Source organism: Bactrocera neohumeralis, chromosome 5, assembly GCF_024586455.1.
Source record: "Bactrocera neohumeralis isolate Rockhampton chromosome 5, APGP_CSIRO_Bneo_wtdbg2-racon-allhic-juicebox.fasta_v2, whole genome shotgun sequence".
In the NCBI taxonomy this organism is placed as follows: domain Eukaryota; kingdom Metazoa; phylum Arthropoda; class Insecta; order Diptera; family Tephritidae; genus Bactrocera; species Bactrocera neohumeralis.
The window spans coordinates 2,090,276-2,221,584 of record NC_065922.1 but is presented as its reverse complement, the minus strand read 5'-3'; the positions used below and the strand labels follow the sequence as shown (position 1 = coordinate 2,221,584).

General features: G+C 35.8%; 4 protein-coding genes, 2 long non-coding RNA genes and 1 pseudogene across 9 annotated transcripts; 4 read left to right on the top strand and 3 right to left on the bottom strand.

The window, feature by feature from the left end:
- Nucleotides 1–4,798: 4,798 nt before the first annotated feature.
- Nucleotides 4,799–5,470, top strand: LOC126759132 (uncharacterized). The gene is made up of 3 exons (XR_007666966.1): nucleotides 4,799–4,882; nucleotides 4,933–5,031; nucleotides 5,101–5,470. It is a non-coding gene; the product is annotated as an uncharacterized LOC126759132 (long non-coding RNA).
- Nucleotides 5,471–11,132: 5,662 nt separating this feature from the next.
- LOC126759124 (uncharacterized) lies at nucleotides 11,133–11,705 on the top strand (annotated as a pseudogene).
- A 15,971-nt stretch (nucleotides 11,706–27,676) lies between these two features.
- LOC126759131 (uncharacterized) lies at nucleotides 27,677–28,723 on the top strand. Its single transcript, XR_007666965.1, has 2 exons — nucleotides 27,677–27,835; nucleotides 27,918–28,723. It is a non-coding gene; the product is annotated as an uncharacterized LOC126759131 (long non-coding RNA).
- Nucleotides 28,724–28,749: 26 nt separating this feature from the next.
- LOC126758106 (uncharacterized) lies at nucleotides 28,750–29,358 on the bottom strand. The gene has a single exon (XM_050472143.1). The coding sequence runs from the start codon at nucleotides 29,356–29,358 to the stop codon at nucleotides 28,750–28,752; it is 609 nt and encodes a 202-aa protein (XP_050328100.1).
- Nucleotides 29,359–66,589: 37,231 nt separating this feature from the next.
- Nucleotides 66,590–76,482, bottom strand: LOC126759120 (poly(A) RNA polymerase gld-2 homolog B-like). The gene is made up of 11 exons (XM_050473742.1): nucleotides 76,004–76,482; nucleotides 75,498–75,583; nucleotides 74,215–75,424; nucleotides 71,558–74,127; nucleotides 70,896–71,379; nucleotides 70,667–70,838; nucleotides 68,251–68,394; nucleotides 67,952–68,142; nucleotides 67,738–67,859; nucleotides 67,549–67,664; nucleotides 66,590–67,473 (listed from the first exon to the last, which is right to left on the bottom strand). Exons 3-11 carry the CDS (start codon nucleotides 75,298–75,300, stop codon nucleotides 67,037–67,039), a joined length of 5,322 nt encoding a protein of 1,773 aa, XP_050329699.1. The 5' UTR covers nucleotides 75,301–75,424; nucleotides 75,498–75,583; nucleotides 76,004–76,482; the 3' UTR covers nucleotides 66,590–67,036.
- A 496-nt stretch (nucleotides 76,483–76,978) lies between these two features.
- On the top strand, nucleotides 76,979–78,953 carry LOC126759121 (39S ribosomal protein S30, mitochondrial). Its single transcript, XM_050473743.1, has 3 exons — nucleotides 76,979–77,560; nucleotides 77,614–78,053; nucleotides 78,108–78,953. The coding sequence occupies exons 1-3, from the start codon at nucleotides 77,067–77,069 to the stop codon at nucleotides 78,881–78,883; spliced, it is 1,710 nt and encodes a 569-aa protein (XP_050329700.1). The 5' UTR covers nucleotides 76,979–77,066; the 3' UTR covers nucleotides 78,884–78,953.
- Nucleotides 78,954–81,397: 2,444 nt separating this feature from the next.
- LOC126759122 (neuronal acetylcholine receptor subunit alpha-7) lies at nucleotides 81,398–126,920 on the bottom strand. Of its 4 annotated transcripts, none has more exons than XM_050473745.1 (12): nucleotides 126,873–126,917; nucleotides 123,969–124,043; nucleotides 118,876–119,056; nucleotides 111,428–111,503; nucleotides 110,772–110,966; nucleotides 106,158–106,244; nucleotides 96,315–96,424; nucleotides 94,615–94,769; nucleotides 93,924–94,040; nucleotides 90,860–91,022; nucleotides 89,072–89,215; nucleotides 81,398–88,735 (listed from the first exon to the last, which is right to left on the bottom strand). In XM_050473745.1, the coding sequence occupies exons 2-12, from the start codon at nucleotides 123,977–123,979 to the stop codon at nucleotides 88,727–88,729; spliced, it is 1,248 nt and encodes a 415-aa protein (XP_050329702.1). In that variant the 5' UTR covers nucleotides 123,980–124,043; nucleotides 126,873–126,917; the 3' UTR covers nucleotides 81,398–88,726. The 4 variants fall into 4 exon arrangements, with proteins under 4 accessions (XP_050329702.1, XP_050329701.1, XP_050329704.1 ...); XM_050473744.1 differs by having other exon boundaries at nucleotides 123,969–124,078; nucleotides 126,873–126,912; XM_050473747.1 differs by lacking the exon at nucleotides 123,969–124,043 and having other exon boundaries at nucleotides 126,873–126,920.
- Between the last annotated feature and the right edge of the window lie 4,389 nt (nucleotides 126,921–131,309).

Sequence of the window (131,309 nt, the reverse complement as noted above, 5' to 3'; positions counted from 1 at the left end):
ACAAGGCAATTATGGCACCGTAACGACTGAAGGTGACGACTCCTTCCTCAGCGACTTTGGTGAATCCGCCTGTAGCAGTGTCAATTTAAATATCTTTTCTCAATCACCGCAGACACAGACACATACACAGACACAGACTGGACGGAAACGTAAAATTGAGGAATTACTTGAAAGCTCGAATAGAGACTTTCAAAGAGTGACGTCGTTAGCCGAGGAAATATTGGTCGGTGGCACAGAGAGATCCGCAATTCAATTATTTTTTGAAAGCCTTGTCAAGCAGGCGGAGGGAGCTAGTTTAAATAGCCTGGAAATGTCGGAGTTACAACTCCAAATTTCTCAAACATTCCACCAATTTTTTGTGAATCGTTGAAAATAAGTTTTTCATTAACATCTTTTATAATATTTATCATTTTAAATAAAAGCCCATTCATTTCAAATATATAAAAAAGTACAAAGTTATTTATTTATTTTGTAGTTGTTCTTTTTGTTATTTCAGCGCAAACAATTTTGAGGAATACAAATCCATACAGGTTACGTTGAACCGACATATTTGTTTTATAATACATTTATTGAATTATTTACTTATTTATTAAAGAAGAGATACTTTTTAAGAAGACCTCGGGTATCAAAAGCACTTCGTCTTGCGTTAGCGCTTGATAATGTTGTACTCTGATGTAATGACGCTACAAATTGTCTCCACTGCCCTTCAATTAGAATGCCACTTTCATTTACGTGGTCAACGAAGTTGTTGGGACAATAGAATTCGGCGTCTAGCCACTAAAATGCCAAATGTATTTTCAATTGTAACCCACACTCTGGATAAACATTTATTGAAGTGGTCTTGTTTTGCTTCCAAATGTTTTGTCAACGGAAAAGCAGCATCTCCCACATAATAAAATGGGAATTTTATCGCGCTACGTGGAAGATTTTCTGCTTCTGGTAGGTTCATTGTTCCGTTTAATATTCTATTTCCACGGTGAATGTATATTTGCTATCACAAACGGCTAACAACACAATGCTAAAATATTGCTTATAATTAAAATACAGTGATCCGGATTTTCGCGGACACTTGATTTGGACATGTTTGCCGTCAACAGCTCCTACAACATGAGGCTATTTCCCTTCACTCATGTTCATTTGGTTGCGCCAAGTATATTCCTGAAAGTTCATCCCAAATGGCTGCGGATGTTTCCAATAAAATTTTGCCAATTGTTGACACTCCTACTCGAAAAGCCCAAGCCAACATCTGGCGGCAAACTCCATGGGCCAAATATCTATTGTAAGAGTTGATGAACATATGTATTTATTTATTATGAAATTTACAAACAAAATGTACTAACACTAATGTTATTGCCAGGCGACATTTTGCTGTTATTGGACGACGTATGTATATGAAACTGTTTTGCTATACGCCTTTTAATGAAGCTTAGAAGAAGCTTAAATTGATCCACTTGCATTCGAGTCGCCTTTTGGAACTGAGAGGAATCACTGTTTTTTTATATAGATGAATAAATTATTGAAAAAACCATGCAGCTCTCTCTCATTTTCCGCATACATAGGAATCGTCCACACCCGTGTTTTTTATCACTTATCGCGCACAAGCTTAAAATATTAATTAATTTCTTTTTGGCAACTAGAAGTAAAAGCAATTGTTGCAATATTTTTTTCTTTCCACTTCCATTTTAACCCTAGAACCATAATATGCGTAAATTTTACGCATATACAATTTTCAAATTGTGTTTGCACAAGTGTGCCATGACGTAACGGTACCCAGCGCCGGCAGTGCTTGTAGCAATTAGTTTTATATATGCAGGAATGAGAAAATCCAGCAAATGTGGTCATTTGAAGGTTTGAGAGCAAGTGCAGCACAAGTCTATGCGTAAAATTTACGCATTGTTGGTAAAAAGCGAAAAAATCGAATACGTAAAATTTACGCATTGTTAGTAATAAGTGGAATAATTATTCGTAATAAAAGTATACAACTGTTGTGCAAATTTTATGTAGGCTTGTTTTCACTGACGAAATGGCAGCTGGAAAACCAAGAAGCCATGGAACCAAGCGATGCATTTAAACTGTTTATTAGTGACGAGATATTGAATATTGTTTTATACCATACAAATGCCAAAATTTCTCAACTAAGAAATAAATATCAATCAAGAAATGCCACGGTTTCAAATACAAGTCTTATGGAATTGAAAGCCTTGTTGGGTTTGCTGTATTTGTCTGCTGTTTTGAAGAGCAACCATCTATCAACTGATATCTTGTTTGACACTTCTTATTCGGGCGATCGATATAGAGCGACAATGAGTAGACATAGATTCGAGTTTCTTCTAAACTCACTTCGTTTCGACGATATGACTACAAGAGAAGAGAAGAGTCTTCATTTGCGCCAATTTCTGAAATTTGGGATATTTTTGTTGATAGTTGTACAAAGAATTTTAAGCCTGGTTCCTATGTAACCATCGATGAGCAACTTGTTGGTTTTCGAGGTAGATGCCCATTTAGGATGTATATTCCGAACAAACCAAATAAATTCGGAATAAAAATTGTAATGGTCTGCGATGTCGCTACAAAATACGTTATTAACGCAGAGCCGTATCTCGGAAAATCTACTAATACACAAGGAAAACAACTAGCCAATTACTTTGTTGAAGGACTGTCGAAACCTTTGCATGGAAGTAACCGGAATATAACAATGGACAACTGGTTTACGAGCATCCCTTTGGCAACAAAACTGTTAAGTAATCCCTACAGTATGACAATTGTTGGCACACTACGTAAAAATAAAGCTGAAATACCACCGGAATTACTTGACACTAAGTCACGGCAGTGTGGCTCATCCCGATTCGTTTACAATGAGAATATGACTTTAGTGTCATTCCAGCCAAAACAAAATAGGACCCAACCACAAAAAAACCTGAAATTATACTCACATATAATTCGACCAAAGGCGCAGTTGACACTTTTGATCATATGACTCAAAATATTTGCTGCAACAGAAAGACGAAACGGTGGCCACTTTGTTTCTTTTACAATATGTTAAATATTGCTTCAGTTAATGCCTACGTTTTATATAGTCACAATGTAACACGAAACGGTCTTAAGCCTATGAGTAGGTCAAAGTTTGTACTTAAACTTCATGAAGAACTCACACAACCGTGGCAAGAGGAACGATTGCTAAATGCACGGTTGCCTACAAAATAAAAGAAAAATAAATGAAATAATAAAAACTAACAACCCAATAGGTTCAATAGTTAGTCAAAAAGCTTCTCCGCAAAAGGCGAAAAGGAAATACTGCACATTTTGCCACTACACAAAAAGACGATTTACTACAACATATTGCTCTGTATGCAAATCATCAGCAATTTGTGGTGAACATCAAATTAAAGTTTGTAAAAACTGTGTTAATGAAATTTAATCTATTCCTTCTCTTTTCTTTAATAAAATGAACTGAATTTTCTTTTAAAATCTTATACTTTATTTTAAAAATAAATTGTTTGATAAGAATTATCAATTTAGACTGCAAAATGGCTCAAAATCGGGTTATATTAGGCGGATTCTCATTTCTGCGTAAAATTTACGCATAGTTGGTCTTAACGTAGTATAGAATGACGTTATGGTTCTAGGGTTAAAATTTTTAAATTTCAATTTCAGTTTCAATTATTAACAGATTGCACAAACACATTGAAACATTTTCAGCTGTTCACTAACACTGTTACATTTTCTGGAACTTTCAATTGAATGGGAGATTTCGTAAGTAAGATAGAGAAAAACTATCGACATTCTAAACATATTGTAATCTTAATTTGCTAGAATAGGATAGACGAATACCCAATTTTTCAAGAAGAAGAAAAAGAAAAGCGCAGTTTATTTTGGATTTTAAAGAGGTAAGTTTGTTATTTGATAACTTGATATTTTATAATTAATTTCTTATATGTATATTATTAATTTCTTGTATATATTATAGAGAAAAGGAAAAAGATTAAGAAGGAGAAAAAGGTAAGCATTGTGAATTGAATGTTGTGTGTATAATTAAAAATTTTAATATTACAGAAAATTCAAATCTATTACGTATAACAAACAAATAAGAGAGAAAGTTTTAAATTATTAAAGTTAAATAGTGCATATTTAATTCAAATAGTTGTTATAGATAGTGAATTTTTGTGAAATATGTATGTAATTTGTGCGTTATATCTACATATATGTACATACATATATAAAAGTGAAAAAATTTAAAATCTAAATTGAAACGAATTGTCCGGATACAATTATAATTGTGTAGAATTTAGAATACCCAGGATTTCGGGAATAAAATAGGTATGGTCGGTTAGAGGAGGTTCTGCAGATCAATAGTGTAATCTTTTTATTGATGTGAAATAAATATAATTGAACAATAAGTTAATATTAAAAAAAAATCCACACGAATTAGTGAAGTGTTAGTGGACATAAAAATGCGAAATGTAAGTGTAAAATTAATTTTAAATCGAAAAATACGCTCTTCGAATAGTGGTAATTTTCAGCTTTAAACGCAAATATCTCGAATATTCCCGCGAGTATAAGTATATATACTCTTGAACTGAAGAACCTCCTCTATAACTAAAAATGTTCACTTGTTCGTTTAAGATATCTGTTCGTATGCAGAATATCTAAATTTGTTTAAAATAAAAACAACACTAGTGTTTCATAATGAATAAAAGTGAACATAGTTCGAATATGCATATACGCATTTCTGCTCCGAAGCATGACTTTAAAAATTAAATTAAAATTAAAATATCTTTAATCATCACCTTTTTTATGATTTTTCATAGAATGAATTTCGATGACCTCGTGGAAGAAATGGATTCCGAAGTTGAATGCTCACAACCGTTGAGCCCCCATAGAGGTTGTATTGAACATAAATATTTTTAATTTTTTAATAATATTTTTTTACAGATAAAGTGTTTAAAAAAATATCTTACAACCTCGTTTGCGCTCCTCGAGTAGAACCATCACAAATTGTGGTACCGTCACCATCTTCTGGCGGCCATGCAGGTATAATTTTTTATTATATAAATGTATGTATTAGTATTTGCTTTATACAAATACATTTATGTTTTTCAGATATAATCCAGAAGCTGGATGCGATTGAGACCCGACTCACTGCCATTAAAAAGTCCCTAACAGACAAAGTAAGTAACGCAGTATTACATTACCAAATTAAAACAGAAGCTAATTTTTATAATTTAATTTTCTAAATGCCAGAAAAGGCCGAGGTGCAGGCACAAAGCAAGTTATTGCGCGAATGCCGCGTCATAGCGACAAACATGCATCATTCGATTATCCGCATTACCCGTGACTTGGAGGACGAACATTACGTGGAGCTCGCTTCGAAACTGCCTATGTCATCGGAAGAGCACGTATTAGTTTTAAGTTGTAAATATTAGTTCTAAGTTGTACATATTAGTTTTATGTTGTAAATATTAGTTTTAAGTTATACATATGTATAAATTACTTTTAAGTTGCATATATTAGTTTTAAGTTGTATATATTAGTTCTAAGTTGAAGTTTCTAGTTTTATGCAATAATAATAGGCATATTATTAATTTAACTAAATATCTGATTTTGATTTTATTATTAAATAAAGCAAAATAATAAAAAAAAATTGAATTTTATTAAAAACAAATGAATTTGCTAGAAGTAACAAATGGGTAACAGATAATCTTGTTACTGCTTGTTCTTGCTAACATGCTTATATGTTATAGGTAACAAATTGATAACGAAAGTAATAACACTATCAGATATTCGGGGAACAAATACTTTTTGTTATCCATAACACACAGGTAAGCTAAGCGCTAACAAAAGAATTTGTTACCCGTAACATATTGTGAAGAGATTTGCTAACAAATGCATGTATTCTGTTAGAACAAGGCAGCATGCGATATTTGCCATTGGTTAGAGCGAGATAACCATTGAACATCAAATAGCTATGTGTTATTTTTTTCCCACTCTCTGAACAAAAGTAACAAATAACAAGTCGCTTACACGTTTGCTAACAGCTACCCGTTTGGTAGGGATGTTATTGATGCAAGTGGCAGCACTGTTCACTTTTGACGTTTGTATGCTGTGCTATGATTTGAAGAAAGTAGCTATTTATTAAGAAGAAGCTATACTCCCGTTATTGATGCAAGTGGCGGCAATGTAAATTTTTTACTTTTGTATACTGTGCTGCTGTAATTAATAAAGTAGCATTTATGGATAGGTGAGTAAAAGTGTAATTCATAGTTTTAATTTATTTATCAATTATGCTTTAATAGGTATTTGATTAAAGAAAAACAAGCCGTCAGAGACATCGGAAATAATTGTCCCACTATCTGATAGTGAAAGCAGGTTAGTTTTTTGGAAACATTATTGTGGGATGGCAACTCTATCCTGCATCAACTCACTGAATGGAGGACGACGAGTAGGAGAAGAGACGGCGAGCGCGACTGATCGAGCATTAAAAAGAAGCCTTGTTACTTTTGAATTTTTCGTTCACTTTTAATTAAAATACATTTTCTTGTTCAAATAAACTTAAAGCTACATTCAAATAAACTAAAATCTACATTATTATATTTCAAACGCTTATTTTTTTCATACTTGATAGCGACACTCATGAAGCACAAGCAAAAAAAAACTAAACGAAAGTTTAGGTCAGCTTGGCTAAGTAAATTTCCTTGGCTGCAAGACAACGACGGGTCCAGCTATTGTATAGCCTGCGGAAAGAAAATTGCAAATAACGTGACGTACTTAAACAAGCATTCTAATTTATCCTGCCACTTGCAAAATGTTGAGCGTAAAAAAGATCAAGTGAACATCGAATCATGCATGAATGTGGAAAAGCAGCAACTTTCCCAGCAAGTGCGTCAAGCTGAACTGACATTGGTCATGTTTTTGATATGTCATAATTTGCCATTTCTGTTGATGGATTCTTTGCCGTCTCTTATTAAAGAATGCTGCCCGGACTCAAAATTGCCGCTGCTCTTCAAATGGCAAGAACCAAGTCAGCAAATGTAGCGGAAATTTTAGGTAATATATATATATGCACATTTTCTTCCTCTTTGCACAAGAAAATATTTATTTATTTATTTAGTTAATAAGGCAAGGGATAAAATTGTGGATCAATTAAAACAAATAAAATTTTCGCTCATTGTTGATGAAACTACCGACGTATCAACGAAGAAATCGTTAGTCTTAATTGCGAGATATTTTGACCATTTGACAAAAAGAATAAGCGACAAATTTTTGGGTTTAATCAGCGTAGTAAATGCAGATGCAACAAGCATATATTCAAGTATTAACCCATCTTTACCCATCGTTGCGCAAGCGCAACATTTCGAATTTGTTTTTTTTTTATTTCTAAAATAAGGAAATAAATCTATGAAATGTAAGCCAGTCTCAAAAAGAAGAACTAACAGATAGACAACAATTTTTTTTATGGCTTTTCAAATACAAATGCATTTTATTTTTATCATTCAAAAACTGCTAATTGAGTCATCTCGGGATCGATATATTCATCCAATCATAAAAAATATTAATTTAAATAAACCTTTACTTTTTACACTGTACAAAGCTTTAACAATATCTTCTTTGTGATATAAACCCTTTTGGTGGACAAAACTACCTACACGTGTTGTTTATCTTACATTTCTAGGAAACGTTGCGTTTACGCAACCTTGGGAATAACAATAGTCTGTTGTTATTGTTACTCAGCATGCCATTCGTGTTAGAAATGTATTGCCAATAATGGGTTCTCGCTATTCAAGGAGTAGTTCTGTTTTGTTTTTATTATTCAGTTGGTTCTAGAACGTTGAGCTAATAACATAGATAACTTGATACGAGACTCTTTGGTTCGAGAGAGAGCTGTCAAAACTATGCTAATAGTATCACATAGTAATTTCTAAAAAACGTTAAGTGAGTGTATACAAATCAGTAAATAATAAGGCGAAATATTATGGCTTGGCAGCGATTACTATCTTCTCAAGAAATTCTGAGTACCTTAGAAGAGGAAGAGGATTTACAAGATGCCACTCAAATCGATGCCGTGTACATCCCCCGACGGTTGACAATCTTACAGACGAGGAAGGCCTAGATGATGACGCGCTAGGTGATTTTGACAATATTGTGTCCACTGATATCGCTGGAACATATGAAATACACACCGATTTACCCTTAGAGCCTGAAAACACGCAAGGTGAGCTCGGTCCTTCAACATCGAAGAAGCCAAGACTGTCAAAGAAGTCCCCAAAATGTGTTCCAGACTGGAAAAAAGAACATCCGACCTATATGAATTGTCCTACAAGTGATGAAACAGTAATGACACAAAATATTGAAGAACGTGTAGGTGGAAAAACACCTTTTGAAGTATTTTCACTATTTTTTAGTGATGAAATTTGGGAACAGATTGTATGTTTCTCGGAAAAATATGCTCGTCACCATAACCGTCATTTATTTATCCTCACGGTAGCAGAACTCAAAAGATTTTTTGGTATATTATTATTGTCTGGCTATCATTCTTTACCAGCAACGAAATTGTACTGGTCAAAAGATGAAGACAAAAATGTATCAATTGTAAGAAATTGTATGAGTCGGAACAAATTTTACTCTATAAAGGAAAACATTCATCTATGTGATAATGCGGATCTGGATAAAAATGATAAATTCGCTAAATTGCGTCCTATTTTCGATGTAATGAATCAAAAGAATATGCAGTTTGGGATATTCTCACACAACTTGTCAATTGACGAAGAAATGGTGCCGTATTTTGGACGTCATAGTTGCAAGATGTTCATCAAAGGAAAGCCTGTAAGATTTGGTTTCAAGATATGGTGCTTGTGTAGTTCAAATGGTTGTCTGTATCGGTTTATTCCATATGGCGGAAAGGATAGTAACGACAATAGAAATGATTTAGGTCTAGGAGAAAAAACTGTTCTGGACCTATTGTCTGTCATTGAAGATCCTCGCAAACATCGCATTTTTTTTGATAATTTCTTTTCTTCGCACAAATTATTTTGCATTCTGAAAGAGAAAGGCTATTTTGCCACTGGTACTATTCGAGAAAATAGAACAATGAATAAAACCATGATAAATACGAAAACTTTTCAGAAAAAAGAGAAAGGGTCATTTGATTTCAGCTTTGACCAAAAACATGAAGTATTATTAGTTCGATGGAATGACAATTCTGTGGTGACTGTGGCTACTAACAACGCAAAAATCGAACCATTGGTTACGGCAAAACGTTACGATAGAAAAATAAAAAAAATGGTGAATGTGCCACAGCCCCAGGTTATAGCAGATTATAATAAAAATATGGGAGGCGTCGATCTGCATGATAATGGAATTGCCAATTATAGGATTCGAGTAAGAGGGAAAAAGTGGTGGTGGCCACTGTTCATCAATTTGATAGATAGTGTTTTAGTGAACTCGTGGAAGATTTACAATCTGGCAAATGAGCGATCTATGACTCAATTAGAATTTAAATCTTACGTTGCTGTTAGTTTGATGAAAACCGAAGAAGCCCAACTTACAGATAACTCTCACTTTTTGGGTAATTCAAATAGAAATTTAGGAAGACCATCCAAAAACGCATTATCTTCCAATATTCGCTTCGATAATATTGGTCATGTCATAGAAGAGCACGAAAATAAACGTCGAAGAAGATGCAGACAGTGTAAAAGTACAACAATTTACATGTGTAAAAAATGTCAAATACATCTTCATGCTGATTGTTTTAAAATATTTCACTCACGCTAATCGCTATAGTATTAGCGTAAGTGAAATATTTTAAATGTATTTTATGACTTGCTTGTATAATATAAGTTCAGTAATCCCAACGTTGCGTAGGTGCAACATTTCACGGAATGAAAAATAATTAACCAATATTTTTTTTTTAATAATTTTCTCTTTTTTTATGTATTTTTAAACGTAAGAAACAATAAAACCATAAAATATGCATTTATTTTTACCCTTGGGAAATAATCGGTTAAATAAATCCACATAAAAACACATCTTCTCTTATTGCCATTAAAAATTCACAGCTAAAATTTAGCGCAATTTCGAAATGAGTTTGGTGTATTTTTTTCTTTCTCAAACGGCAACACTGCTTAAAATTTATGTTGGTAATACTTGCTGATGCTTGGGGAATCCCCGATTCGAGTTTGTATATATGAAAAACTCCACTATTGTATTACGCAAGAACTCACCAAGCAATTAGCAGTTTATTGTTGTAAGAATTGGTTGTTTGTTGCAAGTGAGGATATATTTAATTAGTTAATTGTGAAAATAGGTTGACAATGTCTACTCGGTAAGAATTTTATTCTAATATTTAAAATAATTTATACTATTACAATTATTTTAATTTTTAATCTACCCATAAAATTAATCATTTACATCGTCGGTAGGTATCGGTAGTAAAGTTGAAATCACAAGTTACGAAATTATTATTTAAAATAATGATTCTCATCGCGCATTTCAAAATCAATTCACTATTTTGACATTCGTAACCGCCAAAACTATTTCGGTACCTATGTTCATCGTTCTTTCAAAACTTACAAAATTTGACACTTGAATTGAACTTTGAACAATCGGTGGACTTTCGTTATAAGCATTTTTACGGTCGCTTCTTGGCATTTGTTAGCAATTAAGTAGATTTTTCAATAAATAAAAACTATAGTATTATTACAAACTTTTTGCGGTTTTGTTCTAGAAAGTATTAGAGTGGAAGCGAAAAACGAAAGCGAAAGAAGGAGTCTGAAGAATAAAATAAAAAGTTACCTAAAATAAGTCAGTACTTTAATAATCAAGATAGTATACAAGAAGAACGCGACGGAAAGGCAGAAAATGATGACATAAGTGGCAATATCGCAGGGCCCGATAACAGTGAATATTTAGATTCACAGCAACCACAACCAGGTACGAGCAAATCTTTAAACGAATCATGTTTGGACATAGAAAAATTAAAATTTTTGCATGAAAAAAAGTTTACTTTAAAGATGTAACTTTAAAGAACTCAATGATCAAGTAAAACGGTTTGTGATCGAAAACGGACACTGTAAACCAAAAGGCCCCTTTTTAAGGGATAGTAAGTTACTCCGAAGATGGTAAGTCGGACTCCGAAGATGGTACAACTAATCATGGTGAATGTGAAATTATTCAGCAGAGCGAATATGACAGTGGTAGTATGTTCGTTGACGAAATTGCGACAACGACTGAAAGCGAACATGATAATGTATTTTATACGTTGCCGAATGATATCGAAATTGCAACACCAGTTTCTTCTAAACGAGCTCAAAATATAAATGACAACAAGGCAGTAGAATTCGCTGAAAAGATGAGTAAAAAATCGGCACCGAAAAAAGCAATTAGCAAATTATCTGCACCACAATCGGAAAGAAATGAGCTACAAATGCAACGCTTAGAATTAGAAAAGGAGAAACACAGACTACATGGAAAGGGAGGAAAAACGGATAAGTATAGAAAAGGAAAAGTTTGTTTTGGAAAAAGAAAGACACGAGAAGTTGTTTGAGCTGGAAAAAGAAAAATTAGCCATAGAAAAAGAGAACAATAAGGATAAATTAAAAATTTTGACTATGGAGCTGGAGATGAAGGAGCGGCTAGCACGTTATGAGTTAGAACTAAAATACAATCAGTAAAACAGAAGCTAAGTTTTTTTCAGAAAACAGAAACCAAAAATTACACATTTTCTTTTATTTATTTATGGAACAACAATCTATTGTTATATGAAAGAGTGCCTCATTAAACTTTTTGTTTATTAAATTTATTTTTAACTTAAAAAACTTGTACTGTTACTAGTCAAACATCATATGGTATAAACCTTGTCTCTTCATTTCGATTTCCTGTCGGGTATTAGTTTGGAATTCTTCTTCTGGTTGGTTTGGTTCTCGATTTTCTTGATCGACAAATATTGTCTCTATTTCCTTTTGGTTTAATAAAATATTGTGCAAAATGCAGCCGACTCGAAACCAATCACAACAAAATTTGTGACTTTCTCTGTTTTGAATTCGCATTCTGCGAAATTTTTGAACATCTATGGAACGATGCTGCTGCAAGTTCTGCAAGTACCCAGAGTGAATTTGTGGAACAGAAGGTTGTGCCTGAAGCACAGAATAATTTAGATTCCTTGTTGCCAAACGATGATTATATTTCTGATGAAAGTGAGAACTCGTCAGATGGCGCCGTTATTGATTTCAATAAACGTTTAGCTGCATGGTTTGTATAGAGCAATGTGTCCAATGTGCATGCTAATAAATTATTGGACTTATTAAGCGACAAAATTGAAGGTCTACCAAAAGATATCAGAACGCTAAAACGTACGCCGACTGATGCTCCAGTTGTCTCGTTAGCAGGTGGAGAATATGCGCATTATGGCTTGAGAGACTGTTTTCGGGAATATAAAGTGCATACAAATATTTTAGAATTGAACTTTAACATCGATGGATTGTCAATTTCGAAAAGTTCGCTGAAGAGCCTGTGGCCTATTTTAGTGAATGTAAATTCTGGCAAAATTTGTCGATGAGTTGAACGATCTTCTCCAAAATGGATTCTCATACGAAAACAAAACTTTTGTAATAAAATGTCGAGCATTTATTCTGGATGCACCAGCTAGGGTACTTATGCTTGGAGTCAAAGGACACGCAGGCTATAGTTGCTGCACAAAGTGCATTCAGAGGGGCGAACGGAAAGAGAATCGTATTATATTCCATTATCAAAATCATCCTTTGCGCACAAATATAAATTTTCGGCAAAGAACTGATGTCAGCCATCACAACCAGCAAAGTTCTTTGGAGATTGAAAAACTTCCAATCGACGTGATCCAAGTATTCGCTCTAGATTACATGCACGTGGTGTGTTTGGGTGTAATGAAGGCTTTGCTTAGTTCCTGGATAAAAGTTAAAAATCGCAATTATTCTTTGCAACAAAATGATATACGAAAACTAAACACAGAATTTCAATCCATTGCGCGTTACATACCAAAAGACTCTTGTAGGAAAAAACGGGATTTAAAAGAGATAGACCGCTTCAAAGCAACGGAATTCCGTCAGTTCCTTTTGTATACAGGCCAGGTTGTGCTAAAGGACATATTGAGCGAAGAGAGGTACATTCCTTTTTTGCAACTTAGTCTTGCAATGCGAATTCTCCTCAATGCTGAAGATTGTGTACAAAGTAACAAATGCGCAGAGGAGCTGATAAAGGATTTCTTACTCAGAGTCCCTGTTTTATATGATGATTTAATGTTAACATAAAATTGCCACTGTTTGAGTCATTTGGCCAGAGATTCCATGCAATTTGGATCACTAGAGACAACCAGTGCTTTCAAATTTGAAAATAAATTAGGAAAAATTAAGAAAAAAAATAATGCTCCGTCCCAAATTTACAACAGACTAGTTGAGCAGAGTGTACATGGAAATTATCATACAAATATTGTTTCTAAAACAGTCTACAGTACAAAGTGATGGCACTTACAAATTTGTTAAAACTAAAAACTTTTATTTATCATCTATTGCACCTAAGAACTTTTATTTAGTACAAAAATTAATTTTCAAACATATTTCCATATCAAGATCTACTGATAACGATTTTGTATTTCACGTGCTATGGGTACAAGACTTACATAATTTATATGATAAGCCGCTTCAATCATCGCTTTTTAATATTTACCGTGCCGAAAATCTCAGTTTTAACAAAACACTGAATCACCATACGCTTGACGAAGTAACATCAAAAGTTATATGCTTCTACACCAGATCGTCTTATATATTTGTGCCACTCATAGCAGATCATGTCGCAGAACAATCTCAATCGTCGACCCCATTAATGATGACATCGCATCCTCACAAACTATTTATGTGATGCAACCAAGTCCAAGCACAACAACAACTTCTTTGGATAGTGCAACGTCGTCGGGTAAGATATTTATTTTTAAAGGATACTTTTAACATAACACCGCAACACTTTTCCCATATTTGTTTTATATTTTTTTCGGCAGCAATTCAATCAGTAATCATCGAAACATGTCAAAAGGCTGTTGAAAAGGTGGAGGAAAAAATAAGCTAATATTGTTGCGCCTAACAGAAAACGTTGAGGGGATGCGCAAAGAAATCATTGATCTTAAAAAAACGGTATCACATAATAACGCTACTATTATACCAAGCAAGCCGTATGCTAATATTGACGACTTCCTCAATTTTGAGAAAACTATTCTGGAAGATATAGATAAATTTTCTTTGCTGGTAAGAATTTAAATTTGAAATATCCGGTGACTGTATACTGATGTCGATTTTATTTATATTTTTAGAAGGCAGATCTAAAAAGATGGTCAACATCCAATTCGAGAAAATTTGTTACGAAAGCGTGGCAGAAGATTATGACTGACAACGTTGCTGAGAGCTTTTCCTGGCGAGGAACTGCAGATAAGAAGTGCATTAGGGCCTTCACTGTCGCCACTGCTATTCATCGTAAGTGAAATACGTTTAAAAGGTTTCTAGTTACATTTCTATATTCATATTTAAATTCTATTGCAGAAACTTTCGCTGAAAATGGAGGCAAGGAAGAGGACTTTGTGTTTGCCTCTAGGTTAGGGCTGCCATACGTCCTGGTTTACCAGGATTTGTCCTGGTTTTGCACGAATTGTCCTGGTGTCCTGGTCAACCCTTAAATTGTCCTGGTCTACTGTCAAATTGTCATGTATGTGAATAAATAAAATGAAAAAAAAAGCTTTTCTTTTTTCAGATTATTGTTAGAGCGGATTCACACTTGTCAAGTACTTGAAAGCAAGAGAAATTTTCCCTGCTTCTCACCCCTCTCATCCTATGCGAGCAGAGTTGCTTTCAAGTACTTGACAAGTGTAAATCCGCTATTATGAAAAAATGTTCATCGCTAGTTTAATCGAAAATTGATAATAAAATTTGTTTCTTCTCTATCATATTGAACATATGATTTATGCATTGCTGGTGAAAGTGGATTTGTACTGCTCGTAAGTTTTTCTATTTTCCGTTTAATAAATTTCATTTAAATGTTATTTCATTCTTCTGTAGCAAATGCCAAAAAGAAAGTGCAAATTTTTAGACACCTACACAGCTGAATGGTCGTATATGAAAAAAGGAAAAACTGATGACACTGCGTATTGCTCGATGTGTGGATTTGACATTAACATTGCAAATGGTGGAAAGTCAAGCATTCAAGATGATGTAAAAAGTGCTAAACAACTTTCAAAAATAACAATTGCTTCATGTTCAAAAGATATTAGTTCTTTTATGGTTAAGACAAATATTGAGCATTTGATAAAGGTTGCTGAAATCACAAGCGCCTACAGAATTGTAAATCATCATCAATCATTCAGCTCATTGGATTGTACCACAAAACTGGATGCCGTATTATATCCAGATTCAAAAATCGCCGCAAAACAATCGAACGCCAGAACAAAAGCAACAGCCATCATAAAGAATGTTTTGGCACCACATTCAGTTACGGAATTCACTAAAATACTAAAAGATCATGTTCCATTTTTTGGAATATCTACCGATTCGAGCAATCACAAAGCACAGAAAATGTTCCCCCTGATAATTCATTATTTTACGGAGAAAGGGTTGGAAATAAAATTATTAAAAATACAGTCATTGCCAAATGAAACATCCGAAACAATAACAACATACTGCATCGATGCACTAAAAATAGCTGATATTCCACTAAAAAATCTTACCGCTTTTGGTGCAGACAACACAAACGCGAATTTTGGGGGCAGACAAAGGAATGGCGTAACTAACGTTTTTTACAAGTTGAAATCTGAATTGGGTCGAGAAATAGAGGGCATTGGTTGTTCTGCTCATATCCTCCACAACACTATTTCACGTGCTACAGATGTACTGTCAATTGACATTGAATCTGTTGTTTTGAAGATATATAAATATTTCTGCATCTTCACGGTTAGAACTGAACGATTGAAACAGTTTTGTGAAAACGCACAGGTAATATTTAACGAAATACTCTCCCATACAAGAAGTCGGTGGTTGTCACTTTTGCCTGCAATAGAGCGTATATTACAGCTTTGGATACCGCTGAAAGAATTCTTTGAGGTTGAAAAAGGAGCAGCGAAAGTAATTACCGACTTTTTTAAAAATCCGTTAGCAGAACTATATTTCACATTCATACACAGCCAAGCATTTGTAATTGAGCAACAAATCAAAAAAATTGAAAAGCGAAATATTTCAGTTATGGAAGTTCAATTAATTTTAAGGGAAACTATATGTGATATGAAAGACAGATTTGAAAACAATTTTATTGGAATTCAAACACAAACAGTTTTGAGAACAGATGTTTGAATGATAAAATTTCTGATTTTGAAAATGACGTTAAACTTTTTTTACGACTTCAATTAACTACTTAGAGGATTGGGTGGTCCCCTTAAAAAAGTATGCAATTTTTAATTGGACGACATTAAAAAATATACCTGAATGGACTGACGTTCAAAAAACGATAATTTATTTACAAGAAAAAAATATTATTTTGTCTGATGAATCCTTCCAAGAAGTTTCTCATCTTAAGTCATTTTTAGAGATAAATAAAGAATATCTAAAGGATAAGGATACAATTAAAAAATGGTTATATGTTTTTGAAAAAACTTCTGAAAAGGAGCGAAAAGAAAATTTGTTAAAGATTGTTTAGGCCAGCGCCTAATTTCTTTTTACCACCCCTAGTGAGTATATAACAAACCATTGCCAGTTAGCTGTTAATAGTTTTCACTCAACTGTTAATAACTTTCACTCAACTGGCAATGGTTTCGTTGAAAACTCCCGCTTAGCAAGCGATCCTGCTAGTCGCGCACTTTTACTTTTTCTAGAGAGCGAAGGAAGTAAGACGTCGTCCACCGGCCACCACAACCAGCATCACCACAAGCACAAACTAGTAAGTAATTTTTGGTAATCACGATTTAATAAAGAACCAACATTTTAATTTGCTATATTAAACACAAACTTTGTGGTTTCATTTACTAATACACTCCCTTTTTCCTGTTTCATATTCTCAACGATCGACGCATCGTCCGCGAGTGACTCGTCGAACGTTCGAGACATATTCATGGTCCTTCGAGCCGGATTTTAATCAAATATTATTTCACAAATCAGCAAGCAAGTTTTCTCATCACCATAACAATTGGAATTCACGAGGCGCTGCAAACCAGCAAGCAAGTTTTCTTAACACCACTTACAGGGATTCACAAGGCGCTGCACACCAGCAACTCTTTTTTTAACACAAAGTGACCTGCCAACAAAAAAACGAGAATATATATATGTAGTCGTACGTACGTATGTATAAATATGCCACTTTATATGGCTCGCCACCCAAGATACGCCAACGAAAATCAATTTGTGAAAAGAAAGTGTTTGAAGGTGAAAAAAGTGCAGTGTCTCAGTGAAAAAAAGAAACAAAAACAGAAATTTCTTGAACAAATAGAGAAAAAATCAAAAAATCAGTGCCGTAAGTGATATGTGAAAAGGATATTACCGCACAAAATCAAAAAATTGAGAAAAATCGAAAAATTAGTGCCGTAAGTGATATGTGAAAAGGATATTACCGCACAAAATCAAAAAAATGAGAAAATCGAAAATTAGTGCCGTAAGTGATATGTATATGAAAAAATATACGAGAAAAAATATTACCGCACAAAATCCGGTAAATGTAACCGTGCACTTACGGATTATTTTGCTTTTGTAATTATCCCACTGAAACACTAAAAACACTAGTCACTTTGTCACTTTTCTTGTATAAACGGTTTATGATTGTCACCAATAAAATGCGATTAAAAAACACTTTTATTTTTATTTTTTTTTTTTTAACGATTTGTATCCAAGTGATATTAAAGCAATCACGTACCTGGTTTGCCTGCGTTGGTGTGCAGTGTATTGTGTTCTTTGGTGGCAGGCCACTTTGTCGAAAACATACGACAAATAAAACAATAACGATAACATAAATTTGATGCTAAAAGCAAAAATGTTTTTTATCTAATTATTATTTGCAACACTATGGTAAGGTAAGGCAGTTCACACCACATAAGGCCGCCTACACACTATGGTAATGTAAGGCAGTTCACACCACCACCAATCATGGAGCGAACAAATAAGTTCCGATGATGCTCTATCCATCGATGCATCAGACCCTGGAACGGAGACTAGGCCTCTCCAACCAGAACCGGAGGAGGGAGAACTCCTTGAAACCGGAGCGGAAACACGGCCTTTCCGCCCATCACAGCGAGGGGAAACGGAAACCCGGACTTTCCGCCCCCTTCTGCAACACGAACGTCGCGCGCACAAACGCCGTCTGCGCCGTCGCCAAGCGCACAACCCGGCCAGACTGGAGACCAGGTCTCTCCAGCTTCACCGGGCTAGCTCCTTTAGAGCCGGGCTAGCGGATCGAGCCAGCATAGCGACTCCTTCCTTGCTGCCAACGACAGCCATTTTACCGACGGCGGTGGTAAAGATTGAGGCAAGGGGACGTCTACATTTGGTCAGGGCTCTGATAGACGCATGCGCCCCTACGTCGCTAATTGCACACGACCTTTTAAGGGAACTACAACTTGTGCAGACCCATATCGGTGGTCAACGCGGCTGCCTCGTAGTACTGCGAGACAGACATGGGACGAATACCCGAATATCGACGCATGTAAGGGTAATTCACGGTTATATGCGCATCAGCCCGACCACTACGTTGGACTCGGCCATATCAGCCCCATACACCCACATCAAACTGGCGGATCCAAACTTCCACAAGTCGTCGCCGATACGCTTGGTGCTCGGCGCGGATGTATACTCCCGCATTATGACCCAACAGGTCATGCCACAAACATTTGGGCAGCTCCTCGCTCAGGGCTCCATATTCGGCTGGGTGCTTTCGGGTACGGCCCGGTACTAAATTAAGCTATTTTAGTATTGTTTTTTAGAATAAGTTTTTTTTTAGAATAAGTTACTATTGTTTTTTTTTTGCATTCCTATTTAGAATAAGTATTGTTTTTGGATTGTTATTTTAAAAAAATTTTTTAAATGAACTTAAACTATTTTCTATTTAGCTATACTCATATTGTGCCATAAATTTGTACATCGTTGTGGTGGTCGATGGACATGTAATTTTTTTTTTTTTTTTGTTGCTCACCGCAAGGGGGCCGGTATGTTTAGGCCAGCGCCTAATTTCTTTTTACCACCCCTAGTGAGTATATAACAAACCATTGCCAGTTAGCTGTTAATAGTTTTCACTCAACTATTAATAACTTTCACTCAACTGGCAATGGTTTCGTTGAAAACTCCAGCTTAGCAAGCGATCCTGCTAGTCGCGCACTTTTACTTTTTCTAGAGAGCGAAGGAAGTAAGACGTCGTCCACCGGCCACCACAACCAGCATCACCACAAGCACAAACCAGTAAGTAATTTTTGGTAATCACGATTTAATAAAGAACCAACATTTTAATTTGCTATATTAAACACAAACTTTGTGGTTTCATTTACTAATACACTCCCTTTTTCCTGTTTCATATTCTCAACGATCGACGCATCGTCCGCGAGTGACTTTTCGAACGTTCGAGACATATTCAAAGATAGTACAATATATGTATATACGCAATGCCCAGTCATAATGCTTACGTAGAACGTATTTTTTCATTAATAAGTTCACAGTGGATCAAAGAAAGAAATTCTTTAAATATTGATACATTAGAATGTATCATTCAATGTAAGTTTAATTTTAGTATGACATGCTATGAATTTTACAACTATATCAAAGAAAAAACTGAAGTTTTGCGCAAAGTTCAAAGTTCAGAGAAATACTTAGACTTATAATGTTAAAATGAATAGTCTTTTTTTCAAATACATGTTTAAGAGAACTGTTAATTTTTTTTCAAATAAATGTTTGATAAATTTATCACTAAAAAAAATGTTTGGTTTTTTTTTATAAGTGGGAAATTTTTGGGTAAAGTGTCCTGGTGAGCGGAGTCAGAGTTATGGCAACCCTACTCTAAGTCATATTTCCAGTACGCAAAAAATCGTATTAAAATTAAAACAACAAAAAAAGTAAACTAAAATACTAAGTAGTAATGATTTTTTAAATGAAAACACAATGAAGTTCCTATTTTGTATATTTTAATGTAATATTATTCTATGAAGAAACCAAATTTAATATTAAAACTGATTTTTTAAATGTATCAATAAAAAAACATATCCAAAACAAAGTAAATGTTTAAAACGCTTACTTATTTCATTAAAAGACGTGTTTTTTAAGCATTTAGAAAACGTGTAATTGCGTTACTTAAAAAACATGTTTTGCAATTGTCTTTTAAACGCTTATAAAGTTGGGTCCTTTTCGATTATAAACCCCTTGCTTTGATGTCTTTTGTAAAGGTCACAGCAGCGTTTTATAAGTGTTTTGCTTACATTTGAACGCTTACAAAACGCTTATTTTTATATGTAAATGCTGGCAGGGCTGCTTTACATTTAAGAAAAACACAGATACAGAAACACGATGCATTAACAAAGCTAAGCTTCGTGCGTATACGAACCAATGACATTTCTTTAATATTTTTTTGTCACATCATTTCATTCGCCACGTGTTTGCCAAGAAGGAAGTTGCTCTTTTTGATAATTCAATTATAAATTAAATATAGCGTTTCAAATTTGGAAAGCGGAAGTGATGAGTACCTTTACATAATATAAATAATATTGATAAAATAAAGGTAAAAAGATAAAAATGATAACAGAAAAGGGTTTTTGCAGCAATAAATGACGCGATTGGTGATAATACTGATGACGATACAGACGAACCAAGTATAAAAAGGGCAAAAGATCAATGTGCGATTTTTGTCCTCCAAAATTGAAGCGTATGAGCGTATATTTCTGCGCAAAATGCAAGAAAACTTATTGCTTAGAGCACAGATCACCAAACTGTTGGCAATGTGATGTGAAAAAGTAGGTGGAAAACCCACAAACTTTATTTTGTCTTGCAGAATTTATTTTAAGTTTTAAGACTTATATTATTTTTTAATATGTTAATTAGATATAAGGTCTACAAGACACTGCAGTTTAGTTTTTGATCTCAAACTGTTTTTTAATTTTTTATATTTTTTTTGTAAAAAATACTGATAAAATATGTGATCTATAAATGTTGCCAATAATATATTTAAGATATTTAAAAAATGAATTGTTTTTTGTTTATTTTTATTACCAAACATGTAATATATACGTTTTTGTTTTTGTTTTAATAAATTTTTGTTTTGTTAAGGGTAAAATGTGGGTTTTTTATAAAAGTCGCCTCACAGGCGAAAATTACCATTAAAGAGCAAAAAAATATGTTTACCATTCTAGGGTTAAATGATGGGAATGGTACTGCAGACGAAAAACTGCGCAAAGCAATGATACCGTTGCAAAAAAAAACGCATTTTTAAAAGCGCTTGCATGTCCAAAGACAAGTCACAGCATCAACAGACACAATAGTCAATTCGACTTAAAATTTCAACTTTGTGCTTTTACAAACAAAATAAAATTAAAATGAAATGATTAAAATTAAAAGAAAGATGCGTTTTTTTTTAAATCAGAAATACTGGCGAATTTTAGCGATTTGGGATTATCGAAATGGGTGGTTACCTGGGGGTAGCAAAGTAATACTTTGTGAGATGCAGAGGGTGACGATAGACTCTCTCTTAGGACATCTCCTTGTTAAATTCGCCTCTCGAAAGCAAGCGAAGTAGATTATGGTGGAAGTACTGGTGTTTACCGATAAGTAGCGAATTCGGTACTTCTGTACTAGTACAGCGTACTGGCGGGAATAGATGCACACTACCAAATGTATACAAATACATTTGCTGATAAAATAATACATGTAGCTGTGGCAGCACTGCTGTGGCAACCTAATTTAAATATACTATTTTTAGTTAAGTTTCTCGACCCGTCTGGCAATATTTTTTATGTAAAAAAAGTCGAACTGAACTAATTTAACGATTCGGATGAAATAAAGAAAAATAAGCCAAATATTGTGCTAAATAGGAAAAATACAGAAGTGTGGAAACAAGCCCCACACTGCGCCGTGTCATGCGCCATCTACCGCTAAATGTCATGTAACCTTTTATAATTGAATTGTCATTTTGTAACACTTACTTCTTTTTTGAGATTGAATAAAGCACCACGTGTAATGTGCTAAATACCTTTAGATAAGACCAACGGCCTTATCATGTGCTATGCGTTGGTCTGATAATTAAGTTAAAAATATAGGCTAAGAATTTTGTATAAAAGGAACTGTTCAACAAAAATAAAATTAGATTTGAAATACAATTTCAGCCGAAAACATTCTTTTTATTTATATTTTTTACTTCCCCCCACCAGTGGTAAGGGGTAAAAGAAAATAAAGGAAAGGAAAGGAATTTCAAGTAAAAAGCAGTGCCTATCACTTTTTAGCAAACACCAAAGAGGTAAGGAATAATGACGCAGCGCTACAAGAACTTTTTCTAAAAATTTTTGCTTCCTTGAGCCGGATTTAGTGCTCGGCCAAAATTAAAAAGTCCTGTATTTACAAAACAGGCAATATACAAAAAGCCCTGTTCAAAATACAGGCAAATAAAAACAAAAATAATTGTAAGACGGGTGTATATTCCCGCATATTAATGACATTAAAATAAAAATTGTAAGACTGATGTATATTTCCGCATATTAAACCGATCTCATATAAGCCGTTTTAGCAGAGACTAAACGCAGTGATTGTTCAAATATCATTGAACATGCTTATTTATATGCAAAGCCGAAATTATACTAAATATAAATATCTATTTATATATTAATACATATGTACATACATACATGAGGCACGTATGCATTTAAATGTAATACGCATGTACTCAAGATATGTTATATAAACATATTTACTTAGGTTTGGGCAATTGATTACAAATGCACTTGTGCACTTGAAAACAGCCCAAACCATACAACATAAATTGTATGACCACACACGCACACATGTATGGCATTGTATGGTTGAAAACAACTCCATGTGGTGTGCTGTAACATACATACACATACATATATTTAATTAGATAAGATAGTTTTAAAAATATGTATATAAGCAAAGAAAAATACCAAATAAAATTAGAATGAAATATTTCTCACTCAATGAAGGTCGTTTTATTTCCCCCCACCAGAGGTAAGGAATAAATAATCTTTTTTGAGTTTTTTATATTTTGGTCCATTCGAGCCTCAATATTTTGAGCTCAAGCGACAATAAACTCAATAATTGAGTAATATAAAAAGCCTTAAACTGAGAATAAGGAACAGGATACGTAAGCCGTAATAGCAAAAGACTATACGCAAAAACCCTTTAATTGCGATTCAAAGGGATACTCAACTGCTGTGAGTCGAGGCACAGCAAGGTCAACTAGGCGACCAATCAATAAACCTCCAACGATCCCTTTGAAGAATAAAAGCGCAATATTAAATAAACTGTCAACATGGGAATCAATAGAGGAAAGATCCTTGAGAACCAACTTGACATAGCGGAAAAAGTCCTGCAAACATATAATAATATAGCGGGCAAATCGATAAGAAAATCAAAAGTTGAAGAACTAAATAAATATGTTACTAAAATACAAAAAGATTTTGACGCTAACCACGAAAAACTAATGGTGGATGGTATAGGTGAAGAGGACTACTTTAAGTCGAATTCTTATGACAACACAACAGAGCAAATTGAAGAAATGATTCAACAATTCAAACAAGCTCTTAAAGATGAAGTTCAATTTCCATTGCCAGAAAGAAAGCAGAAACCACAATCTGGCACACAAGAACAACATCAAACTACTTCAGACAGGAAATTTGCTATTTTTAGAAGGAAAATTGAGAACCTCCGGAAGCAAATGACTGAATTGAGTTTCGAAGTGGTTGTCAACTTTGATCAAATTGCATATTTGGAAACGCTGCTTAATAATATAGAAAACATGTACAGCAGTGATCTTTCAAAACATTTTAATTTGGAAATTGAGGAAGCTTACGACGAAATAGTAGCAGAATATTATAAAGAGCTCCCTCGTCTAAAAAATGGCTTAAAAATTGAAGAGCCAAAAGTAGCATTTCGTCATAATTTGGAATTGGAAAAACTGAAAATTCCAAATTTTTATGGGGAAATAAAAGAATGGGCTAATTTTTTCAACGTGTTCCAAGACATGGTACACAACAACGATCAAATATCTAGCTCAGAAAAAATGCTTCGTTTACGCCTTTGCTTGAAAGGTGAAGCTGCTCGTCTGATTCAACATTTACAGATATCAGCCGATAATTACAAAGCAGCGTGGAGTATCCTTAAAGAAAGGTACGACAACAAACGGATTTTGTTCACAACACAGTGGGACAGAATAATGGATCAGCCAGTCATTAATAGTGACAACGCCGAAAGTGTAAGGCAGCTGCTAGACACTACAAACGAATGCCTCAATGCAATAAAGTCATTGGGCGTTAAAGCAGAAGAGGCTGATCCCTTTATAGCTCGAGTCATTGTACGGAAGCTAGACAAGGAAGGGCTCAGATTATATGAGCAGTTTGTAAGAAAGACCAGGGATATTCAGAAATTATCTGACATTCAAGGATTTCTGGACCAACACTTCCAAACATTAAAAGCAGTAGAGGATAAACAACAATTATACAAAATTCGCAAGCTGCGCGAAGAAATTACATTTGAGAGGCTACGCGTAGAAGACATTACCTTTGGCAAGCTGCGCGTAGAAGATATCCGCTTCGAGAACTGTTGCGTTGATAGCATATCGAAAGAAGAAAGAGATGTTGAAATTGTTGACACAACGGAGGAGCACGACTTGGTGGTGGCTGGCAACAGGTCGACAGCTAATCAAGGACCATGGATCCTGGAAGAAACGAAGAGAGCTAAAGAGGAGGTTAAAGCGGGCACCTCCTCAATGAACGAGGGTATAATCAGTGAAGAAGCAATTGAGGGTTTGGATAATGATTTTGAACAAGCGATTAAAACAACCACGGGAAGAGAAGACTTTAAGAGGTACTTTATTCCCCGGGAGAGTCCTCACTTCGGAGGAAGTAGGGAAGATGGTTATTTTGTTACAGATGCAACAATGGATCTGGAACCGCCTGATGAAAAGCAAAATGTAGAAATGGCAATTAAAGACGCTGACGATGGAGGTATGACGGTGGAAGATGCAGTACTAAATCCAAAGGCCAAGAAGAAGAAACCGATGGCATGTCTACCAATCAAACACATAGAACAATTACCGAAAGAGAAATGCAGTGAAGAGGAGAATACCAAGGTACAAAAGCGACACATCAAAGGTACACCGTCGTTCGATGTGAAAGATGAAAAGTCAGCAGGATACTGTTGTAACGAAGTTGCAGAAATAGCGATGAGCAAATTAATTCAACATAGAAAGGTGCATAGTCATCGTGAACGTCACTTAGTTGGCGAACATGACACGATCACAAACTGAAAGTCACTTTTGTTGTCCGGCAGAATGTTCAAAATTGAACATGTTTATTTTCTTAAATAAGATAAGTTAAGAAATTTGTAATACTTAAGATCATAAAAACATATACAGTCCACTAATTTTCAATAATAATTTCTTTCCCTCGGCAATATGTTCAAATATCATTGAACATGCTTATTTATATGCAAAGCCGAAATTATACTAAATATAAATATCTATTTATATATTAATACATATGTACATACATACATGAGGCACGTATGCATTTAAATGTAATACGCATGTACTCAAGATATGTTATATAAACATATTTACTTAGGTTTGGGCAATTGATTACAAATGCACTTGTGCACTTGAAAACAGCCCAAACCATACAACATAAATTGTATGACCACACACGCACACATGTATGGCATTGTATGGTTGAAAACAACTCCATGTGGTGTGCTGTAACATACATACACATACATATATTTAATTAGATAAGATAGTTTTAAAAATATGTATATAAGCAAAGAAAAATACCAAATAAAATTAGAATGAAATATTTCTCACTCAATGAAGGTCGTTTTATTTCCCCCCACCAGAGGTAAGGAATAAATAATCTTTTTTTGAGTTCAAAAGTTTGATCTTACAAATCAAACAGTTTGATGTTATAATTCAAACATTTTTGGTCCTTCGAGCCGGATGAAGAGCTCGGCCAAAATCAAAAAGTCCTGTATTTAAAAAACAGGCAACATACAAAAAAGCCCTGTTTAAAATACAGGCAACATAAAAAAATAATTGTAAGACGGGTGTATATTCCCGCATATTAGAACCTTTTTTTACAGTGATCTAACTGCTATCCAAGAAATATTCAGCGGCTGTGAGTCGAGGCCACAGCAAGGTCAACTAGGCGACCAAATCAATATACCTCCAACGATTTCTTTGGAGAGTACCAGAAGTTACACGGATTTATTCGAAACGGTGTTGCACACGTCCAACACTTTTCCAACAAAGTCTGACATGACAAATAAATACAAATCAGATACATTAGATTTTAATCATGGAATCTTCATATTCAAGAGGAAAATTCAACTCCTCAGAAAAGTAATGGATGATCTCCACAAAATAACTACAATAAAGACTGAATATATTCTCCCTCGATATAAGACTTTTCATTTCCCCCCACCAGTGATAAGGAATGACAAATTCTTTTTTGAGGTCAATGTTTGATGATACATACAAATCAAACAAAAAGATCAGAATCAAAGGTGAACTCTCAGAGTGCAGTAAAAACAAAGTGTTTTTCTGTACACTGCGTTTTCGCAGAAATCAGAAGTGGGATAGCTGATAAAATTTATAGCGTTAGTATTCTCGTTTAACGCATTCTCATTAACTCTTATAAATTCACACCGTGAAGAAACCTATTTCAACCTAGGGTACATTTATGAGTAAAAATATTAGGAATAAAAAGAAAAAAATGCGTTTTCGCAAAAATCAGAAGTGGGATAGCTGATAAAATTTTAAATAGTTAATATTCTTGTTTAAGGCATTCTCTCGCTAGAGAGAAAGTTCAAATTAAGAAACGGACGAAGACAGACTTTAATGTGAGAAATACAGATTGGAATAAAGATTAAGTTCAAGTAGAGAGCTAAGCCTTTTTATATTGACCTCGCAGCGAGAAATGGGTGAGAAATATAAAAAGATTTTGGTTGCCCTCCTGGCTTGCGAGTTAATGACTTCTTCACAAGGAACGTAAACAAAGTTTCCACTAAACATCATCAATAACAACCAATCATGTATTCTCAACATGTAAATAACAAATATCTGGCAACAGAATAATCCACTGCGGTAACCGCCGCGACATCTCACCAGTGTAAATAGCTGTAAAGCTGAAATCACACGATTGGTCAAATGTACCAATTTTTTGTCATTTATATGTACAGATCGTGTGACAGCCAGAAAATATTTGGCATAAGGCAAATTAACAAAATTTTTGTGCAGATAGACCGATAAAATACGGCTCTGTTGTACCAATCATGTGAACTGTTGTACAAATCAAGTAAATACGAAAAATGGACAAATGTACCGATAATTTTATCTGCCACTACATGACCAATCACAGTGACCAATCAATTCAAATAAAGCCAAAATTATGTTTTTTTTTTTATTTTTATTATCCTTTGAATACTTTACACCTGGCTGGAATTTCATTATTTACTGTTTGGCAACTCTATGATTATTAAACTAATAATAATAAATAATTTTTAAACTTGGCAGCACTGATATCTGCAAAAACAATTGATGCACCACTGCTCTTTATTCCATTTGTCCGTTATTAAACAAGTCACTACATCTATTGGTGAGTATAAATATTTATGATATGTTTATATATATTTATTTATTTACATTTTATATATTAATATTGTTCTTTTATTTTTCAGAATATGGATACAGATGAAGATGAAATCTTTGATAATTTGACTACAGCAATATGCGAAAATATATCCAATATGTCTGCAGAACCAACACCAACGCCAGATAAAAAGAGAAAGCGTTTTCAAGTTACAACGGCATGGTCCTCGGAAGATGTTTTTAATTTTATAGAAATAATAGAAAAACATCCTTGTCTGTGGGAATATTCTTCATCAGACTATAAAAACCGACAGAAGAGAGAGAACGCATGGAGAGAAGTTGCAGCGAACTGTCATGGCCGTAGCGTTGATGAGTACAAAGCCAAGTGGGCGAATGTGAAAACAGCGTACAATAATACAAAAAAACAAATTACAGACAAAGTCTGGTCAGAGTGCGTCAAGTTCACAACCTCATTGGCAATTTTGGACTGCAATGCAGTTTTATCATAACCACGACAAAAAAAAAACGACTTCATCTGTTTCAAATATAAGCCCTGATAGTGAAAGTTTACCAAACACGCATTTTCAATCCATCAACATGCAATCCAACGCATCAACATCATCGCCAGCTGATGCAGCAACCAATTCGCCAGAGGATATTTTAAAACGCGCAACAGATTTGTTGTATGCTGAAAAAGAAGACAAGTGGTATTCCTTCGGCATGTACATAGCGTCTCAAATGCGTGAAATGAATGCAAAAAATGAGAAAGCAGCAAAAAAACTTGAAATTAATATTATGAAGTGCACTATAGATGCGCTTTCAGAATTAAATGATGATTGATATTTCATTGAATTGTTTTTTCTTCTATATTAATAAAGTTACAGACATATTTAAATCATTAATTTTATTTAACATAAACATCTACATATATTGAAATGGTATTTCTTCAGCGGCTGTCATAAAATATTGTTCGAACTCCTCACGAATTTCTTTGGCTTCATTGGTTATGTATGTCGTTGGACGTTCCTCTGCTCCTTGTTGCTCATGAACTGAATTGTCTTGTTGATCATTCCTATCTGTAGTTAAACCTTCCAAATAACTGGCATTTTTTTTTATTAAAAAATTATGCAAGGCACAGCAGGCCAGTGTTATTTGGGTCGTTTTATGCTCATTCAGTTGAATTGGTCGATATAAAATTTGAAACCGTTTTGCCATAATGCCAAATGCATTTTCGACAACGCGCCTAGCACGTGACAATCGGTAATTGAATATGCGTTGACCGGCAGTTAAATTTTTACCAGGGTATGGTTTTAAAATGTGCTTTTGCATGCGGAATGCATCATCCGCCACTAACAAGTATGGACAATCACGGTCACGATTTAGCAATGGTTGTGGTAAAGGCAATCTCAGTGTGTTATTGTCCAAAGCTTTCTGAAATGTGGACTTTCCAAAAACGCCGTCGTCCGAAACTCTGCCATTGCACCCGACATCAATATATATAAATCGGTAGTCCGCATCCGCAATAGCCATAAGTACAATACTATTAGTACCTTTATAATTATAAAAGGTACTTCCAGACCGCGGCGGAGCCTTTATCACAATGTGTTTCCCGTCAACTGCGCCTATACAATGGGGAAAATTCCATTTATCACTAAATTTTTGGGCAATGTCAATCCACATCTGTTCGTTATTTGGAACCTTGCAAATATGTAATGTGACATTAATTTATATTTTTGATGTCATTATGTATAGCTACCTGTAAATATTCATTTTTCAAAGCTTTGTAAATTGCATCGCAAACCTCCGGCACAAATATAGATATGGTATTCGGCGCAATGCGAAAGTCAACAGATAAACTTTTGAAGCTGTCTCCAGAGGAAAGGAAGCGAAGTGTAACCGCCAAACGTTCATTTGCTGGTATTGCTTTGCGCATATTGGTGTCACTTTTTTTTATGTTTGGGGAGACTAATTCAATAATATAATTAAAAGTGGCTTCGTTCATGCGAAGATAATTTTTAAACAAATATTTTTGATTATTCACTTCACGAAACTCGCGCAGAGTTTTTGCATTATATGTCAGTATCTCCTCTGAAGCCAATCTAGCACCCAAACACTGCATTTCTTTCTGGAAAATTTTATATGGAGAGATGGGCTTCTTCAATTTCGGTTTTTCTTTTATTTGTTTCTTTTTATTAATTAATGTACACAAATACACATAATTGCCACTATTTTCTTTTTTCTTGATGAAGAAATCATTATATTTAAAAATTATAAAATTACGTTCAAATATATGTAATTATGTATTCAAAGCTTATCAGCTATCTACTTTATTTAAGATGACAAGCCCAACCATGTGACAGGGTTGCACAAATATTTGTCATATTATTGAAGTGATACAAATCAGTACAAAAAATTCTGGCTCAAGTACGCCAATCGTGTGAACACTGAAAATTGTATCGGTACACAAAATTTATTTTGTACAAATTTGTACAGAAAAATTTTGTCAAAAATCGGTACATTTGACCAATCGTGTGATCTCAGCTTAACAATACTTTGAGATCAAATTTTTCGCAGCTTAAACCTGTTACAAAAAATAAAACACTGTGTATAACTTGAAGGTATGTCTTTTGGAAGACCAAAAAATTGTTATATTTCAATCCGAAAACGCGTACGAATGTAGCGTTCGTAACGCAGGATTTGCCCATATGCTTAGCAACAATTAGTAGAGGACCGCAAGGGAAGCTGCTGCTCTGCTCAACGCACTAACTAACGCTGACAGAAGTTTAGTAAAGCGACATCGATGGACAATAGATTATTAAGTAATTAGCAACCAAGCGAGTAACATCGCCATAAAGTGTGAAAAAATGCATACGTTTAAATAAATTAACAAAGGAAACCACATTGTCCTTTAATTTGTACAGCAGAGATCGGCATGCGCTGCTGTTTCTCTGACTTTAACTCTTCAATTCCCAGTGTCACCTGTAGGTGACACAAGTTTGATATTTTTTTTCTACCACACGGAAATTTAACTTTTAAATTCTGCCACTATTGTAGCAAAGCCTATTAATAACACTAATTATTATTTTTTTCTGGCAACACTAGCCAAACGGCATTTGTCAAATTCGTTCATTTGTTTAGCGCGATACTTGAACAGTCTGAGTTTGTGTGATTTCTTGCGATATAAAGTGAAATAAAAATGCCTAGACCGTAAGTATTGATTATTTTGTTATTACATATAATAACCAAATATATAAGCTGTAATACAAATATATTTTACAATAAAAATAACTTGTCGTATCATTGCTATAACTTTGGAAATATGCCGTGGCACCTGCAGGCGACACTGGGCAATATAATAACTTTACTGTTGTTTGAATTCATAAGTAAATAATAAGAAGAGTATTGTTTATAATAGGGCTTGTTGCTATGCGGTGATGTTGCTTTATAGCTTGTTTACGTATTACAGGTTGACGTTATATGAAATTTCCGAGGAGTTGGAGGCCGGGGACGACCCAGGCGATATTATTTTATTTCCTCCTGATGATGGTGCGGTAACGGACGAAGACAGTGGGGATGAAAATGAAGCTAATATTCTTCATCTTTCTAGTCGCATGCTTCGATCTCAAGTAGAAATACAAAAGAGACCTTCCATCTCTGGAGACAATTGTTTAGATAATCTGGAAGAAGAAGGGGAAGAAGCACCGAAAAAAAAAGGAAAATACTATAAAGAAATGGTACAGCAATGTCAGCAATACTTCTTTTATTACTTGCGGTAAAGGAGACTCTGATGAAGAAGTTTTCTTGAACTCTCAGAAGGAGATGTCTGCCGTCGAATGTTTTGAATTGCTCTATAGCGACGACACAGTAAAGTTCATAACTGATATGAGCAATTTGTATGCTTTGCAGAGAAATCACACTCTAAATGTGACTAGTGAAGAAATTAGAGTTTACATTGCTATATTGCTACTTACGGGATATTTGACGCCAAAGTACATGCGAATGTTCTGGGAAGTAAAAAGTGACACGCACAATGAACTAGTGGCATCTAGTATAAGGCGGAATAGATTTTTTGAAATTCAGCAGTACATTCATCTTTCAGATAGTACATCCTTGCCACCCAACGACAAATTCGCTAAAGTTCGACAATATTTCACGAAACTAAATGTAAACTTTACTGCCAATTTCGAAAATCTGGTTCTTCACACATTTCCATAGACGAAACTATAGTACCATACTTTGGAAGGCACGGTACCAAGCAACATATACACGGAAAACCAATAAGATTTGGTTACAAGCTCTGGTCAGCAGCTACACGACATAGATATTTGGTCAATTGTGAGCTTTATCAGGGCGCGTCCGGCCCTGGCCTGAAAATGCAGTCTGAGTTAGGCCTAGGAGCTGCTGTTATTTTAGAGCTCTATTCAAGATTACCAATTGAGTTAGGACCTTACAACTTATATTTTGATAATTTTTTTACTGGATTACCGTTGCTAAAGTATTTGCGAGAGCACAATGTTGGGGGCACAGGTACTGTTCGGGAAAATCGACTGGAGAACTGCAATTTGCCAAACTCAAAGGATATGAAAAAAGAGCCAAGAGGTAAGCTATGTCATAAAGCTTCGGAGGAGGTTATTGCAGCTAAATGGCATGATAATAGTATCGTCACCATTGCATCCAACTGCCATGGATTAGATCCCATCACAAAAGTGGATCGAATTGGATTTGTGGACAAAAAGCGGGCTAAAATTCAAGTTGTTTGCCCAGCCATTATCAATATGTACAATAAGTACATGGGTGGAGTAGACCGTTTTGACGAAAACGTTCACTCCATGAGAGTAGCTTTTCGCGGCAAAGAGTGGTGGTTCCCGCTCTTTGCTTTTGGCTTAGATGCAAGTTGCCAAAATGCATGGCTAATCAAAAGAAATTCAGATAACAACTGGACCTACTGCGATTTCCGTCGAAATGTGGCAACTATCTACCTGCAAAAATATGGCAAATCTCCCACCCGCAATTCCGTTTGTGGTGTTCCTGTGCAGATGAGAGTGCCTTTCGAGGTGAGGAGTGCAGGAAATAGAAAAATGTGTGCCAAGTGTAATATTGGTTTGCATGTAAAATGCTGGTACAACTTTCATAATAAATACGTGTTAATTTTTTTGTAATAAGTACATAAATAAAGATTACCTATCATAATAAAACTGAAGCCTTATTCCTACCGAAAGAAAAAACGCCTGTCTTTTGGAGTTTTCATTGCCCAATGCCCAGTGTCACCTGTAGGTGACACCCCCATAAAAAAAAATAGGGGTAGGTTACATATTTTTTATATTTTTTTTTGTTGTATCCAAATGTACCCAAACTGTTTTATATAAAGAGATAATATTTTTTTTTGCTAACTTGGACATGGGAATTGAAGAGTTAAGCCTACTTACATTAAAAGAAGTGGATGACTGAACGCCAGCGCAAAGCATGCAGTGCAAGCGCACACCACCACCGCATGTGACGATCAATTTAAGCCTGCATATATGTACATATTGACTTCGGCAAAGAAGTGTTTCAAGTGTTATGCCGGAATTACATGTGCAGAATTCTGCGTGCAGAAAAAAATTTGTACTTATTTGACAGTTAAAATTCTGCACTTCAATGCAGATCTGCACGGCATGTGAAATTTGAATTTCTCTGCGCAGACGCAGTGCTGACAACATTCAAATAATTAATTTTTGAGCAAAGTCCGGCAACATTTTAAATTGTGCTCAGCTGTTCAGTGAAAATAAACAAAAGATATAAAAAAAATGGAAGAAAAATTGATTGAATTTGTTAGCGAAAACCGGTTCCTATATGACAAAAGTCATAGGAATTATAAAAAATAGCTACCTGAGGGACGCCAAATTTCAGGAGCTATCGGAGAAATTGCATATTCCAGGTAAATCTTTAATTTTATAACCTAACAGAAAATTTATATTTATTCATGTTTTGAATGTTTTTAGGTGAGAAGCTAAAGGCCCGTTGGCGGGCCCTACGAGATAAATTTTACAAAGACTTAAAAAGAGACCATCAGGAAGCGGCGTGTGTTCGCCACACAAAAAGTGGAAGTGGATGGAGAGCCTAAAGTTTTTAAACGACGTTGAAATGGACAACTTGAAGGAGGTTTTGTATAATCTTGTTTTATTTGTATAATTGTATTATTTATTATATATGCATTTTCAGCACACAAGGCAATTATGGCACCGTAACGACAGAAGGTGACGACTCCTTCCTCAGCGACTTTGGTGAATCCGCCTGTAGCAGTGTCAATTTAAATATCTTTTCTCAATCACCGCAGACGCAGACGCAGACGCAGACACAGACACAGACTGGACGGAAACGTAAAATTGAGGAATTATTTGAAAGCTCGAATAGAGACTTTCAAAGAGTGATGTCGTTAGCCGAGGAAATATTAGTCGGTGGCACGGAGAGATCCGCAATTCAATTATTTTTTGAAAGCCTTGTCAAGCAGGCGGAGGGAGCTAATTTAAATAGCCTGGAAATGTCGGAGTTACAACTCCAAATTTCTCAAACATTCCACCAATTTTTTGTGAATCGTTGAAAATAAGTTTTTCATTAACATCTTTTATAATATTTATCATTTTAAATAAAAGCCCATTCATTTCAAATATATAAAAAAGTACAAAGTTATTTATTTATTTTGTAGTTGTTGTTTTTGTTATTTCAGCGCATTGAGAAATACAAATCCATACAGGTTACGTAGAACCGACATATTTATTTTTTATAAAAGCCCAAGCCAACATCTGGCGGCAAACTCCATGGGCCAAATATCTATTGTAAGAGTTGATGAACATATATATTTATTTATTATAAAATTTACAAACAAAATGTACTTACACTAACGTTATTGCCAGGCGACATTCTGCTGGTATTGGACGACGTACATATATGAAACTGTTTTGCTATACGCCTTTTAATTAAACTTAGAAGAAGCTTAAATTGATCCACTTGCATCCGAGTAGCCTTTTGGAACTGAGAGGAATCATTGTTTTTTATATAGATGAATAAATTATTGAAAAAACCATGCAGCTCTCTCTCATTTATATATAGGAATCGTCCACACCCGTGTTTTTTTATCACATATCGCGCACAAGCTTAAAATATTAATTAATTTCTTTTTGGCAACTAGAAGTAAAAGCAATTGTTGTAATATTTTTTTCTTGCCACTTCCATTTTAAAATTTTTAAATTTCAATTTCAGTTTCAATTATTTATTGCAATCAGCTGATTGTCAAAATTTACTGCACATGCGTTTTGGCTGGAAAAAATAGTCCAGATCTGCATGCAGAATATCTGCACATGTAATTCCGGCATTACGCACGAAACAAGCAGACGCTTTGTTTGACTTGTTGCCGAAGGCATAAGACACTGCGTTTAACAACAATTCAACGACACTTGACTGGCACGCTTATTTCATAATTTTAGTTATTCTGTTGCGCTCGGTTTGTTTACACGGAATTGAAAACTTGGCAGTTTTGTTTAATATAACTTTGTAACTTAATAAGCAGTTTGTAAGTTAATGACAGCCTCCACTTGCCATAACTGTAAACAATATTGAATCTTTACACTTTGTAGTTGTGCGGCCTCATAAATTAAAATAGAATTCGATATACTTTTTCCGTTCACATTAGAATAAACCATTCTTATCTGAACAATATTTGTAGCCCTCACAAGAAGGCATAATAAAATGAAAACAGAACACTTAACGTTCTGCCTAAAAATGCTGAATATGATATTAATGTAAATTGACACTTTCTTTGTTTCAAACTCAACTTCAATATGTAATAACTTTTCGTAAATAATAAGTAAATGTATAAATATTAGTAACTTGGAAATAAAAGATAGATTTTGTCTCCGGCGATACAGTCGACACGACGTGTTTCATTTTCTCTGCGCGTTGGCAGATAGAAAAAATATATTTTTTTACAAATTCCCGCGATACGGGAATTAATTGGCGCCCAACGTGGGGACACGAAAAAAAAAAATATCCTCGGAAAAGGATACGTGATCGTGGATCCTCATAAAAGATAAATAATAAAAATATAAAATCCTCGTGCGAAAGGTAATATGCAAAAAAAGCATAATAATAATATTTCAATAAAAGTGAGAAAAGTTAAAACCAAAACATGCTATGCCGCGTAAACTAACAAAAAATAATAATACGAAATCTAATATATAACAAGTGTTGTGTCGCCAAAAAAAAAAAAAAAAAAAATTAATATTAAAATAAAATATATTATAAATATAAAATTAAACATTAATAAAACATATTATCCAAAACACACTAAAAACTAAAACAAATTAAAGTAAATAAAGCTATCAAACAAACAAATACATATCAACAACATTTGTGACTACAGCAACGTGAGAAATGCCAGAAAACTTATAGAAAACAGTGAGAGTAAAGACGAAACAACAAGAAGACAACATTGGAGAGAGCAGTAAGATTAATTAATCATTATTAAGAAAAATAAATATGTTAAAATTATAAATTATATATAGAGCTGGTAAATGACTATCTTAGGGTCAGTGGTGTTCAGGTTCTTGATTGGCCTGCTCAATCCCCGGACTTGAATCCAATCGAGAACCTGTTTGGCATTTTAAAGCGAGCAGTTTCTGGTCGGCGTTTTGGCAACCGAGAAGAACTCTTTGACACGTTAAAAATGGAGTGGATAAACATCCCACAAAACACAATTGATAATTTGATAGCATCAATGCCCCGAAGATGTGCTGAGGTTATAAAAGCTAAGGGTTCTTATACAAAATATTAATATGTTGCTTTAGTTTTGCACAATTACTAATTGACTGTGAAGCATATTAGAGCAATTCACAATCTGGTGCAAATGGTCTTGCATATTTGCAATTGCAAATGAGCGAGCCATATGTTTGCTTTTACACTAACAAAATGTACAGCGAATTTGCAATTGCAAATATACAAGACCATTTGCCCCAGATTGTGAATTGCCCTATTTTGTTATTTTTCTCAGCAATATTTACTAAGAGCAATTAATTGGAAAATGTTTAGTTACACTTTTTACAAGTATTTTATTTTCTGTTATAAAATTTTTGTTAAAATATATTTTGAAAAAAGTATAACAAAAATTATTATTGAACTAAATTTTTTGCTTTTGTTTTGCACAACAGCATATGTATATATTTATGGGGAACACCCACATTAAACCTAAGTATATTAGATTTTACTATTGTAAAAATTGCGGTGGGGATCACGAAGAAAAAAGTGCCCCAGAAAAAAATAAAACATAATTTCTGGTTTGTGCAACCAATAATAAAATAAAATAAAGCTGCGATTCACCACCTTCGGGGGACCCTCCAGCTTAGAATAAATAAAAAAAACTCTGCGATTAACTGCGATAAAATAAAAATATAAATTAAGGCTCGACCAGCCACACAACAAAATAAAAAAGACTCCCATAACTTAGCTCAATTCTGCGAATCCTACATAAAAGGACCCTCCAGAATAGAAGAGCATCTCTTCCTAGAAGAGATTATACAAGTATAAAATAATAATAAAGTTCTTTCTCTAAACTAAAAAAAATAATAATAATTAATCATGGTTAATGAGGCAGGACTAACGGTAGATTTAATTACGCGCCTAATTGCGGAAAGCAATATTACAATAAGGCAAGAAATTGACAGATTAAAAACTCAAGTTGAAATTGAAACACACAGAGTAACAGATTTTCAGACGGAAATAATAAATGACAACATTCAGTGTCATGAGTCACTAGATGTTATAAAATCCTTACCAGAATTTTCAGGAAGGATAAACGCTTATGTTAGCTGGCGCGAAGCAGCACATAACGTTATGGGCCTATATGTAAGAGGAAGCCGAAAGTACTTCGCAGCCCTTACGATTTTGCGTAACAAAATTACACTAGAAGCAAATGACACATTAACCAACCATGGTGCTGTGTTAAATTTTGACGCGATAATTGCGCGTCTCGATTTTGCATATTCGGACAAACGTCCAATACATATCATAGAACAAGAAATGAGTGTTCTACGACAAGGCTCAATGACGTTCATTGAATATTATAATTTAGTTAACAAAAAATTAACGTTGATGATTAATAAAACCATTATGACTTATGGAGGGGCCGCACCAATAACCAAAGAATTGAACAAAAACAATAGAGACCAAGCTCTTAGAATATTTATAACCGGACTTAACGCTCCATTAAGAGATATTATATTTTCCCTCTGTCCGGAAGATTTGCCCGACGCATTGGCCAAAGCTCAGGAATTAGAGTCCAATAATCAGAGAGCTCGATTTGCACAAAATTTTGCAAATGAAAGGACAAGAGTAAAACCGTTTTATCCAAGGAATAATTTACGATTTCCTCAGAGGAGCAACTTGCCAAAACCAGAACCAATGGATATAGATCCATCTATGTATGTCTAGATCATACCGAAGGGAAAATTACCCAAAGCCCCAACTAAACAATAGCCATAAATACCAAAATTTTGGAAAACCATTGGCCAGTACAAGCCATCAAGCCAATATGGACCAACCAAATAGGTATATTTCAAATAAAAACATCCATGGAATAAAACGACCAAGGGAAAGCAATTATAGCTTTCGCCCACAGGAGAAAACCCAGAAGATAAACAACATGAATGAGAGTCATTTTTTAGGCAAAGAGGGGATGAACTCCCCTATCTAAAGCTCTACGACTCAAAAATAAAGAAAAGTTTAAAAGCTCTAGTCGATACAGGAGCAACCTCTTGCTACATTAAGCCTGGGGTTTATAATAACAAAAACGAACTAGCCTTTTATAAACGGATAAAAACCGTGAACGGCTATTCCATAATAAAGCATTACCATACATATAATAACTATATTTGGGGTCGAAGAAATTTTCAACGAAATAGAAGGTTTAGAATCGGATCTCCTTTTGGGATACAATTTCCTTAAAAAAATTGAGGCACTTATCGACGTGCCCAATAGGAAAATAAATTATATGGAAAAAAATAATAATAAAAATGAAGCAAACAGTATGAACATTTATTTTGAAAATAAAAATGGAGAAAACTTAAAAATCAAGGAATCAAAAGTTTGTGCACATTTAACCGGGGGAAATATCAGTAAAAATAAAAAAGAAAACAATAAGGAACAAAAAGCTTCCGCTTAACTAACCGATAAAAATATTGGTATAAATAAAAAAATTAAGGAACATAAATAGGCTGTTCACGATAAGGTGGTTATCGGGTTATGTGGTTATGTGATTAAGTTAATAACAACAAAATGCGGTATGACAAAAAAGCTTATTTCCAGTGTTAGAAAGTCGTTGGAATTTTACTAAACGGCAGCACAAAAAATAAATAAAACTAAGCGAATGGCATTTCCATTTAGATTTTCTTATTGGAAAATCTGCTATTAACAGCTGGTTTTTGTTTAAGCAAATTAAAGCCGAAATAAAAAAAGAAAACAAAAATTATCAAAAGGAACAAAAACTTTTTGTCATTTATTTATACTCTAAAGTGTCTACAAAAACACGAAAGCGCCGACGAGAAAAGGAGGTGAAAAAATGGACGGAAGCCGAAATCAAATTTCAAAAATATTGTTTGTGTAAACATAAGCAAAAAATAGGGTGCTCACGGAGCAAAAAATCTTAAAAACATAACCCGATAACCACCTTACCGTGAACAGCCTAAAAGATTCCTTAAAACTAGCCGAAGCAACTACCGGCAATATTATATAAAAAAAAATTTATTTTGGGACAAAAAGATCCTAAAACGCCAGCTGAAGATTTATACCAGCAGAATAAAAATAATAAATATACAAAATATATTGTGGAACAAAAAAGTTCTACAATGCTAGCCGATGAATTTACCGGCAACATGAACGATAACTATTCAATATTGGGTGAAAGTGGCTCAGAAATGAATGGTGATAACGATAATTATTATTCGGTAAAGAATTCCGAAAGTTCAAACAACGAAAATCAAGATGAAGAATTGCAGGATCTTAAAACACATATAAAAGAAAAAATTGCTCAAATGCATTCAAGTATCAATACAAACTTTCCCTTCATGACAAAAGTAAAAGCAGAAATAAGAATGAAAAATGAGGATCCGATATGGAGCAGACAATATCCATATCCCTTATCTGTAAATTCGTTTATTAATGAAGAAATAAAAAAATTGATTAATGAAAATATCATAAGACCGAGTAAAAGTCCGTATAATTCACCTATTTGGGTGGTACCAAAAAAAGGTACAAATGAGAATGGAACACCAAAACTTAGAATGGTAATCGATTACAAAAAGCTAAATGAGCTAAATTTCCGATCTTTACTCTATTCCAGACACTAACGTAGTATTGTCTAATTTAGGCAAGGCAAAATATTTTTCAAGCATCGATCTAGAATCAGGATTTCATCAAATTATAATGTCAAAGAATGATATTGAGAAAACAGCTTTTTCCGTTAATTTTTGAGGATGCCTTTTGGTTTAAAAAATGCTCCTAGAATTTTTCAGAGGGCAATGGATGACATATTGCGAGAACATATTGGAAAAATTTTTCACGTTTATATGGATGATATAATTGTTTTTTCGGAAAATATAACTCAACACTTAAAGGATTTGGAAACAATTACGCAAATTTTAAAAGAAGCTAATATGAAAATTTCATTAGAAAAATCAAAATTTTTCGAGAAAGAAATAGAGTTTTTAGGTTATGTAGTTGCTCAGAATGTTATCAAAACAGACCCAAATAAAATAAAATTAATATTAAATTATCCAATACCAAGAAGTTTGCGCGAATTAAGAGGTTTCTTAGAGCTTGCAGGATATTATCGTAAATTTGTTGAAGACTATGCAGCGATAGCTAAACCTTTGACAAAATACCTATCAGGAGAAAATGGTAGGATTTCTAAAAATAAATCAAAAAAATTTGAAATAACTTTAAATGAGGAAGGAATATCTGCATTAAATAAATTAAAGAATCATTTGGCTTCAGAAATGGAATTAACACAACCCGATTACTCAAAAATATTTGTATTAACTACCGATGCATCTAACTTTGCAATGGGTGCGGTACTATCACAAGGAGGTAAACCAATTACCTTCATTTCAAAAACTCTTAACCTCTTCAGACCCTGGGTACACATATGTGCACTTTAAATTTTACTGAACTTAATCATCTTTGTGACATCTTATGGTAAAGGTTTGTACTACAAATTCTTCTAAAGCTATCAAACTTTCCACTATTTATCACTAGGTGGCCCTAAACACTTAATTTTTATGTATTTATCTAATTTGAATATGACAGTTGAGAATTTGTGCAAGAGACGCCTACTCAGTAATTTTGAAAATCAATAAAAAATCAATTGTTCACTTTTTTTTTGGTAATTCAAAGTGGATACTACAGTTGAAGTGTTGGATTATCGTGTGAAAAGGTAGGTTTTACATTTTTCTTAATTCCACCCGCGTAACTTTTCCTTATTTTCTGTGGTGCACATATGTGTACCTCAGGACTAAACATTAGTTTTGTGTAATGTATGACCGATTTTCAGTTTCAACATGGACGACCGAGAAATTGAGGCGTTATTGAATGATAGTGACTTGGACTTCTCTGGAGATAGCGATGACGAGTACCTACCATCAGATTTCATGGAAACGGACCGCGAGGAAGGTGCAGATATCATGGAAATGAGTGGCGAAGAGGGTGCAGATGTCATGGAAATGGATGGCGAAGAAGATGCAGGTGTGGAACTGGTACAGAACGAGACGAATTCAGGAGAGGAATCGCAGAATACACTGCGTTCAGCGTTGTGGCGCACTACTGAAATGACTCCTCGTGGGCCAGACATTTCAGAGGATGTACTTGATTCGGAGGGTACTTCAGACATGAATATATTGTACTGCTTTTTTGAGTATCTGGGCCTAGAATTCTGGGAGTTAGTAGCAGAGCAGAGCAACCTATATTCGGCACAAAAGCGGGATTTAAAATCGTTGAACACGAACGCTATTGAAATGATTAAATTTGCAGGCGTGCACTTGATGATGGGCAACCTCAAATATCCTCAAGGTAAGCTTTACTGGAATAGAGAGTTATGTGTGCCTATTATTGCGGATACAATGAACCGAGACAGATTTTTTGAGCTTCGAAATTATCTACACTTTGTAGATATAAATAAGCCAAATGCTGATGACAAACTATGGAAAATAAGACCACTAATAGACCCCATTTTGAAGAGATGCCATAAGTTGTCACGGTCTAAGCATATGTCCATAGACGAACAAATGATTCCATTTTCAGGACGATGTGAATTTCGCCAATATGTGCCTTCTAAGCCAAATCCTCTTGGTCTTAAGAACTTTGTACTGGCTGCCCGAGATGGGCTGGTGTTGGATTTTGAGATTTATGTTGGCAAAAATACTCTACCCCAAGAGGTTGTGAAAAGTCTTGGACTAGGAGCAGGCATGGTAGAAAAACTTTGTCGCACAATTGTAAACAGCTGTGTTCTGTACACCGACAGGTTTTTTACTAGTCTAAAACTGGCCGAGCTTTTGCTACAAAAAAATAATGGCATTTTTCTGACTGGGACTGTGATGATAAATCGCATTGGACCAGTAGCAAAGAAACTGAAGGCTGATAAGGTTCTGCAAAGAGGACATTGGGATGAAAAAGTAAGGAGTGACGAACGAGTATGTGTCGTCAAATGGATGGATACAAAGCCTGTAACAATGCTGTCGACATGCACAGGAGGTACTCCGGGAGATACCTGTAAACGTTGGTGTAAAAAACAAAAGCGAAAAATTGACGTAGATCGGCCAGCAGTTATTAGAAATTACAACACCTGTATGGGTGGGATTGACTTATGCGACAGGCTAATTGCTTACTACCGGTGTAGTATGCGAACAAATAAATGGACAGTTAGAACTTTCTGTCATTTCCTTGACCTAATTGCCGTCAATTGTTGGATTATGTACAGGCGTTGCTGTGCTGAAGAAGACATCCAACGCAAGGACAAATTAGAACTACTCCCATACAGACTTAATCTGGCCAAAGCGATGATGAACTATGCAGGCGGAAGAGTTGAACTTCCTGGAACCACTTCTCGTTCCAGCATCAGTGCCTCTAAAAGATCCCGTTTGAATGCTACAGATGACGAATTAGACAATGTCGATGAGCCTCCTGCAAAGAAACGCCGCCAGATTATCCCACAGCCACAAACCGAAACCAGACTGGACAATGTTGGTCATCTGCCGAGATTCGTAGACAATAACTTCGCCTCAAAATGTCGTCATCCGAAGTGCTCTTCACGCTGCCGCACCATTTGTGTAAAATGTAATATCTACCTATGTATATTAAAAAATAATTGTTTTGAAGACTATCACACCATGAAAAATCTCAACTCGAAATAACATAAGTGAGACCTGAAGTACACATATGTGCAACCGATTTTTTCCATACTTACAAATAAAATTTTTTATATCTTTCAAAGCATGTGTTTTTTTTATACCTCCCCAACTACAAAAAAACCAAAAAAACCTTAAAACCATGTTTAGATCATGCTCGGGTCTGAAGAGGTACATAGATGTCGATTATGAGTTTAACAAAAAAGCATGGATGACCAGTGAGATTTTTACCAGATGGATTCTAAAGCTGGACAAAAAATTTGGTAAAATGGGGGAACTTCTGTTTTTACTATAGACTTACTCCACGCTATTCGAAATTTAAGCACTGTATGGGATGTCTATGTTAAACCAGAAACAAATGCCAACTGTTTTAGAAAGGCAGGATTTTCAAAAGATGCCATGCAGAATCCATCTGAGCAGTGGGATGAAGAAGACCTTTCAATAGCGGATTTGGCTTTGCAGTCTTCATTTAAAAAAGTGACAAATATCGAGGCATCATTTAAGGACTATGTCAATGTTGATATCGATGTGCCGATCTCGGAAAACCCGTCCGAGGAAGATATCCTCAGCAGAGTTCTAGAAAGTCGCGGAGTTCCAGCTGTACCTGGTGAATATTTATTATTGTTGTAACCAAACAAATATTTATGTAATAAACATAATTTCTTTTTTTTTCCTTTTTAGATATCGATGAAGTCGATTTGGACACTGAAGAAGAAATGGCAGATACTGATGAGGCATTACCTACATTAGGACAAGTTTCTTCTTCCATTAACTGTATTAGAGCCTTTGTGGAGATGAAAAGTGACGTAGCGATTAATGTTTTTAACTGTCTAAATGATTTGAAAGCTTTTGTTGAAAATGAAAAATGGAAGAATGTAATTCAAACCAAACTTACTGATTATTTTAAATAAAATTACAAAAGAAAAAAATGAATTTCTATATAATGAAGTCTCCATATAGTGAAGCGATTTTCAGGTCCCCTGCGAATTCACTATAAGGAAGTTCCACTGTAACAGAGATATTATTTCCCAATAATGATGAAAATCAAGGTCAAAGCCAACCATCAGCCACCAATGACCTTCAACCAGCAGAGGCACCAACTAGTAATAAAAGGAAAGCTTGCGGTCTATGTTCCTATAAAAAAAGGCGGATGACAAAATCGGTATGCGCAAAATGTAACACTGCAATTTGTGGAGAGCATAAAGTTGATTTTTGCATAAAATGCTCTTTAAAAAATTAGTTTTTATATCTTATTCAAAATATTTATAGTGTTTTTATTAAAGTACGCCAAAGAAGAAATGTCTGTTATGTGTTTCTCTATTTTAAGTTTTTTTATAAATATGTTGTCTTCTCGGATCTTATTAAAACTAGTGCCTTAATTAAAGATGTGTTCAACAAATACAATTTGAAATAGAATATAAAATGAATGTTTTATTTTGTACAATAGTTCCTGAAATACATATATTTGCAATTAAAATAATTAAAGATTGTTTAAATGCATGAAATAAAGACACTCTAACAATGCTCGTCGAATCGACGAATGGTTAGGGTTTATAGGGGGCTACTGAAGGTTAGCTGTCTAGGGTTAAAACAGAAGCTAATTTTTATATTTTAACTAGGCGACTCGGACAAATCTGATTCGATCAGAACATTATCAATGTTGAGCTGCTGGCTGTCTTCAATAACATCAATATCTACCAGAACATTCTTGATGTTGGGCTTTTGGCTGTCTTCAATAACTTGAATGTCCTGTATGTCTTCGGCCGATAAATTTAATTCACAGAATATCTCCTCAGATGATGAAGATGGCATTGTAGAAACGTGTTTTGGTTTAGATAGAAGCTTTTGCTTTAATATATTTTTTTGTACTTTTGCCCTGTTCACGCGTATTATTCGTTCTACATTCTTACCACACTTGGTACAAAATCTGAAGGTAACAGCGATTATGCTGTAGCATTCGTCCCATCTTAATAATAATTTAATACAATCTGGACAGTTATTATTTTTTTCTGCCGTTCCATCCACTTTTTACAAAACGGACAATGCATTTTAAGGAGTTGAGGGATATATAGCTTCACTATAACTATATTATAGTTGTTTGAATTCTTTATTTTCTCGATGACAGATGTAGTTCTTCTTCTTTTCTTAACCATGGCCATCGTCAAAAAAAAAAAAAACGACAGATGTAGTTTGATAGTTATAGTGTAAATATTTGTCAGTATTCACTCAAAAAAAATTGTCTATGATAAAATGTCACTTGAAATGTTAACGGTTCTTTGCTGTGCATCTATACTATAATTCTTTAATATTCCTAAAAATCTAAAAGCAGCAAATTTCAATAAAATTAAAAAAGTATTGTGTCGTGTTTGTGACTTACTAAATATGCCTCCAATAATTAGGCGGTGCGAAGTTCGCCGGGTCAGCTAGTTTTTATAATATAACACAACCGTCTTAACTCGCTCTTCTAATTTTCTCATTACCGAAATTAAAATGCCGTCGGCATATGTGGAAATGGAATATGTTGCCTCTTCGAAATTTTCATATAAATGAAAACTGCGCTGTTAAACTGCTGAAGAGACAGCTTCTAGCTTACCATATATGGCAAACTATGTAGTATTCTATATCTAGTAAGCAATGAGCAATGTGGAGTCTGCACAGGCAGAGATGCCCCGTTATTATAATAAAAGTATTTTTGAGAGTTGGTAACACTGTAAGGTTGGCACCATCAAACATGTCAACACATTAATTATATTTATATATTTTGAAATTTGAAATTGAAATTTAAATACACGATGTTATGAGCAAAGTTGATATTATGTTGTCGATTCAAAAGTCTTGTTTTAATGCGTTCTTCAATTCGAGTGCAACTGAGAGTACAAATACCGTCAAATGTTTGACAGCAAGTAAGTGGTCAACTTTTATATAGTTACACCATCCACCTCACCACCCACCTCACCTCAGCACATTATTATACCCAGCCCTGCCAACGCAATTAATCCAGTACTATAAAATTATAAGAATATAAATAAATGAATACAAGAAGCAATACGAGCACCCCAACATAGGAACAGCGAACACACAATTAAACACAAAAGAACTATTAACATAACATTACTGGAGCAGCGAACACTCAAGTACACATACGGGAGCAGCAATCACATAAGCATACTAATTGGAGTAATATTTATTCAACATGATACAGACAATAAATAATTAACTTGAGCAATAATTCGCACTGTTAATATTTTCGGTACGCATCATTTATCAAAATCGTAAAATGATCATTTTTACAATTAAAAGAAATTAAAATGATCATATTTACAACCTGAGGAAATATGGTGCCAGACGAAATAAGATCTTCGACTTTAGATCACGCCACTGCTCAAATGCAGTATAAAAGAGTTAGCACCACCAATGCATCAGTTCAGTTCAATTCAGTAAATTCAGTTGGAGTTACAAGTAAGAAGGCGACATCATCACTATCATCAAGGAGACCTGAAGAACCAGCGATACAACCGGTATATTTATTTAATATTATATACTAACATTTTATTTCTTCTATTTACGGCACAATAAAGAATTGTAAAGCACGAAACTGCAAGGGTTTTAATTAAAAAAATACATATATTAAAGGGAGGAAGTTAATAACAACCTCCCTTAATATATAATTATATGGGAAAATGGAATTGTCGTTTTACTCTATCTTACTCGTAATTTTTCCTTATTTGCTCACCGTTTAGACCTACCCTGGACTACGACATTTGTTAAATATTAGTTGTCCACGTGCTCTTGCAAAAAGCAAAAGTTGTAAAAATCGAAACTTATGCAATCTTTGAATACGAGTTAATACCTGGTTCTAGGCAAACCTCCAAATTACTATTAGTTAGAAGCGAAGAACAAATTTATAGAAAAGAATACAACTGAAATGGAATAATATATTATTGTGGGGACAGGGAAACCCTATAATAGCGTAATGCGAACCAGAAATCTGGCAACTACGAGCAGCATCAGCAAAGTGTCCACAACAAAAATAAAAAGAGTCGAGTCGCGTTTGAGAAGCCGAAGACGAGAAGGAAATTTTGGTGTCTGCAGTATTTTTATAAATTCATTGTAATACTGTCATTTCTTTTCAAATCGTTTATTTCAATATATTGTAACAATTAATGTTAACAAATTTCTAATTGAACTAAATAAACCTTAAATACATTTTCTTAACTCATTTGTGCGGCTTGTGGGTGGAATCCTACATTATCAATGTTATAACCGCTTTTGTAAAGCAAGTGCTATAGTGGAATTTAATAGTAGCAGATATTGCAACCGAAAAAGAAATTCCACCAATGTCCACAATCACGATTCACAAAAAGATTTAATAGAAAAACTAGAATTATTAAATTCTATAAAAAATGAGTGTAAGACGGCGTCACTCAAAAGAACAGGCGTTCGCGAGATCTATGATGAGGAATGCAAAAAATTCAAAGATTTGGCACATTTAGTAGAATTTGGTACTATAAGAAGACAGCTGTTAAATCTAAGGCAAAAAGAATATCCTAAAGCACCAATGTGCTTTGAGGATGTTATCACAGTATTCCAAAATGAAAGTGTATCAAAGGAATTTGGCATGTCAAAACATGTTGAAGATAAAAAATTTTATATAGATACGATAATAACAGAACAGTTTTCATATAGTGTATTCGCTTAACCAACAATTGTAAAGGTTATAAAAGACATGCAAGTTTTAGAATCACGAAATTATATTGCTGATAGTACATTTAACATTGTGCCTGTCTCAAATGAATTTAAACAATTGCTGATTATTCACGCGAGTTACATCCCATGCTAACCCAAGAACAACAGCAAACACAGATGGTGTGAAGATAGTCTGGTAGATAAGAAGATACATGTATTTAAGAAAAACAGAAGATATGTAAAATTAGGATTTGAGAAGAAACACTGATCCTAAATAAATATTAAATGCAAATGCAGCCACATGATAGTAATAAAGGATAAGCAGCACTGTGGAATTTTCCCACAGATAAGAATTTTTGTAAATTAGAAAATAAGTATTTTTGTAAAACTATAAAAGCAAGAAACTCTTTGAAATAAATAGACACATTTATTCTGACACTCTAAAGAGCCGGTCGTCTAAAATTGTTTCGTAATTGGCGCAGTCGGTAAACGTCTGACATAATCTTAAGATTGGTCAAACGGGTCGCTCGGATTTTTCGAAGAAAATCCACACATAAAAAAAAAAAAATCAATTTTAAAAATAAAAATAAGGCGTTTCCGAGGCCTTAAAACAGTTTTTATAAAAAAAAGAAAATTCGAACATCACCATGGCAACTATTAACAGCTCTGAGCTCCTGAAGGACGCTTCGAGAATAAGGCCATTCAACGGAAGTGATGGTTACGACCTATCCTCATTTATACACACAAAAAAGTAAATTGTGAATTCTACACCTTTGGGAGCAATATTAACACCAATTTATGGTGTCAATCTCATTTGTAACACCAAAACAGTGCAACGTGAGAAAATGTGGAGTCATTTTACTAATTTGCTCGCTGATCTGCACTTTAACCCATTTCCAACCGCGCTGCAAAAATTTAAAAATTTTTTTTTTTAAGGTACATTTTTAGATTAATTACGGCCCCCTGATTCCAAATCTGTCATCAAAAAATTTGTACCTCTTCCCATTTTCCCGATATGTCAAAAATTAAATTGTTCGATTAATCGAACACTGGCGGTGAACACATACCATAAAATCCCATACAAATGCGAAATGTCAATTTTTCCCGCCAAATGATAGCGCTTTGACATTTCTTTTGTGTGTTTCAGAAGAAAAGAATTGTTTTGTGCCTGCTATCATATTCTTACATTTTAATAGTTCTTCGAAAAATAAATGGTGAGAATCTATTAGAATATAGTTTCGTTTGATGTGTAATTCTGAGTGTATGTATTGTTCCTCGATTCCAGAATTGCAAAATGGCACGTTCAAAGAAAACAACAATGAGGGAGATTGAAGATATTTTAGAGAATTGGAGCGATGACGATGTTCAAAATCGCTCTTAACCGCTCTCTGTCTCCCATCTCATGTATGAACGGCAGTATACACTAACTCGCACATGGATAGAGACAATGTTTGAAGATGGATCATGATGTTTTAGACACGATTTACCGACGGTTTTTTAATTTGTTTGTATTTGTCTAGAGACAGAAGCGCCTACTTAAATATACATATTTCAAAATTAATGGTAAGGCAGGAAGTTATTCTTTGTATGTGCTCGTCAATTCTTCTATACGAAAAATAAAAATTGTTCATTTTTCGAAAGGTCTAAGACAAAAAAGCGTTTAATCACAATGGTAAAATGTTGAGGCATATCACTCAGCCACGGACAATTGTATTTCATTTTAAACGAGAAAAAATATGTTGAAAAATGGAAAAATCCAATTATTCCGACATCAGTTTTTGTTCCTATTCAAGTGCTCGCAAGTGTACGTACATCTGTATGTATATAACAAGCGAAATTAACAGTTATTCGTGGACGCAATGATAGGGTTGCCATCAAATAATGCAGGATATACCTTAAGTATGAAATATTTTCATTGACTTATGGTATATTTACATTCCCATACATGGGAGCAAATGTACATACATATGTTACTTGTGCATTTATGAGTAGATATTAGTTTGATTAGTTTTATAATAAAAGATTTAGCATAAAAGATAAAGAATATGTTCAGCAACCACGGATTAATAGTACCTATGCTGTTATGTGCATCTGTATGTATTAAAAAATTGTTGAATAATATATAAATGTTCATCTGTAAAATGGTGCAAAATTTAATCCCAAACGATAGTATAGTTTAAGGAGAATTTATTTTACAATTTAAATATTAACAAATACACCCCAATAATAATTGGAAGTGATGTGGTTTTCTTAGTCTGCGGCTATGCGCAATATATGCATTTATCTAAATACAATTAAAATCCCGCATAAATTATTTGCTTTTTGAAACTAGTACACATGAAAAAATGCATGGCAATCATGGTGCCATCTCATTTCGCTCATCATGGCTTGCTTTGTCTTCATCTGAAATCAGTCGGGAAATTTCGAGCTTCAACAGACAAAATAACTAAAATTGTTAAATAAATAAGGAATTGATTAATAAAAACGCAAATGTTGGTAAAAGTGAAAAGTGGGAATGTGATAAAACTCATTGATATAAACACTGATACCAGAGCGGAAAATGTGCTTGATTTCATTAAGTTTTTTCTTGTTTGTGGGTTAGTTAAAGTTTGTGAACCTTTATTGCATTATCATTTCAACAGTTTGTTCAAAATTCGGCATTGCGTACAATATCACAATAAAATTTCTGGACCGGGATAAAGTTCCAATAGAGGAAGACCAAATAGTATCTACAATTAAGCAGTTTGGAAGTTGCTCCTGTTTTTTGCTGGAAATTTTAGACAAAGGTAAGCTAAGACAAAATCCCAATTATTTGTGCTAATATGAATTACAATGTCCAATCTTAAGCAGAAAATAATTTCAATGACAAGGCAAGCTCTAGTTTTAACCTTTATGTGCTCGGTAGTCTACATTTGTAGCCTTTTTGCAAAAAAAGGTTAACAAAAAAAAATTTTTCATAACAGCATTGTCCGAAATTTTCAGTAGCTTCCTAAAAATCAGTTCTAAGCAGATTTGGCCACTAACACGTAAAAAAAATAGTTTACAGCCCCCCCAGACCCTACTTTTCAAAATGACCATCTCCTGGCGGTTAGTCTACAAATGTAGACACCATATAAAATGTATGAAAATTCACATCACTCTTCCACTCAACTCTAATTTTTTGAATACGATTTTTGAATAAGTAGGCTGGGCTTGCGTTACTGACTTTTCAGCGTATTTCGCAATAGCTATAATTGTTTTTGAGTGATTTATATTCAATATTCATATTGTAGTGATCAGTTTTGCATTGCTTCTCAAGCATTTCTTGGTGCATAATAATTTTAAATATTTGGAAAACCAACGATAAATATGTCTGGATATGCCTCAAACCGTCCGAAACGAGTTGTTAAACGGTAAGTGTATCTTTTTCCATGATATGGATGATATAAAAGAAATTTGTAAACACAGGCTAGGGTACGAAGAGCTTCAAAACCATATTGAGAATCTATTGAGTGAGGTTGATGAAGAAGCAGAAGAGGGCCTAGATTTTGATGGTTTCAAAAGAAAACACTACCTGGCTTTCCAATCTGCCTAATCAAGCAATTCGATTGAGTGTTCATAATATGTTTCGTGGCACTGCTGTTGGCCCATCTCGTGCTACCAAAGGACTCATCGAGTCAAGTGCATTTCATTTGATTTTCGCCCCATCGATGTTCGATCAAGTTCTAATTGATACTAACGCGAAAGCCGAAAAAACGTTTCAAAAGTGGAATGAACAAAACCTCAACAGAAAGAAGAGAATGTGGAATAAAGTGACAATTGTTAAATTGAGAGCATTCATTGGGCTCTTATTTTTGGCAGGTGTTAATAAGTCTAACGATGAAGACATTGATGTATTGTGGACTACAGAAGCAGTTTGTTACTCCGTGCTGTAATGCCAAAATCTCGGTTCAAGGAAATTTTGCGGTTCATTCGGTTTGATAATGAGCGTACTAGAGCTCCTCGACTAGAAAACGATAAGGCTGCTCCAATTTCTGCATTATGGGCTTTAATGAACAACAATCTTCGCCGCTACTATCAACCATCAGGACAGATAACAGTTGACGAACAACTATTTGCATATCGCGGAAGAACTAGATTCACGCAGTACATACCATCAAAGCCTGCAAAGTATGGCATAAAAGTGTGGTTCGCATGCGATGCAAAGTCATTTTATCCTCTCAACTGCGAGATTTACACAGGAAAGGAATCGAATTGGAGTCGTGCAACTAATGTAGGAGAGAATGTCGTGCGAAGACTGGTTTACCCTTGGCAAAACACCGGAAGAACCATAATCTGTGATAACTTTTTTACTTCATTGAATCTGGCTAGACATTTGATATCGAAAGGGCTCTCTCTTCTTGGTACTGTTCGTCAAAACAAAACATTTGTGCCAAATGAAATGAAAGCTATTGAAATGACACTCGGAAGTTCTCCTAATTCCGGCAATATTGCGAACCACTTGCCTGATATTTCTAACGACTTTCAACCTATGCACCCTGTTCGATGTCAAAATTGTGAAGCTGGAAAGCGTAAAACCACACGCAAGATTTGCAGTTGGTGTAAAAAACCTGTATGTGACACACATGCCACAACATATACTTTGGGTAAATGTCGTACGATGATTGATATTTAAACATTTTCAACTTAACTATGTATCTAAAAATCATATATTACATAATAAATATGCATTCAAGTATAAAACTCTTAGTACCAGTGTTTTTGTTCATATGTTGACATAGTTTTCCATACTTGCTACAAATGTAGACTTCCGACCGCCAACGTAAGTTTACAATCCCGAGCACATAAAGGTTAAAGCTATCGGAAATGAAGTGAGTATAAAAAATGGGCGTATGTGCAGAATATGAAATACTAGCTACATACATACAACGCATTTGCACGCAAATTAGTCGCATTGTTCATTTGCATTCAATAAATGTTCATTCTGCTCAGCGAGTATAAAAGATTTGAATGTTTGAATGTAAATTTATGGCACGGAGTAATTTCATTGTTAAAAATTATTGATATAGCCATGTCTCCAATTATTTATAAAAAGTATATTGAAGTATTAAAAGAAAACATAAAAGATCATCTTAAATGTATTATACAACAATATAAAGTAAATTTGTTACCTAAACACCACTTTTTAACGCACTACCCATCGGTTATTAGAAAGTTAGGTCCTGTTGTCCATACATGGGCCATGAGATATGAGGCTAAACATTGTGAAATTCAAAGGCAGGCGAAACTCACAAATAATTTTCAAAACATATGTAAATCGCTAGCGAAAAAGTATCAGATGAAAATGAGCGTGCTGTGGAAAGGGACTTTAATAAATGCAATGTCAGTAGGGAGAAAAAGTTTTATAAATAGTACTAATCTAAATGAAAATGTAAAATTTTGTCTATCAAAGGTTTTGCCAAAATACGAAACATGTAACATATATTCTTCAACTTGGATTGAATATAAATACGGATATCGTTATAGAACTGACTTTATGCTTTATTTGAAACGAGAAAACGAAACGCTTATATTTGCACAAATAAAAGATATTTATATTATTAATGATAATATATTATTTTATGTTCAATATTATACTACCACAGCTTTTGATGATATTCTTAATATTTACGAGGTGTCTCCTTCGAAAAATAAGGAGGTAATTCCCTCCCCTTTGACAACCTGAAATTTAAAAACCCTTATGATTGCTATCATACTAATTCTAATATATACATAATAATAACGGATGTAATTTTTATCTAAATAATATATGTAAATAGTTTTTGAATTGAAAAAAATTAATTAAAAACGAGTTCCGTTTCATTCCAGCCTTTATGTGGGGGCAAATTTTGGGGAATAGTTAAGAGTTAAAATTACACCTTTTAGTGTAATTCTTGTTAACACTTTATTGGAGTTAAAATCACACTTTAAGGTGCTGTTTACAAATACTCCGCATTAGTGTCAAACTTGCTCCTTTTAGTGTTATTTATTTTGACTCCTTTTGGTGTTAAGTTTACACCTTTTTTAGTTTATATATACAGCAACACCGAAGAGTGCTGTTTTGACACCAAAACGTTTTTGTGTGTAAGAGAAGTGGATGCCATACTCCGCCTCTTTAACGATAACCCATCGTTAAAGAAATTTGTTATTCAACGCTACGTACTAACGAAAATAAATGGAGACGCCCTGAAGTTAGTCCGACCTTTAGGAAGCACACCGATGTGGGACGACGTAAAGGAGGAACTCATCCGGAACTTCGGGGTAAAGGAGAGCTACAGGAGTCTGTACCACCAGGCAATCAACGTTAAGCACTACAATGTAAGTGAATATTTTGTAAAATTAAGGGATATTTTAGATAAAACTAATATTAAGTACGAATTTGATAGTGAGAAACCCATAGCCTTTTCACCGGGAGCCAACGAGGCATTTTTTCTAAAAACCTTCTTAAACGGAATTAGTCCTTATTTGTCCTCCATAATTTTGAGTAGGGATATTAGAAAACTAAGGGAAGCTTTTTATTGCTTAGAGGATACTGGATTAATCCAGCAAAATAAAAATAAATATAGTAACAATGGGCAGCGTTATTACCCCTCACAAAATAATTACGATTCAAACAATAGGGTACATGCTAGTAATCCTCAGCCTTCTTTTCCAACGCAACAACGTTTTTGGGGAAATAATAGTAGAATGAATAATAATAATATTAACCCACAACAAGCATCACCAAATAGCTATTCACAACAGAGTAGGAATAGCAATAGAAGTCAAAGACCTGTGCCCATGGAAGTAGACCATATGGATTACAATCAGGGCGAAAATTTTCGGTCACCAGCCCGGAGGAGGAGCTACCAATAGTAGAACTAACTATAGGTAGAAATAGATTGAAGTGTTTAATCGACACCGGTTCAACAACTTCAGTTTTAAATACTAAAGTAGATTTAGGATTTAGGAAAAATAAATTAGAAAATCCCATTAAATTAAAAACAATGAGTGGTGAATTTTTCATTACTGAAGAAGTGAAAACTCCCTTGCCTACGGAATACAATAGTGAAAACTTCGTGCATTGGCATTTAACACCATTTTTTAATAGAAAATTCGACTGCTTAATAGGGCAGAATATTTTGAGACCATTAAATGCAATAATTAATTTTGAAAAAAATTACATTTATATTAATGGCAATAAAATTCAATTTTTAAATCCATGCCCGTTTGTTAAGGAAGAAATTCATTCAATTGAACCCATTGAGAAAGACTTTCCAATCGTAGAAAGGCCCGATATGAATATTGTAGAAAGGAAAATGTTAAAGGAAATACTACGGAAAAATAATGACCTTATATTTAGAGAAAATGAACAGCTAACCCATGCTCATGAAGTACAACATGAAATCGTTACAACAACTGAAAAGCCTGTATATTAAAAAATTTATAAATACCCTCAAATACACGAGGAGGAGATAACCAAACAAATTAAAGAAATGCTGGACCAGGGAATAATTAAAGAAAGCTGCTCTCCATACAATTCACCACTTTGGATTGTCTCAAAGAAAATGGATAATTCTGGTAAAAAGAAATGGAGAATAGTAATAGATTACAGGGCTCTAAATGAAATAACTATATGTGATAAATTCCCAATTCCAAATACAGATAGCATATCTGGAAAATTAGGTCAAGCAACATATTTTACGACAATTGATCTAGCCAAAGGTTTCCATCAAATTCTTATAAAAGAATGTGATAGAAAAAAACTGCATTTTCTACACCGTTAGGTCATTATGAATTCATTTGGTCTAAAGAACGGCCCAGCAACTTTCCAAAGATTAATGAACTCTGTCTTAAGAGAATACATTAATAAAATATGCGTTGTTTATTTAGATGACATTCTCATATTTAGTTCCTCTCTTCAAGAACACAAGGAAAGTATAGAAAAGGTTTTTAAAAAATTAAGAGAACACTGTTTAAAAATTCAAATCGATAAATACAATTTTTTTGCTAAGACTACTGAATATCTTGGTCACATTTCAACTACAGAAGGATTTAAACCGAATCCTAATAAAATAGAAGCAATTCAAAAATTAAAGCTTCCTGAAACATTGAAGCAAATTAAATCTTTCTTAGGAGCAACAGGATATTATAGGAAATTCATTAAAGAACTGTAAGTTTTCAATAATCATTGACGAAACCACGGATATCTCAATTAAAAAATGTCTGGTAATGGTCGTGAGATACGTTGTGAACTTTATTGCAAAGGATCGATTTTTAGCACTTATTGAGCTACCAAAGTGTGATTCAGCTTCAGTATTTGGAGCTGTAAAAAAGTTTTTGTTAGACAACAATATTCCGCTAAAAAATATTATAGGTATGGCAACAGATGGTGCAAGTGTCATGGCTGGCCATTTATCTGGCGTAAAAGCGTTACTGGAGTCAGAAACAAATATTTTTTATTTGAAATGTACTTGCCATTCTTTGCATTTGTGTGTGAGTTATGCCACTAAAAAATACCCGAAGATGTCAATTGGTTTTGTCGAAATATACATATATAGCTTCTTTTCGCATAGCCTTAAACGAGTTCATGACTTTAAGGAATTTCAGGAGTATTGCTCCGTCAAACCACATAAAATATTAGGTGTTTGTCAAACACGATGGCTGTCTTTAGAGGGAGTTGTTTCCCGAATAAATGAGCAATGGGACGCCTTAAATTTTTTTTTATATACAGTCAGCGTCAAAAATTAGCATACAGCTAGTACTTGCATGAAAAACGTAAAATTTTTTTTAAAGAAAACGATTTCTCTTAAACTTTTTTTTGTTAATATACCATACTCAGTATGATGTTTGTAAACGGCAAATTTCAGCAACAACACCAAAACTATTTACAGAATATTCAAATTGAAAGGAAAAAACACCAAAAAAATGCAACCAAAACTTAGCATACAGTCTGCAATATTCTCATATTTGAATTTTTTAAGTCCCGTTACTGGCGCCAATGCTTATGAACGTTTTGAGTAAGTCCTTAACCCATCTTTACCCATCGTTGCGCAAGCCCAACATTTCGAATTTGTTTTTTTTTATTTCTAAAATAAGGAAATAAATCTATGAAATGTAAGCCAATCTCAAAAAGAAGAACTAACAGATAGACAACAATTTTTTTTATGGCTTTTCAAATACAAATGCATTTTATTTTTATCATTCAAAAACTGCTAATTGAGTCATCTCGGGATCGATATTTTCATCCAATCAAAAAAAAAATTTTTTTAAATAAACCTTTACTTTTTACACTGTACAAAGCTTTAACAATATCTTCTTTGTGATATAAACCCTTTTGGTGGACAAAACTACCTACACGTGTTGTTTATCTTACATTTCTAGGAAACGTTGCGTTTACGCAACCTTGGGAATAACAATAGTCTGTTGTTATTGTTACTCAGCATGCCATTCGTGTTAGAAATGTATTGTCAATAATGGGTTCTCGCTATTCAAGGAGTAGTTCTGTTTTGTTTTTATTATTCAGTTGGTTCTAGAACGTTGAGCTAATAACATAGATAACTTGATACGAGACTCTTTGGTTCGAGAGAGAGCTGTCAAAACTATGCTAATAGTATCACATAGTAATTTCTAAAAAACGTTAAGTGAGTGTATACAAATCAGTAAATAATAAGGCGAAATATTATGGCTTGGCAGCGATTACTATCTTCTCAAGAAATTCTGAGTACCTTAGAAGAGGAAGAGGATTTACAAGATGCCACTCAAATCGATGCCGTGTACATCCCCGACGGTTGACAATCTTACAGACGAGGAAGGCCTAGATGATGACGCGCTAGGTGATTTTGACAATATTGTGTCCACTGATATCGCTGGAACATATGAAATACACACCGATTTACCCTTAGAGCCTGAAAACACGCAAGGTGAGCTCGGTCCTTCAACATCGAAGAAGCCAAGACTGTCAAAGAAGTCCCCAAAATGTGTTCCAGACTGGAAAAAAGAACATCCGACCTATATGAATTGTCCTACAAGTGATGAAACAGTAATGACACAAAATATTGAAGAACGTGTAGGTGGAAAAACACCTTTGCAGTATTTTCACTATTTTTTAGTGATGAAATTTGGGAACAGATTGTATGTTTCTCGGAAAAATATGCTCGTCACCATAACCGTCATTTATTTATTAGCAGAACTCAAAAAGATTTTGGTATATTATTATTAATATCATTCTTTACCAGCAACGAAATTGTACTGGTCAAAAGATGAAGACAAAAATGTATCAATTGTAAGTATGAGTCGGAAACAAAATTTTACTCTATAAAGGAAAACATTCATCTATGTGATAATGCGGATCTGGATAAAAAATGATAAATTCGCTAACAAATTGCGTCCTATTTTCGATGTAATGAATCAAAAGAATATGCAGTTTGGGATATTCTCACACAACTTGTCAATTGAAGAAATGGTGCCGTATTTTGGACGTCATAGTTGCAAGATGTTCATCAAAGGAAAATAAGATTTGGTTTCAAGATATGGTGCTTGTGTAGTTCAAATGGTTGTCTGTATCGGTTTATATGGCGGAAAAATAGTAAGTAGAAATCAGCTAGGTTCAGGAGAAAAATTTAATTGTCTGTCATGAAGATCCTCGCAACATCGCATTTTTGATTTTCTTCGCACAAATTATTTTGCATTCTGAAAAGAGAAAGGCTATTTTGCCACTGGTACTATTCCAATGAATAAAAATGATAAATACGAAAACTCTTCAGAAAAAAGAGGATCGATTTCACGTAGTATTATTAGTTCGATGGAATGACAATGTGGTGACTCTCTAACAACGCAAAAAAATGAACCATTGGTTACGGCAAAACGTTACGATAGAAAAATAAAAAAATGGTGAATGTTTAGCAGATTATTAAAAATATTGTCGATTCTCTCTTCATCAATTTGATAGATAGTGTTTTAGTGAACTCGTGAAAGATTTACATCTGGCAAAATGAGTGATTCATGACTCAATTAAATTTAAATTCCACGTTTGTTTGATGAAAACCGAAGAAGCCCAATTACAGATAATAGAAATAGAAGACCATCCAAAAACGCATTACCTTCCAATATTCGCTTGATAATATTGGTCATGTCACAGAAGAGCACGAAAATAAACGTCGAAGAAGATGCAGACAGTGTAAAAGTACAACAATTTATATGTGTAAAAAATGTCAAATACATCTTCAAGCTGATTGTTTTAAAATATTTCACTCACGCTAATCGCTATAGTATTAGCGTAAGTGAAATATTTTAAATGTATTTTTATAACTTGCTTGTATAATATAAGTTCAGTAATCCCAACGTTGCGTAGGTGCAACATTTTTGAAAAAATTTTTTTTTAATAATTTTCTCTTTTTTTTATTTTTTAACGTAAGAAACAATAAAACCACAAAATATGCATTTATTTTTACCCTTGAAATAATCGGTTAATTTCAATCATGAAATATTTATTAGCTGAGTGGTTGCGTCAAAATGGTTCGCGGTAAAGATATTTAAGTTGATATTAGAAATTTAGTGGTGAGTCACAATCTTTGCGAAATTTTTCAACAAAAGTCGAGCAACGATCCAGAAAATTTAAATAATAATACAAACGTGGAAATACTGTTAACTGACAAAGTGAAATATTGTTATGTTTTTTGCATAAAAATTGCTGTCTCCCAGGAACGAATACGCCAAAGCTCCTCCACCGTACGCAGAGCTCTAAATGAGAATGGACTTCATGGTAGAGTACCAAGAAAGAAACCCTTATATTTCTGCTCGAAATCGGTGAAACGCCTCAGCTTTGCAAAAAATCATTTAGTGGATCCACAAGCTTTCTGGAATAACATTATATTCACCGATGAGAGCAAATTCAGAGTAAAAAATGTAAGATTTGGCTCAAACAGTGAGCTTCACACAAAACCTGATTCCTACTGTGCACGGCGAAGGCTCCGTGATGGTTTGGGGATGTATGTCAGCTGGTGGTACTGGAAATCTCGTTTTATTGAATCAACGAGAATAGAAGAATATTTTAAAAGACAATGAAGAGAGAGTGTGCAAAAATTGTCTTGACAGCCTTGGGTCTTTACCAAAGCATACAGCGCGTATTGTCAAGGAATGGTTATTATACAACACTCCAAAGCAATTAAATTCGCCTCCGCAATCGCCAGATCTCAATCCTATTGAGAATTTGTGGGATATTTTAGATAAAAATATAAGAAAGCGTCCCATAAACTGCAAAAATGACTTAGGAGTGGCCTTGATGGAGGAATGGGCGAAAATTCCATCTGAAGTTACCCAAAATTTGGTGAGATCCATGCAGCGACGCAGTTATAAAGTCTAAAGGAGGTCCAACTAAATATTAGATTTTGTTTTTCTGTCTAAGGTAATATAAAAAATTCTTATGTAACACATTCTGTATGCTAACTTTTGATTGCAATTTTCAGGTATTTTTTTTTCATTTTGAATATTCTGTGAATAATTTTTTTTCCTTTCCTGGAATTTGTCATTTATAAAACATCTCACTGTGAATAATATATTACACACAAAAATTTTTACAAAAATCGTTTTTATTAAAGAAAATTTTACGGTTTCACATGTAACTACTAGCTGTATGCTAATTTTTGACGCTGACTGTATGCAAAATTAGAAGTCAATGCAATTCGATCAAACCAATTGCCTGAGAAAATGGAAGATAATAAAACAATACTGTCTTTTACAATTTTTAGCTGTAAAAAATGTATGGCTACATTAAGTTTCGGTTTGCTACACTTTTGGATACAGAAAATATTTTGTCAGTGGCAACACTGGTTACCTTCTCTACCCTATTTGTACAAATACTATCGAGTTTAGAACTAAAAGAGAATTTAGGAGAAGAGAATCGCAAAGCAGCTATTTTTCGGTTATTTCTTATTTCATTCGAGAGTGAACATTGAGACTAAGCGGAGGATAATGATCAATGAAAATCAAATAGCAATAATATAGTAATAAATAACAAGTGTATTTAAGTGATGTAACTACATAAATACAATTTAAGTGAACAATTTGAGTGTGAACATTAAGGCTAAGCGGAGGATTGTGATCGCAGGACTGGTAACTCGCGCACATCAAATTAGAATGTAAGCTGCACAGATTGAAATAAAGATTAGTTCAGTTGAAGTATAGAACTAAGCAAGGATGCTCGTTTCTTTTATTTTTAACTCTGAAGTGGAAATAAAGAGCCAAGCGAAGAAGCTTGAGTTCTTTTATTGCACCGAAAACTATATGCGTTTTCGCAGAAATCAAAAGTGGGATAACTCATCAAATTTTAAGCATTTAGTTTTCGTTTAACACGTTCTCATTAGTACTTAGAGATTCACAACGTGAAGAAATCTGTTGGAATATCCCTATTCCTTTGCGAAGAGGAATAGCACTGCCTACGTGGAATTTGGTGGTATATTACAACATAGAACCCTACTCAACCAGATGAAAGGAATGGCTGATTATATCGCGAGACTGAAAAAACAGTGTCATCTCCTCACCAATTTCGAATCAAGCTGTGAAATGATGAATTCAGCACTGGAGAGAAGATTCAACGCATTAGAATTGGATAAAGAGCTCTTGCTACAACCAAAAAGGAGCACCGTTTGTGTTTGTAGGAACTATTCATCACATATTGTTTGGAACGATGGACAGAATGAAAGATTTCTCATTCAAGAAAAGACTTTTCATTTCCCTCCACAGAATGAATAATTGTCAGCTAGAATAAGGTCTTTATTTTTCCCTCATCAGCGGTAAGAACTTAAAGATTCCTTATTGAGTTTAAAGTTTGATCATACAAATCAAACAGTTTGATATTACAAGTCAAACATCTTATATTAGAGGCAGTTTTAAGAATATCAACAAAGTGCACGAGTTAGCGACGCCGAAGATAGCCTAATTCGAAAATATTCAATAATTATAATTAAAAGCTGTAATAGTGTTTTAGAATGTCGAATAAGACTATTGAAGAGAAGCCAAAAAGCCTAGATCAAAGTCAGCCACAAGGCTTCAAACTATTGCCACTGCCAGTTCTAGACTAGAGGAAAACCCAGCTAGACGTAAGTGCGGTGATACCAGCACCTCAAGTAAGGCAGTTGAAGTACCAAGAGGTAAGGGTCCTCGACCACCTGCCGCAACTTGTGAATCGAATCCAGTTGACGAAGTCCTTTATCGAATACCAGATAAGGTTGTGTCCCATACCGTCTCTACTACTGACGGAGAGTTTGCAACAGGAATACATTTTTCACCTAATTTAATTAATCGTTCTAATAATTTATGTCCCGCTCATAGTGACCGGACTTTTAAATATCCATATTTCTTTAAAAATAATAATCCAAATAATTGTGAGGTTGTTAAAACCTGTAATATCGAATATAAACCAAAAATTGATAATAACGTTTTACTTACTTTAAAATATATGAAGAAAAGACGCGACCAATCAGAAATTAATATCCGACTATTATACGTTGTGTGGTCTTAATAATACTTTAATTTGCGAGCAAGACTCGGATAATGACATTGCCCATTTAGTAATAAACGCTCAAGAGTTAATAATGAATAATCAGATAATAAAATTGAATAATGAAGCCATTGCTATTGATATACTAGTTGAAGCTAACACTGAAGAGAACGAACATTATAGTATGTATGTTCGCTATGCTATGCTTGCTGTGATAAAGCTTATAGACATCAACGACGTACTAACGTTGATTACACGGCAAAATTTCATAAAATAACTGGGACCGAGATACAAAAATATTGCCGAATAAAAGAATTTAATACTGTAATATATGCAGCAAAGTTTGTGGGGAAAACAACTCTATGCACTATGCTAAATTATTCCGGTTATCGCGCGCTGAAATGTAATAATATATTTAAATGGCCTAATAATACTAAAGGATCGCTACTGCTAACTTCACGGCCTGAAAATCTAAAAATGGGAAGAAATAAAATTTGTATAAAACCAGACTGTAATACACTGCGGCGATAACTACAGTTATAGCCTAAGTAACTTTCACACTTAACCTAAACAAACAATAAAATTCCCGCATTATAAGCACAACAGACAGAATTCCATAACGAAAAACTGATAAGCATTACAAAACTATCTTTGTTCTAACAAGTGATAGCAAGATAACAGATATCCAATTACAACAAAGAAGTTGCAAGCAGCCGCTTCCACAAGTATAAATAGCACTAAGATTATAAAATGTAGTCAGTAAGACATTATGAATAAAAAAAGGCAACACGAAAATAAGTGTACTGCCCAAATAAATATAATTTCTTTTACTCGCGACAAACAACAGTTTGTTAACTCACGCATTTCGGCGTAGCAATAAAAAAATATTTTTTTTTTTAACTAAAATAATAAATAAACAATATTCACATGTATAAGTGCCTGCGCGAGTTACCTTCTCTACCCTATTTGTACAAATACTATCGAGTTTAGGACTAAAAGAGAATTTAGGAGAAGAGAAGAGAGAATCGCGAAGCAGCTATTTTTTCGGTTATTTCTTATTTTATTATTGGATCGGTTCAAAATTGAAATTACGTGTGTGCTAATAAATACTTGTAAACTATGGATGAGAAAAAATTGATTGCTTTAGTTGAAACTAAAAACGAATTATTTAATAAGAGCAGTCCATTCTATAAGCTGCAATCGAGGAAAGATGCCTTGTGGAGTGAAATCGGAAGGGAGTTGAACGCAAGTGGTAAGTTGCTTTGTTATTTACCACTGTTTATGTTGTTAATGATAATTAACTATATTTATAAAGGAGAAATGTGTCGCCGTAGATGGCTAACACTTCGCGATCGGTACGGGAGGGAAGTTCGGAAGGCTAACGCCCTCAGCGGCAGCGGGATGGAGTTCCAAAGGCAGTGGCTTTTGTTGGAGGTAATGAAGTTCCTTAAGCCACATATTGTACCACGACCCTAAGTTTTAGTATATTAATTGAATATACATACTTGTACTTGTAATAAAAACTTAACCTCGCTTCCCTCACCATCCCTGCTCTACGCAGGTGGCTACCAAAAAGGGTAGAAAGCTAGAGTCATTTGTGTCAACTACTAGCGAGGTTGACCAGAAATTAAGAATAAATGGTCATCAACACAACCAACCCAGCAAACCCAACAACAACCATCCGCAAACCCGGCTGTGCAGTCGTTCAGCATTTTAATGATTTCCATTTTAAACATTACACAATAGTACGTAATGAATAGGTTGGTAATACTTTTCAGCTTATCGGTCGAACTTGTTGTTCGCTTCATTCTATTCGAAATCAAGCTTTCAACAAAATCTGTTTCAACATTTATGAATAAAATTAAAAGAAATAAAAAGATAAATACGTTTTCGCAAAAATCAGAAGTGGGATAACTGATTAAATTTTTAACGATTATTATTTTCATTTTATTCAAAATGAATATATGCGTAGAATACCAAATAGCATTGCAATATATCTGGAAAAAATTGGTAAGATGTTACATGGAAACTGGTAGTGCTTTACAATATGGAGCTCTACTTTGACCATCAGAAAGGAATTGTCGTTTACATTGCGCAACTGAGAAGTCACTGGCTCACTAATTTTAACTCAGCACTGGAGAATAGGGTCAATGCATTGGAAGTAGATAATGATTTATTGATGCAACCAAGAAGGAAACGCCGAATGACGTTTGAATTTGCTGTATCCATTTAACGAATTCTGTTTGGAAAGATGGAGGAGGATAATAGAAAGCAATTACTGCAAGATGTAACCGAATCAGTAAGCAACGAGAAGAACCATTTTCCGATAGGCAAATGGTTTTAAGTGTAGATACACGCAATAATATGAGCGCAAACAGCTCCAAACAATCAACAACAACACTAGCAACATCAGCTCAAGCTTTCGCTGAGGCCACTAAACCCAAGTCTTCTCGTAGGAGGAAGAGGAAGCAAGTGACCGCCGCCCAACCCGTAGACGGGGAGGTAACCAGACATGCATAACAAGCCAATAATGGACAACGTCAGCAAGGACACATGTTATTTTTCGGCCTACCCATACAACAATGCCGCGGCTTTTAAACCAACGCACTTGTCAACGACTCCATCAGTTGAGAGAAACGACCCTCTCCTCATGGATGCAATATTAGTGGATGGACAAAATGGAGCGATCGAGTGTGCACGTATAAGGGAATTCCAATTGAATTTTCCTCAGTACTTACAGATAGTACGAAGGAATTACAACGTCATGACACGTTTAGAACGAGGTCTTCAGAAGTTCCTGTCCTTCTCAGGGTATTAATATTACTGTATTATGCTCATATGGAAGCGACTAAAATTTGTCGGAACGGATAGGGGCGACGGGATAAATTAATATAACGTCTTGGAATTGAAGCTCCCTTCTTTAGCTTTACGTGGTGAAATAGGATATTGCCTAGACGGCACAGGAAATATCAAGGACTACAATCTCACACTTCAGGATTATTTGCGATCCCTGATTAGTGGTATTTCCGGAACACGTTCAGTAGGATAAACGCCGAGTCGCGGTTGGAACCGCGCACATGCACTCACATCTGAGCAGATGCAGATGTTTGAATATGCTGAGACGGAAAAAACGTAAGATTTCCGACAAGCAAATGTTGACAAATGTAGTTTGAAGTATGTAGAGAATTTGAGTTTACCTTGACAGATTGCACTACCGAACGTCAAATAGTGGACCTTCAGATTTCGGTAAAGCTTCTCCATCAGGATTTCATATATTGATTCCTGATTACAACACCCACGTACCGTGCAACGAATATCATTTTCTGTTTAACTTACCAATGTTAAAATATTCTAGTGTGCTATAGCCTGGATGCATCATTAGATTTATTTATCACACATCTCAACAGTGATTCTGGCGCTAATTGCCATCCATTAGTACGTAATGTATGATATGATATGAAATGAGCTCTGGGACAGGTATATTCTTTGCTGAGTTTTGTAATATTATCAATGCGTTTTCGCAAAAATCAGAAGTGGGATAGCTGATTAAATTTTTAACAGTTAGTATGCCCGTTGAAAGCATTATCATTATCTCTTTCGAGTATCACATCGTCTGATTATTCCTGTTACTTATCGTTTGAAACAATTTATGAACCAAAACCATGGATAAATCTAAGGTGCTGATAATGAAATTTGATGAATTCTCCGAATGTTTTGTTGCAGGCATAGGTTGGCTGGAAGTGGTACATTAACTACTGCAAACTAAATCGAGAAAATGAACACTGCATTTTGCATGAGGAGGAAACCGAATTAACTTATAGAAAATGGAAAAAATGTTAACATTGTTAGAAACCATGAATCAGTCTCAGCAGAAAAAATTACGTCGACTGTCTGAAGAAAAAACATTTCTGCCGTTACAACAACAAAATAGAATTAAGGTGGAATGACTTAAAAATCCAATCTTCAAATCAGGATACAGATGTAAAGCACAGTGGGTAAAAAATACTTACTATTATAAACTAATAAATTTAGATTACCGAGCAGAACTTGAGAAAGTAATTGAAATGCAGAAAGAAAATGTTTTAAAGCATTGTTGGGCAAAATTCATAAGTATATGACGCCATACTGGGTGTGAGAAAATTAAATGCAAGAATTTTTGAGATATGTGAACTATGTATGTCATAAGATACAGTTATACGATAAATACAAATCTTGTCACATTATCGCAACATATTTACCTGTAGTAAAGTAAAATTAACCATTTGTCATTATTAAAAATCAAGTACACTTTTTAACAATTAAACCACTAACTTAGAATGCATAAAAAATAATTAACTAGAGTTCATTTGTAAGAACTTTTTCTCATTGACATGCACCTACGAAGCATTGGAAGTGAATTTTTTTTTCAAATGTATAAAGATAGTTAACGATGTATTCCTAACTTAATAAATCATAATATCAGTCTTTTAGCTTGACCTGCAGTATGACTAGAGATTTTCATTTTGTATGGTGCTGCGCAACAATAAAACTTACATGCATGTACATTTTGAAGAGAATCACGCCACACATGTTTGAATATTTCGCTGCAGTGTAAAATAGCTCAAGAAACCAGCTCTGTTAGTGAACCTCCAGTGGATTTACTATTTCCGTTCGCATTGTTTAATATATCCTTTGTAACAGGATTGTTGTTGTTTGCCTCGATCGGTAACGACGCCACTGAAATAGCAGGAGACAGATTCGAACTATTGTCTGAACTTAAAAGAGTTGTAGATCCATTCGCATTCACATTTATAGTGTTGGAATCCGTAGTAGAAACGTCTGAAGGTGCGCTATTATGGCAGTCATCATATTGAAAGCCCGTGTGTCTCAGCGTGGAGACAATACTGTTTGTTGGCGGTACAATAATTGGTGCAAAAATGGAATTCAAATCTAATGTTTGCTGTAATATTCGCCAAGAAGCCACAAATACTGCTTTGACTCGTTCAAAAGTTTCGAAATCATACACCGATCTCGCTGTATTTGTTAAATCAAATGGTTCTAGAAAGGGAAATAAAGCATTCATTATTATTTACACATTTCAATATAATAGATATATTATATATATATAATTACCTTCAATGCAGAGCTCCTTCCATTGGTGGATATCGTTTTTCGATGACTTCGCCAGACGGCACACGTTTATTGGCAGAAGACCACCAGTACGAATTGAAATGGCAAATTGTGTGTAACTGCAATGCCAAAAAAAAAAACGGAACACTTTTGTAGTACTTCGTAACATAATTCAAGCGTTATATGACTTACTCAAAACAACTATAGTACTCTAGAAAGTAGAGAAAAAGTTCACCGATAGTTTGTGTGTTTTTAGACTCATATGGGCCAATAGTTTCGTTCATATCCACGTAACCAAAGTCATTTGATCGCAGCTGCAAGTAAGTTTTTATTATTAAATCATATTTATTTATATGCAAACATGGTTAAATGCGACAAAATTAAAAATGTTATTAAAATTACTTACCAATGGAAATTTATCAGGGAATAAATCATGTAAACACGGAAGCACCGCTGGACTGACAGCGTACTGCAAAAAGTGTATTACCATAAGAACCAAAGAATAGCTGGATATTGTCATATTTTTGGCATTGTTAATGTTATGATATTGCGCCCAGAGTTTTGTAACTAACACCATGGGTCGTAAACGCCAATCCACTAAAAAGAAACAACCTATCTTACTTTTGGACCCAATATTCTAATATGAAATGTACATGTTGCGTAAAATAAATATGTATATATTTTTTGTATTAAATTTGTACTTACGCTGTGAATAGCAATATAATAAATGTGTGTTTTTGATCCCTACACAGTTGTTAAAGTTTAAATCTACTTCCAGCTGATGAATCCGATCTCTGAAGCGTAATATTGGTACTTTTGCTTCAATAAGGTTGAAATTTTCGAACTCGGCTTGTTGTAAATGAAATAACACAATTCAATTAGTTAATAAAACTAGACCTTTGAAGAAAACTTAAAAACAATATTTGCCACACCGAACACTAAATGCTCACACAAGAAAACGCAACCGGTAAAATCCAAACAATTTGTATTACTAAATTTAACTGAAAGTTGCCACTCTTTGTTACTCACGTTGATGAGAAATTTTCTCCTTCAACCAGGTAACAAAATATTTAAAGCATTCAATAACCATCGAACTTGGCGCGAACTATAAATAGCTTTGTTTGATTTTAAGGGTAGGAGATATCGCTCTTTTGTGTTATTTAACGTTGATACTAAAATGTCGGCTTCAGCAGATATCGACAAATCGTCTCCTATAATCGACAATAATCGCGACCTTCTTGTTTCCCCATTTAATCAGACATAAATGATGGCTGAAATTGCTTTGAAATACAAATTACGAATAGCAATTATTTACATATAACTCTTTTATTGACTTTAGCGTGTTTCTTAACTGCAAGTAGCTGGTAGCTATCAGGAGGAAGATTGCAAATTACTTTCACAATGAGCGAAATAATGAATAAGTAAAGAAAAGGAAAAATAGCAAGAAAATATCCGCATGTTTTTTGTTTTTTCACAATCACTCTATATCTATACCTGAATATTTCTTTTCACAATTCAAAACTGTGAACAAAAATTAATAAAAAAAATCAAAGCAAATGTGCCAAATATCGCTTGCATGTGATACACATATGTATGCTTTAACAGCTGTTTCTACACATGGCAGTAGCATTTTCTGGCAACGGGGATGTTCGAGTCTCAATCACTGCGGCAGTATCGCAAGGCATCATATTCGACGCAAAAATGTTGCAATATAAGTATCAGCTGAGTATCTGCAGAATATTGCTGCAGTTATTTGCTTGCTCGAACATCCTTAACATTTTACACTCACAACTTGTTAGTTTTTTTTTTTTTGATTAAGAAATTATTTCCATTTCTTTGCTAGCTAATGGTAGTTAGTCAGTGCAAGCTGTAACTTGAGTAAAAATTGAGATATCTCGACGACTTGGTATGGGGTTTCCTTAGTACAAATAAAATTTTGAGTTCGTAGGTGGCCGTAATCGGTCCACTGCCACGCCCACAAATCGCCATTAACCAAAAACATAAAAAGTGCCATAAGATTGCAGCGGTAAGGAGCTCCTGTGGACAAATTTTTTTTGAAAAAGTGGACGTGGCCCCGCCTTCTAAAAAGTTTAATGTACATACTTATTTCCTAAACTGTTGAGGTTACAAGAACCAAATTTGCTGAGTACATATCTTATAAGAGCTTCTGCCGACAGTGAATGGAATCGGAGGATAAAGCCGCTCACTACCCATATAACGGTACTGTTAAAAACTACTAAAAGCGCGATAAGTCAATAACTAAATATGCCATTAAATTTTACCACCGAGATGTTATGAGAGAGCTTTATGGGAGCCGGTATGAAAATTAGACGATGGGCGTGGCACCGTCCACTTTTTGGTGAAATCCCCGAGCATCGATTTCGACAAAATTTAGTTTTTAGACATTATTTTTACATTCTTATGTCGGATAACAACCACGCCTACTTCCCATAGAGCACAATTTTAAATTCCACTAGATTCGTTCCGTTTCGAGTACACAAATCAAGAAGCAATTAATATAACGGGATAAAAATTTGCACGAATAATTGCGAATAAATGCCAAACATTTTTTAAGTCCAAAGAGAAACTGTTCCAAGCCACTGTGTACCGAATATTTAGACCCCGGTACCTATAGTTGACTTTTGATCAAAAATGTCGGTCAATGTGTGATATATATAACTGAAATTAAGAGATAATCCTTCTCTTATAATGGTATGTCTGTAAGTCAAAAATAGTTTGAATCGGACCAATACTTTTCTTAGCCCCCATATACTTAATATAAAGATTTTCGAACATTATCGGCCAAGATGTGAGTTATACCAATGAAAATAAGAAAGCATGTTTTATACGTAACAGTGTATCTTTGAGCCTTAAAAATATAAATTTGAGCAAAAACTAATATCAGGATTTTCGAACATTCGGCTGACTTTACTCTATATCTTTGGTTTTACACTATAAAGTATTTCCCTGGCTTTGATTCTTGCGAGTTGCAAGAGTATAAAACGTTCGGTTGCACCCGTTCTTAACCCCTCCTCACTTATTTAACTTTCATTTCGGTCAGACTACAACTATTCAACTAATTACTTTATATAAAAACAAAATAAAATAATAACAAAAATACCTGATTTGCTCAGATAATCTCGCAGGACAGTCAAGTTGAACAGTGCTTCCATTCGGGGTTCCACATTTGACGTACTGCGCGACACCAAACACATATCTACATCTGAAGTATCTGCCCCAAATCCGGAAATAGTAGAACCCACCAGATATAGGCCAAAACGTGGATAAGTGTTCTGTAATCAGGTGTGACAATAATTATATAATTTCGAACAATGGTAAGGAGTACCAACCTTGATAATAATATAGAGATAGCGCCATAACCGCATTTTCTGCTTGAAGGTCTCCTCAGTTTGTTGAGAGTTTATAAATTTGTTCCAGACACCTTGCGATAGATTGTCCCATTTCGAGTTATTCAATAATGAGCACGGAGCTTCTTTAGCTTCTATAAGATGTGCTCGGGCTAAAAACCGGTCAGGTGGTGTATGAGTGAAAAATTCATGAGAAGTATTGGAAGAAGTACGAATGTGAGTCGTCGGTCCACCAAAGAGCAGATTATGTTGGGGATATACATGAGAAATAGGAGTTGGTGGCGGGGCAGTCATTTGTTGATGATGGTGCAACGTCTGCTGTTGACTATTACGTCCGACACTACGTTGACGTAACGCAGCTACATTTGTGGTAGTAGTTACCATTCCACCTTGTGATGCAGTTGACTGTACCAGACGCTGGTGTGGTTGTTGTGACATGATGGCACCACCCATTTGTGGAGTTGAACTGTCAATAATATGAGAAATTTAATACAACTACAAAATATAATAGCAACTGCTAAACAGCGAGTGAGTTTTCGATATAGGTACTAAATAAGATTAAACTCACTCATAATATTTCTAAATAAGATGAACTTTTTTGGCCCTAAAGTTTCTCTTAAAGTCAGTAAAATGAATCTACATACCTGCGTTTTATTTGGCCCTCTGTCTGGTTAATAATGTTGAGTTGCTGTTGATTGTGCGGATGGTGAAAGTGGTGGTCATCCTGTTCGCTAAAGCCAGGTGACAGTGTTGCGGTCGGTGTCAGACAAGGTGCAGATGCCAAGAAATTAGCAGGCTGAGGGTATATGAAGCTGGAGTGTTGTAACGGACTCCAGTACCCGGCATTCGCAACATGTGCTGACAACGGGGTAGCATTTAAATGCTCTCCGGATGCAAAGTAAAAATGCCGCTGCTGAGGATGTATGCCTTGGTGTTTCAGTGAATGTTGTTTCATAGAATTCAATTCATCTTCCGGATAATTATTGGAAAAAGGCACATTTAGCATTGATATAACTCCATTAGTACGAAATGGCGATTGTTGTTGTGGTGAAGCTAATGGTTGAGTCTGGGGCGCGTAATGCTGAGATGTTGAAGAAAATGTTGGATTATACCCGAATTCGGTAGGTTCTGGGCTCTGCAAATGTGGCATGGCAACAATAGATAACGCAGGCACTGGTCCATTAAAATTTCTTGTAGTTGACGAGGATGTCGAAGATGTTGACGACGATGACGAGAGCGATACTGATTTTGCTTGTTGATATTTATTTCGACGCTGTGACTGTACCGCTGAATTTGTCGACGAGGAATCCGAGTCATCGTAGTCGCGAGTTTTTGCTCCCTGAACAGCGCTCGGTGCTTGATTTGAATCAGAGGACGTGACAGAATCGTTCAGCTGTGCGTAACAAATCACATTCCCAACCGGATGTGGGGATGTTGAATGCACATGTGTAGAAGGTACATTTAAGGCAAAAGGTGTCAAACGTTTCCCGGATAAAAAACTTTGCTGATGTTGCTGTTGCGATTGAAAGTGATTAGGGGTATATGAAAGTACCACAGATGAAACAGCATCTTGGGATTGGCCCCCCGATGTACTAGCTACAGGCGGAGGCTGTGAAGGGCTAGAGCTACGCGATGGAACAGTTGAGCCCATGTCAACGCTGGACATAGTTGTAAGACCCTCGGTATTGACATAGGTCAAATTATGAATATTTTGATGGGTTTGTTGAGCAGTCGATGATTGTGAACCACCTGCAGCCGATGTATATTGTTGGTTATGGTAATTTACCTGTTGTAACCTGTGATTACCGCGATGTGTAGACGTGTTCACTTTTCTAGGAAGGGTTTCGATTATTAAATTCATTTGAGTAGAGGATTTCACTTTCTGTTGTCGATAAGAACTGGTTGAAGCTTGAGATGAATTAGAAGATACCGATGACGTTGTGGATGACGAGGATGAACACGAATACGATACATTAGAACCACTATTTGATTTTTTAGAACTCAATAGCTTCTGATGAAACTGCTTGGAAGACCATGAATTGTTATTTGCGTTATTTCCCTTGACATTGTTACTAGAATTAACATTTTCGCTGTCTATATCTTCTACACTATGTTTATGAACAGGAAGCGATTGGCCAGAATTCGATGTAGCCTCGCCATTATTTTGATGATTTTGATATGTATTATTGCGCTTAACATGTTGCGAGTAAGCATAACTTCCGCTCCGACTCACACGTGAACCGCCTTCGTTGTCTGCTTCTCTATTATACGAAGGATGCAGTGTAACATACCCATGCTGCATTCCAGATAGACGATGCTGCTGTGATTGTTGATAGTGCGACTGGTAGTAGTTATGAAAACGCTGATGGTTACGATAGGAATGTTGATTTGTATATTCAGCATTGTTATTGTTAACATCGACGCCATCACTGTCCTCTGGACCGTTATCAGAGATATCACATCTGTTGCTACCGGCAAGAACGTTTTCATTTAAGAGTTCTTTCTGCATGAACGAGGCAATTGTCAGTTGCTGCGGATGATGATGATGGTGGCTATGCTGGTAGCTATGTGCTCGTTGGTCTCTCATATGATTCCCGCTGTTACCAACGCTAATACCTCCACTGTTAGGCGTATAACGAGCATGCATTGGGTGCGATCTTTGTGGTAAAATATTTTGATAGGAGTATGCGGTACGAACAGGTGACATTACACCTGTATTCTGACTATTGAATGGCGTTATTGTGCGGCTATTGTTTGTATTATTTTTGCACAGCGCCGATAGATTTGCTCCACCTGTCATTTGTACACCTACTGAGTGCAAAAAGTCTAAAGAGTATGAATTGGAGGGTGATGATCCCGGCGTTGATGTTGTCGGTGAACCGGATGGCGTCGTCAAAGCAACGGAAGAATTTATGCTTTCGCCTGACGGTTGCGGTGCTGCAGGTAGTACTGGCAGACAAGCAAATTCGTCTATATTAGTTATTTCTTGGGGAGATGATGATGAAGGAGATGTAACGGTTAGTGTTACGACATTACTTGTAGACTTAACTAAACCACTTGCATTTTCTGCAGCAATAGTTATTTCCGCTTTAGAATCGACAGTACTTGTTGTTGTTGCTGTGGCAGAAACTGTGTTCGCAGCCAACGCAGTGCTCATCGCTGTAGGATCTTCAGCGGGGTGTATATTCCTTTGACTTTCAGTAATTAGTGGCACCTTGAAAATATAAAATTCATTTATATCCTTATTATACGAGTTACAGTGAAATGAAAATAAAGGAATTGAGTAATCGCTTTTACGTACCTCATCTGTCGATACGTTAGTAGCCCTCCGTTGCCTTTGACCCTTTGCACGTGGAGATGAATAACGGGTATCTATGTTACCTCTGTTATTATTATTGATATTACCTTTTCGAAACGACTTTTTCTTCGATGTATATGAGTTATTTGCGTATGTAACGGTGATACTTTGTTGCAATTCCGGGTTACTTTCGGCCGAAATTGATAATGCTGATGACACTGACGAAGAGTACGACGATGCTGAACTAATTGAAGAACTTTTACGTCTACTTATGTGTACCCATGGCCATGATATCGAAGCCGGAGATTCAGTACACTGAGGAGCAACGAGATTAGTCCAACAGCTATTGCAATCAAGATTAATACTTTTATTTTCACCAACACAATTATGTTTATCGGCGGGTGTTGAGATTGGAAAGCTATCCGTTGAAGGGGCGTGTTGTTTAAACTCTGATTTTGCTCTGTGCGAAGAAAGAGCAATGGAATTGTCAACGGTCGTACCATCGCAATTATCATCAGGAATTTGTTGTATACATATGTTGTTGACATTTAATGTTGTTGTATTATTATTTACGAAATCTTCCATCTTACTGTTATCAACTTTCGGTATATTTTGTTTTTGCACACATGCAAGATGTACATCTATTGGGTTCGAAGGATCAGATTCTAACAAATTATGACTCTTAATTGGAATATTATTTCTGATCTCCTTACTGTTATTAACAAAATTGTGCTGATGTTGGTTATGACGGTGATGTTGCTGATAGTATTTCTTGCGATTTAAAATTGATGTGGTTGGAATGTTGTAGAACATGTGAGATTGTGATTTTTTACAATTTTTGTTGTTAGAATTACATTGTTTTGGTGTTTGCAGAGACTTAGCACTGTCATTATGATTATATATACTAGTTCCATTAAAATACCTCATCTTAGGGGATTCGTTTGTATTGCTACCTTGCGTATGCTGACTAACATTTGCTTTATTCATCGAATTTGGGGAGCTAGCTTTTACCACATTGTTGCTGAGGTGTTGATTTTTCACAGTTGATACGTTTGTAAGTGTAATGATTTTCATGTTGCCTGCAACCATTTCAATCTCAACGCAATACTAGATTTAATATCGAGCTACTTTAAATCATATATTATTTAACACACTCCTAAGATGACTGACATTTGTGTATATTTTACATGTACCGTCAAATAGTGATCTACCTCTAGTAAGAATATCACACGAGTCAATTTAAAAATTTAAGTTTTGCTCGTATTTTAATGTTTGGACTTAAATACCTTAGTTTCAAAATATATTGACGGATTTTTTTCGGTCATAGTTTCTGTCAACTGGAAAAATGAGCGGACTTTATTCCTTCCTTTATCTGAAAGGAAAAATCATGAAACAATTGTTAATAAAATTTTTAAATTTTCATCTTGTATTTATGTACATATATTATGCGTAACCGTGGCTATGCATAGTATAAGAAAACTCCCAACGGGATCTCAAAATTTTAGTACAGACTTGAGAACTACTAGTTGGCAAATATGAAATTGAATAGATTTTAAAATCTACGGTTTAAATACAATTAGGTAAAAAAGACTGCAAATTTATGTAAATAGAAATTAATTAACATTAGATTACAGCTACTGTTTTTAATGTGTTAATTGTAATTAAATTATTAGTCATTAAATGATTTAAAGTTGAAATCCATTTATACACTTATGTATGATGCTACAAGAATATATTTTTATGTAAAATAAAAAAAAAATTCCATTAAAAGTTAAATCACATATGTACATACCTCATGAGCCGAAAGTAACTGCACTTCCATTAATCGGCCATATTCTAATAACGGCTCTTAAAAACTGCAACTCACCGATTATAATACATCTACTGAAGTCCCGCTTTTTATTTGGTAACGAATGTTTCAATATTTTCACAATAAAGGACTTTAAGCGGTAACTGTCTGAATGTGGTTCTGTTTGTAACACGAAATCTTTGAGACACAGATTGTATTTACATCCAAATTCACTACATTGCCTCAAAACCAAAAATCATTGAATTGCACATTATGGTTCAGCACACATCTACATACAGCCGGCTCCACAGTACCGACTAAAAATGAAGCTTTTTTCTTAACGTCAGGCGGTTTTCAAAATAATGCACTTATAATAACAATTATTATTATTATTTTTTGAATTTTCTAATTTTATTTTAAATATCTTGTCCGCACTGATGGAAATTGTGCAAATTAAACTCTTGCGAATTTCCACTCGATTCCGTTTTCCTTCTTTCCGCGTGTGACTTTTAAAATTGTTGTTGTCAGAGTTTATTTTATAAATTGTTTCAACCTGCAGGGTTGCTCCAAAAGTTCTTTTATATAATCTTTAGACTTCATGAAAAGGAACAATAGAAATGGATACTTGTTTCCATATATATCTTTAGAGATTACGCCAGTAATATATTTAATGTTTTAATTTACAATTATTATGAAAGTTTTTGTATCAATTGTTTATTCATGATTCATAAACACTGCGTTCAGATCATTACAAAAATTGATTCCGTATCTCATCGAATTTATCTGTATGAATTAACAGAACATTTAAATAATTATATAAATGGATATATTAAATTGATAATAATCATAGTAATTCAATAAGACGACCTGAATGGACAAACATGTGCCTACATGTTGTGATGAGACTATTGGAACGGCTCTTTATTGAACGAAACTCTATAAAAAATCTGTATGGCAACATTTTTCATTTGTATCAGCTGTTCTTTCATAACCTGTTCAATAGGAATTTAATAGGCACTCAGTTGTGAAAAATTATTTATATTGGAATAGTTTTGTGTGGTCAAAGATGTTAAGTTTAGGTATAAGATGGGAAACCTGTAGGAAACTACAGATACTTTGTACATCACCTTGTCTTACATCTCGGTTACAGTCAACAGTAGCAACATCGACCAAAGCAAGCAATGCACGCGATAATACCGAGTATACTGATGAGCCAATTTATCCCGAAATAAAAGATTTATCATTTAAAGCACGCAAACTGCGTGACACTAAGAGTTGGCATGAGGAAATACGTAAAGTACCGACCGTGGAAGAGAAGTTAATCAAGATTAACATGCCTCGTTATTATGGATTCAAAGTAGTAGATTTGAGTGACTCGAAAGTGCCATACAACTGTTTGCCTGCCATGCAGCACTACACTCGCACTATTTACGAAGATGTTAAGATTAAAGATCCTTTACAAGAAACCGCACAAACAGTTGATAAAAAATTGGAAGTATATATTGAATCAATTAAATCTGATATACAAGAAGGAATAGAATATGTAAACGATTATTTTAGGTAAGTTGTGTAATAATATCATATATTTTTTTATATAAGTACATTTTTTCTAGTAATGCATATCCAGATGCAGCGAATATGGAACCACAGGAAAGGGAAAATATATTCGCCCGACTTATTGTTGAACAAGTGAATCGAACACTAATTAATGTATTGTCAAGTGATTTTCTTCATCTCCAAGAATCGGAAATTGATTACAGTCCAAGACACGAAGCTTTTTGGTCAGTGGGTGGTATAAATCCTCCAAAAAACGTTGTGAAGAGTAAAAAGGGTCGTAAATGGCAAAAAGAAATGGCAAACAATCCTTATGACCGCCTCATGCAATATTCAGGAAAGCCTTTTCTTGCAATAAGACATCGGAACCAACTCACTCCATGGAAAAACGAGTCGGAATCAACAAATATCGAATTGGCGAAAACTATACCACGTTTTAACTATGATCCACGTACCCTAGGATATGTCTGTAGTCATCAACACCTAACAAATATTCCAGGTAGAAAAAAAACTCGTTTTTTTGGATAAATAAAAAATTGTGTTTTATATTAAGGGTTCTGGCCTGGCAGTGGAAATATTTTTGGGAGCATTTCTTATCAGTCACGAGCTTTTCTTCAAATAAGACCAGATACATACGGAGTTGAAGATTTCAAAGAGGCTTTACACGCTCATGCAATTCAAAGTAGCTATTCTTGGTTATTAGCACAAGCTAGTTACAACGGATTTAATACTTTTAACGATCTTACGTATCCAATGAATACACAAACCATTGTAACAAATGGACGTGATTGGTCATTTTACGAATACCAATTAAATACGTTACTTGTACATTCACATCATGTAGATGATAATCCGAAAGTTAATTTTTGCCGAGGAACTGCCGAGATGAAACTCTATGGTGAAATAAATAGTTCTGGTAAAGTTGTTGATTTTAACGAGGATGTCTTGCGATATCTTATACGCTTTTATATAAATGCACCGGAGATCCATAGATCTGCAAGCGAAAGGCAACCCTATTTGGGATCAGATGTAAAGTATATAGCTGACTATGAAAATGCGGAAAAGCGCGAATTTTTAGAACGTGTATTTAAAGATTTAATGTCCAATCGACCTCGACATTTAGCTATCCCTGAAATCTATCTTTGGGAAAAGATTTATAAAATTGATAACAAAACGAGAGTCATGGAGCCAAAACGTCGCTTCTTTGAGTTAGGCATAAATCCATGGTTGAGAACATTGGATCAACATCAAAAGGAGTACATACCAAGAGCATTGCGACCAGAAGGCCCAAAGAGTAAAAAGAAGTGGAAGGAGACTTTTTATCCCTGAACTGTAAATTAATTTTAGACGAAATCATTGTTAAAACCGTTCTGAACCAAACAAAGTTTTGAAAACAAAATATTTTTCTTTTGCACAATTTGGTAAGGCGTCTAGCGATGGTACTATTTAAAACAAATCTGTAACAATTGTTCCATGCTATAAAAGTATCCTTCTTTCATCGGTAAGTATAATCCTATCAATCGAATACAAAGTAAGAATCATAAGTTTACAATCGTTGTCACCAAATCTCATCGTCCTCAATACAACCATATGTCTACCATTATTAGTTCATCTAACATAGTTTCCTGATAACGATCACCCCTGCTATTGCTCGCTCCATTTCAGACGAAAGAACCGCGGGAATTCGCCGATGACGTCAGGCTTATCCTTGAGGTAGTCACTGAATTGGTGATTCCACTTCTCTTTCTAGTGGCTAAGCTCTGCTCAATTAATAAATCTCGGCAAAGCTGAATGTATAGAATAGGAATGGAATGTTATATGAGGTCTTCAGCCGCTGCCAACAAATCTGTCCGATATTTCTTTCTTATCGGAAAAGCACGAACTGGGTAGTTTAGACTAAAACTGTAAAGCTGAAAAAGTGGACTCACTCAGAATCCTTACTTACTTACTTCTCTACTGAAAGGTTGAGTATCTATCGTTTGCTTGAAGTCTAGGCCCGTACCAAATCTTGAAAGCTCAAACCAACAAAATAAAAATAATGTTGTTGCTGTAGTGGCGGCAGAACTGTGTTCTCACGACAGTCGGGTCTAAGCAACCGGAACAAACCCGAATTTGTGGATTAACCCAACTGGTTTGTTGCTGGTTGAAGTTTTGTACTTCGTTATTAACTTCAATCCAACTCAACCCGTCAATCTGTAGTATAACGGTTTTCAACTTTATAGCAGTGGAATTGACTAGAGTGTCGAGAAAGTACAACTTCTGCGTTACACCGACTTGTCAAAGATATGTATGTATGCCTTGCACGAAGCTAGTCTCGTGTACACCAACACCTCCTTTTTACACCTATCAAACGTCAATGGCAACTTTTAAACTCACCACTTTAAGGTTCGCCTGTTCATACAATTTGATTTGTTTACGGTTTACACTTGGATAGCAGAGCCTAGGCGAAATAACCTTGTTAACGGGGTTTTCATTAGAGACGCTCCAAAAGTAGACCGATAAGGACAGCAAAGCCATTTTTTTTACATTTCTCTTAAGTAAGGTTTGCCATTTCATCATGGAAAGATGTACGATCCAGCAATGAGATGAGATGAGATTAATAAAATTTACTACCGGAATTCGGAGTCAGTGGTCTCAACTTTAAGAGCGCTACGTCCAAACTATGGTCGTATTAATCGTCTTGTCAGATCAACAATTGAGCGTCTAGTGAAAAAAGTTTAATTGCCAGTGGATTACAAAATGTTCTCGTGTCAGTGAGGTAAAGAAGTGCCTGTAGTGTCGAGAATATTGCTGCCGCTGGCGCAACAATCGAGGAAGACCCAAATCAATCTCTCACACATCGTTCTCAAGCGTTGGGCATCTCTGTGACGTCATTGTGGCGAATTGTGCGAAAAATCTTGGCCTACATCCTTACAAGTTCAAATTGACGCAAGAAATGAAGCCGCTTCGCCGTACCAGAATCGTCGTACGGTCGTGAACTGTGCTGAGCAACAATTTGAAAATGATACGAATTTTCATTGAAAAATTATTTCTGGCTAAAGGGCTTCGCCAATAACCAAAATATGCCTAATTGGTCAGGCAGCAATCCACACGTACGCCATGAGTCACCGTTGCATTCCGAAAAAATTACGGTTTGGTGCGGTTTATGGGCCGGCGGCGTCACTGCGCCGTACTTCTTCCGTGATGATCAAGACCGGCACGTTACTGTGAATGGGAATCGCTACCGCTCAATGATAATAATATATTTGGCTTGGAATTGGATGATATGAACTTGGACAATATGTGGTTCCAACAGAACGGCGCCACAAGCCACACAGCGAATGTCGCATTCGATTTATTGAAAACCAAGTTTGGTGAACGTGTTATCTCACGAAATGGCCCAGCCAATTTGTCGTCTCGGTTTTGCGATTTGACGCCATTAGACTACAAGTATTGCTTGTGTGGCTACGTCAAGTCTATGGTCTATGCCAACAAGCCAGCGACGATTGACAAACTTCGTACGAACATTGATTTATGCTTGAAAACCGTCAAAAATTCGGTTGAGCGTCTGAACTTCTGCAAGTTTACCCGTGGTGGCCATGCAAAAGAAATCGAGTACTTTCACAGGAATAAAGAATTTCATTGATGTATTAAACCGTTTTTGCAACGCTCTTATTGAAAACCCCGTTATAAGCAACTCACTGTCTACCAAGCTTATGCTAATTGTTATCAAGCGAGCAACGAAATTCATATCCGGCTAAAACAAGCACAGCTCACCTGTGAACTCGCTCTGGAAACTCTCTTTGAGCGATTGTTATTCATATTCACCACCCATAACTGTGTAATAATAAAAGTAGACAAATGTTTGCTGCGTTTTAAATTTTTATTGTGCCTTTTCACCGCAATTGAAATGTATTACCTTATAGCTTAGCCTAAATTAAAACTATGTATGTATGTATGCATGTTCTACTGCTAATACAATAACTTAGTGTTTGACTTGTTGTTCTTTAACCATAGTATAGCTTGTTGATTTTGCTGGTCCTGTCTGATATTCTATAATATATTGTATGTTGCTTCACTCTTCTAGTTTATATTGTTTCTCAAATTTAATTTGTCTAATTTTTACAACCATATTTGTTTATGCATTTGTTGTTAATAGTTGATTGTTGAATTTAATTTGCATTTTGTTTGGTTTTATGCTTATTTTATTTTTTAACTTTGAGGTTATTTTTTATTACTTCTTCTTTTTCGTTTTCTATTCGAGTTTTGGTGTTTTCTAAAATTATTACTATGACTATTTCATAAAAACGGCTTGCGGTTCCGATTTTCAGCGACTGAGCTCTCGGATCGCAGAATATGTAGGTGTTTGGGTTTCTTCGATTATCTTATTTTTAAGCAATTTCATTTAATTCGTATACATGAAACAAAAAAAAAGATTTGGAAGCGTTATTGGTACTGTCCCTCCACTTGGCGGACTAGAGTTTACTATGTGAGCAGGATAAAGTTTCTGTTAATTCAATAAGTTGCTTAGAATTATCGGCGCTAAATCAAAAGTCTGATTAACGGTGTTAGCGTTACACGGGCAAAATTAAAGAACAAGCCATTTGTGACTACGAAGTCAAGTCAAGTCAAGTCAAGTGATCCGTTGCTCTGAACTTGAGCGCTTCACCTTTACCACAGAAGGTAAGGCAGCAAACACGAACAGATTCGGACTAGATTTGGATTGCAACAGAAGAGCCTGTAACGCGTAAAGCAATGAGGCTTCTTAATTTTCGTGTAAACTAAAATTTCGAAAACTGTTTTATCATTTCTTATGTGGAAATTTGGGGGTTTTCGATTTAATTTGCGTGCTTTGTTTTGAGTTTCCGTTATAATTGCGTGTGTAACCACTGAAAAAAGTCATAAATGTATTTTTGTAAGTTTTGCTGTTTTGTGAGAAATTGTGACTTGCATGTTTACATGTTATTTGTGGGTCGCAAATTATTGAACAGCTTTTGTTGTTGTTTTTTTGGTTTTGTTTTCATTTATTTAATTATGTTTTTAAAATGCTTCGTTTTTTGTGTTTCTCTATTATTGTTGTTAAAATTTTCGCTTACATATTTAATTTAGATATTTGCTTTACACAGTTTTGTTGTTGTCATTTGGGTTTTTGCATTTCAATATTATTGTATACATACATACGAACTGTTGTAGCATTTCCGTTTCATTATCCGTTATTTAGCATAATAATTAGTATTTTTCATTGTTTTAGTAAGTAGCTTTAGACCAATTAGGCGTGTGTGTGCAGGCGGAAAGCACCGCACCGCACCGCACAGGGAGCCAGAAAGCAGCTGGAAGCGTTTGGCCTGTATGCACTTACAGCTCACTTACTTATATACGAGCATATATGCATGTATGTATGTGTGGCTTAGTCTACTTAATATCAACGCTGTAACAATGTAAGACCAAGGGAAGTCTGCGAAGCGGCAATGCGTGGGATTAGGGTGAGGTGGATGGGGGGAAGTCGAAATGCGTTTGGCAAATGTGCGAGCTAGTAGTTGTGTGTGTTGAGGATGTGTGGATGTGTATGTGCCAGTAAGCGCTTAGTTGTTGCGTATTTAAGTACTAGATTTACTACACTTAAGATATTCGTAACTTAGTCGCGCTCTGCGTCATGTCTTCGTAGTTGCCAACTCTACGTAGTTGAAGAAGAAACCGAATTTAGTTGAGGTTCTTGGCATTCTACTACTTAGTGTTTGTATGTATATATAATTAATTAATTTTTTTATAGTTTTCTAATTAAATCAATGGAAATTCGTAGTTGGCCCTGCAATTACTTCAAGATTTGCAGTGTTTTTTTTTACAAAAAAAACGGGTTTTATAAAAGAGATGCGTGGCGCGGCGGCCACGAAATAAGTCGGAAACCTCTGGTTGATTATAAACAAAACGATTGTCATTAATGTTTGCTTACTTGGCATAGAAAACAGTTAAACTAAACATATAGACGTATTGTCGCTGACGCATTTACCGTTATAAGATATGTTTGCATACGTGTTTCAATTTTGATTTGTTTATTTATTTTTCAAGTTTCAAGCAATTCAATTAAGCAGTCTAACTGGTTAAGTAAAGAAGCTTTAAGAAAGCTCTGCTGTTGTTTTTGTTGTACCTTGTTTTCATTTCGAAACTTTGTTAGAAATAGTTACAGTTGGGCGAGAGGCTATTTATTTGGTTTCGCCTTCACCTCGTTGCATCGTGGTCCAAGGTTTCACACATAAATTAGCCCCCGATTGGAGATGGGCAAAGAAGAATTCCGTACGGCAACTCAAAAAAATTGCGACTGGCAGGGCGGCTGGGAGTTTGGAAATCTAGTTCCCCTTTGAGCTTTTCCATACTACATTTTTTCTATACAAGACAATTCAGATTCCCATACAGGGAGAGAGTGAGGAGTGTAAAAATATTAACTAAAATTTCGTAAGGAAAGTCATGCAATTTTGAAATTTTTACTTATTTGATGAAACAAAATGAAGACTCAACGTGGGGTAGGGAGTTTTAAATGCCAGTGGAGTCCTCTATGCATGTAAGAAGATGCTATGGTCTAGATGGAGTCTATCATCTGGCCTTATGTATTGTGGTGACATGGCGGTAGCCAAGTCAAATTTGCTTTACGGTGCTTAGGTGTGGTGGGGAAGGCTGTAAGCTAAAGTTCAAATAGAAAATCGTTAGAGCGGATACATCTAGTCGACAGTACTAGGTCAAACTAAAAGAAGGAGTATATGATAGAAGGTTCAAAAATGTCTAAGGGAGTTGGATCCAGATTTCAGGCGACCCGACCCGAGACGACTGTTGGCCTCTTGATAGGTTGCTCGGCTCTTGACAGCTCGCAGTCTACTGGGATCATATGCGAGCCCGATTGGCATAAGTAACGACGTTTCATGCAGAAAGTGTAGATAAGTGGGCACCTATGCATCTACGCAGCCAATTCGCACCGTCCAATAAAGGAAGGGCGTTTTTATAATTTCTGGCATTTTTTCTTCCTATTTTTTATCCTATTTCATATTTTATATGTGAAACTTTTATAGATTATTGTATTTTAATCTTTTAAGTAAGTGACTTCCAAATTCTATGTTCTATGTTCTAGCTCTACACTTAGCAAAAAGCGAACAAGTTAAGGGGCAACCCTCTTCGTCATGTCATTCGCCCAGCCCGGTATTTGCGCATTTATTAGCCTTAGTAGCCGCTCGGAAGCAGGAATTTAGTCTCATTGCCAAAATTAAATCATTTTAGTATCAAATGTCCAAAAATTTGATAGAAAGTTGTCTTCATTTAAAATGGCTCTAGACCTTTCCTAATAAATAATTTTGGTAGCTATAATCATGCCTAACTGTGTACCTTGTACCCTGAGCGTGGAACCCAAAATCTTTCTTTTCTGCGCATTTCACGAGATTCCCACATTGTAGCCGCGTTTCTTCCGACGGGGTGTGTATGAGAAAGTGTGGAGGTCATACCATGCTAGGGTTGTTCAATAACAGCGTCAATCGGGTGTCTAGCAAAATATAGTAAGGTTGTCGAATGTTCTATTCCATATCGCTCTTTCACCTAATTTAATGAAACTTATCAACTGAAATTGAAACTCTAAACGAGTTTCTACGTTTTGCTGCTTACGTCTATGTATGTATTACTTAACTACGCGCATAACGTACGTATGTATGTCTATATTTGGTTTTGATTGCGTATTATGCGCTTACTTTTGCCTATGTTACAATTTAATTTTAAGGAAGACCATTGTTTTCTCGCATTCAAATTTCCATATTTGCTTGCACTTTCGCGTGCAATTTTGCCGGTTTGTCATTGTGTTCTTCAAATCTATATATACTATGTACGTTTATAAATGTAGGTGTCTGTTGCTGTGCAGTTGTGTGTGTGTGTGCATGGAAGGGGCGGGGAACTCGCGTGGGTTGCGGGGGTATTTACAAACTCATAGCCGCGGAAGTGTTGCAGGCGGCGGTGGATCGCTGCGAAGAGCTTCAGCAGTTAGCGATGACGAAGCCACTCTGTGCAAGCGTGTGTGTGTGTGTGTATGTACAAATGTGTTCGTGATTGAATATTTTCGATTTACTAGCTAATTGTCTCTTCGTCTAATTGTAATAAAAATAACCGCGCTGGTCTAAACTAAAGCTCCGCTTCAACGTGGAGTCTTCACTCAATCGAAGCGCCCACATATGTTTGCGTTGCTGTGTCGGTTATGGAGATGCACATGTGTGCATCATGCTAAAACTGTTGAATTTATCTATTGACTGCGACTTGCCAAGTAATATTTGTTAATGTATGCATATATCTAAAGTTTCTGCTCATATTTTATAGTCCTAGCGCTCTTGTTGCTTCTCTAATTTGCTGCATATGGATGTACCGTTATATACTATGTAGGTATGTACGTATGTTTTGTAACACTAACTTTATGTACGGTATGTACGTATGTATTTGGCTATTTGTTTGTCGATACAAAAGCATGTCAATGTGACACAAATAATTTCCAATTCGCTATTTATATAAATATGTATATATGTATATATTCGTAACTATATTTGTGAGTATGCGTATGGTAGATAAATGGTTGCTGCGCCTATAACTATGCTAACGTTCAGTGAATAGAAATTTTATTGTTTATCGTTTGCCAATGCAAATGCAAGAATGTTGCCATACAAATATGTGTGTATGTATGCCTACGTTTCTAGGCCATAGTTGTTGGTTTAATTCAAATTTATGTATTATCTGCGCTACAGTTGCGCGGGAAGGCAAAATTATGCTGTCAAAATACTCCTGACTACATATGTATTACTGAAGTGCTCAGAGCTTGTTAAATAGCGAGCAAAAAAAGCGAAGCTGAGAGGTCTTTTTGGAAGCATACTGCAGGTTCTGGGTATACAATAATCTATACAGACATTGCTCTTGCTTTCTGTGTTCTGCGTCTCGAAACTCTCAATTTGTTTCTAGCCACAGTGTCTCTCTCACTATTAATAAGCCGATGTGTGTCTAGCGTCGATTTAATAACCTAAAAAATCGCTTATCGCAGAGTATTATTGGCAACCAAATTCAAAGTGCGTACACTATATAGTCATACATACACATATATCTGTAATTCTATTGCGATTTTCGTTATGATTGCTTTAATTGAAGACTTTTAGCGCATTGTCATGCATTTTTAGACTTAGATCATCATGTTTTACTCGCTGTGTTCTATAATATATCTTAGAGGGTAGAGTCTACGCACGAAATTTGTTAACTTTTTGCTGTTTAAATTGCATCAAAACGTTTGTAATATACAATTGGCTACGCATGTAATTCAACGACTTATTGCTATGTAATGCATCAACCGTAATTGTGTCTTAGACTTAAGTATATCTCCTAATTAGATTGCATGTTTCAAATGTAAGTGTTGCTTTTATTTTCAACTTTTTATTATTATTTTCTATTTTTTGGTTTTTGCTTTTTGCTTTTGTTTTCGTTTTCTCTTTTATTTTTTAAATTATTATTTGTGTTCTCTTTGTTATTGTATTGTATGTATTGTATGTATATGGAGCATTATTCTCGTTAACAAGTACTTAGGTAATATCCTTATACCATTTTCTACTTTATAAAATAGTTAACTTTATACTTTCTCGATATTAAGTACAATAGATATTTGAATTTTCGCAGATTGCTCTCTTTTGCCTACGACGTCGGCAATTTGAGTTCGGTTAGAGAATGAGTTGAGCGATCTCTTGAAAGAGAGTGCGGAGAAATGTGAGTACTTCGACTGCTGCAGTCGCGCGGAAGTAAGTATTGTATGAGTGTAATGTTAATTGCACAGACTCGTAAATCTATAGCCTATATAGTTATGAAGCACTTTACTAGATTTGCTGATACTTAGAATCTTTTTTGTATGTTTGTTTGTATCATAGTTAGAATTATGACTGCAAATGCCTTTGCAATTTTCACAACTCTTTTCCACATATACAGTTATTAACGCTTAATTCACATTTTGCTTTCGTTTTCATTTATCACATTCTCTATGCTCATATGTCAAGTGATATTTCCAAGTATAAGCCACTCGAAATCGGTTAATAAAAGCGAATATCGTCGAAACACAGTGTTTCCGCACTATTTGACAATCAACTGACTGATAAGCCTCTTAGCTGTCACTTGCCTGGTACTCAGCTTATCGACTTCGAGTTAGCTTTATAATTAGAGTTAGACACACATACCTTACAGTGTACTTTTGACATTTTCTACATGCGAATTAAATTCCTCATTCACATTTTTACTCCAGCATTTTTTTACTTATCACAGCGAACTCTTATTCACTTTTAATTATTGCCTTTTTCCTTATATCCAATTCAACTTAGTTCAACCAAAAAATAGCTATGAAATTAGAGAGGAAAAAAAAACAGAGTGTGAACCAAACACCTCAGCACTGAGTGCTCCTTTGTCGCTCAACCCATTTAGTTCATTCGCAAACTAATATAGTATATGATGTAACATGGCTGAGAGTATGCGAGCCTATATATTTAAGTGCTTTTAGTTCTCTATAAAGCCCCAATATTTGTCGATGTTTGATCAAATATGTAGAAAGATTGTTTAAAAGTGGGCAAGTAAAATTCTGCACCTTCTAGGGCGCCTCAAGAAGCAGCAATAATTGAATAATTATAAAATTTCTCAATCCCGAATCCATTTAGAACGAGTCATCGATGTGGTGTTAAGCGATTTAGAGGTAAATGAAGCCAACACTTTATTATAATCGTACTGTTAGGTGTTTGGTGGCGAAATAGCGGTAATTGAAGTTCATTGAAATTGTACTGTTGTGTGTTTGGTTCACGGATCAAAACTAGTTGGAGAAAATTCAAGAGTCTATTAACATTTGTAACGGGTGTTGTCGTTTTACTCTTATCATTTACTGCGTAAAAACCTAAAATTTTTACAACTTCGGCATAAAATTACAATTTTTCTTTCGTTGACTGAGGCACATTTTGTTTTTGTTATTTGCATTTTTTGCTACATGTGTTGTTTTGTTTTTGTTTTCCTTCCATAGTTCGAGGTTGAAAATCGCTCTGGTGACATTTGCTATTGAAACACAAAAACGACGAATAAAAGTTTCTTGATTGTAATCGTAGCTTTCTGCGTTATCGCCTGCACCAAATATTGTTTTTGTAGTTGCCTGACTTTAGACATTGACACAAATTATGGGAACTGCGAAGAGAAATTTCAAATTTAATAAGATTAAAATTGTAATATTAATAATAAAATAAAATAAAATAAAAAAATAAAATAAAATAAAAAAAATAACAAAATAAAATAAAATAAAATAAAATAAAATAAAATAAAATAAAATAAAATAAAATAAAATAAAATAAAATAAAATAAAATAAAATAAAATAAAATAAAATAAAATAAAATAAAATAAAATAAAATAAAATAAAATAAAATAAAATAAAATAAAATAAAATAAAATAAAATAAATAAAAATAAAATAAAATAAAAGAGAGGCATTCGGCAGAGCATATACTCATACGAAACGGTACTTACAATGAAATGTGGCGCAGAGAAGAGTACCGCCAAAGTGGCAATTATTGTAAACAGCGTGAAAATTATAAGGCACAAGCGATCAACTACCATCGCTGCGAATTTCCAGTCGCGCGTTACGTCGCCCGTTTCGTCCTCTTTCTTCAGCTGAAAGTAAGAATTAAAGCACATATTTTATCTAAGTACAAGTACATCATCATTCCGTCAGAAGAAAATTTTCCCTGGGAACAACAGAAACAGAAAAAGATAAAAAAGCTATTAGCTAGATTAACTCCATTAAAGATGGCTTTTGCTATGCCAAACCCGTTTTTTATATCCTACTCATTGCAAAAATTCCTTTTTCAGTGAAAAAAATATTAAAAAAAAAATAACATTGAGTGCGCTAAAAAAATTATTTACATGGTAGATGAGCATTGGTTGAAAATTCATTTACTTTATTAAACAATTTCATGTCAGTAGGAAAAAATATAAAATATACACAGCTTAAGGTTCGACAAATCTCTTCGAAGTTCTCCAAAGTAAAGCTACTTAGTATATCGGTGAATATGTGTTATCACTTAACCATACACGGTTGGCCCATAACGACTCTTTGACACGAAAATTAGATTATCTTCATATGTGATGCAATGGATCTATTGAAATATTCATGATTTGACACATTGATAGCGTAAACAAAGCAATCCATATTCGAACTTTAACGGGGCAGACAGACGTTCGTCGGCACGCTCACTGTCAAATACCCAGTAGGAAACTGCGAAAACTTCAAACTTAGCGTTTCTGCATACAAGTTTATACGGACAAAAAACATACTTTCATGTTTTGAATGCACTTTTTTATCTTTTATACTGGCCCATTCACATAGATAGAACTTTCCTCGCTTTGCGTGACAGTTCACACACAAACAACGAAGCGAAAAAACAATGGATTAAGAGTTTCTCTCTACTAAAAATGGTGACTGTTGCTTGGCAAAGCTCAAAAATATGCATTTTGCTTAGTTTCGCGCCCACTTTTTGATGTGAACGTACTCATACCAAAAATGTCTGATGCAAAGCAAAAGTTCTATGGGAAGAGGCCATAAACGATGTAGCATAATATTTTTTTCAGGCACTTTCAGACATCGTTCGAATGTTGTTATCTATGATGGGAGATAGATGACTTTTGGGACTGTCCGGGTCAACTTCATCAGATTGTATTTTACTGTTAATGCATATCCACTTTTTTGTAACTCAATTTCGAACTAATAGTATGTGTATTCAAAACTCCCGAAGCCGATCAACGGATATTTAAGGCTGCATCAACTTGTTCTCAAACTTTATAGTAAAAACTGATGACTCGCGTTTTCCTTACAGAGTCTGTCTACCACTTCAAGAAAAGTCGACAGACATCTTTTCACTGTGAAGCGACGCGTGTTCAAGTAAAAACACACATATCTACATAGGTATAAAGTGCCGCCTTGGCGCCCGCATGCCATCGCAAAATCCGTATTTCAGTGCTGTCAATTTCAAATCTTATGAATGACATCATTAAAATCGAAAACAATAGACTATCAATGAAAACCGTTATCTCATGTTGTGTGCGCTCACAAGTGTGCATCTGATTGTGTTTGCTATTTGCGCTTCGTTTGGCGCCCTGTGAGTATCATGCATTTTTGACACACCCCTGCACGTGGGTGAGCTAGCAGCTACACACACGCATCTCACGCACACCTTCTTGCAGCACGTATCTTCGTTCAGGGATCCAAGTGCCGTTAAGGACAGTAAAGGTAGATTGTTGTCAATTTATTCGCCTCACCTGATCTGTGATCCATCGCAGTTCTTTCAGGATAAGCGCCAATTCATACTCGGCAGATGAGCTGAGGCAGGTGTGCGACATGGCTTCGTGCATCCGCGCATCGCCCACCGGGCCGACAGGGCCGACGGGACCCACCGGACCGACGCTGCCGTCATCGCCTTGCCTGTAAAGGGAGAATTTTAAATATGTTTTCATAGCGATGTATGTATATTTGTAAGTGCTTTGGAATGTATGAGTATGTGGTACACATGAGAGAACATATGGATGCGAAAAAGCGACAGAATATCAATCACTGGTATACGAGCCCAATCAATATGGATTCCGTTGACATTCTTCGAACAAATTAAATTGTCCTTTGAACATGCAAATAACTTTGACTATTGATGATAGCGTGATGCCGTTATAGTTAGCTCGTTTGTGCCATTATCCGTAGTAAAAGATGGCAAATGATATGATAGCGGGGTGGTATTATGAAATTTTGACATCTGCTTTACAATTAACGCCAGAAACATGAAGGTTAAGAAGAGCACATTATTATTAATCTCATAAATGGTTTAGAGCAACCGTTGTCCTGGCCGTGCCGTGGTCTCATTCACATTTAATCAAAACAATAAACAAGTTGGGAGATAAATATTAAAATCAAATAATAAATGGAGTGTAATGGGGTATGGTCTTGCTTCTGGTGAGCAATTCCTACTCTTGAGTCGCCACGTACCTTGGAAACGTGAGTAACCTTTGTGTAAGATGTGGTATCCAACCCTTGGGGAGCCTGGGGTCACGGTGGACTCGGTTTAAGAGTTCGCTGAAGTCTAATTACAGCGTATATTCACTAGAGGTGCGGATGCGAGCGCGCGTCGGTCTCAAAGCAAGCGGTTTGCTATATAAATGTGTATAAAACTCTATACTACTCACTTAGCGAGGTAGTGCTCAGGGTTTGGGACCCCCAATGAAAACGGGACCACAGCCTCTGATGAAAGACCTCATTTTTGATGACGACCACCGCAAATCTAATAAAGTCTATGATTTAAGGGCATGGACCTGGAATGTCCGGTCCCTAAATTCGGAAGCAAAGCTAAATTCATAAAAGCAAAGGCTGACAATACTACCGTCCAAGAAATGTAATGCACTGGACAAGGACAGAGTAGGTCCTTGTGACAATTATTAAAGCACAATTCGCATCAGTGCAAAATTTTCCAACATAACACTGATTTCACGTGTCACGACGTATAAGGTATGCTTAGCGATTTGAACGCCAGTGGGCAACAGTCGGAAAACTCAGCCTATATGGCGAAATCTCTCCAAATTAGTTGAGGTCGATCAATTTCGCAGCGGCCCGAAATATGGTTGTCTGTAGAACTAGATTCCAGCACAAGAAAGTTCATCATGCTACTTGGCTGTCTCCGGTTCAAAAAGTTCGAAACCAGATCATGCTGTAATAACGACGACAACAACGTCGACTCGAACCACTAGCTTATTGAAGCGAGGATACGAGGATGCAACAAAGCTTACTGAAGTTATGGACTGAAAAATTATTCAGCCTACTGAATGGCAGTGAAAGTGTAACATCTGGAGATAGCGAACCCGATTCCCCAAACGATGGCGATGGAATAGAAGTTCCATTGCCCGACTATAAAGGTATTCTAATAGCAATTACCCGCCTGAAGATCAACAAAGCGGCGGAGCCGATGGATTATTTGCCGAGTTATTCAAATACGGCGGCGAAGAACTGACAAGGTGCATCAGCTGTTTTGCAAAATATGGTCGGATGAAAGCATGCCCGATGATGTGAACCTAAGTGTGCTCTGCTAAATGTACAAAAAGGGGTGCCCCACAATCTGCTCCAATTAACGTGGGATAAGCCTCCTTAATATAGCATATAAGGTCATGTCGAGCGTAGTGTGTGAAAGGCTGAAGCCCACCGACAACAAACTGATTGGACCTTATCAGATCAGATTTTCATCATGCGCCAAGTCTTGGAAAAGAACTGTGAAAGGAAGATCGACACCCATCACCTCTTCGTCGACTTTAAAGTCGCCTTCGTATCCCTGCAATACTAATACGGCTGTGTAAGATGACGTTGAGCAATACAAAAGCCTTGCCAGGATTGGGAAGGACTTCTCCTAGCTGTTCGGTACAAAGCGAGTTTTCAGACAAGGAGACTTCCAATCGTGTGTCTTCTCCAATCTGTTGCCGGAGAAAAAAATACGAACAGAGCTAAATAGAAAAGGTACAATCAGCTATAAGGTGTGACTGGATAAGGAAGCGAAGCGTATGGGTCTGCTTGTAAACGAGAACAAGATGAAATATCTTTTATCATTAAAAAAAAATCATCGCATTTGCGACTTGGCTCGCACGACACTGTTGTCATTTCTCGACAAACAAAGACCAAACTCTACAAGTCCCTTATCATTCCCGTCGTGCTATCGCATTCGGTGAAGCAATGAGCTGTACGAGATATACGGCGACAATGACATAGTTCAGTGAATCAAGAGACAGCGTCCAGACAGTTGTCCAGAAGGAAGAGAACACTCCAGGTTTTATATTGAGTACCCGCCGGTGTAAGCAGAGGAGGGGGAAGCCCTTCACTCCGTTGGAGAGATCAGGTCTAGAAGGACCAGGCTACACTTGCTATCTCGAATTGGCGCCAAATAATGAAAAGAAGAAAAGACTGGTGCGCTGTTGTTAACTTGGCTATAAACGCGTAAGCAGTGTCTACGCCGGTAAAAAAGAAGAAAAATAAAAAATGTTAACTTAGGCTGCACCGAAGTTTTATTACCCTTCACATATGAATTCTTATAGCATAAAATGGTATGAAAAGACTGTATTTGATTTTGATTGTTCAGTTAGAATTGCAATAATATACGATAGTGGTCCGATCCGAATAATTTGTACGAATATTGAGCGTTGGTCATTAATCCGTGTCAAATTTCGTAAAGATCTCTTCTCAAATAAAAATGTCTTCTAATCGGTTCACTTTGTTGAAACAAGGTTTTTTATTACGGTACACTGGTGTATATAGATTGGTTAAGTTCCGTAAATAATTTGCCAATGCTTATCTACTTACCTATACATGGCGCGATAGTAAGTCGGCTGATGGGGCAACGTGGCGCTGGCGCAGCGATGGTTACAACGGAAGTCGTCGTCGATGTCCAGAACATTGGCGAGTAATGATTTCGATGATCTGCTTGTGAGAAAAGTTATATTTGTACTCATTAATTTTACAAATACAAAAAGAACACGGGCTTATTCACAGTTGGCGATTGTTTGTAATTTGATAAGGATACACAAAGCCCATTGGAAACAAATAAAGAGAGAACATGAACATATTCGATTTTGGCTTTTTGACAAAAGCTGGTCCAAAATATATCTGTGGCATTTGAACGCCACATCAATGATTTTGGATGGTAAAAAATGTGATGTACAAAGACGGGGCGTACAGTGTGGCCAGTTCTTATTTAGCATTATACTTCCGATATTCAAATATTAAGTATTAATGTAGCCGTCTTCGATTCGCCACTATCTGCCTGCATTGCTTGACTTCTTTCGTTCTGTTGTTGAGAATGAAGAAGGTTTTCTGATGGGTTCAATAAAAGTAACTATATGGATAACTCTTTAAAGCGACGTGATCGCTTAGATTTAAAACTCAATTTGATTATAACAGTTTATTTGATTTGTATCAGTCGTTTGTTCGATTCACCACTCTACAAGATTTGAGGAATCGAAGACAGCTAGTATATTATTAAAGTATATCTTACCTTTCTTTCAGTTCGACATTCTGCATCTGGTGCTTTTTATCGCCGGCATTGGAGGAGCTCGATGACGACGGCGGCGGTGGGCACTCATAGCCGACCTGTCCCGGCCTTTGCATCCGCAATATGCAAGGTAACCAATAAAGGAATATTACTCTTATCTGGGGGTTTTGCAAGTGGTCGGTAGTAGACAGCGAGTGTGAGAGAACGCGACAGCGATAGAAAGAGGGAGAGAGTAGTGTGCGGGTATTGACGGTTTAGTACAGTTTTGGTTTTAGTTTTGCAGTTTTGCAGTTTTTGGTTTTAGTTTTAGTTTAAGTTTCGGTTTAATTTAGAATTTATTTGCATATTTTTGTTGTTGTTGTAATTGTTGCGCATAGTAAGTGTACGGCATTCGCCAGCAGCAAATGCAATGAATGTAATTCAATCAATTTGTTTGTTATTATTATTGTTGTTGTTAATATTGTTATTGTTTTAAATATCAGCTCGGTTATAAATTTAGTTAGTTAGTTGTTGTTTGTGCAGTTTAAAATGCATCCACACATGTTGGATGTTGTTGTCAGCAGTTGTGTCGGTTATATCAAAAATGAGGGACGCACGGCGATCGAGCGCGTACACGATCAGCAAGTTAGTTAACAGAGAGATAGGCAAGGACAAGCATAGAGGCAGAAACAGCGAGTACGAAACCGACAGAGCCGGATAGCGATAGTGGGCAGTCGACACCAAGCGAAGCAGCCGTCGGAGCAGCAACAAACAACAGTGGCAAGGCCGGTGAGAGCGTCATGGCCGAGAAAGCGTTGAAAATTTATTGAAATATGTGATTATTAACATTATGCTATTTATCAAGTTAAAGTTCATATTTACACTTATGTAAAGTACTAAAGAATATGTTAGTTCCAGAAAAAAATTTCGTACAATAATGAAAAATTTTCTAAAGCAGTTGAGGCAACATTGTGAATGCATTGAAAACTGTTCATAAGAAAGCTGCCAAAGCTCGGAAATTAAAGAAAAAAATCAAGATTTATGCAAGCAAATTTTTGACTTTAATTACATTCGGCGGCATGTGTGGAGATGCGTGTGTGTGGGTGTGTGTGTGGCAGGCATATCTGTGATTTGTTTGTGTTGCTGTTCTGTTTGTGCATGCAATTTTCGAACATAGACTTGCTCGATTAGTTGGAATGCCTTAAAAAATGTAAATTATTTAATTTAAACTCCGAAGTATAACACAATGCATTTGCCTCCTTCACACAGGCGACACATGTGGGCGTATGCCTGTAAGTGAGGCCAGCTCCGGACAAAAAAGAAGCGTTTAAGCGAGAATTTAAAGTGGATTGTATGTGTGTGTGTGTGTGTGTGCGTGAATGTTACAGATTTGCAATCGATTAAAAAAGCTCATTCGGTTCACTCAGAGTGGCGACTCGCTGAGTGTGAGTTAGGCGTGGCATCATACCGTATATATGGTATGTATGTAAATAGGTTTGAATGTGTGAATATGTTTAGGTGTGCGCGTGTGTGTGCTGAGTGCATAGTTTTGCTAATGCATGTATTTGCATGTGTTTGTTTTCGCTATGTTACACGTGTATGCACGAGTGTGTATGTATGTATTGTTTGGCACTATTGTAGTAAATATATAAATGTTAAAAAACAAGTAAGAAATTTAAATAAAAAATTGTTTACTGTTTGAATTGATTTGCATATAATATTACCCATTCACTCATTTCATGCGTATCTGGATTTCTATGATGATAATTGAGGATAAGTATGGTTGACACAACTGATGAGGCCACCATAAACATAATGCAATTGAAATAAGTTCCTAGAAGGACACAAAAATTACACAAATATTGTACGTACGTTTGTTGTGTTTATCTGTATGCAGCGGCACATACTCAAATAAGTACAGAGTGGCAACGCCACACATTCGTACATGCGCCAATGTTCCAACGCGTCTGCGGCGCATGTACAAATGTGTGGCATGTTGTTGGCTCTCTAATGTTTGCAACTCAGCTGAAATTATATTTGCAAAATTTCGCCTTGCATGGCCACATTCGTGTGTTTGTGTGTGCGCTTTGCTTTGCAATGCATTTCGGTAGCTTTAACTTCAACGCGATTCATTACTTCAGCTTCAGTTTCGGTTAAACGCTTTGCGCCACCATTATTGACCGGCCAAGCGTATAACGGTACTTTCGGTTTTATATAAAGATTTGTGTATATACAAAGTTATATATGGTGCACTTAAAGCTTTGTTTTGATTCAATTCGAGATCGGTCTTGGAGACCAGAGCAGGCGAAATTGATTGTGTGAAGAGCGAAACCAAACGATATTTAAATTGGATCCGTGAGAGGGAGAGTAAATACTTTTAAAAACATAAGCGAAATTTGCGACAAATTCTTTTGTTTTATAAAAAAGTTCAAAAGTTATTCCCAATTATCTTCCTCTTCTTCATTGGCGTAGACACCGCTTAAGCGGTTATAGCCAAGTTTACAACAGCGCGCCAGTTGTTCTTCCTTTTCGCTGTTTTGCGCCAATTGGAGATTTCAAATGTAGCCAGGTCCGTATCCGCCCGATCTTTCCAACGGAGTGGAGTTCTTCCTCTGTTTGCCCTGGTGGGTGTTACGTCGAAAGCTGGAGTTTTATCGTCCATTCGACATGACCTAGCCAGCGTAGCCGATGTCTCTTAATTCGCTGAACTATGTCAATGTCGTCGTATATCTCGTACAGCTCATCGTTCCATCGATTGCGATGTTCACCGTTGCCAACGCGCATATTTATGCTCCATCATCTGCAAAACCTTTTGTCAAAACTCGTAACGCCGACTAATCTGATGTTGTCATCGTTCATGTCCCTGCAGCAGGACGGTAATAATGAGTGACTTATAGAGCTTGGTCTTTGTTCGTCGAGAGATGGCTTTACTTCTCAATTGCCTACTTAGTCCGAAGTAGCACCTGTTGGCAAGAGTTATTCTGCGTTGGATTGATGTTAGTGTTAATACTGGTGCCAGGATAGATGAATTTATCTTCGGCTGCAAGGTTGTGGCTGTCAACAGTTACGTGCAAACCAAGTCGCGAATGCACTGACTGTTTCTTTGATGACAGGAGATATTTCCTTATACATCTTAACATAAAGAAGAAAACAAATTGTTACGGGATGAAAACACCAAATTGGCTCATAATGATGTGGGACTTTAGTAGGAAAATGCGTTCAAACACGCAAATCTTTCCTTCAGTGACCAGTCGGTCGTCCTCCTGCCAAGTTAGGCACCGTTTTCCCGTTGATATTGTTTGCTGCTTTTAGAGTGGGCGTCATTACCTGTCATTTAGCGTCCCGTCATTTCATCAAGTGAAATCTATAATATTTAAGGATATGAACCGTAACCTTCCGGTCACACAACGATTTTGAAAACCTGTTAGCCGAGGTTTTTGTATGAATGCAGATAATAATAGGGTTGCATTTTTTAGGCTGTTAGGCGATGATCAAGTCAGTGTTCTTGCATTATTTATTGACGTTCAGCACAACAGCCATTGCCCGCAGATCTGTACAATTACTTTTCAAGGCCGCAACAAGAGTCCACAATATCAGCCAATATAAGGGTCCTCATATTGTTACTTTCTATTTATGCTGAGGACGAATACGTGGCTGTTGGGACAAAACATAAAAATACTCTTCGCACAATCAATGTGGCCTACCCTTTTTTTACATTTTTGTATGCTATTTACTTGTATTGGTCGAGCTTTCGGATTATTTTACGAGAAAATACTCAAAGTTTACTTGAAATTAAAAATATATTGAAATCGTGACAAAGTAGGAGCAAAAACACTTTGTGAACAAATTATGGAAAAAACTGATTTATATTACACAAACTGCATTGTCGTACGAATATTCATAGCATAAATATAGAAAAACTTGTAATTATTAAAGCATTTAAAAGTATAAAATACATATCAGATATCATAATTAATCTATCTTACAGCACGAGAAAAATTATTTATTTACTGGATTAACAATAAAGCCTGGCTCCTCCGTTCGGTTTTGATCGTTTCTGCGCAAGCGCAACCTCAGTACAACAATTGCCCACGACCTAACCTAAGCAAGACAAGGAACGGTATCTGTAACTGTGTGAGTGGGTGGCCGGAAATCCCAACACCAACAGCAACAACTTGAGGCCCAATTCAAGCGACAACATGAAATTGCCGAAAGATTCGGTCCCGGCGATCAGTGTTCGTCTCTCTGGCGTCTCGTGTCGCGAGTGCACTTAAACACTCGCGTCTGCGATGGCGGAGCAATCTGACGCTGTCGTTGACTTGAACCTGGCGTTGTTGCCTGCATTTTCAACCCTTTTTATCACCGTTCGTCCGTGATATGTTGAATTAATCTGTGCACAACCAATTATCCGCAATCATCATGCTTTGCAATGACCGCAATTGTAACGGTTCTCTTTTCCCGCTAACTATTTCATGTTCATCATTCATTTTTGCGTTTTGATCATTTTTGGTAATACGTAGCTTGTCAGTGAGTTGGGGTATGGAGTAGAGTACTTAGAGTGGTGGCAAGTGGGGCGGGCAATAGTCTAGGGTTGAGTTCTAAAATTTAGTTGTGGACTTAGCTTTGGAATAGGCTTTTTATTTAGTTTGTTTACTTTATTCCTTAGCTCCAAGTGGGTAGTAGGATTTGTGAAAATGGCTTGAAGTCTTCATTGTTGTGGTTTCGGTGACACTGTTTCGGTTATTTGGTTATTTAGTATATTGATTTGGTTGAAATGGAAAGTTGTTGAATAGATGGTGTGGCATGTGGGTTGTAAGAAACTACGAGGAGGCATTTGAAACACGTAAATAATTGAAGGCTGTGAATGTTGTTGTAATTGTGTAGTCGTGACTTCGCAAATAGGGTGACTCGTTACACAGCTAGGGTTAACATGTACATACGTTCTCGCAATGATTTTAGTTTAGAATTACGCCATTCTATTAATTTGTGGGTGAAATCTATATATTATCGCTACTTTAGTAAATAGTTTATAGATTTAGTTTGGTAATTTTAGGATTATTGTGGGGCTGTTTGCTCACTAACTAACATTTCAAATCTAGTTAACGACTGGTTAATGTTTTTACACCGAAACTGTGATTTAATATTTACTGAAGGCTGTTCCAAATTTTCCATATTTTGCCGAATTAAAGTCGGCGATTTCTTTGTTTTTCCAACTTCTTTAAGTTTTGCGTTATTTTAAAACGGAGTATACGGTTTCGTAGAATTTTTTTTTGGAAATTGTCAGAGATTACTCTCAAAAGCACATAAAAAATTTTCTTTTCCAACTTTTTAAAAATTTGGATCACCCTTTAGCTGATCTTTTAACATAAGGAGTTTAACGGTTGTTGGATATTAATAGAATAGAAAGGCTTTGTTGCTAAATAAAATATCGAAATTTGCTGTTAACTGTTACTGACTACCGAAATTATTCGAATAAATATTCGAAAATATTTTTTAAGATCAATTAAAAAAGTAAAAGAAAACGATTTTCTGCAAACATATCATTTCTATTCACATTAATCTCCAAGTTTGCATTTCAATGGGTTTAATTATTCGAAATTATTTACAATCATATAGTATATTTACAAGATTTGATTTTAGATTGGTATTATTAACATTTAATTGCTTACATTTAAATTTTCAATAAAAAACAAATAAAGTAATCATGGGTTGCTGCTATTAATAAAATATATTCAATGCGAATGGAAAATTAATACGAAAATGTGAGTTTACGAAAGCGCATACGACAACGAATGAATCGGAGGAAGTTCGGAATGCTCAGCGATTTGGTTGAATCGTGTATGATACAGCGCAGAGATGCTCGCGAAGAGTGATGTCAGAGAAATGTGAAAAGTGAAATGCTGAGGTGAGTAAATAAGTGAAGCAGAAACTTTATATTAAAAAAATAGAAAGCATCACTTGAAATTCAGAATTTAATACACAGAAAGCGCTTCCTCTTCAAATCACATAAGGTGAAGCATAACCAAAGAAAAAATCAAACATAAATGGAAATATGCCGCCAGTCGGATAAAGCATTATTAATTATTATTCTTATAAATATATATATATATATTTATGAGTTGTCTCATAACATGACACTTGTTTGCTTGTTGCAAGCGTAGCAGCACTGAAGCGGTAAAGGATTGCTATGAAGGTGTGAAGCGACTCTCGCATCCGCATATTATATACGAAGAGAGATAAAGAGATGCAGCGCTTCGATGAAGCAAACACATACTGTCAAATTTTGGGAGCTCTATTCTTAAGAAATTTAGTTGTGGAAATTTCTCAGTCTCAGTATAGTTAAATTAGGCTCAAGGTACTTCCGATCTTTCCTTTTTATACTCTTGCAACCTTTTTTCACTTAACGGTTGTACATATCACCTAAAACTCATAAGGATAGAGAGTTGAAATCCGGGTGACTGTTAGTCTGTCCCTGCAAGCTGTAATTTGGATATGAGATGAAACTTGGTGCACATGTTTCTTGGCAAAAAGTAAGGCGGAGTTCGTGGATGAGCGTAATCGAACCACTGCCTCACCCAAAACGTATAAAGTGCCATAACTCCAACTTGGCACAGGCGATCGCAGTGGTAAGTGGCATCTGTGGGAAAAATTTTTGATTCGGAAAGTGGACGTGGCACCGACATATCTCCTAAGCCACTTAAGCTACAATAATCAACCTCGCTCAGGACATTCACACCGTAAAAATAGATGAAATCGGAAGGTAATCCGGTTCACTCGCCATATAACAGCACTATTAAAACTACTAAAAGTGCGATAAATTAAGAACTAAATACGCCAGAGACATTAAATTTTATAATGGAGATGGTATGATGGAGCTTTATGGTTGCTGGTGTGAAAATGGAACGATGGGCGTGGCACGGCAAGGTGAAATCCCATATCTCGGGTCCCGCAAGATTGCAAGATTTTGCAACTTCCGGGTAACCTTATGCTGCATATATTGGCCAATATGAGAGTTACTGAATGAAAATGAGAGAGTGTGGTTCACTCATAATAGTATATATTTGTGCTGAAAATAGATAAAATTGGGCGAAAATTTGACCTAGCCCCCCTAAAACTATTATCAGGATTTTCGAAGATCTGGGTGAATTTACTCCATATGGCACCCTCGGAACATTTTGTTATTCTGTGGCATGTTAATAACATGTCTTTCTGGCAAAAATAAATTAAGTCGGGTCAATACTACCCCGAACTCTCATATTACCCTTAAGGAATTTCCCGGACTTTGATTCTTGCAAGTTGAAAGAGTATAAAATGTTCGGTTACACCCAAACGTAGCCCTTTATTACTTGTTATTATATAAATTCTCTCGCTATATTCACTAAAATACAGAAACAGAAACTCGTTTATGGCTAGCTAATGAATGCTTATCGTATCGTGTCACAATGTGATGGTATGGGTGCCAGACCATAGCGGAATCGCACGTAAAGCTGACGAGCTGGGAAGAAAAGGTATCCTACCCTCACACTCAGTAGAATGAAATGGGTTGCTGCTTATCCCTCTTCGTGTATTCTTTTGCTGGATGGCTAGGTTTTGCGATGTCTTGTCAGAGCTGGGGTACCATTTATTTTTGTGCAGTGGTCCTATTGGTGGATCGCAAAAGGTCTAGTGATCTCTCCGCTCTTATTAAGGATAGTTTAACGCTAGTTCTAACTGATCATTGCACTATGGTGTTCACGCAGATGGTGGGAATCTTATTCTAGTTGAGAAAACTGAGTGGCTGAATAAGGGGAATTGCGAGATTAAGGCTTTGGCACTTGAGAAACCGCACTTTCTGGCATGCCGCTGAGCTAGCGGGAATGTAAACAAACGCTCTGTCATCTTATAAGATTTCATAAGAGCTCTATGCATCACAAAATACAAAAATAGTAGTCCAAAAGCGATCCCCATCTTGAAGATCAGCCATTGAACCCGACCTAATGTAATAATAAGTTCTTTTGACACAACATACATGGCGAGAGTTTCTTCAAAAACTATCACTTTTTTAATACACATGAACAGATTAACAGATTTTCTATAATTTTGCCCTAAGAAATATATTAAAAAATTCGATTCTAGTCGGTTTCTAAGAAAGGAACTTGACATTCATTCTCTCCAATGCCGTAATTAAATTTCTACGCTACTTGTGGCTCCTGGACATTTGAGTGACACTCTTTGTACCTTGCATTTGTGTGCGAAAACTGGCTTGCATGTGTGTGTGCGTGTGAATGGCAATGCCATTCAATAAAAAACGAATTATGTTAGACATAAGGCGCAACAAAACGCTTTACCCTTCCAGTGCAGAAGCAAAGAGAAGCAAAATGAGTAAGAAAGCAGCATAACAATAAGAAGAAGACAAAGAGAAGAAGTTAAATAAAGACAAGAAGAACAAGAACGCTAATGTGAAAAAAGTAAGTTGGCAAAAAACATACAAGAAAGGCAGGCGGAAAGTAATCGAAAGAGAAAAAGCGCGCCGGCAAAACGCTGGCAGCTCAGCTTCCGGTTTGTGGGCACACTTTAGTTCACTGGCAAGTCACTAGTACCTAGTCTTGCCACACCTTTTGCTCTTTCTACCATGTCTTTCAAATCTACGTGCATTTGCATTACAGTTATTTGCATTTTTCTACTTAAAATTTCCCGATTCGTTTGCTTTTTGCAATCGCTTGTTGTTGTAAGCGCATTTGTGTTGCTGTGCAGACCAACAAGAACGTTTTTTCTCTCACATTATGTGGTGGTTGGAGCGACAGGCCAAAGCGGCAGGTCGCACGCCGCCTGTGCGAGGCTTGTCCGAGAGGCGGCCCGCTGAGCACATGGAACAATGGGTTGGCCCGTTGCCCGCCGGCGGCTCTGCCAAGTGGCGTGTAGCGCGTGGCAAGCGGCGCGGCACCGTAAGGCACGAGTATGTAAGTGTGTGTGTGCCTTTGGCAACACATAACGGTTTTTGCTTTTTACATATTTTTTTTGGTTTTAATTTTTTATTTTTATTTGGTTTTGTGTTTATAAACATGTTTTCCGTTTGTATTTCGCTTTTAGCAGCATATTATGCTCCTAAATGCCGTTACTCATTTCGTTTGTGGATCGCTACGTGTTCGGCTATTTGTATTTGGGTTAAGGATTAAAGTGTACATAAACATTTACTTGTTTTAACATTTACTTTTGCTTTGTTTGCCATACCAGTCCTCTTTACTTTTGGATTGTTTAGTTGGATAAATTCGTGGGTATGTGCATGTGCATGTGCGTGTATCTGTGTGTGTGCGTGCGAGCGTGTTTATTTTGTGGCGAACATGTAAGTTCTTATTTAAATTTATTGTATTTATTTGCTCTGCTATTGTTTTTGGTGTTGTTTATTGCATTCCATAAATAAAAGTGCTTATTGGTGTTGGCGTGTCGTTGCGTATGAGCAACATTTGCAAGCCGCCTCGCGCGCTCCACTGTGTGCTGTGTGGGGGTGTGTGGGTGTGTGGGTGTGAAGGAACGTCGGAAACCGTCGCCCGCTGGTGGTGTTGTTAGAGGCGCAGACGTGTGGGTGCTTTTGTGTGTATGTGCGTGTGTGTGTGTGTGTCAGTGTAGTGGCTGGCTTTGTTCATTCCGCTGCTGTGTTCGCTTTTTACATATTTTAGTGACAAGTATTTACATTTGTGTCTGTTTCTGTTTTTAGTTAGTCTGATTCGTTGGTTTTAGTTTGAAATAATGTGCCCTTTTTTGCTGTCGGGCAGCGCAGTAACAAAGAATGTATTTGTTGTTGTTTTTTTACCATAAAACTAAATATTTGCGCAAAATATGCTGTTGAGTAGTTTTTACTGTTTTCGTGTTGCATTCATTGCGCAAATTACGGAATGTTGAAAAAGAACGAAATGGAATTAGAAGAAACAATAGCAACAACAAAAACAAGCTCGGCGACATGCATCTAAATGAGAAACATTGCAGGGTATATGTTTGGCTGTGTGTATGTGTGTGTGCATTTATTTGCTTTGCCAACGCATCAACGCGTTTGCATGAGTGTGTATGTGTGTGTGTAATAAGAGCAAGCAAACTACGAATATGCGCGACGAGTATGGGCGACGTTGTGAATGTCGACGCAATGTTTAGGGAATTCGATATTTATTTTATTTTTTAGGGCTTATCCGGTATATAAAATGTGCATGTATGTATGCATGTAAATATGTGGATGAGCAGGAAAGAGCTGTGATTTGTCACTGATTTATGGAAATGCATTGAAAGCTGTGTGTTCTAAATGCTTTGACTAATTCGATGTTGTGTTGTTTGTCTGGGGGAATTCGAATTTGAAGGAAGAGGTTTAGTAAAATATTATTTTCAAAACATAAAGGATTGAAGTTTGTTTTTCTAAAATGTGAAATAGTAAAAATGAGAATGTGTTTATGTACAGAAGTGTATGGAAATTTGAATTAATTAATTGTGTTTATGCGAGCAAAGGAAATCATACTAAAATATAACTACTTTACTTCGGATTTGAGTTTTCTTGCTATTAGGTGGCTTATTTACAGTTCTTTGGTACTGGAAAAATATATTTACATTTATATAGGAGGAAAACCACTTCATGAGCTTACCATACCTTTTTCACACAAAGGTTGGAACGTCAAGAATTTAACGCCGGTATAAGTGGAAGAAAGCTTTACGGCTGATGTACCCTGATTAATAATTCAACATCTCTTCGTGATTCCACAACTAATTCATTTTTATTTTTTTTTTGCAACGTTCTCTAATTTTCAGCAAAAACTTACAGTGAATCATGGAACACTGCAGAAACTTTCAAATATAATATAAGATAACGGTAAATCTTAGTGAACCTTTAAGATTTCAGCCCAACTCCCAGATAGTTTTCAATGATTGTTGCCACGTTCGCACACAACTTACCAACTCGTGATCAATAAGCTGTTGTCTTTATAAACCATCCCCAATCCGGAGTTAATATCGAAAATGATTGCCGTTTTGTAGTGTATTACAAAAATAAGAAACTGAGCAGCAAGTAACAACTCGTTTAAGTTCAGCACGCAGCCAACTTCCGGTGTGGCAAACTCACTTCCGCCTAAGCCATGTGTGTGAGTGCACCACGGAAATCTAATTAAAATATAATTTCGCACGTGTTTATTGCTGAGCTGGGAGACTAAATTTGAAACTAATCGGAAAAGTCACAAAGTGTGCAAATATGAGTTCGTATATGTTTGTGTTTTTGCTTTAACAAAGAAATTTAGAACAGAAAATTGTCAAAGGTTCCAAGTCTCCCAATGACTAAAGATTTTTAGATTACGGGATACAATATCATGATAAAAAAATGTTGTAAGAAAGCAGCTACTACCAGCTGCTTGGTTTCGATCTACAAACATCTCCTTCACTTTGTGTGGAGAGACGCGGAGCGCACTGAAGTTAGGCACCCTTTTGCAGTATCGCCAACTAAAATCGAGTTCATTCAAGTGAATTCAAGTATTTCGATTAAAAATTCACAAAAGTTCAATGAAATTCACAGAAAAAGATAAAATAAAATAAATTCGTTTGAGGAAAGCCCAACTTACCTAGGAGCGGCACTGCATCTGAGGTCGCTGGCATCGTTTCGGCCACCATATTGAGGAAGACTGTTAGCGATAGTAGAATTGTAACTCCTGTGATGCGAAATATTTCATAGAAACGAGAAAAGAGAGTTTGACTAGAAAGTGTTTTGGAACATAAAGTGGTGAGAACACATCAAATTAATGGAATTTACACAGTTAATTTTAGACTTTTTCACTTTTTGATTTAACAATGTTATTTTTAGTTACTCGTTACTAGTTAGATTCATAAGTTACTCGTTACTACTTAGATTCGTATGTTACGGAGAGTGTACGAGTGTGACTATTATTGTTGTTGTTGTAGTTTAGCTGTGCTTGCTGTGTACTTATTGGTGACTGTGGTTTATGGTTTTTCTGGCGACTGCACTTCATGGCCCGCAAGACTCAATCAAGCCAAATGTGTAGATAGACGGTTGAGTGGGCGAGATCGGCAATTTGCATTTTATATTCCCGTTCTAACTTTTGCCTGCAGCGCTACATACAAATATGTTAACTGGTTTAGGTGGTTATTTTGGTGGTGGTGTTGTTGTTGTTGTTGCTGTTGTTGTTATACATCTGGTCGTCAGTGTGGTGCAAATAAAAAACTACTACCATATTCTCTGCGCTGAACCTCAATGTAACCCTGTCAGTGTCATCATTATCTGTCATTAGTCAGCAGTCATCAGTCAGCAGTAGTCAAGAGCTGTGCGTTAGCGTGTATGCACAGGCTAGTCTGTCTTTTTTACGATTCCAGATATGTTAGGTGTTATTGTTGTTGTTATGTTTATGTTGATATTACCGTTATTTGCGTTTTTCAAATCGAATCAATCATCGTTTGCGACATTTGTTGGTTTGACATAAAAAATATGTTTTCTTTCGAGCTTCTTTAATTCATTTTCTACTGGCGGAGGGTGCAGGGCAATTCGCATGCGTTAGTAAGAGGGTGATTCAAGAATTTTTTTTCTAAAATTGATCTGGTCATGGGCAAAGCATATTATGACATCCTTTTAGACGCTCTTACCTCATCATTTGCATAAATTTCATTGTTCAAGAAAAAAAAAGTAATAAAAATTTCATAGCTTTTCACCGCAGGCATATTGTTGTTTTTTTTTGTTGTAACAGAGTGTGAAGTGTCACACGTGCAGCATGTTACCAAAGTCATGGTAATGCTCGTGTACTTGGCACCTGCTGCTGCGTTTCTTTTCACTTAGCTTCAACTGCGTGAGTTTGAGTCTCCATCGAGAATTTTCGAAGTAAATTTTCAGCTCTTGCTGTTGTATTTCTAGTAAAAATGGGGGAAATGTGAAGACTTGTTAGACTTTTATTTTGTATTCAGCTTCCACGCTCACTTTTGATGCGTTTCTATTATATAATACTTTCACCACACATTCACATTTTTATACTCAACATGTTGTTACAGAGTATAATAGTTTTGTTTACCTAACGGTTGTACGTATCACCCGAAACTAAGCGAGATATATATCGAGTTATCTATATGTATATAAATGATCGGAATGATGATGAGCCCCTTATACCTAATATAAAGTTTTTCGAACTTCCGGGTGACTTTATACTGCAAATATCGGTCAATATGTCAGAAAATTACAGAGTGTGTTTTACTCATAACAGTGTATCTTTGTGTCAAAAATAGAAAAAATTGGCCGGCAACTTGACATAGACCCCATATAACTAATACTAAGAATTTTCGAACATCTGTCTGACTTTTTACTTTGATTGGTATGTGAGGTACTTAATGAAGCCCATGGAACACTTTGTTAATATGTGGCATGTTAATTGCATATCTTAATAAAATCGGGTCAATACTATTCCCAACTCTCATATGTTTCTGAAGGAATTTCTCGGATAATGATTCTGGCAAGCTGCCAGAGGATAAAATGTTCGGTTATACCCGATTTTAGCCCCTCCTTACTTGTCTTATATATACACATGTATGTATGTGTTATAGTTCCATTGATTCGTGTTCTACAAGTTTTTCAATGTGGTTTTGTTTATATTTATTTAGTTTTTCATTCTTACTTAGTCTCAGTAGACGCTGCAATCCGTATTTGATGAGGAAACAAAAGAAACTTTTCTCGTTATTCCTTTCAAATAACTATTGACTTTTGCCACAAAGTTTAAGAACTTTAGGAATTGAAAAGTGCCTTTGCAAACATTTTCCTCGAATATGAGGTACTCTTTTTGTCATAGATAAGAGTTAGATCGGTGATACTATTTGATGCAAAACTAAAACTTTTTCGTGCAAGAAATATTCGAGTATACGCCAAGATTCGGTTTGTTGCTTCGGCATTATGTACCTCATAGCCTCAAGGATACTGATATTGCTGCTGAAAGCTTATTTGCAAATAAGACTAAGCTAATTAAAAGCTGCCAATGTTAAGATTAATAGCTTGGAAGAAGACTGAGAAAAGTTCGTCAATGAAAATATATTTATTGTTTTTGGGATGAAAGCTAGCCATTTTCGGTTTCTTGGACAGTGCACAGCTGATTCAGATCACACCATTATACTTATCTGAGCCGAAGAATTAATTTCCTGTTAGTTGCAAATGAGTGCATGTAATTGTTGATAACCGAGGATTAGCTTAAATCATAAATCATTAAAAGCTCTTCTTCGATTTGGAATGTAAGAAGATTTGGCACCATAGAGGAAGCAATAACAGATGTAAAAACCACCGAGAGATCATTGTAGGAAATATCAAGCGCAGAGTGAAAATGGCTTTGTGTGTCAGTTTGCTTTTGCTGTGCGACTCCACTCATTAAATACACTTTTACTCTATGACACATGGTTGTATGCGCTTCTGTTGCTGTCGTCATATTGCAGTATTCATCAACTCCCTTGAGGCTTCACCAGCGAAACTGTGCGCGTTCATTTCCTCTTTCGCTTTTGCTCCCATTCCGAGCACAAAGAGAAGCGCCTGCATACTTGGGTGAGGGGCATTTAAATATTTGCAATGAATTATTTTTTTGCCTTGTTGCTGTTGCTTTTCTTTGGGTCAAGGTTACTGCGTCCACGCAGTGTGAGTCTATGGATGTGTGTATTTGTGGTGCTGGGCTTACATATATGCTGCTGAGTTACTTCAAAGCTCGTCTACTGCCACCTAAATTTCGAAACATTTTACTACTTGGCCATACCACCAGCGTTTGTTGTGCTCTAGATGCTTTATTGTTGTAAGCGCTGTGCCGTTGACATTGATCAGAAGTGATGGCATTTTATGGCGTTCTCATTTGCTGATGTCGACGCGAGTTGGCAGCAGGGCTTTATAGCCTTTCAATGCCTTCATTCTTCTTTCTCCGCTATGTGTCTTCTCTTTGCTTCTCCCTGTAGTTGAAGCATACATATTTCGCTAGAGGTTCTTAAACTGGATTTATGTTACATTTATCATAATTTTTTGACAACCACGCTCGTCGCCACTTCGTGTCCCGATCCTTTTCCCACTGCTCAGCGGGACTTTCACGTCACGTAAAGCGCGACGGCTGCGGCCTGTTCAATAGTTTCTTGCTGTTCTCGAGTAAATGCGAAATTGATTAACTTGCAGCCGTTTCACGTAGAAGAAACGTGTTTGCCGCGCTCGAGCATACAAATATCAAGTGTTTTTTGCTCTTTTCAGTAAGTTTCGTAAAATCATCAATTTCAAATCAAAATGGCAATTTCTTAGATTCCCTGAATGGACGCACTTTAATGCGCTTTCAATCGCGACAGTGACGGCAACTATTATTCCAAGATTAAAAAAAAACACTTTTTTACGGTAAGAGTGATATGTCACAATATGCTTTGCCATTTCCAAAATCTCCTTTATATAATAAAAAAATAGATATCCCTAAAAATCCTTCTTTTTTCGAAATTCACTTTGCGTGAAAAAAATTTGTGCAGCTGGTGACAAAGTTCGAGATCTAAATAATGGCATTTGATGCATGAAATTTCTATGGTTCCAGTTGTGAGCGTCAGTTTCCCCTCTAAAAATGGTTTACTGTTACTAATGTATTACAAATTACTTTACAGTCATTAAAATGGTAAAAATTGAAATAATCCTCATTTACAAGTATATTTTGGTAAGCCAGAAGGCTCGACTTTTAATAGCTTTGCTACCGAAAATTATCTGTGATTCGACGATCTTTGACTGATAAAAGAGGCTTGAGTTGATTATTTTCAACTACTTGCCCCTGGATCATGGCCAGCTAGCTGCTTTAACGATGTATGTTTCACCGACACTTACACCATAATACTATGATGCCTTTTTGATATAGTTATTGAAGCTCTTATTGACAGTCAAACTGCTAATGTCAAAGAACCCTAATGCTCATGGAACAAGAAACTCTGAGTTTTCAAAACGTAAAATATAGGCAAATCAGTGTTAAAAATAAAATTTGTCAACGATTTGAGTTCGAGGGAAGGCATGCACTTTAAAGGTTTGGAGGGGTTGTTCAAGGGTTACAATAATTCCAAACACAAATCTGTCCGAGTTTAAGAGGATGCTGCTTAAGACTTCAAACAATTTCGTTTAAATTTTTTCACTAGGGAGGTTGGGTAATTTTATTTAAATTGCCTTTTCGAGGGCACAAAGCTTACGGACATACGACACTTACCGAGCGAGAGCTTCTCACCAGAATCGGGGGGCAGTGTGAACCCTAGCAGTGCCATTGAGGCTATCAGTACGCACGGCACAATTAAGTTAAAAAAATAGTACAAAGTTTTCCGTCGTATTAAAATGGCGAACGTTATGTCAATATAAGGTTCTGGGCAGCAATTATAGTAGATTTCATTTCGTTTACCGGGCACGCCTGCAAAGAGAGTGCAAAGAGAGCACGATCGTCGTTGCGAATACGAATGCAAGAGAGGGTGAATGGTTTTCGGTGTTTTATTTTTTGGGAGAGAGAGGGAGAGAGAGAAAGAGAAAGTTGCGCATTAGATAGGATTAATAAAAAATATGTCAATTTGAAATTGTGCATATGAAAATTTAAGAATGTTCAAATGTAAATGAGAGAGTGATGAATTGTTAATAGTTTGGTAAAAAAATGTAGAGTGATTCTTTATTGCTTGTTTGTAGAGAATTTTTAGATAGTTCTCTTTTTTTAACATGAGCAGTGGTAAATATGTCAAAGCAAGAGCAGAAATGAAGAGATTTACTATTTTTATAAATTGTGAGTTAATTAAACTGTTAGTTAATTATATAAGATTATTGCGAGATTATTTAAGAAAGATTATTTGAGACTACTAGTTGCACTTGCGAACTCTGTCTTACCTAGCAAGTCCCATTCGCCATTCGTTATGAAACTTGAGATGTCACCGCCGGCTTCATCCTGCAATTGCAAATCCAGCTGGAAAGATAATTAAAGAAAAGTCCGCCAATTAAGCACACACCTTTTAACTAAACAGGCGAATTTAATTTATATAAACTTCATTAACCATTTAACCAAAAATTTCTGTTTAATTACCTAATTCCCAACACCTTTCTCAGAGCTGTTGGGAAACGTTTTAACAAAGCCGCCAAGTAAGAGCACTTGGTACGATGATTTACCGACCGCCGAAGCTCAATTAAGTATTGCTTACACTTAACATATAAACTACTTCAATAGATGTAAGTAAATCGAATACTGAAAAATGCTTTAACACTTCAAGGAATGGTAAAAAAGAGCCAAGGTAATTGTCATTGAGAATAAATGGTTCGAAAAAATTGATAGCAATGAAAACTGGAACAGAAGTGAGTACTAGTATAAAAAACCAAGCAATTCGTTGATTTGTTTCTTGGACAGAATACCATGTACATATATAAGTATACAATATAATATTAAACGTCCTAAAGGAACCCACGTAGCCATGCCACAGTTAACAAACGTGAGAGACTTTCAAGTTCGCTCTTTTGCTCACATATTCGTGTACAAATATTTAGCATTTGCTTTGGAATTCTGACGTCTGACGTTTCTTGCTTCTCTGCTGACAGTTAGCTGTCACCGTAGCATTGTTTGCTCGTCGCTTTGTGAGTAGCTGAGTTAGTTCGCTCGCAAGGTCGCTTTTGGCCGACGGGCAAACGGACAAAGCGCGGACTTATGAAACTTGCGCATAGGAAAAAGAGGAGGGGGACTGATGAAACTTGCTGCATAGGAGTGAGGACTAAGAAGGAATTTTGCTGCGTTGTTGTGTGTCAAAGTGAAAGTTTTCTCATCTGCGCAGCAACAACAACAACCACAACTACCTGTGTCGCCTGCAAGTTTTTATAGTTACGACGAGGTTTAGAATTTGCGCTTGTATTTATTTTATGCCGTTGCCATTATTACCGTTATTTTCATTATTATAGTTGTGCGTTGTTTACAGTTTAAATTTTGCAAGGCTGGATACAATTGTTGCTTGGCATTGGGTTGTGACCAGTGCAGAATCCTTCGAATTGCAAATAACACAGAACTTTCGCAATTCTTTTTTAATTAAATGCAAATAGAAATACTCATTCTTTAGAAGTTGGTATGAAGTGTAACCCTGTGACTGGTGGCTACAGAATCACAAAACTTTTGTCAGTTTTCTTGCTTTGTAAAAGCATAAGTACGTGGAGGTCAGAACAAATACTCGTAATATATAGGAACAAATCTCTGTTCTCTTGATAATTGAAGCAATCAACCACGAGAGCTGTATCTTCGACAAGTGTATTATTTAGGTTAATGTCAAAAATATCGGGTTTTCTTCATAGTGAACATCAAAATTAGTTCTGCAGTAAATATGATTACAAAAATTGCAGTCTTTGAAAAGTAAAATTCGGCAATAAGAGTGGTGATCTCTACTCGGATGGCTGCGATTATATGGCGTTCAATGTACAGTGGTTATTTCTGGACGAACTTGCGTTGAAATTCCTTTCGTTTGCAATGAACGCGAATCGCCTTGATGCATGTGTTGTTGTTGTATATTGCAATTTCATGAAAATAATGTGGCTGACCTGTGAAAATTGTGCCTCAATCAAATGCAACTATGGCAATATTGGCATAACGTTGCATTTCTTTTCTGGAAGGCCAAATAAATTCGAAATTTAGCCACGACCAGTGGTGAGCCAATATCCATAATAATAGAGAAATTTAACGACTACATTTAATTTAAGTATTGAAAAATTTTTATATTGCTCTTGTTTTACCGCCATCGGTTCATAGCTAATCTGCTCATGCACCACAAGCGGAATCGCTGCGTTCACATCTCTAAGTTTCGCTTTCTTTGCATGAATCACTTGTGGTCGCTGAAGAATTTCTCAATTTCAATGTAATTCTTCGCCTGCGGCTGGCTTGGTTGGCGAAATGAAATTGGCTTCGATTGCAATCCCTGCAGCTTCAGAATTTATTTCACAGAACGGCTTCTTGAAAAATTGTGTTAGTGTGTGCGTCAGAGTATTTGTGAGCTTATAGGGCAGTTTGCTAGGGAAAATAAATGTTTCTCGCTAAACTGATAACGCCTGATTGCATCTTAAAGTTTTTATTAACCCCATGAAAAGGTGCATTGCTGCCGTCCGAACAAATCGAGAAGTCTTCAATCGAATTCTAAACTTCGTAGTGAATAGTGCTGCTTTTGATAGGAAAAGTTCTAAATCTTCTGAAAGTTGTTGGTCTTTATTTAACTTTTATTTGTTTGCTGCTCGCCTTGAATTTTTGAAAGATAGAGGGGAATGCAGTAACTATCAAATAAATATTACATAATTAATTTTAGTTAGAAAATAATGTTGAATCACATACAACACTACTCGTATAGTGCGAATTAGTACAGTTTTTCGAATGTAAAAACTATAAGTTTACCTTGGAACCTTTAAAAACTTTTAGATGCTCTTGTTGGCGTAATTGGTCAATTAATAAGTCCCCGGCCTACCATAGTAAAAAACATTTTTTGTGCAAAATTAGATTTTTTATTCAACATACCAGGTTTTTCAATAAGTTTTGTCGTTCAATAAGAGAGGACGTTGCTACCAGCTCAAATTTATTTTGTTTTGTTGGTACAATCTTCATATGAATTGTGACGTATGTGAAGTTTCATTTCAATCTGTCAATTCATTCTTTGTTTACAAGCCATTTAGTGTCGCCGAGTAACAGTATTTTTTTACAATGGAAGAAATTGAATATCGTGCTGTGATAAAATTCTTATTTTTGGAAGGTGTAGCACCAAAAGAAATTCAAAAACGAATGTTAAAAGCGTCTAATGACTAGAACAGTAGAGAGTTTGGTAGCTGAATTTAAACGTGGTCGTAAAAGCCTTGAAAACGATCCACGTGAAGAACGTTCGAAACGGGCATCATTACCAGAAATCATAGCCAAAATACAAGATATGGTTTAGAAAGATCGTCGATTGACTGAACGAGATTTAGTGTAAGCTCTACACATCAGTGTGAGCCATATTTTAAGTGAAATTTTGGGTTTTAGAAAGTTGTGTGCACAATGGGACAAAAACACATTCTTATGCTTATGAATTTTGTGCGTCGATTCATCACTATGGATGAGACTTGGGTCTATCACCATGATCCTGAATAAAAACAACAGACTAAAGAATGGTGTGAACCAATTTGTTCCGCTTCGAAAAGAGTTCGTGTCCGGAAATCGGCCAAGAAGGTTATGTCATCAGTTTTTTGGGATGCGAGAGGAATTTCGTTTGTGGATTACTTGCAAACTGGTAAAACAATTAATTCTGAATATTATTGCAACCTTTTGTTGAAGGAAAAAATTCTTGAAAAAAGACCGGGTTTGCAGAAGAAAAAAATCCTTTTTCATCAGGGCAATGCACCGTGTCACAAGAGCATTTTGACAATGGCTAAAATCCATGAATTAAAGTTGGAATAGTAGGAACATCCACCGTATTCATCGGATTTGGCCCCCAGCGACTTCCAATTGTTTCCAGAACTCAAAAAATTTATGCGTGGCAAGCGAAATTCATCAAATGAAGAGTTCATAGCGGCTGTTGAAGAGTATTTTGCAGACCTTCCGGATTCTCACTTCAGGGATGGGATCCACAGATTAGAGGATCGTTTGAGCAAGTGTATTAATATTCAGGGAGATTATACTGAATAATGAAGTGTATTTTAAATCATAAAATTCTGTTTTTCTTATCAAACAACAAAACTTATTGAACAACCTGGTAATTACTTTAAAGAGCGATACACTGATTATGGCGACCTTACAACTTTTCAATACAGTACGATTTATCCTTTGCTTCAAAATAGGCCACAATTGCGGCGAGCCAGATCTGGAGAATATGGTGGCTGCAGATATATTTTGGACATTTTTGATGTTTTCGCCTTTATTTGGGCATCCACTGTGTTCGCCGCCTTCAGTGATCATTTCACCAGGTCTAAACTTAGCATAACAATCCTTGTTGGTTGATTTTTCTGAGGCATTGCGCGGAAACTTGTCATCAAGCTCTCGCTTCAAAAAACAATATTTTATTAATTTTATTTTCCAATAACTAAAGCTGCTTAACTCAAAATAAAATAGTTCACAAACTAATCATCCGACAACTGGCAAACTTATATACAGACTTTCTGAAGATTAAAATTCATATGCTCTTAGTTCTAGCAGCGCCAACTATGTGTCTATGTCTCAAGCCGGGAAATTTTCAATTGACCACTTATGTATGTGTAATATGTAGATAGTTAGGTACTTATTGTTATATAATTAATATTTATATATTTTTCGGGCACAAATTGTTGTGTATTAGTTTTAATTGATGCTTGGTCGCATAATAAAGCTTGTTGCTGTGAACGGTGTGGATCGCTGCCTCCGCCGCCCTAAAAATTTACTATTATCTTATATTCTATCGTAAATTGCATTAAATGCAATTACTCACTTTTTCAACCTCATACTACTTATTTGCAACAACAAGCGATTAAAGATACAAGCAATTGTTAGCCACATGAGGTCAAAACGGTAAATAACGTTCAACTCAACCTTGCCTATCAGCTCTCCCAAGAGAACGTATAACTTACTACTGCGGATATCCGGCTCTACTGACTCACCTCCACGACTACTTAAAAATGCTCATACATGTGTGTATGTATGTATCAGAGTAACCGTAAAAATGTGCTAATTTTTTACTGAATTCCAAACGAGGTGTGCCTCTGCTTCCCCCACACAATGCCGCAGAAAAGTGCGAGAGTATTTATATGAAACGAAAAAGGGGCAAAATCATGGATTTAGCCAAGTGGGAAATACTCACTAAAAGGTGTCATGGCAGCATACACATTTGTTGTTATTCTTAATTCAGTATTGCAACAAGGTTATCCGCCCAATGGAGTTGTTTGACCTCCGGCGCTTAAAAGCCATTTTAAAAAGTCCGTGCAATGCAAATGAAATATTCAACAAAATTCAGCTTTTAAATATACATTAAGAGAAGCGTGCAAGCACAGCCGGAAAAAGAGGACAGCGGGGTAAAAAATAACTCATATCTGATATCAAGTGAAACTGGTGTCTGATGTCGCTCTCTTGGCAAGTAAGTGGGTATTCCAGGAAAAGTACGAAAGCCAGATTAGTCGAAATTGTATATAAAATTTGCCAGAAATATATTTTCGTGCAACAATTTCAGGTCTAAATAAAAAAATTCTAAAACTTCTCTGAAAATAAAAAAGCTCTTGAATGGCTGTACCATTTTTTTGGGGTTCAAAGTCTCACTTGAGAACTTTTCTAATAAAGCTGAAAGCATCTCGCAGATTTCTCACCGTTTACAAACCTGGAGAACTATAACCAACTTCCATGGTTCATTTAGTGTTGGATATTTCGTTGTCTCTCTTGTTGATCGAGAATGAAGGGTTTCACTGGGTAGGTTTTCATTCATACCCATCAGACAAGGAATGGCGAAAGACATCTAACTTAATTAATTTGCAAGCAAAAGTAAATACTTAAGGAATCGGGGATATTTTCAAGTCAAATTGCTTTGTCGAGTAAAAAATTTACACTTGCCTATTTTATATATGAAATTTTTACAACAAGAATCATATCCACATGAATATTAAGATTTTCTAATTTATAGCACACATGAACGTCCCAGTGACACTGGACCGTCTACAGTTTCGTTTCCGTCTTTCGCCACGAAAAGTTTCTTCGTGAAATATTACATTGAAATCGTTTGCGCTGGAAAGAATGCTGATGCCAAAATATAAATTAACAATTGTGGCTAGAAGCTGTGCGAGAGGTAACCGCAACAAATCGCAATTTCATTTTGAGCAACTTCGGCTTTCAACTATATTTGTTTCGCGGTTGCAAAGAACAGCCAAAATCAAACATTTATGCCAACTTTACGTACTCGGTTGGCGGCTTCTCGTATGCCGTTGTACGTCAGCTCCTACCGTGGTGGCGCCAAAGCATATTTTCAACTCAAAGAGAGCTTATCAAAGTTACATTCGCAAATTAACGATCTTGCAGCCAATACTTGCAACTACGAATAAATTATTTCAGCGCTGCTCTCTACGATTTCAAGCGTTAAATTGCGATTGATTTGTGTATTTACTCGCCATAATTCGCGCTGTCGACTTACCACCAAACGCCAACACTTATCAATGTCCCTGCCGCCGCAGAAGCGCCGCGTGGAATTGCGAACGCTTTTAGTGGCATAATAAATCTAGAATTGGTGCAGTGAAGTATCGGTAAATATGCAACATCGTAGATTTTCAGCCGAAAAACCTACATATCGTATATGCGCATATGACTATTTGCAAATGCGCATCATCACTTACTCAGAGCAATTCTTAGCAACCGCGAAACAACCAAAAGCTTTCAGGGCGCCACTGCAACGCCAACTCTACGGCAGTCAATGCCTTTGGTGGTGTGGCAGAATGTTTTTTGTTGCAACTTAACTGTTTTTGCTTTAGCTAAGGTTCGAATGCTTTGTGGTATTCGAATTTCAGTGATTTTTCGGTTATATTGGTTGAGGAATATCGAATAGTTCAGCCATTGTTGCCATCTGTTTGCGCTTAAATACTTTTGAGTGAGTTGCTGGAGTAGAGAACTTATTTGAAAGAGACATATTTATGTGTGATGCGGATTTACTTTGAAGAAAAAGTTTTATTTATTTCACTTTTAAAAGTAAAAAAGTTCTCTGCAAGTCAAGACATGAGAAGAGTTCGGTGTGCAGTGGGTTTCCTCCAACTACTTCGCGCTATTGAGGAGAGAAATGCATTTTAGTTTGTTAAAAGTGGTATTTAGGTTAGAACGAGTTGCGAAAACGGCCCAATATCCATGATTATAATATATACATATAATGGAAGGACAAAGATTTTAAAAGAATTACTTAATGATATTAAATTTTCACACATATTGTTAAGTTAGTTGATTTAGAGCCATTTTCACTTTGCACGGTATTCTCTAAATTGCCATAATTATAAAACGCTAAATCCTGTGTCAACTGCTCATAATGATGGCACAGTAATAACGGTAATTGCATGACAACCATCGCGACTGGAAAAAAGGGAAACAGCTTGAGTTGCAAAAGGAGAATTTATAGAAGAGACAAAAGAGCAAATTGACTGCAGCGAGCAAATTAAAAAGCCATTAAATTAATTCCACCAAATTACATCGATGAAATTGTTCGCGGCTTGTAAAATTCGTTTGTGGGTCCATTATTGGCTATCATTTCTGCTTTACTCAATTTTGTCGCGCTAGAAATTTCATTATTTTAAACTTTGATGTTAATTAAAAGAGTTAGTTAAAGTTAATGTATTTTTCGCAAAATTGTGTGTGTGCTCACCTGAAAGCCATCATATGTCCAAGAGCCGAATTTCATTTCACAGCGCTGATCGTCGAATGGGAACCATGTGATGTCGATTTTACAGGTGGACTTAAAAATGCCGGGCGGCACGTACAGGCATGAGCCGTTATTTCGGACCACAACATTGGTGGCGTAGGTGCCGTCGAAACCCTCATCGGCGCTGTGGAAAAGGAAAGTCAAGTTAATTCATAAATGTTAAGTGAACTACTGTTTTCAATTATAAAATCTCATCGATTTATGAAGTTTCTTAATCGTATGAGAATTATTTTCTCTTAAATCTTTGTGAAGGAATAAGTTTCTGAAAAACATATTTTATTTGAATTTATAGAGGGTAGTTAGTAACATTCAGATCCGCAATTGTAGCCTCATATTAACATGTAGTTAGTTCTAAAGAAAGTTTGAGCATCCCTGGAAATAGCAGGAAGCTCGGTTAAGTTTGAAGTTATATAACATACTTGTACATAAATCTTACTCTAAAAATTCTCTAAAGTCACAACAAGAGAGATAATATTCGTCCAAAAGACAGTCAGTGACTGGAAAGTGCGAATAAATGCTCAGCCATTGTTGTTTTTATTATTTATTTTCTCGTCTTGAATTGTGGATGACAAACAAATAATGAAAATGAATGAATGAATGAAGTGAAATAAAATGCAATGAAATAAAGTAAAACATAAATAATAGCAACAATATCAAAGAGCAATAAAAGCAACTAATGAGACGTGCAACAGTCGTAAGAACACTACCCGTATGAGTGCCCTCGTAAAAAATAATGAACGAAAGCAGACAAAAAATGAAAAAATAACAAAAAACAACTGTTTGGAAACTAAAATTGTGAAATAATGTTCACTATATTCAAAAGCTCATATGGACGCATGTAAGTGTAGAGGTAAACCAAGAGAGAGTATGTACGAAGCGTGGAGGAGACGGAAGAAGGTAATAACAACGGGAAGTTCATTTAGTGCGACCGACGAAAGTCAGCACGTGAGTGACATGCGGAAAGCTGAGTAAGTGAAAAATAAGAACAATTAATGTGCGTATATGGATGTGTGCGCGTGGGCGAATGCACCCCGGGGATATTTGTGCAAGAAAGTCAAGGTTTACAAAACTGAACAAAAAATAGCCGGGAGGTAGAAAGGTCGTAAATTGTTGCAGAAATGAAAATTGCGCCAAAAGTTGTTGGCGGTAATGTGCTAGACTGAAAGAGAGAGGAAGAGGGTGTTGCGTACGAATTGCCTCTACTTGACAAGGCTCTGACAGCCACTATCTATTAAGGAGTGCTTAGTTCGAATTCGTATACATTTTTATTAGGTATGCTTTCTCATAAATAGAGAAATAATAAATAATTATATTTTGTTTATTATTACTGTGCAATGCCTTAACACAAGTCATTTCAAGGTTTATACAAATATTTATTTTACGAAGACACAATTATGCCAAATTTATGGCATATATGGGTAAAGCACAGTGAAACTGTGTGGCGCACATATTACTTTTCGTAGCGCTGCCATTCTGATATTGACTTGAGTGTGGAAACATTGATGATTTATGTGTTGTATCGGCGATGCCAATGTCCTACAGTCATGCCCACGCAAAGTGGGCAAGAGGAAAGAGAAAAGTGCAATAAAATGTGTCTGAGGAGGTAATCAAAAGCGAGGCATTTACACGGAGAAGTACGTAAACTTGTGCCCAGTAGGAAATATGTTAAATATTACTTCTTTCGTACCCGAAATCTTTGCACTCATGTGACTAGCATAATTGTTTGAGATTAACTCTACTCACTTTATAAGATTTATATGGAATATTTAGTTTTTATTGAAACTTATAATAACAAAAAAATAAAAACACTAAAAGAAGACTTAAAATGAAAAATATGGCTATGTGGGACGTCGTAATGTGCATTGGTGTGTGGTGTGAGCGTAACGGATTATGGCAACTTTATTTCTGTGATTTAGCACATGCTCACACTTTTTGCTTCGCTTTGAATGTGAGGATTAACACGACATGACTTTGCAGCCACACGCGTCACATACACAAGTATTTATGCGTGACCACGTATGCAGATTCTCCACACCCCGAGGAGCGTTTCCAAGTGCAGAGAGTGAAACAATAAACACAATTAATGCTGATGTTGGCTTAAAGTCCTCATTGAAATATTAATTTCGCTGCCTTCTGTATTCCATTCAAGCACACGTATGAAATATTATTTGTATGCAATTATTATATGTGCCTCCTGTTACGCTGCTTGTGAATGTTTCAGTTGACATCGGCAATTAAAACGCCAGAAATCGGGGTTTTTTATTCGAAAATACTACGCGTGCTGCATAATTTATGAGTATGAGCATGTATGTGTATGTGTTTCAGGTTGACTTTATCGATTAAAATTTGAAATGTCTCAATGAAATGTTGAAAAGGCTGCTATAAAACTCCTTCTACGTAAATTTCATTATTATATTATTCTCCGATCGATACATTTTTAAATCATATCTTTAAATTAGTTTCCTTTCTCATCAACTTTTAAATTATTGAGTAGTCGAAAAAGACTTTTCGTATTTTGTCAATAGGTGGCGTTACAGTCGTATATCTGCAGTGCTACTAAAAATTAAATTCGGAAAGTTGAAAAAAAGCTACAGCTGTTCAAAAATGAGTGAAAACAAGTAAGGAAGGGCTAAGTTCGGGTGTCACCGAACATTTATACTCTCGCATGATAAAGTGATAATCGAGATTTCATTATCCGTCATTTACATATTTTTTTTATTTTGCTGTAAAATAATTAGATTAGTAGTGCCTGAGATATGGTTTTTGGTCCACAAGTGGGCGACGCCACGCCCATTTTCAATTTAAAAAAAAAAAACCTGGGTGCAGCTTCCTTCTGCCATTTCTTCCTTAAAATTTAGTGTTTTTGACGTTTTCTGTTAGTCGGTTAACGCACTTTTAGTGATTTTCAACATATCCTTTGTATGGGAGGTGGGCGTGGTTATTACCCGATTTCCTCCATTTTTGTACTGTATATGGAAATACCTGAAGAAAACGACTCTATAGAGGTTGGTTGACATACCTATAGTAGTTTCCGAGATATGTACAAAAAACTTAGTAGGGGGCGGGACCACGCCCACTTTTCCAAAACAATTGCGTCCAAATATGCCCCTCCCTAATGCGATCCTTTGTGCCAAATTTCACTTTAATATCTTTATTTATGACTTAGTTATGACACTTTATAGGTTTTCGGTTTTCGCCATTTTGTGGGCGTGGAAGTGGGCCGATTTTGCCGATCTTCGAACTTAACCTTCTTATGGTGCCAAGAATACGTATACCAAGTTTCATCATGATATCTCAATTTTTACTCAAGTTACAGCTTGCACGGACGGACAGACAGACGGACGGACGGACAGACAGACATCCGGATTTCAACTCTACTCGTCACCCTGATCACTTTGTTATATATAACCCTATATCTGACTCTTTTAGTTTTAGGACTTACAAACAACCGTTATGTGAACAAAACTATAATACTCTCCTTAGCAACTTTGTTGCGAGAGTATAATAATGGAGAAATTCGCTATATTTTTGTATAAAAAAGGAAGAACTCCACGCAAGCCACCAATGAAATTTGAGAAGTTTACGGAGACGCTGCTGTATCAGTTCGCGTAGCACAAAAATGGTTCGCTCGCTCCCACTCTGGAAATTTCGATGCACCTCGCTCTGGTCGAATAATCGTTGAAAAAGTCGATGAAATAATGAAAAAAAAATAACCAGGACCGTCACATAAGTGGCCATAACATTGCTAAGGAACTTTAAAAATGAAATCGAACCATTTATGTAGCGAATGGTAACAGGAGACGAAAAGTGGTTCCAACACGAAAATAGTGTGCGAAAAAGATCATGGTCCAAGCGTGGTGAAGCTCAACAAATGGTCGCAAAACCAGGACGCCTCGAAAGGCTATGCTGAGTGTTTGGCGGGATTGGAAAGGAATCATCCACTATGAGCTGCTCCAGCCTGGTCAAACGATTGATTCTACACTTTACTCTCAACAATTGATGAGATCGAAGCAAACAATCGAAAAAAACGGTCAGAACTGATCAACAGAAAGGGCTTCGTCTTCCGTCAGGACAAAGCTGGACCATATATACATATCTTTGATGACTCGGCAAAAACTGGGAGAGCTTGGCTGGGAAGTTTTGATGGATCCACCATATAACCCTGACCTTGCACCATCGGATTCCCTTAATGGAGTAAAGTTGGCTTCAAGAGAAGTCTGTGAAAATTACTTGTCGCAGTTTTTCGCCGAGAAACCAGAAAAGTTTTACATTAATGTCTCTAGCGGAAAAATAGCAAAAAGTGGTCGACAAAAACGGTACATATTAAGTTCATTAAAATTCATTATAAATATAAATAAAATTAAGTTGAAGTTCTTAGCCGTAAGCGCAGGTAGCTAGTGCTTCTTCCTCTGTGAAATAATAATTGTATTATTATTTTTCGTTTAATAAATAAATAAATAAAGTTAAAGTTTGATTAGAAATAAGAAAAGACTTTTTCGACTACCCAATAATGTTAATAGTAAGAAAACACACAGTCACGAGTAGAGGAACCAAACAAACCACTGATTATACATATATATACATACATACGAAGTTGTGCAGGCGAGCTTAGAGCCAAACTAAACAATGAAAATAAGAAAATTACTGTAGTGACCTGCATTAAACGCTCAGGGACTTTAACGTGCCTCCAGGAATAAATAAAATAAGCTTTTGAATGGAATAATCATCGCGCCCGGAGGACTAGTCACTGCAATGCTGAAGGCAGCTCAGCAGATGCCACAAACAGCATTAGTGAGGGCAACAACTACAAACATAAGCAGAAGCTTTTTTATTGTCTACGGTCAGGACGAGAAGACAGCAGAAGACCTACGTATGCTGGAATATTTTGCATGTGTAGAATTCTATGTTTATATATATTTGTATGCTTTTTTCGAAAAATGTCTGTTGCCTTTTTATTCTATTTGACTCATTCGTAAAAATAAAAAAAGCTTTTCATTACCTGTTTGTTGTTGTTAACACTAAAATAGTTTACTCACCTGTTGTACATGAGTACATCCGGTTTCCAAAGTCTGTGTGGTGGAATGCGTAGATCTCGTACACCGCCATACTCGCTTGAGTTCCAGCGCAGGTTCATATCATTCCATTCCTAAGCGGTAAAACAGAGGCGTTGAGTTATAAATATAGATGAACTTGTGAACTTTTCAAAGAACTTGTGAGATTTTTTCATGGCTAGATATCCAGTTTTAAAATAAATAAAACATTTTAAAAACTATGCATAACGCGACTTAGAGGTATAATTTAGGTTCAAAAAAATTGTTGCCATATTGCTTCTTGATGGATTGCACGGAAAATTCGCTTTAAATTGCAACAACAACAATCGAAAGCTTCTACTTAAGATCCATTTTGGCGGCCTAATTTTGGGAAACCGTTATTAATAGCGCAGTGTTGCATTGTTTGCTGCGCTAAAATGCAATTTCCTAAGTACATGTGTTGCCAGAATTAATCACAGAGCATTTGGCGCAACCGCCAAATCATAAGCGGTATGCAAAGCGGACAAATCGCTTGAACGAACTTATGGAAAATGGAAGGGAGAATAGCGCTTTTACAAGTACAAGCACTCACTTTCGGTCGCTTTTAGCCACTAATTTAGATTTCAGCGAATGCATAGTATTAACATGTGAGCGGGTTCGACGAAGGCACTAATGCTATATGAATGATGCAGAGGAAAGAGACAAATGCTTGAGGAGAGCCTTAAATGGGAACTTGGTCGAGAAATAAGTAGATGGCGACCAGCACTGCATTAGAGACGTGATCATTTTCATGTTGTATTTTCCTAATTTGAAGAAGCTGCCAGTTTTTGTTTATTTGGAACTAATTTTTTTCTCCTCAAATGGCTGCAAACAAATGATGGGGAGGCGAGTGATTGTGGTATACTTGAACAAACAGACACGCTCTTCTTCACCAGTTGGCAATCTGTGACAAATATGTGCATATTTCTATTATTGGGAACGGAAAAAGAGGTTTCCAATTTCCGCAAAAAGCAATTTTGGCAAAGCAAACGAAAATAAAGACTCGCCAATATGCTTGAACAAATAACCAGCGCTAGAACAATAGTCGAAAGAGACAAATTACAAGAACGCAGTGCTGCAAGCTGAGTGATGGAAGGCATTTCATCGTGAGTTGTGGCAAAGGAGTAGCGGATGGTGACCGCAACAGAGAAACGTGACTTACAAACTATTACAAATGGAACCGGCATATCGGAGATGGTCTGCAAGGCGGAGGAAAGCTCTAAAATTTCGCAAACGAGCGGCATCAGCCATTGCGCCCAATTCATATTTTTTGAACACAAAACGAACAATGCGACTTCGAGAATGTACAATGTACATACAAGCAGGTACTTGAGAAGCTTTTTGGCACATGTGCCACATTTCGTTTAGCTTGTGTGCAATTTACACGCCATAATTCATAAATGAGTGATCGGTAATTGTGAAAATGCAAAGAAATGAGAACAAAATTACTGCCATGATTGTTGTTGTTATTGTGGGAATAATAAGGTAAATGGTTTCTAAGTGTGCATAGCTAAGTAAGCTGCACAAACAGACTTACATCAATCATTCATAAACAGTTACAATTACAAACATAAGTAAGTGCCAAGCAATTAATGTCACTCATACGCACCGTCGCACTCCCACCCATACCCTGCGAATAAAAAATGTGCTTTCTTATGTTTCTATTCTGTAATTCTTTTTGCATTGGAAGGAAGGAAGATGAAAATTTAAAAGAACATAAATCTCGTTTCTAAGCGCCTGCTTGAGAGTGTGAGTGTATTAAATCCAACTTCATCATCAAATTTCGCTAAAAGCCGCTTAGCCGTTTAGGTGAATTGCAGCTTTGTAGCTGGTATATAATTGAAATTATTTGAGTGTTTCTTTCTTTGTTTCCTTGAATTGTCTTCTTCTTTTTGATATTCCCTTCTTGCTTTGGATTTGGGTTGTCACTCTTTGTTATATCAAGGTTTACCAGGCGAGAAGAGAACTGAAGATTTGGCCGCAAACGTCAGTTATATTCGCTTTCTTCTTCTTCAGCATTCTTCAAAAAATTTTTGTGCCAAGTTATCTGTTTTCAGTTAAGCTTGTTCTCCAGGGTTTTGACATCTTTACTCTTTTTCCAACGAATAATATTGAACTGGATAAGACTAGATATTTCTATTATATATTTATTACGAAGGTTTTCTTAGTCTGGATCCATTTTTATCCAATTTCTTATCTTTCATTCTTCTCCTTTGTTGACAAAATTTTATCAGAGCAAAAAAAATTTCTGGAATTGATCACGTTCTGATGGCAGATTTCTCACCAGCTCAAATCCGCCAGGCCATACAAAAGCAATTATTCAATCGTTCAGCAATGAGTTTTGTTACCCAAAAGAAAAGCAATAAATTCAGTGTATAAAATCATCAAATCACGCTCTAAGAAAGGAATGGACAGAAAGGAATGACATAAAGCACTCTGTGGTAAATCGAAATTTGGTATTCAATATTGCCTCTTACAAATGCAAGTTCTTATTTCTCCCGCCACTTGAACACAAATTATGTTTATTTGCTGTCTCTGCGCAAGTGTGTCCGTAATAGATGTTGACATTACTCCCTGGACAGACGATTTGCCGACGCTGAAGATTAATGCGTCTCTAATCGAACTATCTGACGCTCGGACATGTTCAGATTTGAATAAATTTGTGTACCGACCAGCAGTTTGTTTGTTTTGCTGTGTTTTATTTATATAATGCTTCGTGATTTATTTGATATTTTCGGCTTTTATTCATTTGTGTTTGCTTCAGTTTAGTTTTGTCCGACGAGTGAGAATGTGTGTTATGTTATTTGTTATTGTAGGGTGTGACAATACTTGTATATATTGCATTTGCTACTGATTTGATTCCCAACTTACCAATTTGAGCCAAATATTTGTTATGAGCAATTGATTCTTCTCATCCTGCAAAAAGAGAGAGCACAAATAAAGTATCTGTTAGTATTGAGGGTAAGCATTTGTCGATGGTATTTACAAATTGACGATAATATTCTTTATTATTTTAGGCTTAATTTATTAAATAAATACATAGGTATTAATTGATTAGTGGCTTATTTTTTTGGAGACATTCCATGTGACTTAAGTAAATAGTAGTCAGATATTTATGTAATATGTATAACTGCAATTATTTTAAGCAACTCCTTGTAAAGCGACTTAGTAACCGCAGTACTCTCATTACCAAAAATATCGATAAAATAAGTAAACTCTCGCGTCCAACCGTCATGTGTGCACTATTTTGAATGCCCAGAAGCTAAAGATTGGAACCACTTTAACAAGTTAAAGCAAAAAAATCGGTGGACTGAACTTCCATTTGCGATTCTTTGCCATTTCTGAAGAGGAGGTTACTGGTTACTGCTAGCTACTTACAATAAAGTCAAAGGAGCATTTTCGGTGGGATTGGCAGTTAATCATCAACTCTGAGAAAGATCTTAGTATGGCAGTACAGGCCCAAAAATTGAACCGTCTGAAGGATAGGAAATATTTATAAAATTTCAAACTATAGAGAGTACTTTCAAAAACCTTAACCACAAAACAGCTGTGCAATTAGCTCCTAAATTATAAACGACTAAATTGCTGAGCGGCACGAGATCACACATATACACTCTCACACGTTCTTACGGAACGTACATCCCACAATATGGTAACCCTCGGACTTTGTGGCTAATTAGGGTTGCCACAATGAGTTTTGCAAATAACCGGAAAATTTCGCTGGAAATTATTTGTGCGCTTTTTGATTTGCTCTCAGCTCAGTTGACTCCCGTTGCTGTTATTGCACAAGCTCGGCGAATAATTGCGGTCCAAAAATCGTTAACGTCAACAAAATTCGTTGCTGCAAAATGTTTGCAAATTGCCGCTTGTTGGCGTGCTGTAAATAAATAAACGCCAATAACAACAACATGCTCGTTTGCTTTGGTGTTGACAATGTTTTCACAAAACAGTAAAGCTGCGCCTGCTTTGGGGAATTCGCCCAGTTTCTGCTGCAGTTTGAGCCATTTAACGGAATCCGATTGTCAAATTTTTATAAATTTTCTCGTTTCACTAATTTGACATCTGTTTAATTCAATTTGTCGCTTTAGTTCTCGTGTGCTGGCGGTGAAATTTGGTACAAATTAATGCAATTGTTGTTGTTGGTCCTTCAACAGTGTCAAAATGAAAATTGTTTTTTCTAATTACTTTAATCATATCACAGTCATAAATATGATTTCAATTGGAAATTAATTTGAATTTATAATTACGTAATTAATCACTGTTATGCGACAAATGTGTATGTGATTGGACGTTGATATATCTTCATGCGAAATATAATATCCAATTCTTTGTAGGTCGAGATTTTAAATTTTGAATAAAAAAGCCAAGATTGCTGGTTTGCTGAAGGCAAATTTGTTGAAATAGCATTCAGCATCGACGGCTACTTTCAGAGGTTATATGAGAACCAATTGTTGGAGACTGCAGTTGTTGTTTCAAGAGCTATGTGGGTACAGAAACAACGGACCGTCTGTGTAAGCTGTGAGGAAAATCCGTCATTACACGTCCATGTGTGTTGTGGCAACACATTTCATCTGCAACGCCATAACAAATACAAATGTGTCTTGACTTCATAAAGATGAGCCAAATGATAACAAATTCTGAGCGAATAATTTAAATGCAAATATGCCAAAAATGAAGAAGAGCGGAGGTCTCATGCAAGCAAAGAATTCGGGCAGATATTTCATGCTGGTATGCTCACCAAGTTTCGGCAAACATTTAAAATTCATTTTCCCAAAACGCTCGAGTTGCCATAAAGCACTGGCGAATTCTTGTCGCTTTTAAGATTCATTCTGGCCAACATATTTTGTGATGCAAAGAAGTAGAAGAAATGTTTTGGAATTCCTTTCTCGTGATACTGAAAATAATTTTGGGATAATGTGACAATGCTTTTGGACGCCTTACAACTCGAGTTTGTTTAGGACCACATTTCTGCACTGCTGTTTTTCTCAAATTAAAAGAGTTTGTTGAGGGATAATAAAATTAATTTCCTAAGCGAGTGAGTATCCGTTTGCTCAGTCACTTTGGGATATTACGTTGCGTCATTCTGCTTGCCTCTTCTTTATTTTTTGTGCTTAAAGTAATCAAGTAGCAATTAGCCGAAAGGGTTTACAGTTATTTATTATCTTTATTTCGTAAATTTTATGGTCTCTGTTTTGCCTTTATTTTCGCTTAACGCAATTATGAGATTGTGGTTTGCTATGTCGCTCCCATTCTTTTTATGCTCGTGTAGCATGTTGCTAGAGAGTACGTATCACCTAAAACTAAGCGAAATAAATATAGGGCTATATATATATAAATGATCAGAATGACGAGAAAAGTTGAAGTCCGGTTGACTGTCTGCAAGCTGTAACTGGAATAAAAATTGAGATATACTGACGTAGATGGTGCCCTAACTAATAAAGAAAGGATCAGGAAGTAGCAAGGCGCAACTAGTGGGCAAAAACTTTTGAAAAATCTTGGTATAATGAGGCGCTTACGAGACGCCCTCTAATAAGATTCTTTTATGCACCATCGCACAAAGCTATCATTTTTGGCCATGAGCAATCTCTCAAGTAAATATCTCCTAAACTACTTAAGCTATCACAACCAAATTTGCTGAGTACAAATCTTATAAGAACCTTTATCGACAGTGTGAAAATGGATGAAATCCATTATAGCGGTACTGTTAAAAACGTTTACCATTTTCAGGTAAAATCACATATCTCGGGACCCGTCGGGGCGATTTCCACTAAATTTGGTACAAAACATTTTTCTTTTAGTCTCTATATACTTGATACAATGATTTTCGAGCTTCCAGGTGACTTTAAAAATGAGAGAGCGTGATAATACCACTATAATTGCTTAGATTCCGATCCTTTAGTTAACGTTTTGTACCTTTCCCTGGCTTTAATTCTTGCAAGTTGCAAGAGTGGTTCTGTTACACCCGAACGTAACGCTTCCTTACTTGTTATTATTATTCTTGTTGTTGTGGCGTGAAACTGCCCGGAAGTTGCATGACAAGTTTTTCAACACTTTTTCATTAGTACTTCACCGTCGGTGTACTCATTACATTTGTTATGCAACTCAACTCATTAGGGGCGCTCCGTTGCATGAAACTAAAAACCAAGAAACGACAACAAAGCCACAAATGAAATACTAGGAAAGAGGGAAAAATGCAATAAGTAGCATTTAATTCTGTTTTGAGCGTCAGCCACCACAATTCAAAAGATTATTTTATTTTGGGAAGAAATTACTGCCGGCAAAACTCATCGCGCGGAATGCCGAGAGGAAAATCTCCGCGCCAACTTTCATGAAATTCATTATCCAAAGTGAAGTGAAAATTACGAAAAACGCATCTTTTTTTAGATACTTTTCTTATTATGCGCGTTTCCATGGTAATTAGTTTTGCGTCGCTTCATCTCTGTTTTTTGGTCGGGGGACACGCCTACTTACGCTGATGCTACTTAGTTGACCGTTTCCCACATGGGACTTTAAAATGACTTATTTTGCATGACTTGCAGGACAAAGCCAAAAGCCACAACAACATCATCAACAAAAACAACAACTCGAATGATCGCTTAGATTGAAGCGGTGATCGGTGCAGCGGGGCGTATGCGTAACCTCGGAATGCGTTATGTTTTGCCGGTGAATTGAAAACTCCTTAACATGTCTCGCAGCTGTTCGCTGGCCTGTGTGTCTGTCCGTACTTCTGTTTGTTTATTCCTGCTTCTGAAAGCGACGCTAAGAGTGGCAAAACTCTCATCAATGGCGACGAAAAGGTGCAAACGATGAACATGGTGGATAGGTTTTCATATAGGTTAACACACACACACCGAAATTCACATCCATATTCCCATATATAATAAATTCGCTTCGCCACTACGCGTGTTGGGTCATTTCCGTTACACTGACCGTTGTGGTAGCGGAAGTGCGAGTAGATGGAACACCACCGGCGATGCAGAGCTGCGTGCCGCTTGGCTGTGGCTTTGCTTTGCAGCTGGTTTTATTTGATTTTACAGCACTCATAGTTGTTGCCATTGCCATTGGCGTTAGCGTCACTGTGGTACTTGTTATCGTTAGCGCTGCGCAGCTGAACCAGCAACAAAAACAAAGGCTGTTAAAATGATGGCAAAGCGGCTGATTGGTGGCGTTCATTTGATTTTACTCGTACAAAGTGGAGTCTCTACAATTTTTTGTAAAGTTGAATTGGTTGTTTTGGCAATGGCAGTGTCTCCGCATATGCAAAGGTGGTTGTTTGTACCTTCATTGATAACAGTTAACATTTGAAAT

What these genes read in the sequence shown, in the direction of transcription:
- LOC126759122 (XM_050473744.1), bottom strand. Translation starts at nt 124,066, where the DNA reads ATGAACCTGCGCTGGAACTCAAGCGAGTATGGCGGTGTACGAGATCTA. An exon ending in GGACATATGATGGCTTTCAG is followed by an intron (nt 111,504 to 118,875) that starts GTGAGCACACAC and finishes TTATCTTTCCAG; the next exon opens with CTGGATTTGCAATTGCAGGA. An exon ending in TGCGATGGATCACAGATCAG is followed by an intron (nt 89,216 to 90,859) that starts GTGAGGCGAATA and finishes TCTTACTTTCAG; the next exon opens with CTGAAGAAAGAGGACGAAAC.
- LOC126758106 (XM_050472143.1), bottom strand. Translation starts at nt 29,358, where the DNA reads ATGGCTATTGCGGATGCGGACTACCGATTTATATATATTGATGTCGGG.
- LOC126759121 (XM_050473743.1), top strand. Translation starts at nt 77,067, where the DNA reads ATGTTAAGTTTAGGTATAAGATGGGAAACCTGTAGGAAACTACAGATA. An exon ending in TATGTAAACGATTATTTTAG is followed by an intron (nt 77,561 to 77,613) that starts GTAAGTTGTGTA and finishes CATTTTTTCTAG; the next exon opens with TAATGCATATCCAGATGCAG. An exon ending in ACACCTAACAAATATTCCAG is followed by an intron (nt 78,054 to 78,107) that starts GTAGAAAAAAAA and finishes TTTTATATTAAG; the next exon opens with GGTTCTGGCCTGGCAGTGGA.
- LOC126759120 (XM_050473742.1), bottom strand. Translation starts at nt 75,300, where the DNA reads ATGGTTGCAGGCAACATGAAAATCATTACACTTACAAACGTATCAACT. An exon ending in CTAACGTATCGACAGATGAG is followed by an intron (nt 74,128 to 74,214) that starts GTACGTAAAAGC and finishes TATATTTTCAAG; the next exon opens with GTGCCACTAATTACTGAAAG. An exon ending in GAGTACTATAGTTGTTTTGA is followed by an intron (nt 67,665 to 67,737) that starts GTAAGTCATATA and finishes TTGGCATTGCAG; the next exon opens with TTACACACAATTTGCCATTT.